Here is a 144,179-nt window from a genome sequence, read left to right as displayed (position 1 = left end):
GATTCTTGAAACTTCTGCTCTGATAAAAAAAAACTTGATTTTTTTCTTTTTACAGTGTTTTTTATTGGCTGCAAGAATTTCAAGATCGCTACCAGCAGGACCAGGTTGCTTTATGTTCAAGGACCTGACATTCACTAATCTCTAAATTTTTACTCTTGGCAGCTGGGATTTTGAATGAGGCCTTGAAACACCTTGTTACAAGTTTCCTTTAAATACCAGAGACAATCATTAAATTCAGGTAGACCTTTTAAAATTCTTGCTACAATAAACTTATGCAGACATTACTATCCTAAAGCAATGGAGTTACATCACACAATTCCAGATGTATGGAATAGAATCACCCTCACAAATAGGGTAATATATATGTATGTTTTAATACATGTGTCTATAACATTCCCAATATTTTAAATGATTCCTAGATGTCCTGGGATTTGGCCTGTTTTCCAGGAACCCTGCAGGAGTGCACGTCACAGTGACTTGCACTGTACCAATTCCTTCTACAGAAATAGGACAGTGAGATCTTCCTGCTGTACAGATGACATGAAAGACAGTCTCTGTCTTTATTTTCTCAAGTAGAACATGTTTCTACGGGAATTTATTCATGCAATTAGACTTTTTCATGTGAACATCCCTTTATAGTCCTCGGGGAGCAATGAACGTGTGAGTGAAGACAGGCAAGTCACAGGAAGGAGAACATTCAAACAGACCTGTCCACCACACAAAGTACATTTGAAGGAACACCTCATGCAGGCTTCAAATTTCTCTGGCACCCTGTTCCTTAAAAATGGAAGGCAAAAAGTGAGCAGCAGGGGCTGGTTTTATCGCTTTTCAGGTTAAATGGATAGGACACACCTACACGCCACTGAGAAGCCATATAAAATACAATTGAAAAATAGATACAACTGGGGGAAGAGAACAAACAGACCCAGGCAAGCCAGCCAGCACTCTCGCAGATAATTTGGATTTGCTTTTATTGCTCTCTTGAGGAAGGCAAGCTGCCTTCTCCTGGCACTGCCATATGGCCTGGGTTACCCTTTCCAGCTCGACTGCTATTCTTGGCTGAGATTGGGCACGTCATCCATGCCAGCAGGATTAAATGTCAAATCCTTCCTCCTTTTGTGGCACTGACAGGTCGCACTCCATCCTGTGGTCATAGGATCCATCCCCAGCCTGGCCAGCAGCCCTTGGAGAGGCCCTCTCCCAGCAGTGACAGCAGTCAGCTTTCATCAAGGTTTCCAAAGAGTTGCCTTTCTGTGCTAAGCTCAGGGTAGAGAACTATCATGTCTTGAAACCCTGCCTTACGGGACAGAAGGAACAAACAAACAAACAAACAAGCAAACAGAAAAACAAATGCAAAACCCCAAAGAGCAGCCTTCAGTCTGCTTTTAATTTGAGGAGATTTCTCTGAAGCAGAGAGGGTCTGTCAGGTACGATGCATCCTAGTGCAAGCGATGCTGCTGAGTTAGCAAACTGCCTCCTGGCCAGAAGGACAACCTGGCTGAGGAGTTTCTCATTACATGTGAGTGGGGTCACAACATGCTGGCGTGCTCCTCCTTTAGTGAGGTGTTTAGCATTGCCACAGCTGGTTCAGTATCACTGAGTGACAGTTCAGACACAGATGGGAAGAAACATTTTCCAATAGTTGTTCTTTTTTGTTTTCCATAGCTAACAGAGTCTCATGATGAAAGAGAAGGAAAAAAACATCTTTGAAAGCTGAAATGTCCCCACATGAATAAAAGACATAAGAATAACCAGTCGTCAAAAACTACAGCATTTTTAATTTCTTAGACCAAAAGGAACTCTAGTTCTTAACAGTTCTATTGTTAATATCTGATTAATTATTGGAGTTTTAGATTTCTTTTCCAGAGCATCAAATTTCCCTTCCCTTGAGCTGATGAAAATAGAGCAGACATCCTGTCAAAATATTCCACGGGGGAAATCCCTTCCTTCCCAACCAAAAGGCAAGCTAACCAAGTGCAAACACTGTGCACATCCACAAACAAGGACTGCTTCTGCTCTGCTTCCATTTTAATCAAATCCTTCTTGTGGATGAGCTGAACACATGGTCAGCATAAATAGAAAGTCAGCCATTTCGCAAACAAATAAATCACTTGGGAAGCCTGTATTTGTCCATAGAAAAGGAAGACTGAGCAGGGAGGGTCTCACCTGGGATGTTTGCAACTAGTGGTAGAAACACGGCCATTCTGAAGCCAATTTTCTCCTCCATCTTCCCCCAGCATAGACTTTAAATGAGAGTTCAATTAGCATGATCCCCACCAGGCTTGGGCCTGGGGGCAGAATAAAGGTCCCTGAGGTGCCGCAGAGCACAGAGACACAGTTGTGCTGTCATCCCAAATTCAGAGACACCTATTTCTAATCTCAGGGGAAGGAGACCTTAAAAAATTAGCAAGATGCCTCAGCAGCTCTGAAGATAATCACACTCTTGAAGAGGAAGATACCCAACAAATGAATCATACTGATTCCCCAAAGCAGGTTGTGCTGTTGGGAGCTCTTATGAATTTTCATTTTGGAGCGTCTCTGAAGGTTTCTCCCTCTGAAAAGTTGTCGGTAGTTTCACCCCAGTCAGTTCTTTTTCAACAGAGCTGAGCGACAGTAAACTCCCTTTTTTGCAGAGCTTTCCCAGCTGCAACGCTGGGACTTCTCTGAGGAAGTATTGTGTCTTTTCTTATAGTGCTGCTGCTGGTAGAGTGAGTCCATGAAGCACAGCTCATGTAAAAAGAGCATGAAACATCTTCCTTGGGCCCTAGGGACTGCTTTTCTAGCTAGTCCAGTCCTCATATATTTCTTGAGGAAGTTCTCATATGTCCCTCAGCTTCAGCTTTAGCTCAACAACCAGAATTTCCTAGGGCTCAGACAACTAGCCGAGTTCCTCCGGCTCAGCAAGCTTCCTTATGTCAGCTGAACTGCAGCAGCTGTTCCTGTCCAAACATGAAGACACCTGCAAGCACACCCTAAAATGTCTTAATTCAAACTTGAGAGAGCTTTAAGCTAATGTGGTTTGCTCTGTGTGAAGGTGCAAAATAAATCTCAGTTCTTCTTCCCTGCACCCTCCTTTCTGATGCTATTCCTTTAAGACCATGTAGGTGAACAGCAAATTGCTCCCCTTTTATATGCATTTGGGGCCAGAGACAGATGATTGCCTCTTTAGTACTGGCTTGACTCTAATTTTAGGTAGTTGCCCCCAGCAAAATCAATCCTGTGAATGGATTCCCCCCCACACACACCTCTCATATCTGATCAAACCTTTCCTGCATGGATATGAGAAGAGGAGTTAAACTGCAGCTTAGCTCATACTTGGAATGGGCTTGCCACCCCACAAATAATTTTTCAATTACTTTTCCCTTCATCTCTCCAAAGATCCTGCTCCTGTGGCCCTCATGCTGGAGGTGGGTCCCCTTGTAACACATTTCACCTGCAACAAGTTAGACTATGTTTATGATCAGATTTTTAATTACTCCAAAGAACATATGTTAATGCCCATTCATCTTCAGATCAAGGAGCATTGCAAAAGTCTAGAGCCATATGGCTCTCATCTACAGAGAAGGAAAAGGTATGTCAAATTCTTCAGTCCATTAGCTCCCAACAAGGTTAAATTTACACAGCAGGGCTGGGTACAGCTTTGGTGCCAGCAGGCTATGGGCTGGGAGGATGAGCCAGCACACCATGTGCGTCCCTTCGAACATGCAGCATTTTGCTGTGTGGGTCTCTGAGCACACTCATTCAAGCAGACTGGAGCCACAGGGGCCTTGCAAGCAGAGTCTGCAACCCTTCACGCTGCAAACGCAGCTGGGATCAAGGTGTGCCCGGAGAGCCCTCGGGGGAACTTCGGCTCAGGAGAAAAGGGAAGCCTGCAGAGACAGGGTTTATCCACATAGATAAGAAGGTGGAGGGCAAAGATATCACAGCCACGTAGTCTCCCACCAGCTGGCGAAGCATCCGTCTCCCATCTATCTCAGTGAGCAGGTATAGAGTCACGTAAGATCAGTGGCTGCTTGTAGAGGTACTCCAAAAGTGTAGGTCGCGGTATAAAAAAAGTTCCTGCAGCTCAGTTGTAGTTACCTCTGCTGAGCCAGACTCATTACACTTCTCCTGGGATGGGTTTATATACAGTGAGGTGTGCTATTCCTTTATTTAGAACCAGAAATCTTCTTTTTGTAAAGGACTCTTCACAGTATACAAAGTGCTCTTTCTTTGCAAACACATGTAAACCTTTGAGAGTTTACCATGGCTTCTGAGCTAGAAGAAAATCCTTGGGTTTAAAGCCACGGCTTTAAAAAACAGAGGCTCCGGACTCAGTTTTCTCTACTACCCCCACCTAAAAGTTACTTGTCAGAGAGAGTAACAGTAACATCAGACCTTGACATTTGTCCATCAGGTGCTTTCAAGTGCATGTCTTGTCCTTAAAAGGTAAAATCAGCATCCTCTCAACAGATTAATAAAAACTATATCGTGTAACATTAATGTAATACTACATGTAATCACAGTCCCATCCCTTCCCTTTTAAATGTAATTGTTTTGCTTTTATTTTTCTTTTGCTGTCCATGGAGACGCGATACAAAGAGAGCAATCTGGGTTCAATCCTTCCTGGGGCGCGCAGGACAGAGCTGGCGAGATTCCCGCGAAGGGCTGATGGCTTGCAGATGAAGTGGTTGTAGAGGTGTCACCGAGGGCACACTTTGATCCGCAGGCTTTTATTACTGGTGATGATATGTGAGAAGGGAAGGATGTTGTTCGCTTGCAGACCTGAGATTGAATTTCTAGTCCTGGCAGTTAGGGAGGAAAAAACCCCAACTTATCCCTGGAAACACAGCATCTCGTATGGCAACCAGTGGAACACAAAGGCATATTGCTATTTTTAAAGCTGTTGTTCTGAGCAGAACTGCAGTTTAAACTATATGTATAAATAGCGATCCCTAGAGCCTGCTAATGCCAGTCTCCACCCGACCCAGCAGCTTCCGAATAGTTTTGGTAGAAGGTGTCAGATTCCCTAATATCTCTCAAATTAGTGTAAATCCAGAGCCGCACACACACACCCCGATGTCAAGGCAGCTACTTGGGATTTACACTGCAGTCACCGAGAACAAGCTCTGACCCACAGTGCCCAAACGGCGAGGGAAATACACGTGGGTAAGACATATGGAAGTTTTATTGTCTCCTGACAAAGGCCCCGATCTCCTCGCCCCCGCGCAGAGGGGAGGCTGCCAAGCGCCGCTCGCGGACCTGGCTGTCACTCGTGCAGCAGACGCCAGCTCCCAGCGACATGCCTTGAGCTGCTGCAAACCTCCAGCGTTGTTTGAAACAGGAAAGGTCTCTGAGACTGGGGGGGCTTAAATACCTCCATCCCAGAGAATATTCAGTGGTGCTTCCCAACGAGGATTACGGAGAGTGTGCTTCGTTCTTTCTTTTCTCTCCAAGTGGAGGAGGGTGCTTTCTCTTCCAGGAGCTGCCATCTGTCCCCTTCTCCCCTGCACCAGAGGAGCACCTTTGAATTGAAGCGGCCTCAGGCTCTTGTTTTGCTAAAGTGACTCAGGCTTTAAGGTTATCAGTATCTTTGGAAAAGAAATCAAGAGAAGTAGCTGGTTGTAAATAAGTAGTTCCCCTAATGCACTGACAGACTCAGGCATTGCAAGGGAGGCGTTAGATGTCCAAACAGAGGTGGAATTATCCACTCTAAAGAACAGCCGGTGCTCAGTGCTGGAGCAATAATTAAGCAGGAAGGCATGGGATTCCTGAAAGCTGAGAGTATTGAGTGAGAAGCTGTCTAAATGAGTGAAACAGAAATGCCCTGGATTTGGGTGCTGTTGCGTTAATTGCTGACCACTGGGAGAAGAATTATCTGGGATGGTAAAAATCTCCTCTCACCCTGATCAGGATTGCACTTAATGGGTAGCGTAAGTGCTGTAGAGGCTGTTTTTACTGCTTTCCTTTCCTGTGTCAGACTGCAATCGTAACGCTTTGTTTGACTTTGCAACAGAAGTTATTAATAAAATGTGTTACCAGGGGTGCTGTTTTGCTGACGTGACTCAAGGTCTTCAGTTTAATGATAACTTCTCTACTGTGGAATCTAATTTGGAGCCCAAACCTTGTCAAATCCCCAGCGTGCTAAATTCCCAGAGACTGCTAAATGAATATAATTTATTTAAATGACAAATTAGACTTCAAGGTTTTATTTATTTAAGTAAAGCATGCCTCTTTTCTCTATTTCCATTTCTAAGTCATAATCCTGGAGATGTTTTAAAACAAATATACAGGCTATTCATCAGAGACCCTCACTGTTCACAAACATCCACCAAAAGCTTACGTTAGCCTCAGTTTTAGTCTTTCAGCAAACTCACAAATGACCCATTTCCAAAGAAAGGTGCTAGCTTTACTCAGCCTCAAATTCTGATTTGTTACATGATGTGCTTTTCCAAAAATTACTCTCTCCTGTAATCTTATAATTTTAATTTCCAGCTAATGAACATAGGTTAAATGATTTGCATACATTCATTATCTGCATCTTTTTGCCAGTGTATTTTTGTGAAGCTTGGGCAGCTTGTTCCTATAGAGGGGAATTCCTTCTTCTCTCCTAAGCGCATGCAGCAGAGGCAAGCCACAGCAGCGACAGCCAGGAAGCTCAGTAGAGCATCTCTTTCCTGAAAGCTTCATTGGCCATCAAGTCAACTCCACAACTGACTGATTTCCAACATCCCAGGTGCTGTCTCCTAAACCATTCTTTTCAGAGGTCACTTTTTCTCTTCCTTAGAGAGGAAGAAAGTTGAAGGAAGGCAAAAAAACAAATCCTTTTGTTTACAAATATATAAACTAAAAGGGCTCCCAGTGGCTCATGGCCAACTTGCAGGGATGTGCAGTAGATAATTTATCTTATAAAATCATAATGGCCACAGACAGAAATGTAAAAAAACTTGCTGCTCTTCTCTTTCTCTTAGCATCCTGCCTGACTGTGCTTCCCCCCCCCACCCCCAACAGTACATAACTGCACTTCACCCTCGCATATGGAACATTTAAAACAATGTCAGCAATGATTTCTGTTGGCTGGGCTTTAAGTTAGATAAGTCCTTTAATTTGCATAGTCAACTGCTTGTGAAAGAGATCACATTTGTCAGACCACTGTGATCTCTTCAATTAAAAATATCTCCCAATTGACACACCTAGTTCCTTTTTTTTGTTTCATATAAGGTAACACAAGTAGTTACAAGTGTAGATAAGGCCACTCATCTCTATGTCTCAGTCAGTTATTTATTTTCCATGCTGAAGAGTCCTAGTCTTTTTAATTGTTCTTCTATTGTCCATTTTTATATCTTCCTTGATCCATACAATACACAGCACAGATATAAAAAGCTTTCTCCTAACAAGTGTTCATGCAAAGTCAGACATCATCAAAAGCAGGTTTCCACCCCAGATTGCCCAGCAGTGTGGCAGTAAAAGCCCTCATCTGGGGAAGGAGAGGAAGAGAAAAGACATGAACAGGGGTTTTCATTTACAGAATCTCTCTTACCTTCCCCATTTTCAATGAAAACTTCAGAGACACTGGTTACACTCTGCTGCAGAAGAAACTTTTTGAATGAGAGCAAGTACCTTCTCCTAATCTGCTCTAATAGGCAGCTGTGAGGTAACTACCTTTTCTGGTGGGGTACTGACTTCTTAAGGTCTCGTCTTGTACTCTGGAAAAGCAGCAGTTTTGTTCTCATTGTTCCTGCAGTGGAGTTCATAAAAGAAATGCTCTGCGGGCTGCCTCTGGGCGAGTTTGATTTTGTACTTTTTATGGTATTGAGTGTCTTCATTTTAAATAAAAATCATTTTAGCTGAAAACATGTAACTGTTCTTTGTGTCTAGAAAACATAATGCTATAGTGCATTCTTTGGCTTTAAATGTGCACCTATAAATATCTTAACCAGGCACTCAACAACAAACTATTGTTCCTCACGCAGCAGCAGAAACTGCCTTGTTACTGTTTGAATTTGAACCCTGAAAGCAAAGGAAATGTGAAGTGGGTGCAGAAAGGGAATGTATTCCATTCCAGCTGACAATTCAAGGTTATTTTTGAAGTAAATAAAGTGTTGCTAAACAGATTTCTCTCTCTTTTTTGATAATAAAGTTGCTACATGCTGGATTTGACTGCTTTTCATTATATAAGAGCTGAATAGGTCAGACGGTGGGTGAGTTCAATTTGTTCTTTCAGTGTAAGAGTACCAAACAGCTTTCTGTTATGGTGAGGGAATTAAACTAACCTTCGATCTCCCTTAAGTGCAGACCACACTGGCAAGGTTTAATAGAAGGCAGGCAAATTCTCAAGGTTTCCCTTCCTGAAAAATGTCTCCGTATTTCCACAGATTTTAGAAGTTGGAGAAGGGAACGAACATCAAAATTTCAAGACATAAATGAGCCTTGGCATCTATAAAGGATGAAGAAAGGCATTCAGAGCCAAGGTCAGCTCTGCTACAGCAGGACAGCTTCAACAGACTGTTCAAGCGTAGCTGAGAGCAGCAGCAGACCCAAAGTCCTGTTGCGAGCAACTGGGCAGAATTTGACTGACTGACATGTGTCATTTATTGATGTTCTGATTTACAGACCAGTTTTTCTTCTTGTATCTTGTATTCTTGTATCTTATAGGCAATTTTTGTGAAAGAGATAGTATATAACCTTTCAGGCTGTGGGGCCATGACATCCTCTCCAGAGCAGAGCTTGCCAGGGAAGAACTAGAGGTGAATATTTATCTACCAGATTGTTCAATATCTGCGGAGAGTGGCAGAGAGCATTGCCTGTGCAGAAGAGCCTCCTGTGAAGGAGTTTGTGTTGCATCTGTGTACTGGTGGGAAATACATACAAGTAGCTTTCTCTGACATCCTTACATTAATTGGGTGTTACTTTCTGCCCTTTTCCTTCCTTTCCAGCAGAATTCATAACTAGTGATGAAAAAAAGAAATGAAAAATAGCCTGATAATTTGATTTTTTCCTGGGAAAAAGGCCTAGAGTTAATTCCTTGCTGCACCACAGACTTCAGCCTACAGCAAAGTCCCTTGGACTTAGAGACTCCAGGATATGCGTGTACTGAATTGCTCATTACTGCAACAGCTAACTGCTATGTGCCCTCCCTCCTTCTGGCACTCCCAGCCTCATGTGAAGTTTCCCTGTGCATGGATACTTAAATGACTGTTCAAAGGCACAGCTGAGCCAATACAATGTTTAAGAAGTGGTAATCCTGCTGATGGCTCACTATTGCTAAGCTGGTTTGGGAGAAGGGGATCAGAGAGCAGTGAAGCCCTGTGGCCACCGGGCTACAACCCCGCGGATGCCAAAGTCACCAAGACGGAGTCTGTCATCTGGGCTTCGCTCCCCAGCAACTCCCAGTCCTGAGCTCCAGCACTGGAGTGAGCTTAGGACTTTGTCATTAATGACAGATCAAACCAAATATGACTATTACGGTTATGGATAGCAGTGGAAGGGGGAAAGTAGGATTACTGGAGGTTAGAGATGTGGAATGAGCAATTCCTTATTGAGTTTTTTTAGTGCATTCCTAGGTTGTAATGAAAAACAATTAAGCGATGTACTTGTAGTATCTAATATTTTAAGTTGGCTTTAATAGTCCTTTATATCATTACAAACAGTGCTGTGAGTGCATAAATATCTCCATCTCTTCAACATTTTCTTCCTGACAGGTTAGTTTTCTACCCACAGAGATATTGATGAGACACTTTTGTGCTCCAGATATGTGCATTTTTCTGCATTTTCAAATAGGAACCACCATTATCTTTTTGCAAGCTGAATATTTTTTATACATCATTTACTAGTGACTAATGTGTGCTTCAGCCATGGGCTCCAAGGACCATCATTTATCTTCCATAATGACCACAAGTTCTTAAACAACCAGCAAAATACTGGCTGCAAAAGATGATCACAGAAGACTCTTAGTTACAGAGAACGGAAACAGAGCAAAATGCATATTGATATATTTCCCATTGGAAACAAAAAACCCTCCTTTCTCTTGTGTGAAATGCAATATAAAATAAAATAAGGTCTTAAATCATACAGAAATATACAGATTTATTTGTTTCTGAAGTCATTTCCTCATCTGGAGAAATCCAGTGTAGCTTCAGTGAAAATCAAAGAAAGTACAGCAATAAACTTGCCGGTACGTTGGCTGACTGTGATATCTTACCACCACTGATTACTTTATATATAAACATTTTATGCAACAATATTTGTAAATATATTTAGGACAATGTCACTGTGGCCATAGGATGCAAAAATTAATGCCAAGCCAATGCTTCTATATAAGAACAAATCAGATGCAGTTTGCCACAACAAAACAAGTATCATTTTAAGAAGTCAGATTAGCCATACAGCTTTTCTCTGTAGGTGTTGGATAGTGGAAACTGCCTACATTTGTGCCATGGTACACATCTACACCACAACAAGGAGGGGGCACCTATGACGGCATCAGTAATAGAGGCTTGAGTACCCACTGGATACCAGAGCATGTAGCCACATTTCCTGGATGAAACACAACAAAATCTCCCCTTGGGTTAAACATGAGCAAGCGCTATGACTCGCAGACAGAGGTCAGGCCACACAAGCTGAATTTTGGGAAAGCTGCCCAAGCTATGCCAGCTGCTGTGCTCAAGAAATACATTCTGAGCAGGCTGCTCTGCTCCTGTTCCCTTGGTGGTAGGAAGCTATCGGGTCCTCACAAATGCATTGTATTTGCCACCATTGTTCAAGTCCCTCCCAGTGAGAACTTCGACTCATGTTTTCAGGTGCTCTCAATGATTTCAAGTGCCCTATTTGACCTTGATTTTCATGTGAAGGAAGCTTAGTGCTTGTCTGGATGTGTTCTTATAAGTATTTCCTCTTCTGCAATTTTATTGGCAGCTCAGCAAACAGTTTCCCCAGTGCCAAATAAGTTCCAGCTATGCAACAATTTTTCCACATGCTTTCAGATGCTATAAAACAACTTTATCTCCATTCTGCATGTTGGGGTTGAGTTATTCTTTAGTATATTTCCTCCTGTTAATAAAGTGCAATGGAGTGATAAATGTGTATTTTGCACAATACTATACATCACTATATATGTATATCGTTGCTTCCAACAATGCAGCCACCTCCTGCTGTATATAGGTTGTATACAGCCTCTTCTAGTAAACAGGCAAACCTGCAGAAAGCATAAGCCCAGACAGACTTTCATCAGCACCATCAGCCAGGTGATGAGGCAGGCTGTCTGCAGAAACTGTGGAGGGTTAAGTACAAGTCTGAAGAGAATTCCCATTACCTTCTTTGAGACATTGCCATTCAATATTGTTCACAGAAGTGCAACCTGTATTTCTGTCAGGCATGCCTATAATCAATTGTATTATTAACAATATTGACATCAACTGATTACACTAATGATCAGACTTCACATATGTAACCTTGGCACTTGCATAAAATCTGGTTTCAAGAGCCTCACAGTTTGTTGTTTTATCAGTTTTTAGCTTATTTCTCATGTTCCTAAATTCTTGTCCTATCCACTCTTCCATACCTGTCTGCAAAAGTCTGTCCACAGTAGAGTAGGGTGCCTGATAAAGATTACTTATTTTCCTACCTACACAGACACCCTTCATCCTTTTTGAGTGCAGAATCCACACGAGTAGATTAAGACGAACATTTTCTATCCTGATTATCAATTTTGAATGCTTCTTTTTTGGGTTATATACCCACAAATATCTTTGGGAGATCAAAGAGATCTGATTTTCAGAGATTGAGTATTTGGAAACCCAAGACCATGGAAATTCAAAATCCCTAAGAGAAACATTTCCTACCTTTAAAAGTTACTAATTGAAAAAATATAATAGCAATAAGGAATGATTTCCTGTTACAGCTTGTGAATGTGTTTGCCCAGGTATACATCTTTTGCTCCTCCAAAATATAGTCATTGATAGAGATGGATGGCTTTTGACAAGGAACATCAGTCATTTTCAGAAATCAGATGAGGCAACTGCGCTTAGGCAGTTTTCCATGAGCCCAACAAATGCTGAGTTTGGAGAAGAATATCCTTGTCTGCATGTGTGTTTTGTAGCATCAGTAATGTGTACCTTGGGAGCATTCAATCTATAGTATCAACACTATTTATTGCGTCTGGAGTTTTACATGGCCAAAGTAATTACTGTGATAAATGCCAGCAATATTTTAAAATTAACATTGACGTTCACTTCGATTTAGAAGCAGAAGACACTTAATTGGCAAAGATGGGATTGTAGTAGATTTCTTTGCTACTTAGAGCCTGATCCTGCATAGGCAATGCACAGAGGGGTCTGTATTTTCATGTTGAAGTCAGTCAGCTTTCTTGACTTCTAGAGTGCTGGCGTGGCCTCCAAACCAGGTCTGATGACTCTTTTCCTTGTTCACCTCCTCAGTGGTCTCAGCTTCAGCCTATTCTGGTGTAGAATCAGCAAGTCTTCTGTGCCTGGGAACATAACCTACAGTTTAGCTGCCAGATGCGTAGGCAAGGCCAGCTCCATCTAGTCCTCCTTCACTGTGGTAATATCACACAACTAATATCAGCAGACAGACCCAAGAAGGTCCCCAGCTTCCTTCAAACCACTCCCAAAGCACCCGAGCACAAACATAACTCTCGTGAAAAAGGGTTCTCGCCATGTGGAGGTCACCAAAAGATCAGGACACTGACATAGAAGTCAGAGGCTTGCATCTAAGGAGGGTTGGAAACTGTCACCGCCAAAAAGGAAAAGGATAATTGAACTACTCTTTTCGAGAGGGGCAGGCTCGGCCTCTTCCGGAGAGTGCTCCAGTATTTCAACAGCTCCATTTGCAACCCAGGGGAGTTTCGCCTGAGAAGGGATTACAAAATCGCGGTATAATTTTTGTGTGGCATCTCAATAGATATAAACGCAATCAAAGATCATAACACTTTCCCTGCACCAGTGTATTTAATGGAGAATCCTGACTGTTGTGCTACCCACAAGTTACCTGAAAAGCAACACTTTTTCTGAGATGTTTGGATAACATAGCTGAGCCAGACTAATGGTCACCACCAATGAGAGATGGCAGTCCTTGTCCCTCCAGCCTCCCAGCCTCTTTTTCCCCTGCTCCCAGGTGAGTGCTTGTGCTTTTTTCTTTGTGACTCTGGTGGTTTCCCCAGCCTTTGCTGAACTGATTGAACTCACTAACCTGGCAGAAAACCTACCCAGCAAAAACGCTGGGTCAGCTCACCCAAGGGTCAGACTAGCAAGCCAGGGTTGCTGCCGGAGTGAGCGTGAGGAGAAAAGAAAGCTGGGGGAAAAGGGAGAGCTCTCTTTTTAGTGAAAATGAAACACTGGGTGAGCTTGATTGTGTTCTGCAATCTTGCTTTCCATTTCTGAAGGGAAATCTCTATGTTTCAGAGGATGATGAAGGAATGCAAGGTCTCCTCCACTTGCAATCTTTCAAATCTACTGCAAAGTCACAGCAGCTGAGAACAATTCCCAGGCAGTAAGATGATGCAAAATAAGTTGATCTGCTTAGTCATGATCTAGCTGGTCACTGTCTGACTGTAATAGTGGAGTCACAGCATAACGACTATTATTATTAATATTTGTGCCTGGACCAACACTACATTTTTAGCACTACTTTGTTTTAGTGGTTATCTCTGCAGAAGATACTGATATTCACACTGGAAAGGCAGAACAGGTAACTCTCAATCGCTTTTAGTTCATCTCTTTCCACAAACAGTGACGGTTGTTTAATCTCAGGAAAGAAAACGATGGTTTCCTTTTTTTGCTGGATACCTGATCTGACTTAAGGTAGTGCAGCCCTGCCCTGTCCCTATGGAGCACAGCCCATAAGCACCAGCTATTCCTTACGATCCAAGGAGTATTATTAACATGTAAACCACATTAAAAACTAAATACTAAATGATATACAGCGAGAATTTCCCCTTCCCCCTCTTTACTGTCAGTGAGTAAAAGGAGCCATCTTTCACAGGCATGTCAAAGAACTGTAGTTCATGTCTGTGAGAAAAATACAGGACAGTTTTTATAGAGATTCAGCCAACAGAAACCCACTATGTAAATAAAATACAGTGGGTTGATGCAAGACTTCATAATGCCCTTGCTCAGTATTTCATACTGAGGAGGGGCGGTGGGTGGCTCTGGGAGCCCCGGAGCTCCCAGAGAGCCAGGCTCTGCCCCTGAGACCAGGCTGCAGATCTCCTGCCTCCTGCAAAGCAGGTTTCTTCAACGTGTGGGAGAAGATGGGTGCAAACCACTGGAGATGGCACAGGTCGTTTGGCAGGTCTGTGATCTGTGTTCCTGGGCTGGTACAGAGAGGAGCCAGGGACACTGGGCAAGTATAACTCCATCAAGATTTTTAGGTTATGTATTGTTTAGGTTGCAGACCATGCTTTCTACTCAGTCTGTGCACTCTGTCTGCTGAATGCTGCTCACAGTCAGTCCCTGATATTGTTGATAAAGACTTGTCCATGTCATCTCACAATGGAAAAAAGTTCCAGGCATTGAGCAGGGCCAGCAAATAGCTGAATGTATGATTATATCAGACACAAGGTCTTCATTTAACCTGAACACAAACAGCAGGGCCTTTCCATTTTTTCCTGAGGAATTACTCCTGTTTTGCATTCCAGAACACTTGTCACCCTGGTGAATATTAATTAAAAGTTGTAATTAATTAAAATGTCAATTAATTCCTTTATTTTATTCTTCAGGGTAATCTTGTATTCCCTGCAAGAGAGGGCAGCAAGTGGAGCTAAATAGAATGAAATAAAACAAATCTCAGTGTAAATACTACATTGTAGACCCCGGAAGAAATGATTGCCTGCTCAGCATTTGGTAAAAGGAAGGCTAGGGCTAGGGAACATACCATGAAAGCAGATGGACAAGCACATTGCGACAGTTTGGGGACCACCTATGCACAATTTATGAATTCCAGCTGTGGTTTTATGAGCTCTCTGTGTGCTATGAGTTGTGACTGTCATTTGTTACGGTCTTCCAGCTTATGTTAAAGAGAGACAGGACTGCACTCCAGTGTCCATCTCTGAAACAGGAGGTTGTTCAGGACTATTAACAGCTGACCAGCCTCACATTAGCAAAACAACATCTGGTTATGACCTCAGCAAAACTGTTTTTCTAAGCCTAAATTCCACCAGGGTAGAAACCAAGCAGGAGGTCACCAGTCTGGTCCCAGAGGTCATGAGAAGAGATGGGGGCCTGGAGGCCAACCAGAAGAGCTATAGGTGGGTCCCAGATGGGTTCCAGTCCCAGGTGGGACTGGAAATGGTAAAAGGACTAGGATATGCCACTATGCATTAAAAGGGAAACTTGTGCCAGCAGAACGAAGCACAGGAGAGGAGACACGAATGCTGGATTGCTTGCCAGTCACGTCCTCACCCTCTGCCCATCAGCTGCTGCACTGGGGAGCACAGAGGTTGCAGAAAGACAGGAGCACCATGTCAGGACAGAGGCCAAGTGGCTGATGCTCACATACAGTGCCACGGTCTAGCCTGTCTGGTTTAAGGTCATACAGACTACTGAGAAACAAACTGTATCAAGAGCTACGTGAGCTGTTGAATGGTCCTGGGCATGAGCAGGGAGAGCTGGCAAGGTTACCCTATCTGCTACTGAATTACTGTAATTTACAGTGAGGTGTAGAGCAGATTATCACAGCAGCTTTTTCAATGCTCATGCACTCCCCACTGTCTCTGCAGAGTGGGTGAAACTCCAGCTGAGCCTGAACCATCACGATCTGCAGAGTCTGAGGGTCATAACAGACTGTCTGTCAAGAGCCACTCTCAAATGGATTGGCAAGTGCACACAGAATGGCTTCACTGACCACTGCTGGGCTTTCTTCTGGGCACCTTGGCTTCTGGGAAATGCACCAGGAACTGCAGGGTAGGTAGCTGGAGAGCAATGGAATTGAAAAGTTTTTGAATCGATGCAAATGTGAATGTGGAATAAAACTGCAGGAGTGGGCTAAACTACAGCAGTTGCCATGAACAGCTCATGCAAAAGTAGTTAATTTTGAGACAGCAACCACCTTGCTCTCTAGTATAGAATTATCCCAGCTGTTTCTGGAAAAAAAATATAGACATAGCAGTATATTTTCACATAGAAACCAGAAAGAAGGCAACTTTCTATCCAAAATGTCACTTCTTCTTGGGGGTCATTATTTTTTACATATATAATACAGAAATTCTTATCAATCCCTTCCACAGTTACTACAGCTAATCTCTAACTTATTTTAGAAGGAGAACACTAATTGCAGCATTAGGCCTGGGAGTTTAATAACGTAAGGATGAAAATTCCCGTACGTGTATGGTCAACATAATGGCATGTTGTTTACCTGGAACTGTTGATCTTCTGCTCTGTTATTGTTTCATTTCCATACAAAGTTCCTCAGAAACCACAGTTATTGTATCTTGCTTCCTCCTCTTCCTCTCCTGGGGCGGTTCTTTCCAGATCAAAACAAACAATGAGTTTCTACAGCATCCTCTCCAGACATTATGAAATATAACTTTGCCAAGACCTTTCCTGCCAGCTCACCCAGATGATTCCATTGAGAGACTTGGGATGCTTTTAAAAATGTGCATTTGCCTGTAGTAATAACTGAGTACAGAAGGCTGTGCAATATAAATATATTCTTTCCTTCTCTAATTCGTGTTCTCTGATATTTTTCTAAAACGATTACATCATCACCATAGGCAGGCTTTATTTGACCAAAAGAAGTCAGCAGTGTGACATCTACATCTGAGCAAGTCATGTTGACTACAAGCAAAGAGGCACTTCCAAGGCATCATTCGTCTCATTCTAAAATAGATTAGGTGAACCATGGCCTTAAATAGCTTTTCCTCTCTGTTCACTGTAGCAGTGGTCTTGCACAACCAGCTCAGATGTAGACCTAGGCATTACAAGCAGGTGAGATGCAGCCTTTTCTGCATGTCATTCTTGGACAGATAAAATCCAGGCAACTAGCTCAATTTTTGCTCATAATTTCATGTCTGTGATCTTTTTTGATGATTGAGCTTCCCATAATACAGGAACATTAATTTGGGTAAAAATACACAATATTTTTTCTTCTGCTAGTACTGGAATTTATTCAAAAATTGCAGAGATCAAAACTAATCCAAGGTTTCTGACCTATGGCATTCTGAAATTAAGATTGTGCAATGATGTGGTTACAGGGCAGTGCATGAAACAGTGCACAGAAGCATGCATTGGATTTGTCCTCATACAAATTCAGTCTAGAGTTACACTCGGTCACCAGAGAAACAAGGGGGCATCATGCCATATCCCCCAAAATCACCAGCAAGTAAATGTTGAAGGTGGAAGTTTCTCTTAGCAAGACTGACTCTGCATGTTTGCCCCTCAGCCACATCTGCTGCTGCAGTGGAGGAGATGGAGACCGTGCAGGAACAAACAGCCTCGAGCAGCTGGGACGGGAACCCCTAAAATCAGCACTGCTGCTGAGGAAGAGGCATGTGAATCTGCACTACATCAGATGTCTCTTCTAAGTTTTACTGACTGAGCCCCTTGTCTAGAAAATGCTGCCTCCAAGGCACCAGCTAGGACAGCAAAGAACAGCATGAGAATTTGGATTTCATTAGAGGCTAGGCCTGTGGATTGGCTGATGGATCCTGTCTTGTATATCCAAAGGTACACAATATACACATCACACACAGAAAAATTGTGTTTGCAAGGTATGCTGCAATTTACACCAATCTGCCTGCAAGCTGGATCACACCCTTTGTGTAGCTGGGAATTATCCTAATGCAGTTCAGGCAGGGTGTCACTCTTGCTCTCACCTCCAAACAATTACTGTCCCCCACAGGTTTCTTGCCTGCTCTTTTGAGACAATCCACCCTGACAACGTGTGCAGAGGAGGAGGAAAACTGAGTAAAAAATGATTGTCTTGACAGAACTCTTTAAATAAGGTCAATTGACTGGAAAAGTGAGCACCTGCCTAGGGCTCCTTAGTCTGGAAGGACTCAGACTACTTTGCTGCACATTCGTATAAGAATATTTGTCCAAGCTTCCTCTTGTGATAACACAAAATGACTGTCTAATTGGGGAGGGCAGAGCAGCAGATTACCACACAGAACACTGAATAACATCCCAACATCTGCTGTCACAGATTTGCTGACAGCTGTTTCTGCAGAGTAGCTGGAAAATCTGATAATCCCGAACATGAAATTTCTTGTTATCTGTGCAAAAGCAAGTTCCAGTCTCTAATATGACCTTAAAGGATGCTCTGCAGCTTTAAGCAAATGCTGCCAGCTGCACCTGGACATCTCCTTCAGTACCTTCTGCTTCGCTACCAGCTCAGCTGCACACAGCTGCACCAGTGCTGTCTCCCACAGGGTGACACATAGGGAGGCAGTTTTGGTCCCCAAGAGGTGTTTTCTGTGCTTCATGGTTGCATTCTACTTGCAGCTTCCGAGGGAGTCCAGGCTGAACTCCACTGCAGGAGTCAGCCCAGGAAGGATGTGCGACCAGTGTGTACCCCATAAGCACCAAAAGGCCCTAAAGACTGGTTGTTGAGTAAGTACAAATTTTCTTCCTTCACTGGGCAGTGACTATGAGCCACTGCACTCCACTGCTCTCTGCTTAACCGTCTGGTGTATAACCAGCCCATAAGGGATGGGAGTCTTTAGCACAACTGACACCACAGCTCATTGAAATGCAACATCCTAGATATGAGAGCTACTTGTTTTGCAATGAATATCCACTATTGCAGACCTCTGCAGAAAGCCAAGGCAGGTGCTCAGAAGGTGAACGTGAGCAGAGATGGAAACCAGGGACAGGACCACGCGAAGAAGTCTGAATTCTGCTGCTGCCAATCTAGGTTTAGCAGGGATAATCCGATGGAGCTTACCAGGGCTGTAGTGCTGTCAACCATTCACAAATCAGCCTCTTTTGGGGGCACAAGACTCCTTTTCTCTGCCTCATGCCACCCCTCTTCTACTGTGGAGGCTGTGACAGGGTTTCCTCTATGTGCCAATGATCCTTAGCTCCGGGGAGAGCCTGGCAGGACTGTGGTAGCAGCAAAGGCAGCTCAGAGCTTCTTAGCAGCGTAGAGAGAATTGGAGGATTGGGCCGGGACTCACTCTTGCCAAAGGAAGAAGGGAGAGAAGAGAGAAAGGAAGAAATGGGGTGGAGAGCAGAGTGTAGGACCCACCAGGAGACTCCTACTTGCAGCTCCAGCATCCACCGAGGGAATCAGAAAAGGTGACAGAGACAGTGCTTCCTTTCATGCTTGTGCAGTCATCACCTCTACCCAGGCCTTCCCTCAGCAGGAGTAACAGCCATCCTAGTTTTCCAGGGTTATGGTGTAGGAAACAAAGCAGCAGCCAACCTGCTACCCACTGCAGGCTGCGGTCCCAGGCAGACACCTGCTTTGACCATGCTCAACACAGCTTGACCATGCTCAACACAGCTCTGGCTACAGACACAGGCTACCCAAGAATGGAAAAGCCTCCTAGTCAGCCCTGGAGTCAGCCATGAACTCACCCCCCACACAGCATATGCAATCAGGATGATGTAGAAACACCCCTGAAACTCCCTTCCAAACACCTGTCTTCAGCCCCAGGCTGACGGCAGCTTGCCCACCTCACAGGCTACTTCATTGCATGTGTGAAAAATCAAATGAAAGATGGAGAAAATTTGCTGTCTGGAGATTTCCTGATGAGCACAGCCTTATGCTGAGACTAGGGTACAAAATTCAGCAGCAGCAATGTATTTTAATTTCAGTGTTTAAGAATGAAAGTAGACCAAAACTGAGCAACTGTTCCCTTAATTACATTTTAAAACCTGCTTTCACTGTAAATGGCACACAAACACTGATAATAGCAATAGTCAATCCTAATAACAATTGTGCATTTTTGCAAATCACAGAGTTATCTGCATGGCAGCCCACAATCAGTGGTAGTGCCAGAAATGTGTGAAATCCCAAGTACATGCATTACTTAATAGGCCCATTAAACACAATTCTCATTCCTGGTTTCACAGGTTAGTGAGTAGCTGCCATGCCTAAATGCTATTTCATGGCCAGGTAACACCGAGGGAGAAGCAGAAGTTCCTTTTGTGATGGGTGAACTGGGCCCTGTATGACAATAGGGAGCATATTTAACCCTTCAAGTCACAAAAAATGCTGCAGAAAAAAGATTTCAGGGCTGTGAAAAGCAGCATTAAAAATTACCAAGCACGACTGTAGTGAGTCTATCAGATCAATGGGCAACAGGAATATTTCTGCTCTCGGCGTTTTGCTGATCAAAGGCCCAGTTCTGTGGTGCTGCCTGTTCTCACACTGTTACATTTTAGCTTTGGAGATTACCACTGGTAAGTCATGGGGATGTGACTGTGAATGCAACTCTACCAAATATGTTGGTATTTCTATCAGTTCAATGTTTGCTTTAAAGACAGAGTTTGCACATTACAGATCCAGTTTATGCCTCTTCATGATGCACTTCTTGCATGGAGACTGCCAGTACCCACTGACTGGATTTTCTAAGATCCCTAATTTTTTCATATCTTGGACAATGAAAACTATTGTCCTCACAGCAGTACACATCAAATTGATGCCGAAGAGACATCAAACCTCACATTTGGCTGTTTCAATCAGAAAAAATAGGTGTTAATTTGAGAAGCCAAAATGTTGATTTGAGAAGACAAATGCATGTGTCTTACCTTTAAGCCTGCATTTCACACTCAAAAAGTGCCAGTGAATTAAAACTTTACCTGTTTCAGGTGGTTGAGTATCCATGTTATCACTCTGCATCCACAGGTGCATTCCTCACACCCTCTTTTTACCGGCTATCCGACATGATGGACAAAGCAATTCACATAAGAGGCCCCTTCAAAAAGCAGGGAACTAAAAATGGAAGGTAATTTCACTTCGGTATTTACACACAGAAATGATTGCTATGTCCAAACACACCTGAATATCTCCTGTTCCTGTTAGTATCGTAGCAGCAGGAGCACAGACCAACTTGCAAGCTGAGTGTGGATATTACAATAGAAGGCCCTTATTGCAAGGCGGTCGATACAGTCCTCTGCACAGACTTCCTCCTGTGGCCTTATGGTGACTGTGACAACTACAAGAGACTTGGGGAACCAGTTGCAGAGTGCCCTGTGGTGACCAGCACTGTAGAGTTCAGCTCCACAGATCTCATTGCACTGCTCATTTTGAGAAGATTGCAGAAGTGAATGAATCAGCCCCAAGAGTACTAGAGTGGTGATACCCATGAAACAACCGAGTTTGTATGTAATCTCTGCTCCGTCCCAGGTTCACTGTAAAGTGGGCATATATTCCAGCGTAGCATGGAACCCACAGCTATGGGTAACATGTCAGTTTTTCACAGTGACAAATAAATTTGTTTTAAGTGTTAGGCAAGCATAAGGACATACTCCACATAAAACTAAGATTTTATATTGGAAATAGAGTACTTCAAGAGAAGTCATCTTTACATTCACATATCTGTTCCTACACACAGGTTAATTTTTAGACCTTTCTTCCTAGATAGAGATTTTTTAATTTCAGCAACACATATTTTATTTCACTAGTTTATTATAGGAATTATTTCTGTTATTTCACATTTTTAGTGCCTTGTAATTAAGCCAGAAACTGTGACAGAGAGTGAGTTACAGTGCAGCGAGTCACGCCTTGTGTGTTGTTAAGCAGGAGGCTGAAGGCCGCGTGCCACTGAGTGCACTACATATGAATTTCCTAGGCCATAAATGATACCCTTGTGTGCCATGCTGGGAAGATAAACCATCTCACAAAGCAGAAAATTTCCAGACTGAGGGTCAAAGTCTGTGCAGATCCCCCAAACTGAATTCAGGATGTTCAAGGAAGAGCACCCTCTGAGTAGTACATAAAGAAAGTCAGAAAATATTAAAGGGTTGCTACTGCTCTCCCGCTACCCTAGAAACATTACTACAAACTCCTGTTTCCTCCTTAATTTCATATACGAGATACTCCATGGGAATAAAGGAATGAAGTTTCAAGACACCAGGTCTTATTTATTGAGCCCTATGGTGCTCCATCAGCAGAAACCAAGAGTGGTTCAGGGCCGTCCAGTTGGGAGGAATATGATGACTATCTTTCCAGCTGTGAAGTTAGCCTGATTTCCTAATCATGATCTCACAGACCTAAGAGAAGCCAAAGGAAATAAACTTCTGAGATTCATAGACAGTTTTAAGCATGAATAAGATAAAAGTGCCTAAACCTCACTGGCCTCCCTGACTTTCAGAGACAGTTCAGGTTCAAGATCCTGACAGAGTGTCCATCACTTAATGAGTCCCCATTTTATTTATAACTAGACATATGCTTTGCTATAATAATGGAAGGACTATTTTATCCCACTGATTTAGGAAGACAGACCCCAGTTTCAGACCCAAATTAGTGCCCAGTACTTTAGCTTAACAAATTTGCGTGGGTCGGGAAGCTGTGCTGTGCTCATGTGAAATTAAGTGAGACAGTTGATGCCTCTTTGGGAGATGCTTGTTAGTACATTTTGCTTTCCATTTGTCCCTAGTTAAGCACATGCACACACTTGGAGACGCCCTGGCCTCCCACAATGCAAGCAAACTCTTTACGCCAACAGCCCCTGAGTGTCCAAATCGCTGCTTGGAAAGGAGGCTTGCCCTCCTAGCTCAGCCAAGCAGTGAACCATTATGTTGTTCAAAATAAAAGAGAAATAACATCAGTATAGGTTTGGGGGATGGACATCTTTGGAGCTCTGGCCACCTGTGTCTGGCCACAAAGCCTAATTTCAGAGCTATGTAACACTCTGTTAATTATACCATAAAGCACAATGATAAAACAGCTCTTGTCGGCCTTTGTCCATTGGTCAGTGAGGCGGGGGGGGATTACCAGGATCTCACCCAGACAAATAATCATGCCCATTTGCAGAGCTCCACAGCTAGTCGGATCGTCTTCTCCATCTTTAGGTCTTTTTAGTCTTCATGCCTTGAAAAAGACAAGACAAAAACCCTGGAAAACCCAGTGTCTTGTCCTTTCACTGCGTCTCCGTAGGAGGCTGTCAACCCTGCTCTTTACCACAGAGCTGTCTTTGTGGCTCTGGGAAACAAACACGTCATTTATGTTCTTATGAAGTATTCCTATTTTATATATGATGCATTCAGACCAATCAATCTTCTATCTTGGTGGCTTGTTTAGAGACCGAGGGAGCTGGCACTGATTAAATGCCTATAATAGAGAGCATTAATTTACCCGTCAGTAGAAAAATCACCATTGTAAATTGTCTGAGTCAGTTTGTATATCACTGAATGATACGCTGCATGTTCTGGATGTATGTATTAAACTGCTCTCGTACATAAAGCACATTCAATTAGCAACACCAGCTTCACTTCATCTGGCAATAGGTAAGAGGTCTGGGTTTGATTCTGCTGCCCTCTTTAGGATTTGTGCCTTTCACTTCCTACAGTCTAATCAGAAATGAGGTACAAGATCACCCAAAATCTGAAGTCTCATAGGTAAGACACAGCAACTCATGGGGCTGGACATGAAAAAAATAAATAAATAAATTGGCATATTCCTTCCTTTTGCTGATCGTGCTGCAGTGTTTGTAACACAAATTTTTAAGTCTTCCCCTCTCCTCCCCATCCCACATCCCAGCTGCAGCAGCCTGTGGGACACAAAGGTGTTTTAATCTGTGACAAAACCCCAGTCTCTCAAAGGTTACCAGTGAACATCTAGCAAAAGAGAGGCCAAATGAGGTTTGCCTTTTTTTTTTTTTTTCTCCAGGCATCCCACAGAAGCGAAGGACCTTCTTCCTATGAGCGAAATGGGCTGGTTATGCCTCAGGTTTTCATTCACAAACACAGTGACTTCAGAGCCACCACAGTTTCTCTTCACAGCTTGACAGCACCACAAATTTGCTGGTTTAACTTCACGTCTGCTTTCCACCCTAGGGCACGCAGGAGTTAGAGACAAGCACTTGGGCTTGCTGGAGTAGAGTTGCCATGCAGACCATCCAAGGACTCCTTTATTCAGACCTCCTGGTGTGTAAGTCAAGATGTGATCTTTCTAACTGTCAACCCTGCAAAATTAATCAAAGAGATGAAAATCCCCTTTGCCATTCATCACCGCTGATAAAGGTCTTGCCATCAGAGCCGAACTCATGATTTTGCTGCTGATGCGTGAGGCGGGAGATGATCCCGTTCATTCTTCTTCTTGGCTTTATCTCACAGATGCCAGGAAAAACTTGGATGCATCAGAGAACTACATAGGCATGACTTCAAGTTACTTATGTCGCGTAATATTGCCCGAGTTATTCAGCAAGTACCATCCTTTCGAAGATTAAGGTCAATGTTTTGAAAAACAATTCATAATTTCAAGCACTCTTGTTTGTGGGTGACCTGTCTGAGCTATTTTTAAAGGCGAGTATTTTCACAAAGGACTAAAGGGTATTTGGTACCTTCCAGAAACCAGATCTTTTCACAACACAGTAAATCACCGGGTGCAAACACTACCAAGCTCTGCTGCGCTCTGAGCAGCAAGGCACAAGCCCAATTCAGGGTGGAAGTGACTGAGCATTGTTAGCTGCCTGGAGGCAAAGTGGAGGCAAAATAAATGGTTCAGGCATAGCCCAGCACAAGTCAGACTGGGCCTGGTTTGTCTCCCCAGCTCTGACTGCATCCAGAATTAACTCTCAGCTGCCTGGTCCTGGCTGGGGAGAAGCACCAGGAGGCACCTGAAGCTGAACATACAAAGGTCAAACATGCAGCACTGACAGTTAAATTTCTGAAAACTCAGCTCAGAATTTCAGCAGTCTAACATCGAGTGCCCAGCATCTGCTTTACACTAGCTGCAGTCCTTGCACAAAAAGTTAATTTTATTTGCAAACCTCCATTCTGTGCACAAGCAAATTCCAGTGCATTTTTACCAGAATGATTTATAAGCCAGATTTAGAAAAGCTGGTCTCAGAAGTCTGTTGTCAGAGTTAATGGAGCAGGAATATAAACTGCAGCATCTTAGGGTTACAGTCATCTCTTGATAACATCCTTCTGACAGCTTCAGATCCAGAATTCTGCTACACTTATGCAGGTTGCAGTCACACCTCCAGCTGCTGTGTGGAAATGCCTTTCCTGATAGCCTGCAGTGCCACAGTGGGAGAGAGATTTCTTCCTGAACTTCCCATGACAAGGCTGAATCGGTTGCAGCAACATGAGTCGTGCGTGAGTTTCCTCCTTTTGCATCATCCTGCAGAAATGGAGCAAACAGAACTCCTCGGTCTGGTGCACACTGCACATTGCTGCCCAAAATGAAGGAACAGAGCCAACAGACACAGAGAGGGGTGTTTTCATGGCCATGACTTCTTGAACCCATGATGGGCAGCATGAGAATTCTCAAGCCTCTCAAATAACGATGCCATGTACCAAGACCAAATGCTATGCCGCTAGATGAAGATATTCATGTTTTATCTGCATACTTGAGAGTGACTCAAATTGCTTTATAGAAACCCACTTAGAGAAGATTGTTTCATCATCTGAAAAATTCCCTGAGATACAAAAGGATCCTTTGCCTTGATAAAAGGTTCCTCAATAAAGAAAAAAGAAAAAGGAAAGAACTTCTCCCTATTGGAAGAAAAGACAGGGAAGAACTAAAAATATCTGTGTAATCCCCAAACTTTGCTCTCTAGCTCCAGGAAGTGCAGAGAAGATGTAAGCAGCAGAATAAAATGCAACGACAGCACCAAAAAAGTGTCTGAGTATCAAGATTGAAAAATATAAAAAAGTCAAATCCTGGCTAAAAATTAGGTTACTGATCTGTCATTTTCCGAATTATCTGGGAGCAAAAAGACTCAGAAACATACCGGCTTGCACAATGATCTGTGCCCAGAAGCAGGGGCAGGCTCTCCAACACCATACACTAGTATTTTCCCTTACATTTCAAGATCAAGAAGCTGACCGTGTCCTGGGCTTTAAAATCAATTCAACCCCCAGTCAAAAGCAGTAATAAAATGAGTACATAATGCCACCTTCTGGCTACAGTTGAGGACACAATAAAAATGTTGGCAGAAAGATAGTGTTCTGTCCCTCCTGCACTGGGGTGGATGATATATATCACTTGCTTGTGGAAGTCAAATTTCTTTTGCTGACTTAATCCCAGAGCCAAAATTAATCAGACATCCTAGCTAACAGGATCAGGAAATGCCATAAATTATGCTGCCTCCAACCTAACAACAGCATTAACAGCACGAAGAAGGTGGAGGTTTTTTTTGATTAATCACTGTTTAAGTTGCCTAAAGGACCTATGAAACCTCCTGCTGACTGACACAATGAACAACATTTTATATTAATCGATATAAGGAAATGTCTTTAAAAATGATGAATTATGCAGATGTGAGCTGGAGATTGTGTGATGTGGTTACCTAACATCCGCGAGCTGCATGACAGCCTCCACCACTGCTCCCATCCCAGAGCTCCCCTCCCAACACCTCCAACCTATCCAGGAGAGGACACTCCTCACCCTGGTATCTGACCACCCTCAAAAAAAATGCAGAGCATGGTGGGTTTTGTTGGATTGGCCCTGGGCTGAGCTAGAAAGTTTATGCAAACAAAATCACTCATCGCAGTGGCATGTTTTCTGTGTGCACAAACCAGTGAGCTCAGTGTCTAGGGGAAGGATAATGCATGGACATTTAATCTAGCAGGGTTTCTGCAGCACTCTGCAGAACAATGTCCCTATTTTTTGTGCACTGAGATGCTGAAAAGTCACCGCATCCTCCCTTAGCCCCGGTCAGGTACCTCTGTGCTGGCAGCACCTCCTGCACTGGGGCATCGAGTGGCCCGTCTGGACGGCGGGTCCTACAGATACATGAGTGTGGTCTAATGGAAGCTATAAATGCAACATCCTTCACCAAACCTGCTGTCTTCTCTGTTTTACAGGAGCATGGAAACAGAGCCACCTCAGCCCTGGTTTCTGCTGCAGCAGCTATGCTGAGGTTCCCATTTCCTTTGCTGGGGGCTTTCAAATCATTTAGCACCAACCTAGCTCCATTTCCATGGAAGTGAGCAGCCTCCCATCCATTTATGAAAGACCCCCTTATTTTCACTCTGCTCCACTGAAGAAATCCATTTTCTATGTGATGTGTTCACAGAGCATCCTCTGCTGTGCTGCCTTGCACACCATCAGCTTAAATCTATACAAAACGGGTGGCTAGCCCCTCTCAAGTGGGAAGGGCCACATTTTACACTCCTTTTGCCCTAGTCCCATCAAGTGCAACACATGCAAAGCAGATGAGAATAAAGCCCTACAGTCAAGACAGCCTGTTATTGTTGCCAAAAGCTCACTGTCAGATGTGATCAGGGCTGCAGAGCCCTATGGGATTTGCATAATATCAGGTGCACACTGATCAATCGAGCCAAGCAATTTTGTCATTCAGTTCACCGATGAGCATTTCTACACAGGCTGAAGATTTCCACGGCTGTATCGTTTGATGGTAATTTATCCAAAGTGGCAGAGAGACAGTTTCAGAATAGAAGTAAAAATCACTAAAAGACTTGAACTCTGTAAGATGGTTCAGAGAGACCTCTCCTAGTAAAATTTCATATCCTTTGATGTCCTGAGTAGCCTTGTCTCCTCCCTGATCTGGACTGTGCCCATCTGCTCATCCTCACTGGACACAAAGCACAACTAGAAGCTTGTTCTTGCTCACTGATTTAATAACCTACCTCCATGTAGTCAGCGGCTCTCTATCAGCTATTTCCCTGCTGGTCCCACCTCTCTAGCACAGTGTCCTGACCCTCATTCACATCTTCAGGTCAGGCTCCCCGCTAGCGCCTGCAGCTCTGTCAGTGTCAGACCTGCCTGACTGCCAGTTTCACACAACCTGTGCTTCCCTTGGGGCTCTTCCATCCACCCTAACTCCTGCGCCAGGTTCCTATTTGGCCTGCCATCGGGACTATCTCCAAACGTCTGTGCTGTTTTTTGCTTACCAGAGTGAGGAGGAAATGATTACCAGTCATTCCCTGGGTGCTCAGCGAATTTACAGGTTTCAACACCTCTGCAACAGCAAGCCAGACTCAAGTCCCTATCAGCCCTTCCTCCTGTGGCTTAAGGCTATGACTCCGGGAATGGCCAGAAGAATTGAGTCAAATCATCCACAGGAATGACTATGATCCTCCAAGGTAAATGAAGTGGCAAAAAACGAGGTCACTTGAAGCATGGCTAAAAACATCCCCACGGGCATTTAATGGGCCTAAAACAACGTGTACATGTTTTGAATCTGATCCATCTTCACTTTCCTGAGTGCAGACACACCTTGGAGGCGACATACTCCAAGGAGAAGCACCTGCTCTCCTTCAAGGCTTGGAAAGTCCCAAGCCCACTACAGAGGCAAAGTACACTAATCAGTGATGCAATAACTTTGCCTTGCACTAGCATTGCCAGGGAAAGGGAAATGCCATTTGCTTACAAGGATGACCTTTCCTTTCTGGAGCCTTGATTTCTAAAATATATATTCCACTCTGTGCATACTCACCAGCTTAAAATGAGACTTTCCCAACCTCATGGCCAAGGACTGCATGGAGTTCAGCTGTTCTCACCACAGAGAGTTGCTTTTAAGTGCAGTAACACATCGGTGTGAAGGCAGCAGGCTGTGTGGCAGCCACTATCTTGCAACTTTGGAGTCACTTGGACTTGCCTTGCCCCATGGGGAGGCCAAGGGTGCCTATGTCAGATGCCCTTTTCACTAACTGTGCCAATTAAACTAGACAGGCCAATGCTTTTTCTTTTACTAATTGATGCAGCGAGTACATAATTAAGCGACTCCCCATCGCTTTGCAATCGTATCTGGCTATTTGGCCAGGTGGAGCCTTATCATGTACCCTCCTCTCAGCCTGTTACCTGCTTTTGTATCTGCCAGTCTTCAGATGCCACCTTCCACCAGGATTCAGGATGATGAATGCTCTCCTGGCTGCTCTGCATATCAAAAAAATAGGAGGTCAGATACACCCTCCACTGCCTTCTCCTGGTTTGTCTGATCCAGCAGATGGATCTCTTGTTGTTTTTGTCTGCTCTGACCTACTTCTCCCTTTCATCATCTGTCGGCTGAATCTCTGGGGTATCTGACTCGCCACAGATGTGGAGATGCTGTTCCTGTCCACACGTACCTCCGCTCTCTGCTGGGGCTGAATTAACCCTTCATTTTAGAAAAGGGGGTGGCCTGCACTGCTTTCCTCAGCCAAGACATGATCTCCCAAGCAGGTTAAGGTCTTTCCTCCCAAAAACAACAAATACCCAAATCACCTGCCTTCAGACCACCCTAACCTTCCTTTGCGGTTTGGGAAGGACAGCAGCCTAGGTTGTGACAACCCTGTTCAGGTATTGCAAGTATCCTACACCTTTGCTCCACATAGGGTATTAGCTCCCCATCTGCAGACCAAGAGGCTCTGCAAACCCTGCTAGACTTGGGATGTGCCCAGCCTTTCTGGGTCCAGCAACACAGACCTGAGATCAGCAGGGTTTCTCTCAATCACTGTCACTGAGAGTCACCTTCAGAAAGCATTTCAGTTCAGGTAGAGCTGGATGACCCAGACCACTGACCACACAGGACAACCAGGCCCTGGTTGCCCACACCACTCCTGGAGAAGGGCAGGCACCCCTGCCTATGCCCTGTACCGCAATGGCCTAGTCTGAATTGCAGGCAGTTTGCGCCACTCGTCTTTCTCTTACACTTAGATGCTACAGAGGATACTGAATCCATCTACAGTACCATCATCGCAATGTGGACATCTGAACTGCCCTCAAGCCCCACCAGGCAGAAGGCAAAGTGTCTGGGGCCTGCACCCATCACATTGACACTCATTCAGTAAGGTTGAAGAGACATTAGACTTTGGCTCTCCAGCATGCCAGAAATGTCAGTCCCATCTTTCTCTGCAGGATGGGAGTGTCATGGCAAATAGGAACAGGCAAATAAGTTGTTGTCTGGAAACACCGCTCGTTGAGGAACCCCTGGGGTACTGACATGAACATCTAACCCACCCACTCCCCTGTTTGGCTGACAGGAGGTCAGAATTTAAATGGAGACACTTCTCATATTTTGTAGGACAGGCTGGTGTCCTGAAGGTCACAACCAGGTCCAGGGGACACTACGGAGGCAGCTACATCAGCAGCTGCAGACTGTCCCCAGTGCCTCTGGCCACAAGGACCTGAAACAGTGCAGAGCAGAGATTCACAGGCTGAGTCCAGGGCATTGTTGAGGGGGCAGAGCTGGGCTACCACAGCTGGAAGGCATCTGTACCCAAGCCTGTTCTGCCTGCAGCAAGCCACCAACCCTGGTGCATGAGTGTGAAAGAGTGAGTCAGACACGCAGCTGTGACATCTCTGAGGTCTGCCAGAAGGTTCATCTTTATTCGTCCTGCACAGGTCTGTCTTTACATCTGAAGAAATCCACTTATGCCTTCTCCTATAGTCAGCAGACAGAGACAGCAACATGCAACCTGTTGCTATCAACTTATTGTCACAGCTGTATCTTAACCGAGGATTAAGCATGCAAAGTACACACTGAACTCACTGGCTGCTTTTAAAATGCCGCTAGCTGGCTATAGGAAGTGCTGGAGGAAGGAAATAATTTTTCCTGCATTAAAGGCTGTCTTTGGTTCTTGCCACATAGTTATTTTAGGAACTATAAAACTAAAGATTTGTGTAAGTAACAGTTATTTTATCTCAGCTACCACAAATTCCTATACTCTGCCCTACACGTATGCATTCTGTCTAACATGGCTTTAGAGGAGACTATATTTTGTGGTCTTGGAGCTGTGTGTGTTGTAGGAAAGAGGATCCACGGAAATCCATTTCCCCTGCAGACTCCCCCATGCGGGGGCTATTCCCAGTAGTAGATTTCAGCCTGAATTCTCTGTGCAGAGATGTGAAAGTGGAGGGAGGGTGGGAGAAAAGCTATATTTCCTCAAGGCACTCATATTAAAAGAGTAGAGAGGGCTCTGAAATGCTGCATGATGAAATATCCTAGTGCAGAGAGTAATGCATAGAGAAGGTTTTACCAGGAGTCTCGGAGCCCTTGCACTGGCAACATTAAGGGATGGATGCCGACAGGTACATATTAGCCGCACTACAGGCACTGAGCCAAGTCTCCCTGAAGGATTCAGACCGAGTCTGAGCTTAATTTCTTCTTGCTTAGATGTGCTACGTTGAGTCTGAGCATAAATACATCTAGCAGGAGAGCAACCAGACACCCCAAGACTTAATGCAAGAATACATCGACAAGGAAAACAAGTGCTAAGAATTTTGATCAATTGCTATGTATTAATTTGTCACTGCAGCGGATGGAATATTTGCTTCAAGCTTTTCAGAAAGACAGCATGAAAATGTTTTACACAGCTGACTGGCTTCACAGGGAAGCCCATTTGCTGTTGGTTAACTCTCAGCCTAATGTTACTGAATGAGCAGGACAAGAAAAACATCTTTTTACTTCCTAAGGCAGCAAACCTCACTGATCTAGCATAAAAAGAAGTGAAGTATACCATTAGCTAGTTTAGATAAAATCGGAGAACATGCAATTCCCCTTTAAAAGCCTGGCTATTTCACAAATCCTCATTTCATGCTTTTTTGCAAGGAACATTCTCATGATTTACATCCAAACAACCTAACCGGAGATAGTGTCAGCTCTTGAGAAAGAGATGCAGGGCTGCAAAAACCTGAAGCTAAGCATGGACAGGTATTTTAAAGGCAAACACTTTCATCTTGTCAGGAGTGTTTTGTTTGCATCTTATCCAGAACTGCAAAGAACCATAACCACAAATACTTCACATGGTACTTTGAATTTAATAGCTCACATGGGCTACTGTCTGAATTACTGCCCTTTATTTTATGACTAAATTAATATTATATACACAAGAGCACATTTAAAATACCCAACAGGGTAAAAGAAATGATTGCTATGTTGAAAAATATAAATTTTTATGCACAGAAGTTATTAGTAAAGCCACATTCCCCAGTCCATTAATGTGCACACATTTAAATTTTCCCTTTTTTTTTCCTTTTGACCTTTATTTTCAGATACTACAGCATGTTCTCTTACAGCTTTAATAAAACAGTAATTCACTCATGCTTTTTATGGCCTACTAATTTGTCTGTGTTGCCATATATTGGGTCTCATAACTTTTATATGCAAATCAATAAAAACTCCTTTGATTTTTCATTTAAATCATTGAATAATTAACACATCCCAGCCCACAAGTCAGCTAAGCTGTAAAATGGAGAGCTAGCACTCACAAAACTTCAACTGAAAAGGGGAGCACAATCCATTTTAAAATAAAACTTAAGACTTGGAGAAATCTTTTAAAAAGGTAATTAGGAAATTTATGCTCATGACAAAGAAAAAAAAGACCTGGCAGTCACAATCTTGCTCACATAACCAAAGCCATGCGTGTCCCAAATGCCAAGACCGCAGTCTGTGCCCGCAGAAAACCAGATTGTCCCTGCAAGAGAGAGACTCTGGCTTAGGCATGGCTTCATGTTTGGGTCCTACCAGGTATCAAGCACATCAGCCTTGTATCAGCCTTATCAGTAATAACACAGACATCTCCTGGTTTCTAACATCTCTACTTCCACCGCTTATGCAGATAATCCCAGAAACATGAAGCCTGTGTGAGTGAGTCATGCCAGAGGTTGCAGATAGCCTGAAACCATAGCTTGGAACAACAGAAATAACTCATCTATCTCACTGGCTGTTGGTGAACCCCACTAAATAATTCTATTTTCAGATGTTTTGATTCTGATGAAATATATCCGTTTTAATGAAATTCCCAACTGAAAGATTTTTCAGCCCAGAACAAAACTCGTTTGAGTATCTGGAGCAAGTTTTGTGTGAAAGACAGGAGTCGAGATAACCAATACTTCAGTGGAGCTCGTGATTAGGAAATTCACCTTGAACAAAAAATCCACAATTTCATACCTCTATTAGAACCCATTAAGAATTTGAAACCCAGTTGCTGGGTTTTTTACTTCCCCAGTGTCCACAAAGTCTGCCTTTAGCTAGCCAGGGGTCTGCTTCACTCTTGTAATTGTACTGTTCCTTTGCTAATTTAATATTAGGCCAATGTCACACTTTGAAATCTTAGCATTCTTCACGGAGCAAAGGGTGTCTTCCAGCAAGGCTGAGCTCATCTTCCAATGGAAAGCTGCTGATGCCAATTTAAGTAGTACTTAGCTTCTTCACTTTTCAGCTTTCTTTTTCAAGCAATGGCATCCAACAAATATGGATCACTATTCATTTCAAAAGTCTTCTTTAGCCATGGACTTCAAAATAAGAAATAAGAAATCTGGAGACACAGTTTATTTATTCATTTTTATTTCATTAATTAAAGGCATTAATAAGGCTATCAGAACAGCTTACTGCTTTCATCAGAACTCATAGATTTATCCACTGGAAACAAGTTTTGACCACAAGTTACTCTAGTAAAGATCTATCAGTATCAAAAACTAGGAGAAAGGTTCCCATTTTATTTCTCACAGATTTTTTTCTGTAATAGTGGGCCCAGCTATAGTGACATTTTCTCATTACACACATTTTCAGATAAATCATGTCATTATCATGTCACAACTGTATAACAGTCACTGCTAGGTCCAGACACTGCAAGAAATAACAGAGTGGCAGACCTGTGTACCAGCAGCAAGCTTAAGGACGAAATCTTTTCTCATAGTCGGATCTGAAAACCTTTTCTTTTGCTTGAGGATATCCAGTGTAATACAAAGCTCCTATTATCATTACAGGTCCTGAAGTAGTATCACACCGCATTGCCACTGCTTCTTACATTCAGGGTTTTTCTTAAAGCCCCAAGTCTTGGAGTCCTGTGAAAAAGCAAGCCTGGAATTTCTTTTTTCATAGGTTTTTTTGTTTGTTTTTTTTCTTAGTGAGAGAAAAAAACAGAAAACAAAAAAGCTATTTCAGTCACTATGATTGAAAGACTTTCCCAAAGCACAAAAAAGAGCCAAGAGCTCTGTTGAATCAGGACTTCTCTGAGAAGTACCAACCCCATGAAGCAGCCTGCACACAGCTGAAGGGCACAAAGGAGCCCCAACCCAGCTCAACCGTGGCCTCTACACGAGAGTCTGCACAATGACCTTGGAAGTGGTTTGCCTGTCACCCATGCCAAGTTCTCTATTGAGGATCCTACCCATAGCCCTATGCCTAACCCCAGGCTAACCTCAACCTGAGCCCCCCAGCTCCTCCATGCCAAGTTCTCCATTGAGGAGCCTAACCCCAGGCTAACCCTAATCCTAATCCTAACCCTAACCCTAACCTCAGGCTACCCTCAACCTGAGGCCTCCAGCCACATTCCTGGCCTAACAGGAAAAGCTGTGCTGGGAGCAGGCTTGCACTATGTGCAATCAGGTTGGACGCCACCTCTTTGACCACCACCACTTCTGCCCTTCCTCGTGCCCAGAGGTCTTCCCCTGTTCTGCAGGTGGAAGGAGAAAGGCTCTGTCACTATCGAGTTTTGACATTGCTAGCACAACAGGGCTTGGCTCATTTCCAGAAAAGGTTAATGATGATTTTTAAATGCACAGTGTAAGAAAAACAAGGACAAAAATAAGCCCAAACTCAAGGAAAAGGTCTCATCTCCTCCTTCCTTGCCCTTGCTCGCTCCATCTCCTCGCTGTGGCAATGCCCAGGCACAGTGATCCTCACCGCCCGGGGCTCATTGGACCATTGTCCGTGCAAGTGCTAGGACATTATCCCACTCCTACCCGCCGCCGTGCTCTTTCAGAGCACAGCTGAGACACTGGGAAGGGGATCTGGGCAGCGCATGCTGCAATGATCCCCCAAATCAGTGAGGAGCTCTTTAGTACCATGCTTCCTCAAATGTTGTGCTGCTTCCACAGATACACAATGAAAAAAACAGCTCAGCCGTTATGGGATAGGATAGAGATGTATCTTTTCAGAAGCGAGAAATCTGATGGATGCTAAGCCATATTTCTCCCTCTGCCGGACACATGGGAATCTTCATCTAGATGAGGAACAAAGCCTCTTTTGCACTGATCAAAACACTCAAAAGTTGTTTTTGTCCTCTGCTCCAGCCAGAGTCAACTGCTCCTTGTTTACGCAGGAGAGGAGAGAGCACATGCTGGCAGTACAGTGGCTCAATTGCTTTGAGTTTTGTTGGGAGTCCTGGGATAAAGAGAGAGCCTTAACCTTACAGTCTGAAGGATGAAGGGCTTTGCTTCTGTAAACACTTCAGCTCATGGCTAGCTTTACACTGCCTACCCATCAACACAGGCATTTGCATTTCACTATATTAGAGTACATTCAGATTTTTGCATATTTAAAGGTCCTTTCTACTCAGTCTGGTGTCAGACTCGGTAAGTCCCTGCCTGTGTTATACAGCCTTGCAGTTCAAAAACTATCTGGAGAGTCTGAGAAAAAAGTCAAGATCACTGCACAGTCAGTAAAATGCAGAAATCTTTTAAGCTTTGTATACCAGTGTAGTCTCCTGTTTTACTGCCATAGATGCAGAGGGAAGAATTAAATGAAAAGAAATTAAAGAGCAACTTCAAATTTGTGTTTGTTTAAATAATGAGTGTTTGTTTAACTAAGATCCGTGACATCACATTAAAAGGACAGCACTGTATTGAAATAATGGTTTGGATCAATGAATGCTGAGTGACAATACTAGCGCGTTTTCTATTTGTTTATGCCAACCACTGACAGAGAAAGACATCCTCTAGAAGAGCAGTGGCTTACTCAAGGGATACTGATCTAATTCTCTGTCCTTCCAGAGTTTTCCCCACGATTTCAGAAGGAGCAGGGTTAGAACAAACCCATTTGGTGTTGGCCTGACATTTCATCACCTAATGGTGAGGCCATAGATAAGGAAAAAACTAATCAAAAGAGGGCTGGCCTGCACATTACCGAGTGCTTATACTACCTATAGAGAGCTGCAGCACAAAGTTAATTCTTAAGCAGACATATTCAAAGTTGAGGGTGCATTATAAAAGCTATCTGGTTTAACAGGGGCATTAGAAAAGTGCTTGGCCACTTTCGTTGTTGTCTTCAAATAATTTTATGTTAATTCTTTAAATGTCAATTATTCAGATGCTTCCATGATGCACTTCTAACGTCCAAGTTATTTCTTTTAAATTGTTGCATACGTCGTTTAACAGGGCTCTGTAGTAAAGGTTCCATTTCTTTTAATATTGATTTTCCTTTATATCTTTGCAGTACAGAATTAGCCAGAGCTCCTGCTTGGTGTCCTCACCCTGTTTTGTCTTTATTACTTCTGGTACATTTTCAATGTTTTACATTTAAATTTGTTCACTTGGTTTTATTGTGCTTGTAACCATCTTAATTTATTTTCTGTCTGTTTTTCTTCTTCTAGTTAAATAGGATACATTCAAAAGCCATCTGCTGTTCTTTTGCCAAAGAACAAGCATCATTCAGAGCAGTTCATAGGGGTGATATTTGGGGCTGTTGCATAGAAGTGCAGGTCATATACTTGTCTTTTCAGAATTTACAAATTACTAATCTCTGAATTTTGGGGAAGGCTTGGCTGATTTTGGTCAACTCATGTCTTTCTAAGCTCTATCAAACTCAAAATGGGTAAGAAAATTGCTTGTTGAAGTCTTAATCTGGTAGTGTCCCTTTAATTAAATGAAGCTTAAGATAAAAGAGGATATAGTACTACGATAAATGTTTTATCTGTTCCCCTTCTTATTAAAGCCCTAATCCTTCAAAAGCTTATGCATGTTCTTCCCCACGAGCCCTGTGACTCACCTCACTGACTCCCAGGACCGTAGCAGCAACAGCCCATGGGCTCAGAGGCATCACAGTGAGACCCTGACTCACCCCAAAGGTGAAATGGCTTGATCGGCTTTACTCAGTGTTATTCTCACTAACTTAATCCCATAATCACTGGCTTAGAAGAAGAAAGCTGCAAAGCAGAAATCCAGATCCAAACCACAGTGCAACAGGGACCTCACTACCTCCGCCGGGGCAGGGATGCACCATGCGCCGCACGGGCGATGCGTGGCGCGAGATTGCACAGAATACCAGAGCTGTCTTCTGGGCTTGAGTCCCTTTTTTTTTTTTTTTTGCAAACTCACAGATACCCATAAACAATGTTCTACCACAACGCAAAGGTGTGTCCAGTCCCTAGAGCCTCTTAGGTCCATTTTTCCCTCAGATCTGCCTTGCGTGACTTGGCAATTTCATCTCATAATTCATCACCACAGCTCAAAAGTGCTCCTGAAACCACAGCTCAGCAGAACTGTCCAACTGCTTCCTCTCTTCCCTATCCACCCCTGGGGTAACATCTTTCCTTCTGGCCACCTTTCTCCAAAAGGCATCACCCTCCACAAGACAAGGAAGAGCCCCGCAGTGGGGCCAAGGGGACGGAGCTGGTTCGTGCAGCCACAGTATGTTTGTGAGAGCAAAGGACACCAAGGGAAGGGGCAAAAGAGTGAAGAAAAGAGGGCTAAAAGCCACGGCAGGAGGCAGAAGGAAAGAGGCTGAGTGGACGAGGTAGAGCGCTGAGAGAGGGGCTGCTGTCCTCTAGGTCAACCACAGGTGAGGCTGCTTTCTTGGAGTTAGCTTCTCCCTGGCTGGGTGATCCAAGCCACAGCTCTTCCAGGACTCGCTGTCTGTGCACCCTCACTCACCATGTGGAGGAGGAAAATCCATTCCTGTAGACCTGCTTCCCAAGTGGGTTTAATAACATGCACCAAACAGCAATTCACAGGGACATTACGGACTTATGGACCCAAGCTACATTAATGTAAAATGACTCATGGTAGCCTGCAAAAATTGCAATTGCAGGTAAGCCCTTAGGCTGTCAAAAGACATATAAACACTAAACTATTGCTACAGGCCAGATAATCAGCTGATCTAAATGAGTAGAGCCACTGCAGGCAGCAGAGCTGTGCTAACTAGCTGAGAAGCCATCCTACTCCCTCTTTGTATTGGAAATCAGTCAAAAATGTAGCAGTGATGCACAACTGGGAGTACAGCAATGCCCTGGTTTTGCCCAGGGCTCTTTTTAAATTTGTTGTCATCTCCTCATGGGAGAAAAAGGAATGAATTCATCCTCTCTTTGAGCAATTGCAACCAAAGCAAAAAGCAAGATTAACCTGGGCTCTCTCCCACTCTAAGATTGTATTCTTGTCACTGCTTGACCAGAGTCCCAAGCAAACCCAATTCTCCAAACAAATAATGATAGCTTTAATATATACATTTAGAAAACACGAATAGTTTTGCTTTTCTATTAAAGTTTAATTAGTAATTAATATTTATGCAGCCATTGGCTGGAATTCTACAAGTTACATAAATAAATATTAACTTGGGGATGATTTAAAAAAAGAAAAACTTTTGCATCTGAAATTTATTTGTGTAACTCTCTATTACTTATTCATTAATTCATGTATAATTCCAATTCCTCTTCATTCCAGATGGAGCAGGAGGAAAGGGGGGGGGGACTCCCTTGGGACTGACGTGCCCAGCTTTAATTCTCATTTTAGTTTCCGTCACGACAAATTAAACATTTAAAAATTCTAAACACAGTGTTTAGCAATGCTGACATGTTGTTCAGGTCTGTCCGTCCACAAGAATCAGTGCTTCTTCAGATATATAACAGTACAAGTGGGAAAGCTGCTGTCCCCATCCCTCCACAGTGGCTAAGGGGGGCCACTGGCCTTCTGGGGATGTCCTGGCTCCACAGGGCCATTCCTGACCATGCCCCCAGCCCACCACAGCTCTGCTGCAGCGGGAGCAGTGCAGGGCCAGCACGGTGACGTGGCAGGGAAGGACCCTTCCCCACCTCCCTCTGAGCACCACACATACCCCTTCCCTCCTCTTTCCAGTGCTCCTGGGCCAGATGTGGCCCCATGGACCGGCTGCCCTTGGTGTGGGGGATCCCAGAGTGAAAGCAGGACTCCAGAGCCGCTGCGAGTGCATCCTTCATGGGCTGCAGCACAAAAAGGTAAGGCTGAAGCCAGTCATGCAAACGTCAGTGCCTGAGGGTCAACAGACCTGCCTCTAAGGGCTGGGAGCCTGGATCCTGGCAGGACGTGGCAGGGCCCAGGGAGCAGAGGTCAGAACAATTCATTGATATAAACAATATACTGGGTAAAGGAGAAACAGGGGCTGAGGCTGCAGCAAGCCTTGGCATTACAAGCAATGCGTATGCTGAAGAAGCACCTTTAAGGACATTATTTAGCTATTTATTTTTAGCATAAAAAATTTCCAGGGCTTCACATCCTGAAAAACCTGCCTGGGAGATTCAGGCTCATGAGAGCATCAGTTGCCTTGGCCTTGCACGTGGCCCTCTGATGTGCATCATCGTGAGTCTCACAAGGTTTGCAGCCCCAGCTGTGCCCACCGAAGCCAGTAAAGCATCACTGCTGAATTCAGGGCCTTGGAAAGCCCCTCGCCATCATCTTACAGTCCTTGGGTACACAGGTTTGGCCCAGCAACACTCGTGGTTTGCCTGGCCCTCCTTTTTGGCAAGCAGGATGCTGAGGGGAGGTGCGTGCAGAGCTTTCCACGAACACTGGTGAGACAGAGCCAAGTGCCAGTGGGAAACACTTGCAGAGCAGCTCCGGTCTCCCTGGCTCTGCGCTTATAACAGGACTAGGGTTGGTTTATTTCCCCACAGTACCCAGGGTCATTGCCAAATCTCAGGCTACCTGTACTTTTTCTCCTCCCTGGGGTCACCATAACACACTGCTGCATGACACCTCTCGCAAACCCCTGATTCCCATAGGGTAAACATCAGCTGAAAGAGAGTCACAAATGGTACACGGTTAATTACTGCAGGGACGAATTCAACAATTAGGGAACAGCCCTGGAGAGCAAACAGTGGTGCACAAGATGCGAAGGCGCCTTGGTGAGTCTGCTGGGCTCTTCTCGGTGCCAGGACCATGTCAGGAGAGGATGAACCACTCCACGGCATGCAGAGGACATCTGCTTCATGAGGAGTGATTAACTGCTATGCAGAATAAAAGACTAGGACAAGAGAGGGAGGAAGCAATAAATTGAACATGGTCGGTACACTGACCATGCCCTGTGCCTGATCACCACAGTCAGCCCCATCTTCTAATTAAGCTCTTTTCCCAATGTCTTTCCTGTGTGTGCTGGTATGATCTGCTAGCAGACTTCGAGCAAGTCTAGCTGGAAACTACTAGAAGAGCGGTCTGGCGGCTGCATGCTGGGGAGACCAGATCTGTCAGCAACCTTGGAGCTGATTAGCTGGCAAGCAAGGCCAGGATCAGGCTGTTTGCACTGGTCATATTTATGTGAGTGCTGTCTGTGTACCCAGGGTACCCATAAAGGCACTGTTCTCTGTACTACGCAGTTGGTGGACAGCCGTGTGTGTGTGTGTGTGTGTGTTAGGGGTACTTGCTCAGCTTCACTCTGAGTTGAATTTGGGGTCAGGGAACCACAGCAGCCTGGCTCTGTAGGGCTGGGATTTGAGGAAATCCTTGGCTCTGAGATCCAGCAAGTCAGCATCAGTGGGCTGGGAAGGAAAAACTCTGGATATTGCAAACCAGAATATTTGGCTTCCCCCTAACAAGGACATCTGGCTCTGAACCATGCCAGTTAAGGCAGCCGTTTGGAGCCAGAGAAGGGGAGTGAACACATCTCAACCCTTTTAAGATCATAGGAAGCAAAGAGGTCACATAAATTTTAAATTTCTCCTGCCATCCCACTCCAAGGACTGGCCCCTTTTAACATAGCTTTACTGTTCTTTCTTAGCTAAATGCAGAGACCTGCAGTCTCCTCCTGCTCTCTATAGAGTTACCTTATGAACACAGACATCTATGACCTTAAGACCCCAATAATTGAGGGCTATAAATTGTTAAGAAACAGAGATTCTTCCAGTTTAAATTACACTGTGCAGCCTGCCTAATAATCATAAAGCACCACAGGGTAGGACATTAGACAGGAGGGATGGGGGACATTAAGAGATGGTACTGGCAGGCTTTTAGGCTGGATTTTGCGCAACTTCCAAGGTGGATATTAAAACCCACAGTCAGTGATTCAGAAAGCTTGCAGAGATCGAAACCCCCAGCAGCTAAAGTGATGCCTCACCTAACGCCCCTGCTGCTAAGAGAATGTAAATAAACAGAGGTGCTGGCTTACACCCACAGAAATCCCCAAGGCATTGACAGCCCTCACTTCTTTCTTAACCCAAAAGGAGAAGTCCATAAAAATCCCAGCAAACTAACCACATTTCCTTGTGGTCACTTGCCTTTTGTCTCTGTATTTGAAGAGGATTGATGTCTCCGGGCTGGGAGAAACACCAGAATAGCACTAGCATTACAGCACATGAGAAGCACAGAGCTTATTTATTTTGATCACTAGGCTGCTGCCTGGCACAGCCGGCTCCTCTGCCTGTGCTGTCGTACTCAGTAGGTGCAAGGATCCAGACACATCTCTATTTTCTGATTTTCCATCCCATTTCACCAAGGCAGTGATGTCTGGAAACACTTGTTAGTAGCACAATTTCTGCCTCACACTACCTGAATTCTGCTGATAAGATTAAGCTATAGTCCAAGACCTTATTGCTTTATATTTCACAGCTACCAGGCATCTCCTGGAAAGCAGCATCGATGCTATATGGATTCCCTCTATTACAACTGGGTTGCCAATAAAAATGCAAAAGTACCTTAAAACAATGCAATTTGAGGAGATGTCAAAGAAATTCCATCTAGGTCTGTAAAAGAGTTTATATATTACAGAGGGGGAGATGGCAACACTGTAGTGTTATTGAGCCATTTAGAGTAATATACTCCATTACTGCAGAGAGCCCACATTCATCTGGGATTTCACGTGAGCTGACAACAGTTCTAGCTTCATTCCACCTCACACCAGCAGCATGCTCCAAAGACAAAGAATATTAATGCACCAACCTGCAGCCAGCACAGATGCACTGCTGGAGTTTTGGAGGAGCTGCAAAACTCTCTCTAAGGGACGGGTGAGTGCACAGAGAGCACGAAAGCACCTCTTTCCTGCTTTACTCCAAAGCCAGCCCTATGAGGCTATGCTCCCTCTCAGTTCTGCTACTACTCTTTTTTTTTTTTTTTTTTTTTTTTTTTTTTTTTTTTGGACAGGGGTGCTGGGGGAGGTCTGCCTCCTGGAAACAACAGGATGGAAATCTGTTCAGCCTCAGAATTTGGTTCCCACTGGGCTAAGAATTTCAATACCGTATGAAAAATTGTAAGTACTGTATTTCCCTATCTGATAAGATTTGCAGGCAGGTGATGCTTAGCACTAGAGACAACCTGAGTGCCTGAAAAATTAGGTGCTCCTTCATACACTTCCCAGACTGAACTAGCTGATGGTTCATGGATCAGATTTGATCCATCAGATAATTCTCCATCTCATCACCAGCACTTCATAGGAGACAGAAATTACTATTAGGGCAATATGTGCTATGCTAAAAAGTGAAAATTTCCTTTGACACCTGCATGTATGCCTGTGTCTAGAGCTGGGGACTGCCAGCACCTGGGTATGGCCAGAAGAGGTAGGAAAGTAAGTAGGTCTGCACTGTGCTTATGCAGAGCCAGCACCTAGAAGCCAGCTCATGCAATCTGCCAGGGAAGTCCCAAAACTGGGACCTGCTGCTGGGAGAAGTGGATTTCCTGGGAATGAGTGAAAACCACCATGGTATTTGAGTGGTGAAACCGCCAGGTTGACACCATGCTTGCCCTGCCCCATACTCTCCGACAATCCCAGCTGCCGCTCTGTGCCTCAGTTTCTCCAACGATGAATTTGGGACACCTACCTCTGCAGGCCTGGCATTACCAGACCCCAAATATTTCCCTGGGCCAGGGCTTGAGAGTTGAAAGGGAGCTGCTGAAAAGGTTACACAGGGCAGGAGTTAATTACCCTACGGGAGAAACATAACTCCCAAGCGTCTACAGAAGTGGGATGTATTTTAACTCCTAGATCACTTTTTATAAAGAGAACAGCTCTGGGGGCAGATGACGCGGACGGTTTGCAGCCGATAGTCCTCATGTTTCGTTTTAGGCTGATGACAGAGAAACACCCGCCCCGGCGGGGCAGCCTCCGGCCGGGCGCTCCGCACCGCCGCACTCCGCACCGCACCGCACCGCACCGCACCGCACCGCACCGCCGCACTCCGCACCGCACCGCACCGCCCCACACCGCACCGCACCGCACCGCACCGCCGCACTCCGCACCGCACCGCACCGCCGCACTCCGCACCGCACCGCACCGCACCGCCCCGCACCGCACCGCACCGCCGCACTCCGCACCGCCGCACTCCGCACCGCACCGCACCGCACCGCACCGCACCGCACCGCCGCACTCCGCACCGCCGCGCAGCCCGTTGCTGGGCCTCCGTCTCCCTCTGCTGTCACAAGCCGGCCACTGCCAGCCCCGCAGGAGAAGGCAGCTTTCGCCAGGGGAAAGGGAGCTTTCAGCAGCCTCGGGCACTAGAGGGGACGGGGGCAGTCACATCCCCTCCCAGGAAGATTTCCACACGCTCTCCCAGGGGCTGGAAATTGTGGTGTATAAAAGAAACCGACTATAAATTGTTTGACAGAAAGTACTTGCAGGGGTGAGGAGGAGAGAAGCAGGGGTCAGTGCCTGCTCTCGCATGCAGACTGGCAATGTCCCCCGTGCCATGGCTCTGTGGGGCGGCTGCTGGACCCCCGTCCCCACGTGCCAGCCTTACGGTAGCAGTGAGCAAGCAAGGCTTGGAGAGGACAAGAGTGGCCCATCTGGAAGGGCTGGCAGGCCACAAGCTACACCCCAGACAGCACCCTCAGGTCCTGATTGCCACCAAGGCTGAACCCCAGCATCCCGATGCAAGAGGACACTGGTTTGTACCATTTTCCCTCTCTGAGAAGCTCCCAGGAACTGCTCAGCAAGTGGAGTTTAACTCCCTTTAGGAAAGGACATCCTTGCCTGAAAAATATTAGAGACTAAAATCTGCTGCACACATACAACTTGCAGAGTTGTAGAGACTTTAGTTCAGAGAGGCAGCTCTGGGCAAGGTCACTTGGTGAAATGTGGATCAAACTCCCTCTGTCACTTAGAAAGCAGAGGGACGTCTCTGAAGAACTACTTCCTATAAAGCATTTCCCTGCAGGGTATGCAACATTTGTGCAATGACGTAGCAGCTGGTTGTGTGAAAAAGCCTGCAGAGCTGTATAGCTCCTCTACTGTAGTAATTACAAATAATTTGGAAATCAAAACAAATCTCCAAAATGATCTGTGTAAGATAATTTTTTGTTCCCCTTGAGGCTGAGAGCGTCCTGCTTTTATCATGTCCAGACTCTCAGCACTCCTGGAGGTGAAGGGAGTGCTGTTATCTCTGTAAGCACCATGGAGAACTGAGGGACAGAGGACAGCAGTATGGGCTTTTTTGGAAGTGACTGACAATTCTGAGTCTCATATTTGGGATACATTACCTGAGAGACTCCTACTTGCAGAGATGTGACAGGCAGCTTTGGCTTGAATCTGGTTTAGTTGCCCTGAACTAAACAATCAAAAACAAAGGTGCTTCAAAAAAAATCACCAGTCACTGCTGAAATGTTGGCCTAAATGATTTGCCCCAGGTCATGCAGGGAGATTGGATTGGGGCCAGGTAAACTGAACTGCTTCCTGAACTGCTGACTAGTGTTCAGCGAACCTGCATCCCAGTCCTTTGGGACACACAGTGCCCTCAAGGGACGTGGGTCTGCAGCAGCTGAAGCCCAGAGTTCAGCTCTCAGGCTTTGTTCAGCTTCTTAACAAAGCACTCCAGCGGGAGACGTTCTTGGGTTAGAGATCATCATTGGGGTGGCAGCAGGCAAAACTGACTATTAAAAACAGGGTTCCACCAAGAGCAGAGTGAGACACCATGAGCTTAAAGGGTTTTCTCCATTCCAGCACAAAGCTCCTAACTTCTTCCTTCTCTTTCTCTGTATTTCTTTAACAAGTGGTAGGGTCCAGGTTTCAGCAGCATGGTGTCTACCAGTGACTGATGCTTACCTGTTATTAAGGATATCTTTGCTCTGTCATCCAGAGTTGACCCGGGAAAAGAGATCTAATATATATTCATAACTACACTTAATTTCATCATTAGCTCCTTTGTACACCTAATTTATCATCATAGCTATATCAAAGTGGGAAGCCTGCAATTTCCGTGCTAATACGCTGTTGATGTAGTAATAAGGCATTAACTTCATGGTTACAAATATGTTATTCTAAATTCAAAGCTCCCAGTCTGAGGGGTAGCTGCAAAGGAGGCAGGTTTTGTTTCTTCTCAGTGCTCTGCCATACTGATCTGTTTAGGCAGCCATCACTCCACCAATTATTCTGTTTATTCCTTAAACACATTAATGAGGCTTGGGCTTGAAAAGGAACACTTAATAAAAGTATCTTTTATTAAAGAATTAGAAAGGTGTTGAGGGGGCACTAGTATCATAAATCACAGATTTGGACAAGATGCCATGTCAGCGAGGAACCGATGCGTAGCAACTTCTCTTGACTTCATGAGTGTTTGGATCAGTGCTTAGCCTAGGCTTAGCTGTGCTAAAGGAAATGTGCTGATAAAAGAACAAGGCTTACCACAAATCAATAATATTGCCGTCTAATGCACAGAGAAATTCTGGTCTGGAGAGGCAGAGTAACAAGACTAAGGGCACTTTGCAAGCCTCGGCAGAGCCAAGCCCAAGTCCCTTCATGCTGTGCTGTCCATGGAGCAGCACAGCCTCCACTTACGTCCAAGAGTGACTCTAGGCATTTGGGTCTAGCTGACACGTAGCCCTTATCGGTATATCTCCAGAGCACTGCAACCAACACCACGTTCACAGCCACTTCCCCACGCGCTGGGAAGCAGCACTGCAGCAGCCGGTCCAAACAACATCCCGGTGCTGGAAAGAGCTTCGTGCCCCTCTCAGGCCAGCCCCACTCTTTCTCCATTCATTTTTTATTCAAAATCACAGCTTGGAGATTGTCCTTGACAATCCCCAGACAACAGTGAGGTGTCAAGACAGTGTGTGCAAGTGCTCAGGGAAACTACATTTGCCTCTCAAGAGCTGGAGACGTGCACAGAAGTGGTTAACGAGAGCCACACACACACACACACACACACACACACACGCCAAAGGCAGCCTGGGTGAAGCAGACTCAGAGCTCGTTTGCTCAGCAGGCCTGGAACAGTCCAGAATTACATGGAAAAACAGCACCAGAAGCTATTTACAAGGAAATGCAGAGGAGGACAAAGGACAAGGCAGAGGAGGAAAATCTGCTGAAAAAAAATGCATTGTGAATGCTTTACTTATGAATGAGGAAAGGCAAGATATATCAGAAAATGCTACACAAGGTCATCAACAGTAATTACTGCAAGAGAAATCATTACAGCAAAGCTTCAGAAGAGGAAAGGAAAAAAGTACTGTATTGAGAATGTAAGTGCTGACTTGAAGGGTGAGAAACAGCAATCGATTACTTGTGAAGCTCAGACCAGCACCAAACACAGAGCAGTGATGTGCACATTAACAAGAAATCAGAAGGTAAATAGGCCAAGGGACCAATGACAAGCAGGTCAGGCTCCAGATATTCCTCAGCATCACGAAGATAAACCAAATCTGAAATTAAACAAAGCAAAATTGTACCCTAGCAGGATCCAAACACCCCTGAGGAGAATTTAAATTACACACAAGATGTTCAGACTCTGAAGTATCTTCTTCGGCAACACGTGAGACAACTGGATATGTCACTGTGGGTGAGAAGGCCATGGACAGGTGTCACGACATGCTCTATAGCTGCATGAGAGACAACTGTCAGCTAGCATGAAGTGGAAGCTGAAAGACTGAGTCTCAGGTTTGGGACCTGACCAGCCTCAGCAGGGAGGAAGAAGCAGTAAGGGTCCATTTATATTGGCTACAGCAGCTACAGTTTCAACAGAGATGTGTAATTTTTTAATCCAAGTGAGGCCAAACCTGGCATGAAATATTCATATGGTAAAAACATGAGCAGAATAAAAACCTGCGGCCAGAGCAGACAACATCCGCAAGTCTCCTTATATTGAAGCCACTCAAAGCCTCTGCTGAAAGACTCCAGTCTTCAAGCCTGTTATCAAACTAGCAGCTGCTTCACTGACTACAAGGCGCATTAAGAAAAAACACAATGAGAGCAATGCAGCCGATGGAAAAAGATGGCTCAGTACAGAGTCCATAGCCATGGTGTAGTTATCAGGGCAATAAACCAGCTGTGCCTTTCAACTGACCCAAGCAAGCTAAGCAGTGCACTAAATACAGCTCCATCCAAATGCCTACCACCACAGAAACGTTACCTGGCTTGGCTAAAGAAAAGAAGATATTCTCAATGTTTGATGCGAATAATGGAGATTGGCATGAGCCACTAGGCAAGAAAAGCAGCTACCTTGCCATGTTTTGAGCACCAGCATCAAAGTACAGATGGTTGAGAATGCCTTTTGGGATCAGAAGAAAAGATGCTGCCAGCAAGACACACTAACAAGACTCTCAGGGATCCGTGTCACGGCTGATGACATTTTGGGTTAGAGATGAGCAGACAGCTTGCTGGAAGCAATCACAGATCAGCCAAAAAAAGAAGGGGGGGTGGAGGAGGGCAGGTGGGGGAAGCAATTGGACCCATTCAATAAATCCAAGCTGAAACTGTAAGTTGCTGTGCTACACTCTTCCAAGGGCAGCCTAGGAAAAGTTCAACCCAGAGCAAACCACTCAAGGAGAAAGCAACTGCTGAAAAACATTGTTTCACTATTGCAGGATGCCCCAAAACATCTTCTTGCATTCAGCATGCTGCTGAATGGGGGCATATGTAACTGGTGGAGTCTTGTCCAGATCAGCCTTGCAAGCTATCCCTGCAGGACTCAAACTTGACTCACCTCAGAGCAAGTCAATGCCCCTTTGCCACATTCACCAGCTCACCGGGAATGGTGCATGAGACAGGTCTTTTGGGGGTACTCAGCCCCATCACCCTGTACTGGAGAGCTGGCAACCCCAGCAGATGCAGTGTGGCTCTGTCACTAGACTTTCTGAAGCTCACCCTTCGAAGATGGAGAACAAAGTCTTCCAAGGGACCTAGTTGGTCCTGTTTCCAGTCTCCTCCCAAAGTCCACTACCATTGTTTCCCAGGCTTATAGATGGAAAAATTTCAAGTGGAAGCAGCTTTAATTCATCACAGGTGACCCTGAGAAATGGAGAGGTACGCAGCCCAGCACAGAGGTGGAAGCAGGCCCTCTGCAAGGGCCGGGGCTGAGCCAAGGGGGGCTCTGCTCGAGCCCGCAGCCCACTGCTGCAGCCTGGCACCCCAGCAGCAAAACGTGGATCCTGCCACCAGAAACACATCCTCAGAGCAGCCCAGCCTGACCTCCTGCACTGCCGAAGGAGGAAAGGGAGAGCCCAAGGGGTGCAGGAGAGCCAGCGCCCCCCCACACACACACACCCAGCATCACAGCAGGGGACCAACCTCTTCATCCATCCCACTGGGGGCCCCTATGGCAGGTCCCCAGCTATTTCCCCATTCTCCCCACAGAGTGGAGCTGCGCTGCTGGTTTTTAGGCAAGCTCTCCGGCAGTGGCAAGGTTTGCATCCCTGGCTACAGCTCCCCAGGCAGCCCTGCTGGATCAGCGCACTCAGCAGTGCAAATTTGATCAGCATCAGGCAGAAGCATCTGAGCTCATCTCTGTGGCGCTAGCCAGAAAGCACAAATCAGTTTGGGCCGACTTTCTGCCGGCTGCAGGAAGGCAGGCGACAGCTGATTTGGCATAAAGCCCACCAGCGCAACGTTAGCCCAGCAGTGTTTTTAGGGCACATTTCAACCGGTGGAGGGAGTTCTTGCAACGTCAGCACTTCATGACATAGGATTATGGTATGTTAGGTCTAGTGCCGGGAACTCTAAAGCTGGATTTATTATATCATTAAACCACAGTGCATAAGTCGTCTGAAGAACTCAAAAGTCCGTACATCCCTGCCAGTCATGCTGGCAGATAGTCAACTCAAGGAATACCCTAAATATATGAACATAAATGTGCCTAAATATATGAAAAAATTCTAGCTGGACCCTTGATAAGGCAGAGGTGCTCTGGAGCTATATCGTCACTATAGAACAGATAGCAGGAAATTGTACCTTTGAAATGTTTTTCAATTAAAATTGTTTATTTGGATTGCTGATCTCATTATTCTAAAATAAATCTTGTTTTTGAAAAATCACTGAGGGCTGTTTAATGTCAAGGACCGGATTCTGATCCAAGCTGTGTGTGTATAATTGCAGCAGTCTCAGCTGCGCTGCTTCTCCTCTACACCCACATAACAGAGACAATATTCTGCCCCCCCACTGCAGCTACCATATGCACTCTGTGCTGGTGTTTTAATATAATTGGAAGCCCAGACAACTTTGCTTTCCTGGGATGCCACAGCTGAGCTGAAATCACAGGTGGCTACAGAGATACAAGCTCTGAAGTGACACTCTAATATTTTTAGCTCAACTGAGCACTCACAGAAGAGGCAGAAATGGCAGATCTGAAAGCTGAAATACTCTTCTTACAAAGCAGGTAAAGCAGAGCAGGGAAAATACTTCCTCACCTGGATCATCTCCCAGTGCCAGTACAGATGCCAGTCAGCACTTGCTGCAGTAGTTCCTGTTGGATCCGGCAATGAACAGTATAACACTCCAGTCACCACTGATCTGACCAGTGATAACAGACATACATATTGTAAGGGACAGGTGAGATGCAGCTATTGATCTGGCTGTCTTCATGTTCTAGAAAGCAACCTGAATACAGACATAATTTCTTTTTCTTCTGGAAGACTTCAGCTTTTGTAGAGGTAAAAAAAATTAAAAGCAATAGTGCAATAAAGCCCCTGGACATATTTCATCAACCAAAAATCAAAATTGAAATTTTGTGAAGAAATCAGGCATTCAAAAATACTCATTTTGAGGACAGTCCAGTTTGCCTTTGAAAAATTAAAAAGCTTTGCTGGAAGTTTTCAGGCAGCCCCAGCATCTTGCCTATGACAGCAGCAAGCATCAGACATACAGGAAATGCTTGCTGTATTTAAGCAATTCCATTTCTTTCCTCTTCCTTCTTTATTCTCCAGAGGAGGATATGCTTGTGATGGACTCCAAATACCCTAGCCATGCCCTATCTGCGGAAACGGAAATACCAGGCTTCCTGTCTGTTAGTCTTGTCTCTCTGCACTGTATGTTCTTCAAGACAATTAAAACCTCTACTGTGTGTAACAGTAACATCTTTGGATGTCATCCACAACAGGAATTAGGCTGACTTTGCTCTTACTAATACAGCCCAACATGGTTAATCAGGGGGAACTGACTGGACCACAGCTCCCTGATCCCCTCTTCCTGCAGGTCAGCATGACATTGGCCTCTTTCCAACCATCAGGAACCTCTCCTGATCACCACGACTTTTTGAAGATGACAAAGAGCGGCCTTGCAATGACATTGGCCAGCTCCCTCAAATGTGTCCCATCTGATCCCACAGACTCATATATGTCTCGTCTGTTTAAGTGACCCTTAACTTCATCTTTCACTTCAGTAGTCAGTGCTTCACTCCCACAGACCCCCTGTGTAAGGCTCAGGGACCTGGAAAGCTTGAGGCAAACATCAGTAAAGGCCACTGCAAAGAAGGCACTGAGTACTTCAGCTTTTTCCATGCCCTTGGTCACTAGATCCTCTGCCGGACTGAGCAGCAGGTCAACGTTTCCCTTAGTCTTCCTTTTAATGCCCCTGTACCTGCACAGAAGCCTTCTTGCTGCCCATCACTTCCTTCAGCAATCCTGCCCCTGCCCGCTCATGAAGGTCTCTATTTTCCACCCTTTACAGCCCACCTCAGCTTTGACCTTCAGTGTACTTCCCTTCTGTGTTGGTTAGCAGTCAGGAATGCCCCATTACTGGGTCATGGCATGCTCTCGTAATACGGAATGGACCATCTTGAATGTCACACTGAAGATAAACACAGGTAAATGGAATTTATGCACTTCTACTCTGGGCAATATCAAGTTTACCTAGTTGTTGTATATGCTGAGCAGGGGATTTTCTCTACTTTTTTATATATATCACAGCATCACTGAACTGGGGAGGCATAGAGGAGAAAAAGCAGAGGTGCAAATGAGCCAAATCTTTCTTTACACCCGCGCACCCTTCCCAGGCAGACCGACAGCTCACAGCAACAACAGACTCACTGAGCTCCAGGCAAACTGGAATATGGGGGCTGACAAAGGATAGCAACAGCTCCAACGTGCCTGGAACCACAAACAGAGTTTCAAATTGCCATTTTTCAGTCCCAGATATCAAGTTTGGGCAACAAGAAGGAGGGATCCTGCTGTCAATAACAGGGAAGCAGCAGGCTGTCCCAGTCCACAAATGTCCAAGAACCGACCATTCCTATACAGCTGTGAAGAACTACTGTAACCGAGCACAGGGCCCAGATCAGCTCCTCCCCATAAACACATGAGTTTGGGATGATTTCACTGTAACCAATGCATTTCCAGCTGGGGTGAATGTGAGGGTCAACTCAGGGCCTGCTATTCCAGCAGTAAATTCCTTTCTATCCTTCTCCCAAAAGTTATTGCTCTTATGTGATAACACTACCACAAAAATATATGTCCTTTCAGTAAGTGTGTATCAGCCCTTGGAAGGTAGACAGTCTGGGACACAGGACAGAGAAACCTTTTTTGATACCTTGGCTTCGACTAGGAGATATCAGCAGTAGCCCCAATGCTGTTGGTTTGGGCTGGAGAATCTCTGCTCAATTTTTCAGTGGAAAATTCCAACCTGACCCACAAACCAGAGGCGGGGAAAGGAAATCAGCAGAGTCTTGGTACAAAAACCAACCGCAGCAACAGCTACCACACAAAAGTATTACGGACCATCAAGCAGCAGGAGCTTTACAGCAGTTATCTTCTGTTCAGAGACAATCGTAATGCAGGGATCTGATATCACCCCAGTGTGTGGGACAGGACTCCACTAACGCCTGTAGCTCCCTCAATGTCATGTTGCATGCCATGTAGTCCTGTCACAAGACAGTTTCGAGTCATCTATCAGTATCCCGCGCTGCAGCTACCACTGCCCCTGGGCTTCCTCGGAGGCAGTGCAGCCCAGCCTGCCTGACATCCACCCCAGGACAGGGCTACACTTAGCAACAACAGCATCTGGTCCAGTCCATTTAGCTCATGGCACCAGACGAGGATGAACACTGGTTTGGGCACCCACTAACAGTCAGCATGAGCCCAGGTTGTCCTCTCTCTGCATCCTCAGGCTTGTTTTAAACCTTTATTTATCATACGGAAATGGCCAGTGTGTTTCGCTGGTGCTATGATAGCTCTGAACCCCCACAATTCAGTTATCCTAGGAGCAGTTAAAAATACTCTAGAAATCAGGTGCTACACTTCTGTCTTCACATATCTGCATTTACATGCCATCGGCCAGGTCTGCTGACAGCAAATGCTGTATCCCCCTAGACCCCATTGGTTACAATGGCTTGGCACTGCCCAGCATCATGCTCATTTGGCTTTTTGAATATTTTCTTCAGCTGAAAAAACCTTCTTTCCTGATCTCAAATACACACTGCGTGGCATTTGGAGTAAACACCTGCAGCTGCCTTCTCCCCCCACCCGCTGCTTCTTTTTCTGGTAACATTATGTTCTTCCAGGGAGGAAAAAACATTAGCTTGTTGCTTGAGATTATTCAATTACTCAGCAGTACGTCAAAGAGGAGTAAAAAAATAAAAAACAGAACAAAAAACCCCAACCATATTGGATGCTGCTTCTTGTATCCTCTAAACAAAAGCCTTGCCAGAGCACAGATGAACTGGAAATCCAAACGGTGTCTTACCTGGGACAAACCAGTAATCCTAAACTATCGAAGCAGTTTTCACCCAGCTACACCATTTGTTAAAGAAGGAGATTGATATAGAGCCTGTGGCTATACAGTCATCTTTTTTAAAGAACAGCTGGATTCATTAGTCTTAGTCTAACTACTTTTCCTTCTAGGTCCACCTACTTGGAAGGAAGTATGAAATTCAGCTAACATGTACAAATCCTGTGTTTCATAAATAACCATGTCTGGTTTTTGGAGAGTCCCATTCTCATGGTAGCTGTTTGGGTAAACTAGAGGAGACCACAGACATCTCCTGGAACACCTTTCCTACAGACGCTCACATGACCTTCTTCACAAGAATTCATTCAAAAGAAGACTGGCAGTATTTGCTACCTCAGCTTTACACTTTCATTGGATGTTGGCACACATGAAGCCCTGCAAATGCTGGTGGGAACTCGTATTTACAGAAACACTCATTCCAGAAGCATTTGTGCTGTCATCACATTATAGACTGGGGGAAGGAGGAGAGGGTTTCCAAGCAAAGATGAGAAACCATGCCCAAGCAATTAGTCAGATTAGATAAATAAGCGCTTCGATTAAGAAGATGGCAAATAGTGACAGGGAGCTGCACCATCACTGAGAATTGGGCATAGATGCAACAGAGGATTTAAACTAAATTACATGTGAAAGTCAAGGTAGAGCTCAAGAAAGTCCCTATTCAATTACTGTCTGAACACAGAAAGACCCAGACTATAACGTTGCCAGACTTTCTCCTTCAGCACTTCCAAGGCACTGCCACTCCATCTCAGTGCCCAGCTTGTCGGGGTTGAGCAGCCCAGTGTTTAACTCAGACCTTTGGAAAACCTGGCTTAGAGACGGAGCATTTTCTTGCATGCACCAACAGCAGCCAGACGGAAAGCCCATCACTCCAACCTGCAGGCATGGCTGCTTCATAGCAGCGGGGATGGAGGTTTTAGTGTTTAAAATCTAGCGATTGCAGCATGCAGCCAGAAGTGAAGTGAACCTCCCTCCGCACTGGCATGACCTAACTGTCATGCTGCAGATTATTCACAGCCACTGCCCCCATCCAGCCCAGCTGCCCCCCCAAATGCTTTCTGCTTTGCTGGTGAGGACAAGAAGTAGCTGGGCTCTGCAATACACCAGTGATGGTGCTAAGACATGAGAACAGGGCTCCTCTTCCAGCGAAACCTCTGCATTTTACATTAAATGGTCACTGACAGTACCCTCAGCCTCCCCACATGCTGTGCGGGGAGAGCCGGCACCTCACCCAGGCACCCCCTGCCACTTTCTCCTCCCAGCCGCCGTCTCCCTTATTGAACCAACTGGCTTTTGAGGAGGTGAAATGTCCCTCACCATGCTCTGGGAGTGTCCCACGCAGCCAGGCCTGGATCTCATCTAGGGCACCAGCAGGTGACAAGGCAGGACATGGTCACCAAGCAGCCTGTCTGCTGGAGTGTACCTGCAAAGCATACTTTGAGAATATCCAAAACAAAACCCTGCCTGCCCAAACTCAAGTTCCTTCAGAGAAGGGGACTTGATTATTCTTAGAAAACTTCTGGATTACTACAGATTACATAACATCCCTCCAAAATGTCCATCTCTGCTAGCTGAGCTGCAGCGGGTCTTCTCCAAAGCACTCCTCTCATGGTTTGGGGAACGCAAGTCATCGCTCCAAGAGAAGAGCTTGTCCTGTTCTGACAGTTCGGTAATCTTCCCCATTCCAGCGCTACTGCAAGGCAGGTTTCTGTGAGAGTTCTCTACTTGCTTTCTCTGTGTTTTTGAAAGTGCATAAATCAGCATGATTGTGTTTGCTTACTTCTAATGCAGAACCAGTAGCGCCATTCCTTAACTGACTTGCGTGTGTACTTTCAGGATATATCTCAGCTGAGATATCTGGGAACTCCCAGATCCCAGCCACTTCCCAGCATTATATCAGAGCTAGAGCCAGGCATGTGTCAGCCCTCTCCTCCTTTTACCAACACACCCTGGTTCCACCAAAACACGTTGGTGCACAGATCAGGATAAGCTGAAATAGGGGCCAAGTTTGGACAAGTGGCCCAAGCCACTGCAGCAATGAAACAGCCAGTGTAGATAGAGCTTTAGACACCTTTTAGAGGGTGGGACACAAAATACTGCCTGTGTGACAAACTGACTCTTGGACTATTTTACTTGATACTCTACAGAGGGCCTCAATCAAATCCTTCTCATGCCAACAGAAATCTTTACAGAGATTTCAGCAGGAACTGATTCAACTTTACAATCTGTAAGCACATTCACATTCATCACTGCATCAGCACACTGCAGTCAAACATCTTTCCCCTGCTTATCTTCCATTCCCTCACACAACTTTATTAAAATCTATCAACAATAGAGAATACACAGGTCAGAGAGACGGCATATTTTATGAAGAATCCAATTTCTGATGCAATAGCTTGAGCTTTTAAAAAAGAGGAAATGTTTTCTTTAAGGAGATACCCATCTTTTCAGGTTTCCTCTACTCAAGCATCACAATAGAGAAGTGATACTTATGTTTTAACTTAACAACTCTGATGGCTTATTTTCCTGCTGTCACCTCTTAAATCAAACCGGATAATAACACAGGGAAAGAAATTGCCAGAGAACTGAGATAAAACTCCTCCTCTCAAGATACCTGCTGTTTCAAAGTGTACTTTGCAGATAGAGACAATCTAATCACATGAATGATACTCATGTGTGAACACCACACAGAAGAGCATTGAGCAAACACTTTGCTGGGGACTGGAACAATTTGGTACAAGGGGTCTGAGGAAGGTTACTGTATGCTTACCTTGTTTCTGCCCCTTACAACTTTTCAGACTTCTACTGTTTGGGCTGGATTTTATCCACTGTGTATACATTTCAGGATGAACATCTGGGGAGTTGGTCTGGGTTTTAGAAGCACGTCAGAAAGGAATTTAGCTCTTTCCAAGAACAAGGCCCAGGTGGGGGAAATGTTGCTTATCCTGTGCAAAAGCAAAAATTTCCTTTCTCTTGTGTTTTATGGACAGGACTTGGAACTAGGCAGTAAAATAAGTTCTGGGACATGAGCATGTGTTTTCCCAGATCTATGAAAAATCTGTCTGGATTAGCTAGCTCATAGGTCACCTCCTGACCTCTCTGCTGAAGGCTTTATCACACAGGGGCAAGGGGACTGCAGGAAGGACATGTCCTCTTTAAGGCATTTGAATACTGCCCCAAGATCTAGATTTTCTCCCTGTCTCATCCATTCTAGGCCATTTAGGCAAGGCTTTTAATGAGCAGTCACTAATTGCACATTCCTTGTTTCTAGGTGTCTGCCTGGGGACCCTGGAGCCTGATAAGCAGAGGAGCCGAACACTCCCAGCTGGGCTCTGCAGCAGTGCCTGACACCCCAGATGACAACCAGGCAAGCTGTACTGGAGCACAGAAAGGGCTTTCTATAGCAGAGCCCTTGGAAACAGCTGGCTCTGAGCATCTTGTACTGAAAGCCCCAAAACAGGGCAAAGGCATTGGCTTTAGTCTCCGAGGCCCCTCAGCCTCACAGCCTTGCTTTGCTCATCATTGCAATCCTTCACACCAAACAGCTTGCTGCTCAGGGCAATTTTCAGCCTAAATCAAGCTCCCAAACTCATGAGCTGACCCGGGAGTGTTCTAGTTTGGAGAAAAATGGTGAGAAAAGGAGGACAAGGGGCAATGTAATATAGTGAAGTGAATGCCAGTGAAGTCTTGCCCTATCTCTCTTAAGATGGTTCTTGCTTCCCTGAGGACAGATACAAGACCAACACCACTCTTTCCTTATCATTAAAATTTCTAAATGTAACTGAAGCTTCAGAGACTGGTGGCAACAAAGGTCCAGAAGGGACAGGAGGTTCTGTGGACATCTGGAAGAAAGAAGGGAGATGAAAGACTAGCAGAGACTTCTGAAATGTCTTCCATTTTCATATGGATTTTTACACTTCTGCACTTCTGTTCAAAGAGGAGACAAGGCACAAAGCTGGGGAAATGTTATTACTGCAAACAAAATGGAGAATCTGAACAAACTACCCAAGCACTCGGGGTAAGTGGTCATCCCCACCCAAAGCAACTTCTGGGAGGCTTGGGATGCAAGAGAAGCAAAGAGACAGGACACTCTACAAAGTGGGAGCAATTGGCAAGAACAGAGCAAACTATCAGATTTCTCTGCAAAAGATCTAGCAATTGCTTTACCCAAGAAACCAGTAAAGACAACCGCGGTGACCTACAGTTATGCTTGAGGGCAGAAATAATCAGGTGTTTGACGCTCCCTGCTTTATCTTCCTTAGTGGCTTTTTTTCTTTTCTCTCTTCAGCAAAATTCAGTTCGTTTATCCAGCTAATCCACATTTCTGAGTAGGAAAGCTAGCTGCCTGAGCACCTGAAAGCTTAATTTTCCAAAGCCAGGCACTTGAGCCAATGTTTTATTAGGAATCTAAAAGCTGAGCTCATGCCTTTTGCTGCCAATCAAGTTCTGGTAGAAAAGACAGAAATGTAAAGAGATATACAAATGTAAAATACTTTAGTTGTATTAAGGATATTTGCATTTAAGAGAGAGCACTACCTTTCTCTGCCTGACTCACCATCAGTGTCTGTGGCAAACAGCATATACCAAGGTGACAGAAGTTCAAAGCATGCATGGTGTTAGTGTGGTCACAGTGTAGGGAGGATGGCTTGAGCCAGCCATCTGACCTAGGCTTAGTTCCTCTTTTTAAGCTCACAGCAGCACAGGGCACTTGCATCTGATTCGTAGCTGTTTCAAGTTACTGCCCATTGCCCTGAGCACTTTCTGCAACCAGGCCTGCCTGCATGAGAAGAGATTTCAGTCTGAAGGTTTCATTTCTCTAAAATCTATGCAAGAACACAGAACTAACTATGCAATACTCAAAAAACATGCAGAAACGTGGAATGAGATACATGCAACAAGAAGGTGGCATTGTCTCACCACCCTGACTCACAGAACAGGTTGGCCACTAGACTCGCCCATGCAGGGCCCAGAGCAAAGCCTGGCACAGATCTACAGTGTTATCTTTTACCCATGTCAAGGATATTTGCAGTGTTAATGCCCAAACACAGAAAAAGCTGAAGCTTGAGCAGCAATAAGCAAGGAACCTTTGGAAGGCCCTGGAAATACAGGAGACTATCAAATGCCTATTGTCATGTTCTAGAAGGGAAACCTGAACTTCAACAGGCCTAAGTGCACATTCGTTTATTATTCCTGCATAAACGGAAGATGACGAATGCAGTAATCACAGCTCCTGCTCTGGTCAACCACAAAAGGCACATCCCATGTACCTGATGGACAACTGCCTGTTCCTTCAACATCCCTTGAAGTTCCCTGAGTTCCTTGAAAAACTCTTATGAAGCATCTTCCATTGCTTACACTGGCAGAAGACCAAGTTTTCATTCTTCCGTGTTGTCTGATTTATGGCCCTTCAGAGTGTTTGGTATGTGAAACCTAGCAAGAAGATGAAGTGTAGAAAATGTAGGCACAGCCAGCAGTGGTTGGGTGAAGCAGGATAAAGGAGCACCGCTCCAGTCATTAAAAGGAGCTTGTGGTCTTACCATAATCACAGTGAATTCATTGGCATCCCAAAGCACCCTACGCAGCAGTTTGGTAGAATAAGGCCCATTTCATAGACATGACAACTGACTCAGAGAAACATGGTGGGATCTGTACTATGCAGGCAAGGAGCCAAGCGGGAAGAATCTGGATCTACTGATTTGGTGCCCAATCCATCAGGCCACGCTGCCTCCCTAGGAACAGCAGTTCTGCCTGAAAATCCTGCCTTTACAGACCCTTAGAGAACCAAGAGCTAGGTCAAGACCTGAAAAAAGGCAGGATAAGAGTTATAAGCTTTGCTGAAAAGATATTTCAATCTCAGAAGGGGATGTAGAGACTGAGCCTTGTGGACCACCTCAGGGAATGTGGCAGAGACAGGCAAACCTCACCTGCCACTAATAAATCAGCCTCTTCAACCTCTGCGAACACAGGATTAGAGCCATGTAGCTGCATCTCCTTGGGATCCAAAGGAAGTCACAAAGACTGCTCAGAGCATGAGGATACACTCATCTGCAGGGATGTTTCACAGGGTGATTGGGCACAGAGCTCTGCCTGTGTGGCTTCACTGCATCACTTTCATGTAAAGAGCAAAGAGCACGCAGCAGCTGGGAAACACATATCAATTATGAACCAGAAAATCAGTGCCAATGGTGCAGTCAGTGCCCTTCACTCCCAGTGCAGAATCCAAATGCAAAGGATACAGAAAGTAAGGAGCTATTAAACCTATCTTAGATTTTGAAACCTGCAAGTTAGGATTTAAGAAGAGAAGGAATCCTAGCACTGCCTACTTAATCCTACTTAACGCCTACCGAAGCCGATCGCACTGCAAAGTGCGACAGCGGGCTGGATTTTGCCTCTCTGCTGTCTGGGGCGGGTGGAGGAAGGCATTTGGCTCTTTTTTTCCTGAAGCAGTTTGAATCCTCAGCCAGCCTAATTGCGGGAGTTTTAGGATGCTACCACATACCAGGAACCAGGAGAGGACCTTGCCATCTAAAACCAGCACCTGTTGCCCCTTCTGAAGGCAGCCTGTGTAATTAGCCAGGCCTCCATTCACCGCCTTAATGGAGCTGAATTTAGTGGAATGGCACCAATTCTGAGGGACTCCACCCTTCTGCCGAGCAAATACACTGCAAGCAAAAACCTGAATGAGCGTCTATCTATTTGACAGATCAGGCACTTACTGTTAAATTATACAGATGAGTAACACCAATGAAAGGGTGCTTTTTCCTTGGAAGTTTGTTACAGGGGAATGAACATGAATTAGGCTGTAAAGCAAAACAACCCTGGTGTAAATAGTGTAATTGCTGTCTTCTCATCTGTGGCAATCAATGATCTGTAAGCCATTTTACATGCCTTCCCCAAGCCATTTCACCATCTTGCAGTCTAGGGACAATAAATAACTCCTGTGCAAAGGAAAGAGAGACGTACTGCTGTGTGGTACCCTGAGACAGAGCTGCGCTACATCAGTGCGGACACTTCCCAGCATTAGGAACCTAGCACCATTCTTTCTCAAGAAATGGAGAAAAATAGGGCTCTGGCTTGGTTTTGCTGTATCACTCAGGAGTGGCAGCACTGACTCGAGGCACAGAGCAGCACCAAGGGCCCAGACCCTCCTCTTACTGAGCTGCAAGTCGGAGTCTCTCCCTCTTTATACAGATTAATCACCCCACACAAACAGATGTAATTTTGACAAGAAAGCAAATATGCAGTTTTACCCAGGCTGAGAAGAAAGAGCTGTCACACTACCAGCATCCTCATCTGTCTGACTCCCGGCTACAAGACAAGAGCTTTCGCTCATTCCTGGCTGGCGGATGGACAAGCCATTCACCCAAGAGTGAGAGACAGGGGCTCAAATCTCTTCTCACCAAGAACATAAGCCGTGCCTCCCTCTGCAGCTCTGGATTAAGGTGCCCTTCCTAAATGACAGCTGGAGCTAGTCAGAGGAATGGCCATAGCCCCCAGCAAGGTCGTCTCTGCATGGAAAATCAAACCACAGTTAAAAGTATAGGAAGTAGAGAGAAAGAAATCACACAGTCTGTGGTTACTGCAGTGCACATGGATGTGAGAGGAGCGAATGTGAACCAGCACACCTCTGCCTGCAGGTCTCTGAGCAGGGACTCTGGTGCTGAACAAGGGCCCTGAGTGTGCGGGACAGCCTGCACACATGCAGCAGGGATCTTGCCTCCAGCTCAGGTAAGCACAGGAGCTGGCATATCTTGCATCCCCGTACACACTGGTAGGTCTGGCCTCAGGAAAAAGCACAGCCTCCAAAAAGTGAGCACCCGCAGATAGGCACAGTTTGGCATCATTCCCTCAGCTGTGATCCTTTGCAGAAGAGCACGCAAGCCCGAGCTTGAATCGTGTGCTTCAAAGGAAAGTGGCCCTGCCTGCACCATCACTAGGCCCACACACACCCAAAGTGCATGGGGCAGGGTGTTTCCTGTCTTCACCGAATGAGTCAATAGCCAAGCAGGTTGCTGACTGCCAGGCCTCTCCTTTACTCGCTTTGCTCTGGCACATAGCATCCCAGAGGCTTTGACTGTACCTGTTCCTCGCATAGCTGGACACACTGCCAGACCTCCCCACACCAGTGTCCATTTGCAGCATTACTGCCCCCGCACCTCGACCATGATGGTCCTGGCCGTGGCTGGGGAGTTCCTGGTGTCCAGCCTCCTGCAGACAAGAGGGTACCTGAGGATGCCAGGTTGACCTGGATGTTGGAAGTATGTTTCTATTCCACATGACTGCAAAAAAAACCTTGGGAATGAGTAGCAAACATGGCACATAACAAATCTGATCAGGGGAAGTCTTACTTTTTAAGAGGACATTATCTTAAAAATATCTGACCTTCTAGGCAGCAAGGAGGTCTGATTTAGGAATTCTGCATATTAGGGCATCAGGACAGTCTTTGATTCCTGTCATATGAAGCAGCAGAGACTTTCACTCACCCCATGCCCCTGACAGCTGGGGACACCAGCAGCAAAAATGATGTCAGTGAGCATTTGAGTTTTTTCCTAGAAAGACATATCTTGAGAAATCTCTCTGAGGCCTCTGTCTGAGTCAGATTTTAGCCAGGGAAATATAATCATGTAGAAGAGGCTCCAGGACACCTCCTTTTCCCAAAGAAATAGCTCTCATTTCCAAAGGCACTTACTACATGGTGTTGCAACCTGTTTTAACCAACAGCCAACCTAATTGCACATCCCCTGCCCCAGCCAGAGTGCTTGAAGGAAACTGGAGTAAGGAAGATAGCTTTGATTCTTCAGCCTGCACTTATACTTTTCACCTCCCAGACCTCTCTGAGGCATCTGAATAATTTTACTGACTTTCTTAATAAAAAGGGGGAGGGAGGGTGAACTGCAGTAAAGGGTTGTGTTGCAGATGTGAGGTGTTCAGGGCCTGAGCCCACCAAACTGCTGAGCACGAGATGAGCAGCTCCAGAGCAAGCAGTTAATCACCAGCACCAGTGAAACAGAAAGGCAGAGGACAGATCACCTGGCTTGCGGTGCGATGGCCTAACCACAAAACCCCTCCTTCCTGCCATCCTTCCTCTGTAACTATGGTTTCTGCTCTGAGGTGTGGGGCCACCAAGAGAGCAGGCTCTGAGGCCAGCACACCCAACCCTCTCCTCCATCTCCACACCTGTGAAGGCCCCACTGAAGCTGTGGAAATTGCTCCTGATTTGCACCCTAGCACACAGTTGTGCTGCAAAGTAGCAGGGAAACATCTGCCCATCTCGATTCCCATACAAGAGCAAAATCAGCTGACAGGACATGTTTTCATCCCGTTCATTGAGGACAGCTAGGAGAAGAGGAGGGTTTTTTTCCACTAAATCAGCATGAATTCAAGAAGGGAGTTCACATCCAGTTACAGCAGGAATAAACATCTGTGCTTGCGTCTTTGCTAGAAATGACAGCCCAGCTCTTTCCAAGCTCACTTTCCTTTCCGTCGCAGGAAATTCCTGCCTGGCCTGCAATTAACCCACGTGGCTAGAGTTACTGCTGCTTTCACATCAAGCCTCAGATGCCTCTACAGATTTCCTCTACAAGCCTTTACAGGTTTCACCAGCCATGTATCTGACCTGCATGGTGTGGAGGCTGAAGACATTGCTTAAGCTCTCCCATGGAATAATCCAAGCTAATATTTACTGGAAGTGAGCAAAAAAAATGAAGTGTGCAAGGATAATCCTCTCAAGCCTTCTCATATCACAGCTCAGAGCTGTTTATTTGGCAAATGCCAGCAACCCTTATTATATCTTCCCAGAAATAACAGTCAGCCATCTGTGCACACAAAGTGCATCTCCCTGCGTGATCTTTACATCGATGTCTGGTGCCCAGTTTCGCAGTGATGAACAAACACACCCAGGTCCAGCAATGAGCTAAACGGGGTGATCACATACTCTGTGAAGAAGTCCCTTTTGCCTTTCACGTCCCACAGATAAGTTGACAGAGATCATAAGCAAGAGTTAACAACACAGTATATCTCAAAGCACTTAACACAGGCAACTACAGTGTCTCTGTTTAATGGAAAGGACAAAGACACAGATCTTCAAAGGCATCCACACACCTGGTGGACTCTGAACCCAGAATCACACCCCCATCCAGGTGCAGAAGTGTGGCCAGATGTTGGGTCTCCTGGTGGAGTGACCCATCCCAAGTGACCACATCACACCGATACCTTCTGCTGGAGGGAGCGTGATGGCACTTCCTCACTGTGAGGTGAAAACACAGGAGCTTAGACTTCTCTGCTTTTGATCACTACATTATGCCCAGCATCTTGCTGCATCCTCTCAGAGAGCACCACAGGTTGCCGGTAATGCTCTGATTTCAGCAGCATCCCGTCATGTCAGTATTTCAGTCACCAGTGCAGTGAGTAGCAAGTACTTTGCATGACTCCCTGTTCCCAGAGGTTATAGGATTCTCTGTTTTTAATCAGGGCCTGAATCCCACCACCACTACCTGATTTGTAATTCTGAAAGTAGCCAAGAATCACAGCTTCCTCTTTGACTTTTGGGGGATGTAATATCATCTACAGCAGTGAAATCTAATAAACCTCTTTAACTTCAGTGCAATGACACTGCCAGATGTACTCAGATGTAACTCCAAACAGCATCTAGTCATTCATTTCATACCATGTTTCAGACACTTCAGCAATCACACATCTCAGCTTCTGCTTCCCTTTTTTTCACTTGACACAAATTAATCTCTTTTCTATGTCCTATTCATACTAAAATGTGAGTTTCAGCATAAAATTAAAAGCAAACTTTTTCCCTATTAGATGTTCTTGCTGCCTGTTCATTTGAGTGGGATATGTTTTTCTCAGGATTAGCTTGAAGAAGGCAAAAAGGGCAGAAGTTCACAATCCCATCCCCAAGCCAAAACTTGGAGACCTCCATGTCTCCCCCGCACCTGTAGTGACACAGAAACCTCCCACATGGGATCCTGCGCCATCCCCACTGCCTTTAGCTGCCTCCTCCCCCTCCAAGTGCCTGACTCTTCTGGCATTTCGTCCCCCCTCCCACAGTACAGGCGACCCAGATCTTTCTGCACTGTCCTGATCTGCTCCCAGGAGAAAGGCAAGGCACTACTTTCCCCTTCAGAAAACACAGCCTCTGATCTGGGTGCTGAGGCTTTGCAAGGAGCGCAGACATGGAGCTCCGGGGCACATGTAACACCACCCAGCTGAACGCCCATGGTCCCAGGGCTGGCTCCTTGGACCAGCCAAAGAACATGAACAGCACTGATGAGCTCCCCTGGTTGGAAAGTGTTTGCCTGATCTCCCCTCTGTCTCCTCCAACTGTCAGAAACCCCCCAAAATAGGGTACCGATTTGCAGAAATGCCTTGTAAAATGGAGGTGAGACTGCACCAGCTTGAATCCAGCCATCTGAGGAAGCAGCTTTCCCACAGCCAAACCACCAGATCGCACACTGCACCAGGCTTGTGCTCTGTGGCTGGGGCCCAGCCACATCTTCACAGCTTCCTTTGCCACTGCTAGCCTGATAAAAGCTACCCTGTGCAACGAGCACCTCTTCCCCTTGCTTCACAGGCATACGGTAGCTCTCCATGGGTCCAGCACACGCCCAGCACCGTGGGGAGACCGTAGCCTCCTTGCACATGCCAGGACCCAGGGTGCCATGCCACCACCGAGCCACAAACCGACCGGCTGCACGGCAGCATGGGTCTTCCCCGCACTCATCACACAGCGGGGTGGGCACAGGGCACCTTCCTGAAGTTCAGGACAGCAGCCACCACCTTGCTCACAAGCTTCGCTTGGACATCTCCAGCGGCAGCTAGCTTCCCGCCAGCTTCCAGCCAGAGGGCTGATGGTGGCTATTACTGTCTTGTCTGTCATCAAGCTTCTTCTGGGCTAAGGCACTTGAGTATTTACAGGCTTCTAATGGTTTTAATTTTGATTAGGCAAAAGAAAACTGATCTCTTTCCTCTTTCAGGCCCACTGGAAGCTGAGCTGAGTGCAGGAGCAATTTTTGTTTCATTACTTATGAGTAATGCAAGTTTGGACTCAGTTCTCAAAATATGTGTCTCAACTGTGCAGAGCTGCCTGACTCTAGTTATTCTTAGCCCCCGAGTCATTGTGATGAGAAATGAAATTGAAATGATTTCATACAGGAAACTGTATTGAAATGCCTGCATTTATCATACTGCTTCTTGAAATGAGAAAAGGCTCCTTGTTTTCAGGACAAATAATATGCTGTTTCTATAAGAAACTACTTCAAGGCTGATTCTTTATAGGCCTGGAGAGTCTGGAGTCGAAGTGAGTGCAAGGTGTTTGTGAGGGACCCTGCCTCCCTCCTCCCATCCCGGGATCTCCTCCGCATGTTTGATGGGGAAGTCACAGACCGAGCGGAGCAGCTGCAGCAGACACATGGGATCCCCGCTGCAGGGGCGGGCAGGGAATGGAAAGAAGTCAGATGAGTGAATCTCGTGCCTGGTGTGGGAGATGTCAGCAGGTCTGCTGCTCTGACTTGGTTAGAACATAAATATCCATATTAGGGTGAGCTCAGTGGAGAAACGAGCCCTTTTGTGTCAGAGCTATTCACTCCAGTTAGAAATACAAGCTAGCTCTGTTCCCCATTCATTTTCACGTTCATCCATGGGGTTGGAAAATATAGCTCAGGGCCTACACATCTCCCTGGCTTTTGTCTTCCAAATTTCTCAAATAATGTCACAGTGAAGCTTTTGGGCTCATCTTTTTAAAACCTGCTGAAAGACTTAGAGACCAGTTTTGCTAAGCCCTGCCTAAATTTCTTCATTAAGGAACAAAAATCAAAGTTAGCATAACAGAAGCCCTCTCTCCCTGCATATTCTCCTCTGCTTACATCCTTAGTGCATCACAGCTACAACACTTTTGCTACATGAATATTCAGGGAGTCCACAGCAGCTCCAGCAGCATCAGCAGGATCTGGCCTGATTTCCTATGGGCAACACTTAAAATTTTACCAAGCAGTAAGACCAGGCCAGACCTGCAGTACTTCATTATGTCTCTGCTGAGTTCGTTTGGACACACAAGCACCAGCCTTGCTTTGGTTTTGCAGCTGTGAATAAAAGCCTGCTCTAATGATCCATCTTTCGTTTCAAGCCTGGCCTTGTGCAGAGATGACTGACTCTTCCAGCCCCAATGAACATTGCTGCACAAAGCCAAGACCACAAATAATGTTTTCCACTGTGCATCAGAACAGGCAGGTGAGGGGCAAGGTGATATGGTAAGAAATAAACAAGAACAAGGCTGCACAGCCTGCTAATTGCAGAGAAGTGAGAGCTAGACAGTGGCTTGAAGGCCTCTCATCAAGCAAGGGGTAGTGTGCATCCTGCCCTACCCTAAAATAACCCTTGCAGAGCTTATGACTCAGAGGTTCACCATGAATCACAACTCTCCTGATTTCCTCCCGCAACCAACTGAAGAGTTTACTGCTGGCCCATGGCAACGTTAACCCACAGCCTTCTTCACATGGGCTCGGCTGCCTGGGCCAATTGTGGGATGAGTGGCTGCAAACACTGGGTAGAAACACGGCCTCTTCTCCGTGCTCATTCCCACCTACTTGCAGGAAGGGTCACATAACTCCATATGCTGCCAAGAACCCAGACCCTGGCCTCCCTTTAGCCAGGATTCAAGACTAAATATACTGCTTTCTGAGTTTAATGAAAACTCCCTGGGGCTAAGTGCAGCCGTTATGTGGCTGGAAGGAGGGAAGGGTTTATTATGAGAGTGGAAGTATCCACTGCATTAACTAGTGCGATCTGGGAGAATGTTGGTCCTCCTTACCCCACACTACCAGTACCCATTTCTGAGCCTCTGCCATAGATCTATGCTAAGAACTTAAAGAAATTCAGTTAAAAATTAGTCTTTTCTTCTAGTACTCTTCTGATGAATAACCACGTTTTATCAAGGGCTGAGTCATAAGTAGCAAACCTTTGTGTGGAGAGAGCAGCTATGGAAACTCCCTGTCACGTCAGCTTTGTGACTGCAGTGTTCAGATGTTTCAGAAAAAGCAGCTTCTCTATACCACAATTAGTTCAAAACCTGTCAGTGTCAGGGAATAAATGTTTTGAAAATGCTAGCAAGTGATTAAATGGTACCATAATTGCAAAGAACAGGAGCAGAAATGTGCATAGTAAGGCGGACTGGTTTGCTTAGTCTCATGCGACGTCATCCCATGGGGATGTAGAAGATCTAAGCACGCTTGCAGACTCTGTTGCTATCTTCCTCTGTAACCTTGGAAAAGTCAGACTTTCAAGCCCTAGCACCAGTCTGGAGCTCAATTTTTGAAAGAAGTTTGGTCCCAATTTACTGAACACTTGTATAAGACAACACACTGTGCAGATTGGGGTTCAGATGGGAAGAGATATCTACTGGGAAGACAGCCTCTGCTGCAGGGAAGACAACAACAGTTACTGTGGGTCCATGTATGGACCATATATGCTATGGGACCATATCCTATTTTTGACAGCAGTGAACCCTTAGGAAATGAGGACATGGCATGCTAATCCCAGTACTTTTCCAATTTGCAGTTTATGGACTTTCTGAGTCAGAGCTTGTACTGCATCTTTGTGTTTAATAGTCCCAGTGGACTTTTCTTCCTTGACTTTCTCTAATCACTTTCTGAAGCCTTTGAAAAATCTTTAGTATCTACACCAGAGCAGTAAACTCTGCAGTTTAATGCCACGCCACAGAAAGTACTTCTTTTTGTTTATTTAAATACTGGGTAGTTCAAAAAATGGGTTCATTTTGTGACCCCAGGTTCTCATTTGGGGAAAAAACTGTGGATGATTTTATTCTCTACTCAACTTCTCCATTTCACTCATGACACTACTGCTGCTATCACAGATTCTTTCAGTCATCCCTTTACCAAATCAGTATAAACTCTTCTGATGTAGAAGCTGTCCTACTCCTCTTACCCTTCTTGTTGCCCTTCTCCATGTCCATCTACTTCAGCTTCATTTTTGAGCCGGGCAGTTAAGAAGTGTATGCACTGTTCCAGGTGTGTGCTGTCCCACATGTGAGCGCAAAACATTTCTAGAGTGACTTGTTTTCTCTTTTGTTGTCTCTTTCTGTTTTAACAATATCTAATATTTGATTTGCCATTTTCTCTCTGTTGAGCACTGAGCCGACATTTTCATAGGATTATATGCGATGAGCCTAAGCCCTTCTTTCTGAATGGCAGTACCAAATTTTAGACTTCACCACTGGGCATGGTAAGGATTGTTTCGTTTTCCTTAGGTACGTGAATTGCACCTGCTATTTTACTATTCAGCCAATAAGCATTCTGAGACCCTTCTGTTATTCTCTGCTGTCAGTTTTAATTTTTATTATTCTCAGTAAACTCTGTATCAAGAAATGCTGTCACTCCCATACTCACTCCTCTTCCAGATCATTCATGGGTATACTGAAAATGGATGCACCATATACCATTATGGCAGTTCATTAGTCCACTCCCTCAGAGCTGTGAAAACTGATGAAGTATTCCTACTTTTTGCTTCCTATGTTTTAACCAGTCATTGATCCATGGAGCTGGCTTCCTTTAGATTGATTGACTGATTGTTTGATTGTTCCTTTTATATTTATCCATGTGACCACTAATTTAATCATCTCTTACTCTTTCCTACCAGTTTTCCCAGAGCATACTGAAGTTTCCTAGTTTCCTAGATCCCCATCCTGAGGGACCTAGCTGTTGAGTTCTTCTGAAAATCTGGCCCTTCTCTACCATGTGTCCTCATGACATTTGAGGAAATATTCTCCTACTCATTCTGGGTTTGTTTGTAAGTTGTTTTTCCTTACACCTTTTGAAGGCAGAAACTGCCCCTCCAGAGCATTGACACAATAACTAGCAAACCTGCATTGTGCAAAAGTAATACAAATAGTAAATGTTAAAATAACAGTTAATCATAAAGGTCAGGTTATGGGAATGCCACAAAGCCTCAGCATAAATGCTGATGGCAGTCAAGTGTTTACACATTCAGAAGTGGATGCCACGTACTGAGTTACACATGTCATCAGCTCTCCTGCTGGAACAGATCTATCTCTGTGTTCTTGGCCCAAACATTGAAACATACACAATAATTGTGAAGTAATTAAAAAATTTTTATGCGTTGTTATGCCATGTGACATGCATAAGAGACAAATCGTTCACGACAAGCTCTGATAACTACCATTGCAAAAACTCTTGCCTAACATCAATCAACATTGATTGTGATCAAAATATTCAAGTAAAAATTGTTTCACCTGGTAAAACAGCTAACGATTTTGAAAAAGCCTCACTCCAGTTGTTTTGTTCTCTCAGTTACAGCCGTTTTGAACAAAACTCCATTACAGCCATTTGGACAAAGGCTGAAATGACGATATTGCAAATGTGCTGTATCTTAAGCCAGTGATTCTCTACATCTGCAGAATAGAGACCCAAATTTTGCTTGCATTATGAGCATAACCACATAATGAACTGAGCAAGTGTATGTTGTGGCCCCACAGAACTTTGCAGACAGGTTATCAAGGACTATCACCAACTTGCAGACTACCGTTGCTTTATGTGCTTAAGCAGATGCCACTACTATACTGTCGGAGCTCCTTGGGCATCTAAAGATGGGCTATGCAAGTCAAACCATCCCTCATTTACAGCACGGGCACAAAAGCAATGACCACATCTATACACTTGTCTTAGCATGGGGCTCAAATTACCTGCACAGTCCAAACTCTCCAAGCATCCATGCTACTTGCTTGTTGACCATAGGCAGCCCACAGCACAAGAATTCAGCCAAGAAGTTCTTTGGAGAAACAAAGAAGAGTTACAGGGGTAGGAGAGAAGAGTGACAAACCAGTTTAGTATCATTAGAGAATTTTCCTCTAAAATGGTGGGGAAATATTTTGCTTCTTTGTTACTGGGCTTGGAATTGAGAGCTTTTTGCTTCAGTGGTGAGATGGACACTAGCTTGGCCAGGAGATGGCAAAGGCACAAAATGACCATTCCCTTGCAGCCAGTGTGTTAATGGGAAACAGACTGACTACAGCCTCACACTGGACCCAACTGTAGCCCTGTGTGTTTACAATCAAGCATGACGTATGCATGTACAATAGCCAAATTAACAAATATTCCAAGCTATTGTTGAGTACAGATTATGGGGTCAGCCTTTGTTCTGCTGAGCGTACCAGCTTTGAAAGAGAGCCTTTGTAAATGAAAATGGCCTGATGTTTGTATCAGTTTCCCTCCCAAAAATGAAGATATTTTTTCCTGCATTTCTCCCAAAAGCATACACTAGGCCTAAGTCTTGCTCTCACAAAGGGGCTCTGTTTGGGTGCTTTCAGTTAGAACACTGATTTTATTTATCAAAACTGAGCATGAAATTTGGTGCCATGTCGGTATTTAACATGCAGAACATGTTGCTCTTCAGCAAGCTAGGATGGTGGGACCATAAAGGAGAAAGAACCACTCCTTCCTCTGCAGGGATACTTGCATCCTTCCATCACTTCAGGCAATCTCGCTAAGTCAGTGGTAGCTTAGCACAGAACTGCCTCTGAAAATAATAAATTCAATGACTTACTCAAAACCAGAACAAAGACTTTCTGGGGAAACAGTGAGTCAGCCTTCTAAAGACATCATGTCAAAGGATGGATACTGAAATGGCTCTGCAGATGGTGGAGGGCTTCAGCTGCATGTGAGAAGCAGGCTGGAAGAAAGCCCAGGAACACAAGAACAGCTATACTTGGCCACACCAAAGTCTACATCCAACTTGCCCCACATTTAGTCCCCAGGAGTGACCAAACAAGATGCCTTGCAGTTGCTAGCCCTCTCTAAGTACAGGGCATGCATATAATACCTCCCCAGAATACTTCCCCAGCCTCCAGCATTTTGTGACTTAGGGACCACCTGAGCCAGAGCGTCATATCTTAATAGATCTCAGTCCATTTTTGTTCCATGAATTTTAGCAACCACAACATCCTGCAGCAACGAGTTCCACAACTTAATTCCATGTTGTGTGAGGAATCACCTCTTATTGCTGATCTTGAACCTGTCCCCTAGTTTCCTCTGAGGCCCTCTAATTCTTTTGCTGGTATAAAATTATAACTAAATAACTGTCCTGAATTTGCTGGATCCAGCTACTGTGCCAAACAACTCGCAGGGTCCAAGCCTTTGCAAAAATGCTTTTCCAGAATTGTAACACTATTTAATTCTGCCATATCTGCACCTCCAGTATGGTAGGGAGGGAAAAAAGGTAGGAGCTGTGTCATGAATGTGGTAATTTGGCCATACGTGGTCTCTGTAACACACAGGCATTGGGTTGGATGTTCTTTCTTCCCGTGGCTCAGGATCCAAAGGCTGGAGGAAGGAGTCTGCATTACAAGATGCAATCAAACCTACATAGCCTATCAAATAGCCTATCTTCTCTCTCAAAATATATGAAATACACTATAAATACAGGATGCAATGGGAGAAATGAAGCCACCAGTGAGCCACTATAAAGAAATGAGATGTAGGCTAAGCCTGACAGGTAAGTAACTGATATGGGAGAACAAGGAGGGAAGCACAGGAGGGGTGACGTATCCAAAATCATACCCTACCCCATACTGTGCAGCAGCTGTCCTTGACCAGTCCCCAAAATGGGAGAAGAAGAACATGTATCACAGCCTTTCTTCAAACCTTCAGGCTATAGAGAAATCTTTAAATAAAAGTAAAGGAGAATTTAGGACCAGACCTTTTCCTGTTCACTGAGCCCAGCTTCTGCTATTGCAGGCAAACCGCTCATCGATCGCTTTCCATAAAGCAGTGAAGCTCCCTTTTAACTTAGGCCTGGATTTTTTACCTTTTATCTCTTGTCTGATATATCATTTTTCTGACTGTTAGAGAACCTCTTCCCACCTCCAGTGTAAATGTGTTCATTCCTCATTTATCCTCATTTGTTCTTGTGCCAGTATAATTCACAAGCTTGAATAGCTGGTGGGATTTGTTCCTGCATGGCACTCGCACCTTTCCTGAAATACTTAGACATGATCATATCCCCTCTCAACCCCTGTTTTGCTATGCTATATCAGCCAAAGTCTTTTAATCTCATGTGGTAAAACAGCACTATCATTCCCCTTCCCAGCATCTGTTCCACTTAAAATTCGTCATTCTGGGAATTATCATGAATTACACACAGGGTTTCAAAGGATGCTCCCAGCTGAGTTATTAGCAGTGGGGACCTGAACTCTAGCGAGCTGGACATAAAAGCAGAAGGCTTCCCTGCTGGAGCTAGAAACATTTCCAGGCTCCAGCGTACTCATAAATCTTGATGCAGTCAGCTATGAGGCAAGGACAGGGAGCCGCGTGTGACCTACACATGCAGTTTGGCTGCCAAGGCAGGGGTCCCATCAGCGAACGGGATATGTAAAAACTGTCTGTGAATATTCACTCCTGAGTTTTTAACCAGTTCCCCTACCAGCAGCAAGCGAAAGAAAGAGCGGTTCTGCTGTGTACCTGGAAGAGTCCCAGGCACACCGAGGAGTAAGACAGATTTATAGAAAGGCCAGAGCACTGAATCAGTACAAAATTATCTTCTGCTAGACCACATTTTGAGTAAATCAGTGTGCCTGAATACATCACAGCCCAGAACTGTAGTACTTAAAAAATCCATTATAGAGGAAGTATATTCATTAACCCTATACAATCCACTGAGTTGCAGTAATGTAAATTACATAGAAATCTGGGGGGAGGAGAGTGGGGGAGAGGAGTGGAGACATTGACTTTAATCTGTTCTTTAACTGTAGCGGACTTTTGTTCTGGAAGCTTTTAGCCTCTTTAAATTCATGTTTGAGATGCAATCACTGTTGCTGTGGAAATAAACATGATGGCACATAAAGAAAAAAATGCTATCAAGTGGGGACTAAGCAAAAGGAGCAGATGAGCTTACAAAACAAAGGGCTCTCTCATTCTCCAAGTGTTGTGTCTAACAAAATAAAATATGAGGCAGAGTGACTGAAAACATCTTAGAAAAATTGACTGTGCTTAGCTACATTATATAATAGGACATCAGTGAGTCTTTATCTAAATTACACATTCTGAGGCATTTCACCCATTCTGTGTCTCTAGGCTTCAAAAATGTTTTTTTTTTCTTTTTTTAAAAATCTTCCTCCCATTATGAAATCTGAAAATGCGTGCCTCAAATCCTTGGGTATGTATGTACCATTACTGACGTGCGAATACTAGATTGCTTCCCAGCGTTCTTGCTTAAGCTCCTGTGGCTCAGGGAACACTGAAAAACAAAGATTATTGTGTGCTTGATATTACAGATAATATCCTCATCTTTGAGGCTCTTTTCTCTCCCGTGGCCCCCCCTCCAGCAAAAATCAGCTGCTGCCACAGCTTAGCAACTCCAGATCCGGAAGGACTTCTGCCCTGTGTTTGTCCTCCCCTGTAACTGCCGCAAAGGGCTGAAGCGAGGAAAGGAGAGATCAGAAATGCCCCTGCGCAGTACTTGCTCTTCACCTAAACCATTGCTGGAAATGAGTTCTGCTTGAATCCAGACAGGGACAAACACAAAAGCAGCTCTCGCCATGAGACCTTGGGACTACAATTCCTACACCTGTGTTGCAACGACATTCTTGGCATGGCAGATCTCTATCTAAAACCAAGCTGATTGTTGGGAAGAGGAATGTTTGCACAAACACTGATGGCTCACAGACATTCCTGAGCTCTTCTTCAACCCGCCTTCATGTCGAAAGGCCAAAATGTTTCAGTACGTCTGAGGCGCAGGGCACAATCATAAGTAAAACATGGAGCCTGACATGGATCCCAGAACAGCCGGGAGAAACTAGCTCAGAGGGAAAAAGCTCTGATACAAATATTAGTCCATGTAGTGAGAACTAAGAGCAATACTGGCTGAGCTAGTAGTAGTTAGTTCCACTGAAAAAGTTACTTTTTAAGAATTCAGTCCAGCCAGGGCCACCATTCCCCAGAGCTTCAGAGCAACACCTTCCACATCAGGTGGTGTTTCTTTCAATCCCTTTTGCTGTGGGACTGAGCAACCAAGAGCCAGCATGCATCCCTCCACTGCCTGATGAGAGAGGCACCAGTGGGGTTACCGGTCCTGGACTGGCGCTTGGGGCACAGCTTCTGCTCCCAGCTCCACTCCCAGCTTTGCTGGGTGAACCTAGGCACAGGGACTGCTGGTGAAGGCTCCCAGCTGGCCTCCTTCCTACCAGCAATGGGTACTGCCATCAGCTTTTTTTGCCTGAACCAAAGGAAAAAATATCCAGCTGCAGATTAGGAGAACATTGCTCACTGTCATGGAGCAGCTGGATGTAAGCAAGGAGAAGGTGGTCCATGCAGTGCACTCCTATTTGCACGTTTAGGATGTAGCCGGCAGTGGTATGACCACGCAAGCAATGAGGCACAGCAGCTAGTTGTGCAGCTCTTCCAACGTTATCGATGCCCAGGAAGGGTCCACAAGGGAAACTGCACTGGCAATGAGCAGGGGCAAAATGAATGTCATTTTTCTCATGGAAACGGCACTGCAGATAGACATTCAACAGCGCATTTGGCGATCACACCCTCTCCAGGGCAGGCACATGAAGAGCCCAGGGAGAGTTCAGCCGGCTTTTCGAAGACGTGAGGTTTCCAAGTGCAAAGCACTCACTGCAGATGCAGGGCTGGGAAAGCGACTCAGCTCCTACATGCCCTCAGCCCATCACGTGTGCAACCGGCCCTGGACACACATGCACAATGTGGCTTTAGCCAAACAAAAGAGCACTTGTGTGCTCACTGTTCGCCCCCATGCTCATGTCTGCTTCTGTCAGAAAGGATTTTGGTGAAAAAGAAGGCATTTCCATAGCATTTCATTTTCTCCCATTGCCCTCCTTTTCTGAGCTTTGCTCTTCACTCCTGAATGACTGAGACCCTTCACAGCCAGAGGTTGTTAAGTGGTCTTTCATGAGCAATTTTTAGGGTCATGTGCACTTGTTTCCCTCATGCCCAGATCAGGAAGCACGACTGACAATTATTTTGTGGTAGGGTAGGGAAGGGTGAAGCAATGACGTGTGGAGGAAGGGGAACCAGCTCCCTTGCCCTCTTTCACCTGCCCTGAGCACAAGCCATGGTGGGCAGCAGGTCTTCTGGGTGTAACACAGCCCCACAGCCCCTCTGCTGCTCCAGGGCCCTATGGACACAGCTGGTAAGTAGATTACAAGATTTACTGGCCCATGCTGCAGCACATGGAGTCACCGAGTGGGAGAGAGGCCACAAGCCTGACACTGAAAATGCCTGAAATGGGCTTAGGCATGAGGCAGTGTGTGCGAGGGGGCAGCCAAGAGCATGCCCGCCACGGCAGGGAGCAAGGCGTCCTGCCTGCTTTTCACGTGGCCAGCCCCATCCGGGTCGTAGGACAACCCCAGAAAAATAAGGGAAGAGACAAAAAAGAGAAGAAAAATGGACTTGAAAATGAAAGATTTGCCCTTTCTGTTCCCCTTCACACAATGAAGTAGCAAAAATGCACAGAGAAGGGAAAAAGCCAAAATCAAAAACAGCAGCAGCAGCAAAAGAGAAAATTTCTTAAGTAACAAATATCTGTTTCAAAATCAAGTTGAAATCCTCAGAGGAAGATTCCAGGGGACACAATCATTTTTTTCTTCTGCTGTATAGATCTCTATAACAAACTGGATACCCACTTGGGTGTTGCATAAGATATCAATTTAGGAACATTTATTTTGAATAGAAGAATAGCAAAAGAGCTATGCTGGCTAACTGCAGCCCCTGAGAGATGCAGTCTCCCCTTTCCCTCTTCTCCCACTAGAAACAAATGAGCATTTTAGGAGAAAACAGTAAAATTTCAACTCTCATTTTCCTATTTGAGATCTCCAAGATGCTCAGCACTGTGTTCTTACCCTGCAACTATCTTCTAGTCTCAGGTGATCTAACTGGAAAGTCTAGCACCTGGCTCTCATCAGCCTGCAGCAGCCCCTTGCGAAACACTTAATCATCACTTTCACTTCAGCTGCCCCCCTCTCCCCAGCCCTGATTTCTCCTGCCAGCTTTTCACTCCAGGCCACAGAGCCCAGCGCTGCTTACTGGCTCTTGGCCTGAACTCAGAAGCGAGTCAGCTTCCCTAGCGCCTGCAGGAGACACCGCTCCCAACCCACAGGGGGAAACAAACTTTTCCACCAAACTCTCCCATCTGATTGGTAACGCATAGGCTTAATTCCACCATTTCACTGTTTATCTGTAGATCTGGAGCATTTTGCAGAAGGTAAAGACATCCCTCTCCCCTTTTTGCAGATGTGGAAGCTGAAGCACGTAAGTTGCTGGAGCAGCCCAGAGTGTCGGGTCCCCAGACTAGGGTCCGGGCACGTTGGCTCTCTGACCCCCGCGGTAGTCTGTTCATAGGTTTCATGATTTCTCCGTGTACCACCTGGCCCCAGGAGGTGGGTTTTGGGGTTCAAGCTCTGTTGCCTGGACCGCAGCGTGAGACAGCTGGTGCGCACGCCCCGGGGCTCAGGCCGAGGATGCTCACGCAGCCAGCGGCCGTGCGGCTGCCCCGCGCCAGCCGAGCAGCAGCCACGAAACGCCTTTGCCTTGGGTAGCAGGGGAGAACGTCGGACTGCGGGATGCCCACGGGAGACGGGGGAAGCCGCGCGGACCGCGTCAGTGGAGGGGGCGGCCGGGGGCCCCGAGGTCCCTCCGCGGGCGGTGGGGCGCGGTGGGGCGCGCAGGGACGCGGCATCGGCGGCGCCGCCGCGGGGGCTGCGCCGGGGGCGCGGAGCGGGGCCAAACTTCAGCGGCGGGGCGAGGCGAGGCGAGGCGAGGCAGGGCAGCGATCCGAGCCGCTCCGCCCCGGAACCGGGCGGCTCCGGCGGGCGGGCAGACAGACAGAGCCCGGCGAGCTCGGCGGCTCCGGCGGCGCAGGGTGCCCGCTGCCCCCGCAGGCAGGCAGCCGCGGTAAGGCCGCGCCGCGCCGCGGAGGGGGCGGCCGGGGGTCGGGGGGCCGCGCCTGGCCGGAGCCCCCGCGCCGAGCGGCGCTGCGACGGGGGGCAGCCCGCGGGGGCGGCCCCGGCGCCACCCTGCCGGGACCGGCCGGAGGAGCCGCGGATGGAGCCGCCGCGGGAAATGCCGCCGCGGGGAGCGGCGCCCGGCTGAGCGGGTTTCCCCGAGATGCTGCCCGGGCGGTGCTGCGAGGAGCCGCTGCCTGAGCGGCTGGGTCGCAGGTGCGGCGATACTGTGTAGCGGCGGGTGCGGCCCGGCTTGCAGGAGTGACAGTACGCTGTATAGGTGGGACGTGGTCCGGCTTGCAGGTGTGACAATACGCTGTATAGGTGCAACATGGTCCGACTTGCAGGTGTGACAATATGCTGTACGGGTGGGATGTGGTCTGGATTGCAGGAGTGACAATATGCTGTACAGGTGGCATGTGGTCCGGCTTGCAGGTGTGACAATATGCTGTACGGGTGGGATGTGGTCTGGATTGCAGGAGTGACAATATGCTGTACAGGTGGCATGTGGTCCGGCTTGCAGGTGTGACAATATGCTGTACGGGTGGGATGTGGTCTGGATTGCAGGAGTGACAATATGCTGTACAGGTGGCATGTGGTCCGGCTTGCAGGTGTGACAATATGCTGTATAGGTGCAACATGGTCCGACTTGCAGGAGTGACAATATGCTGTACAGGTGGGATGTGGTCTGGATTGCAGGAGTGACAATACGCTGTACAGGTGGGACATGATTCAGACAATATGCTCTATAGGTGGGACATGGTCTGGACTGCAGGTGTGATGATAGGATGTATAGGTGGGATGTGGTGTATAAAGGTGATGATCTGATGTGTAGGTGGGATATGGTCCTTTCGTGAGTGGGTGTGACAGCGTGGCATGTAGCCTACAGCAGCTGTGTCTGGTCCTGGGGCTGGACCAATTTTAGACTTCTGTTTTGAAAGATTGTCTTGTCCAGTGGCTTTCAGTTAAGGTCTGCAAAATCCTGCCCAGGTTTTCTGGCATACTTCTGTGACTCCTCATCTCCCTTTTACCCAATAGCTCTGCAATGCTGAAGTGGCATCTTGCAACACCGGCAACATGAGCCGAGTTCCAAAGCTTGGGGGAGATGGAGGAGTGCTCGGATACACTGATCTTGGTAGAAACACCCCAAAATGGTGTTCATAGTCCTCCTTCCCAGTACCAGATCAGCACTGTGAACTGTATCTGCCTTTCCTCAGATTCCTCAGGCTGAGGAACTTCTCCAAATAAATGCATTACTGGCTGTGAAACACATCGGACTCCCCGGTACTCCTCACAGAAACTTCTGGCCTAAGTTGGTTAAAAAGAAAAGTTGGAGTCAGCAGAGTTACAGTCTAGCTGAAATTAGTCTACTGAACTTGCTCACGGTTTCGGCTGTCTGGCCAGTAATCTCATTTCTCTTCGATCTGCTTAAGCTTGTTTTTCCCCTACATAAAGGAAAGGCAGCTGCCGAAACTTGAGGGAGGAGGAGAGCAAGAAGGGGTGTAGGAAGCTCTGATCGTATGCGATTTTTTTCCTTTTGGTCTTGTTGTAAGTTAATAATGCCATTCTAGGCTGTCCAAGAATTTTGCTTCAAAAATGCAAGCAGCGCACAAAATCGCGTTGTAAAAGCTCATATGAATGTGGGACAGGAAGGGACGTCGCAGGCCAGCGAATCCAGGCACTGTATGATATTATGCCTCATTGCACACCATTGTAACTCGCTTGCTCCCAGTCTCCTGCGAAGGGGAAGTTTTACAGCCTCACTGAACTGATAATTATAAAACTTGTACCAATATACAGCTTTCTCTCACTTTATACTTACAGAATGACTGTTTAGTTCTCCCAGTCTGGTGTTTTTGCTCTTATCTGCATAGAAATAGTAGTTATGTTCTCTTCACTGCGCAATGCGAAGCAAGCTAAAACTTGCAGCCTGCTTTTGCAAGTAGGCGCCGGCTCCGGCTCCAGCCGCTGCGCTGGCAGCGCTGCTCTGCGCTTGCTGCGCTCCACGTTCCTCGTGGCCGAGCAGAGCTGCAAGCGTTGGAGGCCGGCCCGGTGCCTTGGACAGAGACACTCATGCTCTGACACCTCACCTAGACATAAATGCCTTGCCTGGTCAGTGTGGCAGTTCACCTCCCTCGCAGCCTCCTGGCATCAGTGTAGGTAACCGGGCTTTTCCTCTTCTCCGCGAAGCTCGGTGCCCCCAGAGCTCGGGCTGTTCACCTCCGAGTGTCGGAGGTTCGTTTTCTGCTGTCACATCTGATCTTACTCCACCCCTCATACTAATCCTATTTTTATAGCATATCCCCCTGCTCTGTGCTGATGAGATCTTCTCCCAGCTCGCTGTTACTAGCACACTTCTTCCTGTGAAAGTGTCAGATAGACAGAGGTTAAGTAGGATGGGGTCTCACTGACTTTCAGCAGTGGCCAAACTCAGACTTACCCCTTCCATGGGGCCTTTTAGACTAGTATCCAATTCATTATAAATTTTCATCTTCTGTAGCCTAACTCCCCATTTCATTGTGAGTTGTGTATCAGGTAGCTTCATTTCTAATGCTTTAGTCAAACCCCTAAAGCTGAGCTCTCCCCCCTTTCTCGCGTGCCAGACGTGCCTGCTCAGTTTCCCAGAGTGACAGGGTAGAAAATTGTTCTTATCAAAGCAAACTATGTTGCGTTTTGTCCCTCTTTCCCCCACATTTGCTTCCATTTCTTCAATTATTTTTTTCTGCAATGATTATTCTATTGATGAGGGATTTTTTTAATCTCAGCATTGTACCGTAACCAGCCATGAGTAGATGGTAGTAATTCGGCAGTAGAGAGCAACACAATGGAATAGATTAGGCAGTGAACAGTGTTTATAGACCTTAAACATTCAGGGGAACTTCAGACAAATTCAATGCTAATTTCTGCTCTCAGACTTAACTCCCAGTTTAATATCCTTGCTCTTAATACTTGCAACAAGGTCTATCAATAATGACTCAGAGGAATTACTACCCACTGAATCAACAGAGTCAATTCATAGGATCGCACAGTGGCACTAAACAAATCCACCTCTGCCTGGTACAAAATACTGCAGTTGGTACATGCAAACAAACCATCACAAGCAGTTATCCCCTGATCCGTTTATTAAACATGTACATTGGTTTTTATCTGACAAGGTGAAAATAAGCTAAATATTTTGCACAAACTAGCTCTAGCTTTGCAGTCTGATATATCCCTCATGCTCGGTGCAGGAGGGAGGCCCTCCTGATAACGCTCGGAGCAACGGAGCTGGAATGACTAGGCAGTTCTGACCGAGAATATTATCTTTTTGGTATTATCCACCAAACTCAGGATTATTTCAGTGTTTCTCAGCGTTGCATGTGTAACAGTTTATCATATGGATGCTCGTTAAGTGTTGTGCTGCTGAGGCTGCCTTCACCTCCAAGTCCCTAGAAAAAGTATTGAAAGAGCAAAGTACTGCAACAGAACAGGAAAACAATTCTGTATTTAATTATACAGAAAGCTCTCGGGTTCCATGCTGTGATGAAGATCCATCCAAGATGCTAAGATCAAATGAAGAAAAGTAAAAAAGTTACGTCAATTCTTGAACCTTGGCTTTGCCCTCTTAATAGATGGCGGCATCTTGCTAGTGGTTCTGGTATGAGTTTAGGCGTGGGGTTTATCACGGCGTTCCAGTTCCTCCAGATTTGGAGGTGCGCTGTAGGAATATAAATGAAGAACAACACAGGAATATTTCAAAAAAAAAAAAAAAAAAAGAAAAAGAAAGAAAGGGGGTGGGGGTTGCTACATTTGTGTGGCTTCTCAATGCAGCTAAGGATTCTGGTCAAAGCCATGTGCCGCCTGGTTCTTTTTTCCTAGGGAAAAATAACTAGTGAGCAGCAGACAAGCCTTATAATTGCTACCAGATGTTGTCAGTGGTAGACAAGGAGCCAATTTTATGGGATTGAATGTAGATACAAATAGGAAGAGGGTGTGTGGAATTTATGAGCCACTGAGTCATAGCACATGATGTACAGGAGTTGCTGCAGTTAAAAGTAATTGCTTGTCTAACCTGGCAGGTGAACATTTGTTGCAATTTCGTCAACACAGCCTTTCACATCTGCAGAAAGCTCAGAGAAAGGCCTGTGTTTAGCAGGACACAGATTTTTCTATTTGATGTAACTAATCGGTTTTGTGCACAGATTCAGCTGTTTCTAGCGGTTTGATACCTGAGTTGACATTTTAAAGTGTGGAAGAGGCTGAAGCCACAGGTCAGTGGAAATCTTAAGCAAGGAACAGTGTTTGCAAAAGCTGCTGTAACATTTCATGGTATACTTCAAGGCACTCTGGGAAACCTGCTGATTTGACAAAGGAGACCTGGCAAAGCCAAAAGGAGAACCAGTGGATGAAACCCTGTCCCAGGATTGGAGTCATTCAGTCCATTGCAAAATGTTTTCATTGCCCTAAACATAACAGCTTCCTCTGGAAAGAACATTATCCCAGTACTGTCCATTTTTAAAAAAAGGCAAATGAAGAACTGCCAAATTTTGGAACTGGTAGGGCCTGTGCAATATTCAGCTTGGTATGGTTATAGAAGATGTCACCAAGAGGTGCTATGTTGCATTGACTTCCCGTTTGTTTTTCTTTTGGCATGACCATTATTTTGCTTTGGCTAAAGCGTATATGGTATTAATCTGGAGGAGAGCTTAAGGGCAGAAAAAGCATTTGCTCTTTGCTGTGCAGCTCCATTAGAGTATTTTGTTCAAGCGTCCTTGGCCAGCTCTTTGTGCTGGCAGGACAGTCCTAAAAGGGATGTACGGGAAATGCCAGTCAATAGGTTGAGTAGCTGCTTACAGGATACCTGCAGGTTCAGTGGCACCAACTTCTCCAAAAAGCCTGCTGTTGCTCTGCCGTTCCTGAGCCAATGCCTAACGCTGAAGTCGGGGCAGGACACTGCTGATGCAGCAGGCACAGCAGGCCGGAGGTTTGGTGCCTCCAGCCACCTCGGGACTTCATCTGTCTCCGTGTTTCAAGCTGGGAGAGCTGAGGCGTGTTTTAACAAGCAAGGACAGCAGAGCAATCTGGAGTGAAGTGAGATCACTCCAGGAAAGTGTGGGAAAGGAGGCACCCTGCAACCATAAAAAGCTCTGAACTTATTTCTAATTTAAAATGGAAAATATTTACGATTCTGCCCTTGCGTAGGTCAGACGAAGTGGGGGGAGAAGAGCCTCTCCTCCGGCCTCATGCAGCCAGCGTTAGGACCGAGGATGTTACGGTCCCGGGGTTCGGAGAGCAGCAGGGTCTGCCCTGTTCCCGGCCCCTCGCAAGGTGCCTCTTCCCACGGAGCAGCGAGGAGGCAGGGCAGCACCCTCGCTGCTGTCCAGCGCAATGAATGAAGGGGGTTTTTCTAGCTTCAAAGAGCAGATCTGTTTGTCTTGATGGAACTGGGGAGTAACTTTGTTACACTCCCCTGTCTGTCAGTTAAATTGCATTATTTTTAATAAGGCATCTATCTCTGTGCTGCTTATGTTGTGCTGGTTTCCCATATCTGGGAACTGGCTACTGCTCATCCATCCTGCCTGGCGTGCTTTTCTGTTGAGTCATTGCATAGCCTTCCCCCCAAAAGTGAGCTAAATATTAGTGTTATTTTGTGGCAGACCCCTCCCAGGTGGAAATATGAACTTCTATAGTATAAGGTAGCCATTTTTTGTGAATAGTGTTGGGTGGTTCCCCCCAGCCCATAGCCCAACAGGAAACCAAGCTGTGGCAGATCAGGCCTCTTTCCACCAAGAGGTTTCCAGCAAGATATTTCTCATGAGATCACGACACGTCCAAATCCAGGCTCAACTTCTTATACTTTGTCCCAGATCATGTCTTTACTGATATGAACTCTCCCTTCCTCACTTTTCGGTGCTTCCCTGCGAGGTGGCCTGCCCGTTGCGGCCGCCTTTCAGCGTTGCTGCCCAGCGTGGAGCTCACCCCTGCCTTGGGGTGCATCGGATGTCCCCATCCCCGTTGCTGGGTCCGGCGCTGAGGTTTTGCCCCCTTTGCCGAGCACAGCTGCGAACCCTGGGCCGCTGCCTCCCGGCGGGTTGTTGGCATGAGTAATCCCCCCTCCCGTCCCGGGGAACTTCCACAATCTCCTCCTTTGTGCATTTCTAGCTCAGAAACGGCTGATTCATTCCCTGAAGCAGATTAATTACTTCTGCTATTTACAAAAAAAAGAAGTCCTTTAGAGTTGGTCGGCTTAACTTTCAGCTGCATGTGCAATGTCGTAAAATAAATGTGCTTCTGGCTGGAGCAAAAAAGTTTGCAGGGAGGAAAAAAATATGGGCTGCAGTCTTTACCCAGCGCTTCAGCAGTGGGCTCTACAGTTCATGAAGCGTTCCTTACCTCGTCGTGACTTACATGACGAAGGTTGCGGACTTGAACTTTCCATGAAGGCGAACTGGGAGACAAATGCTTTTGTTCCCTGATATTTGTTGTAACTCTCTTCCTTTTGCTTTACATCATGACGATGCAGCGCTCAGTAGCTTGCACATGAAACCTGGCTGAATTGCTCCATTTCTTCTTCTGAAGGCTGTTTTCCAGCCTGCTTGGCTCCGTTCATTTGTTTGTGCACAAATGGACTGTGGTTCCAAATTTCAGAACAAGCTGTCCAATATTCATGAGTTATTTTGTATTTATCCAGTCCTGAGGCTTCTTTTCTAAGCCTAGGGATAAATTCTGGTTTCTGTTATTTCCATTACTGGAGCTGCATTGAATATACAACTGTAACCAAGCCCTAAATGTGGCCTCTGCTTAGCTATAAGAAAGCCAGAGGGGAAGGACTATCACAAAGGTAAATTGTTTTACAAGCTGGCAATTCCCAAACCACTGTTCTGATAGTTCCCGCAAGCTAGTGTTGGAGCAAGCCGTAAGTGTAGACAGGAGTCACTTATAAAATGTTACCCTAATGTTAGTTGTGTTTTTATGTTGGGTGAGCTCAGTGATCTTTCTGTTGAAGATGGGTGAGAGTTACGTGCTCAGCTGATGTAAAGCAGAGCAGCTCTCTGGGCTTCACCGGAGCTATGCAAATTCATTGCAGCTTAGGATATGACTGAACAACCAATTTCTTTGCAAAGAAAAAAAAAATAGTGTCAACTACTTGTTGATTTAAATTATTGCATAGGAAGTACTAGGGGAGCTCGAAGAGTTTTAATTTACATACAGGGTATCTTATTAATAACGATCTTTAGCAAGTCCATTTTCCCTCCAACATGAGAATCTCATCATAAACCCTCAGATGGTTGGACCATTTTAAAACCCCATCACACTGGTTACAAGACTGTAGGTTAAAACTGCAAAGAAAATTTCCAGGAGTGACAGTCTTGTGTCCTCTCAAAACAACTGCTACGAGTATTGTAGCAAAGTGAAGGGTTAAGCTAGTCAGTATGCTAGAATTACTGCATTTTAAACTAAAGTGTCTTCAAACCTTTTCACACAGCAATAGAGAAAATAATCTGAAAGGAATTTTGGAGCGGATTAGTTTTGCAGTAACACTAAGCCAGGCACCTACTCTGTACAAGAATTTAGTTTAAACAGCTCAAATGCATAACTTTTGAATTAGCAACTGAGCATGTCCTCTGGTCCCTCTTAGTAATGTCCATGTACAAACAAGCTCCCAGTAAAGCATGTGGCAGAGAGAAAGGTCTGATCTCCCTAGTGTGTGCGTAGCCCAGCATCGCCTTTGCCTGTGTCGTTAGGAATTGTGGCTACGATCAACCTTATCTGAGCAGAGCCGCTCAGCATGTTTGCTGTGGGCCATTCGCTAGGTAAAATACTGGCCACGGTGACTCATCAGCTGCTGAAATGGAAAAGCAAATCTCGTAGGAGGGAGTCGCGTCTGCAGCCCACTTGATCCTGGAAAAAATGCTGCTGCCATGAGCACCAGTTGGGTACTCTGGTGTCTCCGTAGCCGTCTTCAGTGGAGGTGTCCTCAACTGCTGATGTGAATCTGAGTAGTTCTTTGGCTTAGCAGCGTGTGCAGCCCCTTCCTCTGCAGAGCTCTTGCTTTACAGTGGTTTTTGGGGAGGAGCAGTTGCCTGCTGAAGGCGCACATCCCTGCGCGAGCATGGAGTGCCTGCGTGTGCAGGAGGAACAGGGCTAAAGCCTTTGCATGACCTGTCTGCGTATTTCCCCGCAGGGCAGGGCTCGAAAGGTCTGTGCTCCTGCCAACTATTCCCCAAAATGGGAACCCCCAGAGGGGGAACAGGGACGGGCCGTGGTGAGGGGAGTAAGAGACTGAAGCTGTGAGGAACCAACGTGTGTGTCTACTGGGCTGCCGCAAATGCCAGTTCGGCATGTTTTCCCCAAGCCGGAGAAAGACCACCTAAAGCCCTTTGAGCAAAGAGCACTGCAAGCGTGAAGTGAAACCCCAGCACTGGGGAAATGTGTCCGCAATGCGGAGTCGCTCTTTATACTTATGATTACACAGCTGCGTTGTCTTTCGCCTGCTGCAGAAATGCAGCTGTGTGCGGGGAGGGAGCAAACAGCCTGCAGGGAGAAAACACGCAGTCTTCCACCTCGGGCAACTGAGCCTGGCCCTGGATCGGTCCATCATGGCCTCGGCCGCCGCCTCTGTGCAATGCCGGGCTGCTCGCTGGAGCCGGGGACGCTGCTGCAGCGCGTGGGCACTACGACCCGTGTCTGAGCACAATGCGTGCTGGGGGAAATGAAGCCCCGCGAAAAATCAGATCTGAAGCACCCCAATTGGAGGCCACTTTTTTTCTTCTCTCAGCTTCACTTTTGCAACTGTTAAACAGGCATAACATCACCATCTCAGTTGTGGAAGGTGTCGTGAAAGCTGGTTAATTCATCTGTAAGTCAGTGGAGAAGAGCACCTGGAAAACCTTGCGAGCAAATAATCTTGTCTTCCAGGCAGTCCATAAGGGCCATGAAAGGGGTGGGAACCCAGGCATGGAGCTGTGCAAATACAGGAATATTCCTGCCACCTGTGCACTGAATGCAACAGGGTTACTGTGGAAAACTGTGCTGGGCGAAGTGGAGGCCGTATCACCGTGCATACGGGCACAGGACTAGCATTCAAGCTGTCCAGGCAGCCTTAATCTCAGCACTTCCTAAGTGGTTCCCCTGCAACCTTAACATGGGTGTGTTATATGTGTATGCAGAATAAATAAACTGAATAAATGTCAGCCTCTTTATTAGCCTCTGATAGCCAGTGTGAGCACTCATGTGTTTTAGAAACTGAGGAATGGGTCTGTACCCTTTGCTCCAGGTAGAACTGCTGATGCAATTTGGATGTTCTGCAGAATATGTTTTGATCTTGTGTGCAAACAAAGCAGTTTCCCCACTGCTAATGGAGCATTCTCCCTGGCTGGAAGCACCTTCCCCAAAACAGGATGTTTTTTGTTGCAGCAGTTTCCCAACAGAAGAGCTGTAGAGCAGGTGTGCTAGATGTGTAATGCAGATCTATCCGATTAAATACGAAACAGGTCCAGGAAGTATGCATGTGCGGTACTAGCACAGTCCTTTGTTTTCTCTATCTATCTGTAGTATCCATCAGATAAAGACTACTTCAGTGGGTTTTGGGTTTGGGGTTTTGTTTTTTTTTTTTCCTTATAGCATCCTCTAAAGTGAATGTACTTAGCACAAAAGCAGCCAGAGAGCTGGTTTGTGAAAAGTGGGCTGGAGGATTGTCCAAAACATACATAGATAAAATCTCTAGCTCCAAGGAGAGTAGAGAAATTTAGGAAGTGAATAGCCAGCTTTGCAGCTCCCTGTTTTGCTCCTGTGTCTTCCTGAGGGTGCTCAAATGTCACCACTTGCACAGGAAGGAGCAAACCAGCCGATTTCACTTTGTCCTTCGGCCCTATCATGCCTGGGAAGAGTCATTACTGTCAAACCCCATCTGCTTCCCTGGCAGCTATTCGGGAGTTTCCTGCCTTCCCTGCAGGACAGCATAACGCTGCAAAGGACAAAGCCCTTCCCTTCCTCGTGGGCAGCGGGGAGGTTGGGCTCTCTCCCTACGTCTTGTATCTCTTCACGCCGCTGAATGTGCTTTGCAATACTTGAACACTGGCTGTGCCTATGTGTAACAGTGGATGAGAAGCTCCAGCCAGGATCACCTATGGAGAGCACTGCCATCGCAGCAGACTCTGGCTGGCTTCTCTCTCTGCCAGCCAGAAATGAGCCGGGCATCTGCTTTCTAGAATCCTTGAGACTTGACTTACAAGAAAAACCATGGGCACAGGAGCTGATTTGTCTTGTAAACACAGAGCAGCAAGAGGGTACTGATTGCTATAATTAAGAATAATCTAATTCTTAAAGGCAAATCAGGCGTATTTATTTCTATTTAATTGGATTCCTGCATTTCATGGACCCATTGTGTACCCAGACAAGCTACTGCAGAGATGGCAGAGTGATGCTGGATCTTGAGATTCTTGGGATTTCTTGTTTTTTTAAAGTAGGATTAAACTCTCAGTTCTTGATTTAATCCATCCAATTTTAATGTAGTTACTGTTCAGAGGGTCACAGAATCATCTGCTAGAAAATTGGGGTAACCCGGATGCTAATTTGCTGGGGGAAAACCATTCGCCCTCTCTGTGCAGCTCAAAAGCAATGTCTCTGGTGACCCTCACTGGTGGAGAGATGGATCCATGAAAGGATCCTCATTGTGATTTGAGGTGTTTCAGTGCAAATCTTTGCTCTCCAGGACAGCACTCAGCTCTTACCTGGACAAGTCTCCAGACTGCCACACCACAGTCCAGTCTATCTCCATTGGGCTGCGATCCTTCCAGGCATGTGCTCACGGAGAGGAAACACAGGCTCCCCTCAGTTCCTAGGCTGTGCCCCAAGCAGTCAGAGACACGTCCATAGTCTTGTGCTCTTTCTGGTCACGCCACGCAAAGCGAACACCTTTGGTAGGAGGAAAGTCCAGCTGTGTTTCCACCCCGGTGCTGAGGGCAGCCAGAAGGGATGTGGTTCAGATCCTCAGGTATGTGAATGGTCTCTCCTCACCGTGGTTAGAGAGAGTCGCGTCTCCCGAACGTGGCCAGGGGCAGAGGTCTGCAGGGAGGAGCAGGATGCTCTAGCACAGCTGGACGCAGCAGCGTCACTCGGTCCCCACGCTGAGCCCGCCCCGAGAGCAGCGTTTGCTCGCAGGGGCACAGCCTGGCATCCCACCGCGCTTGGTGACGTGACGCCGAGCACTGCTTGCCAGGACGCCCAGCTGCACTGGCGGGGCTGGAAACACCTGGAAGCAGCACAGCTGATCCATGAGCTGCAAGTGGGAAGCAGGCTCCAAGCCCAGCTGCTGCCCGTTGCCACTTCTGTTCATGTGCTTGGGGGCCTGCGAGGGGAAGCTGCAGCCCTGGAGCTGTATTTCAGCTTTTTAGCATATTTTTTCTGTTTCTGGTTATTTTTTTATGTGGCAGCAGAGGCAGCCTTTGTATGAACACCAACGTTTCTGGCATCTCTCACAGATTCAGGGTTCAAATGAGATGTGATGGGAGCTGATAGCCCTTTAAATCTCCCTCTGTGATTGAGAGGACTGGAATTTGCAGCATCAACAATCCTTTCTTTGCAGGAATTCTTTTACTTCACTTTTTTTTTTCCTCCCAAACCTACTGTGAGCCTCGTTCTGCTTCCCAGAATATTAGTCGCTAATCTGATTCTTGGGACCTGTGGATTACGCTTCATGAGTGCACGTAACAGAGTGAAATTCATTTGCTGGTGTAAAATCCATCATGAATTAAGGTTTATCTTGGATCGTATGAGCAGACACTCAGGCGGCTTCCGAGGACAGGATGGAGAACGGCGCAGAGTCATTTCCTCGAGCTCCGCGTTGCTAATGTAAAGCTTGGTATAAAAGTGCACGGGCAAATCCTTCTCGTAAATGCTGGCTGATTCAGACTGAAGGGCAAACCGGTGAATGTGTTTGTAACACGGCCGGCATCGGGGAGCTGTGCTCACATGCACGAGTGGCGAGTTTCCCCGCTAAGGCAGATGAGTTGTTACTGAGGGCTCCAACTTTTGGTCAGTGCAGCTCAATTCAGATCAGTTCAGAGGCCTCATGGGGTAAGAAGAAAGGTTGAAGTCCAGCCACTGTCACGAGCCGGGTAGGAGGCCTCTGCTAAAATGGGTGGCGTTGAAAGAAATAGTCCCCATTTAATAATAACTGGCTTTCGGTCAACACCTCCCAAGAGGACGGCTGGCTGCGCTCTCCAGCTGTGGTCCACGCACTTGTTTACGGGTGGAAACCTCCAGACAGGCACAGAGACGGTTTGTGTTAAGAGCTTCTGAGCTCTTCAGCACCTGCTTGCGGCGCCGCTGGGGAGGGGGATGCCCGGCCACGGGGCCCTGGCCTGCGCCCCCGGGCTTGTCCTGCCCCTCCGCTCCGGGCTGCCACGGCCGGGGGAGGCTTTCCCCACCATCTGCGGCGATCCTGGTCCTTTGGGCATCCGAAACGCCTCTCGGTCGAAAGCCGCGGTGCGGTCACATGCAGACGCGGCGCGGGAGCCTGCAGCCTTCCCCATCCCCAGTGGCCACCGCGCGGGCGGCCGGCCTCGGGGCCCGAGGGGTGGCGAAGGACACGCGGTGCCTTCCCTGGGGGCAACGGGAAAGGTGCTTGCGGGCACCTCTTGGAAGACCGTTGCTCACTGTTGCTACTGATGCTCCTATAGCATTAAACGCCGGCACTGTTGAGCCGTCTTGCACTGTGCAAACTGCACACGTGCGTTCGGGGGCTTGGACCGGGGGGAGGAAACGAGCCGGGCTGGGAAGTGGAAGCTTGCACTGCTCTCTGAAAGGGTTCCTCCTGCGCCGGCGGGGCGAGGGTAATTTGGCTTCAGCTCTGAGGTAGGAGTGCTTCCCTCTGCCTGTTTTCTCTGTCCTCTTGGCAGCACTGGTGTGGAAGTGTCTTTTTGTTTTGTTTTGGCTTTTTTCTTTTTTCTTTTTTTTTAAGGCAATAAAAGCAGCTTTTTGGCTTTTGCAGTATCTGTTTGCGTGACAGTTTCCCACTGAGGAGGAACTGTGGATCTTAGAAAGTTACTACAGCGCTTCCCATGTTGCTGGGTGACGGACAATTTCTGCTCTTCCCGTGACCGCCAAGTCATCCTTAAAAAAGTTGCACCCTGAAATGCCGAACGGCATAAAGCTGTTACCGGCGGGTGACCGGAGGTGCCACCTCCGTGGGCGCTGCAGGGCAGAGTGGCAGGTTGCTCCAGACCCGTGTTGCACCCTGAGGATTGGGTGGGGGGGATGTCTGGGCAGTTTGGCTGACTGGACTGAGACGGAGAAAGAAGATTCACACATTCCTTCCTGCCGTTTTTCCTGGGGCAGCGATCACCATTTCCAATGGTCTGACTGCAGCATCGATTTGATTTAAACCTAGCTTACTGGCTTAAAGTAAATTGGTTATTGACTGTCCTCAGACAGTGTTACTGTTGTAGCTAAGTGTGTTTCTCAAATCCATTTAAAGTTAAGCTCGTGCAACCTTTAAATATAAATGAGGGCTTTACATGTTACTGAAGATCCTGACATGAGCATCCTTTAGTGTCTCCCTTTAGCTTGATCTGTGTATAGCTCCCATAGCAGCCCAATTTATTTACTAGTGTAAATAACAACATGTCCCTCTTCCTTTCTTTTTACAAGAATAAGCTATACTGCTATAATGCATATACATTTATACCCATATGGCCATGCTCCTAATTTTATTCCATTTTATTTTTAATGAACTGAGGTCCTTTTCCAGAAGTTTGCCAGCAGAGGAAGCTGTTACCAGGGGTTAGAGTGCTGGGCCGGGGTCTCGGCTGGCTCGGCTGCTGTCTCTTGGGCAAACGATGCTTTTGCCTGCGCGTCTCAATTCTGCCAGCACCCGTGGTCCCGCACCAAGGGGTCGGATTGGTTTCTAAAATCCTCTCCCTTCTCTCAGTGCGTGGGAGGATGATTTCGTTAATCTGTATGTATGCACGCTGTTCAGATGCTGTGCTGGAAAACACAATAGTACGAATGAAAGCAAGAGGAGAGGAAGAACAAACCCATCAGCCTTCTTGAAGTGTTTTTGGACAGCACAAAGCCAGGATGTTGTTCCTTTTTAGTGACTGAGTAGTCTGACATGTTGCAAAATACAAAGGCTCTGCGTATTCCCTGTGGCAGAGCGAAAACTGGAGCTATCCAGAAGCAAAACCTATCATTAGCACTCATCCAAGCAGAACAGCCTCCCGAATGCCATAAACAGGCACAGAAGGGAGGGAGGGACTGAGCAGCTAAAAAAGAGCTTTTCTTTGGGGCCGGCAGCCTGCAGTGACAGCCTTGTCGGGGGAAGCGGAGGGCCGCACAGCTAGGAAGGCAGCGCGCGGGCTCAGGGTCCACGCAGCTCGTCAGACCTCTCAAAGGGCTGTAGGGAGCTGCGGTCCCCCAGTGTCCCCAATCCTGCAGCACAGACACGGGGGACTATGGTCCCTCAAGATTCAGGGCCTGTCCCCACAAATCGAAACGGCTGTGCCCTGTAACTTATCTCCATTTTCCCTATACCCAATTATACTTAGCTGGTAAGAGATGCCCTTTCACATGTCTTCCCAGGTCCTTGCTGTGACCCATGCCATCCTAGAGGCATGCAATAATTTAGACTGAATGCTGTGCTGTACAGCACTGGTCTGCACAACTTCACAGGCTGGAGGAAGTAATGACATGCCCTGATTTGTCTCCCATGGATGTCATCTCTGTAGGAGCTGGCTTTTACTTGGAGGACAGTGAGGCACAGAAAACGGCAGGGAAGCACCTTGTGTTTGGAGAGAAAGGAAAAGGAAGGCTTGAAGAACTGGCTTGGATGGATGCAAGGAGCATCACAGCTTTGCAGGCCAAATGCTCCAGAAAGTTGGCAGCATGAACCACAATATTGCATGGGTGCAAGAGGACAAGCTTTTTTGATGACCTTATGTTTCCCAAGGAAACCTCTTTAAATTGGGCTGCTCCGCAGTATTTTTATGTTGATACTTCTTTAGGTCCAGCCTCCATCAGGCTTAGCCAACCTTGGGGGACAATAAGCAAGATCAGGAGAGGGTTGCATTCATCGCAGTGGATGTTGTGACCTAAGAGTGTCCCCACTGCAGGCCGTATGGATGCACCACCAGAATGTGTCCTGGAGCCCTAGATAACAGCAGTAGCATATACCCTGAAGCCCTGCAGCTTCGTCAGGGGGCAGGCCATGGGTGCTGCAAGCCTGGCTGGATGTAAAGCAAGATGTATGCGGCCTTTTAAGTCTAGTGCCAAGTCTTTTTTGTCAGGGTACTTCCCTTTTCTCAGCCAGCATAGTGCTAAATTGCCTCTCTGAGATAGCAAAATAATTGCATGCCATTTTAATCTCTGATATGTCTCACTCCGGTTAGACCATTTACCTGTTAATAAGCCGTTGTAGTCAGAGATAAAACAGAAAATTACTGGCCCTTTAAGGATGTGTCTGAGTGGATTTGCCGTACTGTGCTTCATGGATAATATGGGAAGATGCTGCATTCATAATATATCACTCATATCTGTGTTTGTAAACAGATTTATCACACCATCTGCAGAATTGTACCATGCTCTCCTCCATATTTATTTCCTTTTCATTTTTATAGTACTGCTCCCATTTATTTTATTCCCTTTTTACGATCAGATACATTAGCAATCTTTTTTCTTCCCCACAGAAAGAGTACACATCCCGTGGGAGAGAATATTTAATCAATCAAATTTGTTCAGCTTGGTGTGTAACCACAAGCCATCACTGTTTCGAGATGTACCTGTCTGGGTTTGTTTCCCTTTTCTTCACATCTGCACAGAGCAGGTGGGGAGGAAGGGATAATTTAGAAAAAATATGCTGGTAAACAGGATGCTGTATCATTATTTCCTGTCTCCTGCTGCACCGGTTTAGCTTAATTTTTAGAAATTGGCTGAACTTAAGAGCAATAATGCTATTGCAATCTCTATGACTTTCTGTAACTGATACAGTATACAACAGGGTATTTGCATAACTGAGGGAAAAAAGCCAAGCCACTATGTTATCAAGTTTGATAAGGAAGGTTTGGTCATATGCAAATAATCGTGATTTACTGGGTGTGAAAATAAGTTAGATTGAAAGAGAGCTTGCAGAGAGCAGCTCCTTGTGCAGCCCCTCTGCTGGGTGGCCCAAACCTTGGGCACGGCCACTCGTGTGCCGCCTGCGCCTTCCCCTGCCCGGGGCCATCTGTGCAGCCCTTCTCCTGGGGCTGGATCAGGAGGCTACAGCAGGGTTAAAACTGGCAGCCCAGGCTTGTTCAAAACCGGATTCTTGGCTTGGTGCACACTTTCACTTTGGGGAGAGCAAAGAGGCTCACTTAGGCCGGAGCAGAGAGGAGGGACAAGTCCTACCCTGTGAGTCAGGGCTGGGACGGGGCCAAGTGCCGGGGCTCGGCAAGCTGTGCACGTGCGTGGCTCCGTGCCCGTTCCCTGCCCAGGAGTACGAAACCCAGGACAGTCAATTCTCCATTATCACCACTAGCAGGAGGCCGAGAGGTCCGGGGTCTTTGGAGAAGGCAGGATGCTAAAGGGACATCCCCAAGCCTCTGCTGGCACCGGGTTGGCTCCGGACTATTTACCAGGCCTGGCTCAGCCTGATGGTCCCAGACTCGGGGACCGCTGTGCTGAGCCGCGCGGGGTCTGCTCCACGCCACCCGTGGGCGCTGGCTCCCATGCTGTCCCCCACAGCCCTGAGCTGGTCCTTGGGGCCCTGCCGCAGCCTCCGCGCTGTGCTGATGCCCCATCGCAGCCTCCATGGAGACCCAGCTCATCTGTAAGGGAGGAAGAAGACTCGTTTTTCTCCTTTCACACAAATGCCATGGGATAGGTAACAGACACGTTCCCTTCTGCTTCTCCCTCCTCGGGAGAGCTTCACCATGTCTCCCCGTGAAGCCCGTGCTGCCGTTCATGCCTCGAACCCGCAACACTAAACCCCGTTGCTGGGCTTGGCGCACCGTACGGGTCAGGATTTGACCGCAGCTTTTTCGGAGTGCCTGTCCAGCTCTCTGACTATAAATTTGCTAAGGCAAGAGTGGTGGGACGCTGCCACGACCCCAGGGCTGTGACTGTGGGGGCAGCACCCCTCACTGTACTGGGGAGGGAGGATTTCTTTTCTCCTTTGCTTCATGCCAAACCCAAATTCTTGGGCTTGAGTACAGAGGAGTGACTGAGGGAGTGACCAACTCCAACAAAACTTTTGCCAAGGGTGAGTAAGGGCTCTGGGTTTTCGACAGTTGTGACAAATCTTAGAAACTTTGGCCAGTACTTTGGTAGGATTTTTTTTTTCCCTATGGTCCTTTTCTTATTTTTAAGCTGTACAGTATGTCCTCAAATGCTATTTTCGCAACTTCACGTTTTTCCCATCTTGACCATCTATCTTTTTTTCAGTTAACAAAACAGTGCACAACTGGGCTCTTGGCCAAGAATTTCTTTCCTCTTTGAAGCAAAGGGAAATGCTGCAAAAGGTTTTCTCTACAGCTCTCTAAGAGTGTATGAGGATTTTCTGTGCTACATCCCTCTAACTTCACTACCTCTCTGACCCTTACTCAACACAGCCTTTAATGCCCTGAGTTGTGGCTTGAGTGCCCTTGGCAGAAAGTTTCACCCATCACCGTCCCCCAGGAATTATTCTAGCTGTTCAGAGCAGCCCATTCCCTGTCCTTTGCATCCTTCCAAGAGACATGTTTAGACCCATAATATCATGCTCTAAGTGTCTACTGCGAATTATGTGGAGATTGCCAGAGGAGTGACTACGGAGAGCGGACCATCTGGTAAACCAGAAAACCTCAGCCAGTACGTGGGGCATGCAGCTCTGTTGCAGAAAAGCAGTCAGTACCTCTTTGATCCTCACACTTTGATCCTCAGTAGACATCACAAGGCAGGCTTTAGAGTAAGCAGTTTATTTTGAATAGTTGTCACTGGTCCTTTTTCTTGGCCTTCTGGCAAATAAAACCTTTCAGAGACTTTCAGTCTGGATTTTCAAGCCTTTTCCTATGCTCTGCAGGGCTAGAAACACTAGTGCTGGAGTTTATAAGGAAAAGGAAGATTCTCCTATAATTCCTTGAGCCTACAGCTGGCATTGTGAGGGAAACCCTCGACTAGTGTGCGGTGTAATAAAGTCACAGGAGGTGGAGATTTGTTATGGCTCTGCCACCACTTGGCCAGACCTGTCTGCCTCTAGCTGCCTTGGGGCTTACCTATAGCAGAGGCAGGCGAGCCATAGGACAGGGAATACCAGCACCTCATTGCTGTCCTTACCATGACTGGTTTGTTCAGTGCAAAAGGGGCGGCAAAAAGAGGAGAGATGTGTGATGTCTGTGGGGAAGCCTTGGAGTGACTGAGCCCAGTCCTGTGACCGACAGATGGCCACCAGGAGACGAGGCGGGAGAGGAGTCTTCCCGTGTTAGCCTGTTTTGGAGGCCAGCTGGCCCCTGCGTTCTCCTGGCCTCCGTGGGGGCTCCTCAGCCCTGCGTATGGGAGGGTTGCAGCGGTGCGGCTGGGAGGGGAGGTGACGTTAGTGCCTGGCTGGGGACGCACGAGCCAGCTCAGGGTTGCTCTGCTGTCTGGCGTGTGGCTTGGGGACCAGGGAGGCAGGTGCTGGAGTTATCCTGCTTGTGTAGGACAGCAGAGCACCTGGGATTTGAAATGGTTGCTTAAAATATGTGAAAAGCTCTTACATTCTGTATCTTAATCACTGCAGGTCTAAAAATAAAGAACCTGCCTCAGACATAAAGATTGTCACCCCGGGTTAATTTAACTTGGTTTTGATATTTCTCCATGGGGCATCAGCCCCTCGCACTCATTGCTGCGAACAGAATGGCTGAGGCGGACCATGTCCACCAGGGAGATGAGACTTGAAAAAGCTGTTCCCTGTCTTTGACCAGATGCACTGCTGTTTTAATAACTTCCCGCTGCAGTTCCTCCACTTACAACCTGTTGGGCTCTCACATTATCGCCCACAAGCACCACATTTTGTAAACATATTTGCTGTTAGAGCAGACAGGAAGAGATAAAGTGAGTGCCATAAAAATAACCTCCACGTCAGATGCTCTTATGAGCAGGATACGCTCAAATTGACTTCATCCCACTACAAACACTTAGAAACTGCACAATCTCACCAGTGTAGTGAGTTTTTAAAGAGGTTAAATGGGCATAAGGAGTTCAGAGCTGATAATGCCGCTTCCAACCTTGTCCTTTCACTGCATGAAAATAGGCAGTGGCTATTGACTGGTGTAATTTGGCTACTTTTAAAGCTGTGTTTGCTGGCTTAGGTGTGCTAAGTGTCTGTCTACAGAGTTTTCAGGGCCTGAACGTAATGTGCATGGTTAAGTGGGGAATATATTTAGTTTCTCAACAGACTGGTTCCAGTGTGTGCGCCCCGCATGCGTGAGAGCTGGCCTAAGAAGAGGCCTGCTGCGGCTGTGGTTTAAGTCCCGATCATTGGGAGAAAAACCACTACTGCCAAGGGCTGGTGTTCAGTCCAAAAAAAATTCTCACTTTATCTTTTCTTATCCTTCCAGGATAAATTGTTCACAATGTCCATCAAAAAAGAAGGTGCCCACAAAAAATGGGCTGCCCTGAAGGAGAAACTCGGGCCCCAGGAGACAGACCAGTCAGAGGCGAACCTGGAAAATGCAGAGCCAGAGCTGTGCATCCGCCTCCTGCAAATGCCTTCTGTGGTGAACTACTCTGGGCTGAAGAAGCGGCTGGAGAACAGCGATGACACCTGGATGGTCCAGTTCCTGGAGCTCTGTGGGCTCGACCTCCTCTTGGAGGCCCTGGACAGGCTGTCTGGGCGAGGGGTGGCCAGGATTTCTGACGCCTTGCTGCAGCTCACCTGCATTAATTGTGTGCGAGCGGTGATGAACTCCCACAAAGGGATCGAATACATTGTCAGCAATGAGGGCTATGTCAGAAAACTCTTCCAAGGTAAGAAGACATCTTCTTATTTCACCCACTACACAAGGCAGGGGGAGACTTTGCAGGAAAAGTTTCTGCTGCTTATCCTCCCGCCCTGCACTGGACGTATTTCACAGATGTATCTTTCAGTTATCCCACTATTCTGTCACTTTTTATATATCCAAAGGTGTTAACTGGTGTTAGCAGGCTTCTTGCAAGTTTTTGATTGCAACTGATTAATAACACGGATTGTTTTCCTCTTTAAAATAATACTGCTTTGACATGACATTGCCTTTGCCGCTCTCTGCTATATAGGTGGGCTCACTTCCACACAAACGTCTTCTTAGCTCCCTGAGGAGTCGGGTAAACCCTGCCTGAGCGTTGGGCAGGCATGAGAAGTCCATGACCTCTCAGCTTTTGGCTTTTCAGCAGACATTTGCCGTTTAGTTTTTGTCAGGCCCAAGGGCAGAGAGAGAGAAATTCAGAGGGCCTGGAGACTTGCAGCTCATAAAGAGGAAAGAGTCTGGCATGGTTTAGACTCAAGAGAGCCCATTCTCTCTGCTGCTCAGTCTGTTCACATCTATAAAATTACAGATGATGCCACTTGCCTTCTCCTGCCATTCACTTGGCTCCTCATTAGGTAGCAAACTCGTCAGGGCAGCTCCTAGGACTTACTTGCACAGCACTTAACTACGGTGAGGCCGGGAGGAAAACTTCCGTGCTACTTTGCAGAGCTGAGTTCACAGCTGTGCTTAGAAACCCTTTTTAATATCTCTTTAAAATGCATTTAGGCTGAAAGCTGGCTTGTTCCCCTCTTCAGTTGTAAAGTCCTCTTCCTTTCTCTCCACTCTGTATTTTCTTAGCCAGTGTAAAATATAAAACTGGCATTTTTGTACTGTGAAAAATAAGAGGACACTCCGGGTTTTTGAGTAGTCTGGGTTCTTTGTACGATAATAAAAGGAAAGTGAGACAGTCTAATGCACTCCCCCACAGCTCCCAGGGCTCACAGAGAAACCATAGTGAAAGAAAAGGAAATACGTGAGGCCTGATTAGAACAACTGGTCTATTTGATGTGCATATTAGTACTTCTGCGCTAAAAATAAGACTCATTAATTGGGAAAATGGCAGTGGTTCATCTGCCGTTCTAGAAAATACCCATCTTTGAAAACTGGAAATAAAATGTGTGACAGCAATTGCTGAGAGCTTGTTTGCTATTGGCAGCACTTCCACTAGTACTTGGAGCAGGTGAACAGCTACAAGCAGCAGTCAAAATGCCTGTAGGGTAAGTGAACTAGCATTTGCTATTCCCACTAGAAGTTACTACCATATTGTAGTTTGTGATTGGGATTGTGATATGGATTGTGATTGGGGTGAGGCAGCTGTAAAATGGGATATTTTTTCCCCATCTTTCATGTACTGTGGCACTACTTCTTAAATCTTTTTTCTACCACTTGTCATAAGCCAGTACCAGAAGGCACTGAGATTTGGAACATTAATCTGCCATTATAAATTGTTTTTTTCTTTTGTTTTTTTTTCCCCCAGCGCTTGACACAACTAACGTCATGGTCAAAAAGCAAGTATTTGAGCTGCTGGCTGCACTGTGCATTTATTCATCGGATGGCCACGCTTTGGCTTTGGATGCCCTGGACCATTACAAGGCAAGTGTTGGACTGCAGCAGGAGGTGCTGCTGCCTCACAGTATGTGCAAACACTCATTTGGGGTATGATTCATGCAGGTAGGTCCATGTACCACAGAAAAGGAAGAGAAATTAGGCTCATTTTGCATCATTTTGGTAAGAGAGGCAGGGATTTATATGATGAAATTTGTAGGAATTTTGGCCTGGCCAGTTCTGTGTCAGCAGAAGTCCAAGGTGCTGCCCTGTGAGTTGTCTACAGGCAGCTCCCTGCCAACCACAAGGTCCTTTCTGGCAGGAAAAGTGCCACCAGATTAACCAAATAGAAGGTGCCACATCCATGGGTTTCACTGGACCAAAATCCAGGTGGTTCACCTGTTGTCAGAAAGCATAAAGGGATCTGAGAGGAGTTTCACTGACTTTCTCTGCTGCCTAGACACCACTCTGTGGCTGGGAAATGTGGCTTTTAGCCATATCTTCCTGTTTTGTGCTCAGCAGGATAAACAGACAGATGTTTTAAGATGCTAATTCTATTTGAGAGCCTTCATTTAGAGGAAGAAGTTTCTGAACTGTCTGAACAGAAATGTCACTTGTGTTATTAACAGAATGTGAAGAACCAGCAGTATCGATTCAGTGTCATAATGAATGAGCTCTCAAATACAGATAACGTACCATACATGGTGACACTGCTGAGTGCTATCAATGCCATAATATTGGGGAAAGAAGAGCTAAGAACAAGAACACAAATCAGAAACGAGTTCATAGGTAAGCATATTTGTTGCACCTAACTTTCTTCAGAGAAAATTGGTTCCAGAAACAGGGTGGTTTTATGGCTTTATTCTTTAATGTATTGATAAGATGATTAAAGAGGGATGGGGAGCAAAACTGTGCAATTGTTAAAGCCATACGCATTGGCTTTTGACCCTTTTCTTCTCTTAAACAACCTTTTTTAACCAGATCTATTTAACCTTTCTTTGCTGCTTTCCCATAGCTTTGATCTCTTCTGGCATTCCAACAGAACTCTATTCTTTGAACGTCTTCAATATGTTTCTATAGCCAACCATCTTATGGGGCCACATTTCCATACATTGCAACTCCTCCTAATAGTATCTGAGGTTTCTTCACCCTGCAGCCACTCAGTTTTGCCACAGAAGTTTACCTGTGATTCAGGATCACTTCCAACTACTTGAATATTGGAATCCTAAGCCCCATAATTAGGATTCTTCTCACATAATGTGCTTATCTGAGCTGATGAGCCTATGCTCCATTTCTTTCTGTGGGAGAAAGGGGCATGTGGCTGCACAATTCGTTTGACTTATTTTAGACATCTAATTCAGAATGAGGTGAGTCATGCCCCCAGAAGTGCTTGTGTCCCTCAGTAATTCTAAGGGGATGCTCCACATCTCACTCAGCTGAAGATGTGTCTTCTATAGGTCTCCTCATTTTATCAATGAACCTATCCATTTTGACAGATCCATATGAAGATATTTTCACTTTTTATTTCTGCAAAATGTATTTAGAGAATACCATTATATGATGATCATAATACCTCAGTGCCAAATAGGCCTAAATGCCAATATATATATATATTTTTTTGTTCTCAGGGCTTCAGTTGTTGGATATTTTAGACAAGCTAAGGTAAGGATCACCATTTAAATTTTCTTTTATAAATGAGATTCATAGTAATATAGCTATGGAAACGTAACACTAGCCTTCAGTGGTGTACAGTGAAAGGTACCTGGGTGGAGCGGATCATGGTAGCGTGCACACTTTACGTGGGAACCAGAGGCTTTCGGCCAACATTAAGACATTCTCACCAGCCACGGTATTCCTGGAGCAGCTGTTGTCGCAGCTGGCATTGGCAGAGGTTCTGGGCACAGGCAGAACAAAGCACAACAATGTCCTTGTTGAGGCAGCATTTCAGATTGAACCTGAACTGATGCTCTAGGCTCACTGAACAGCTTGGTGTATTCAAAACTGCTTCAAGGCTGATCTTTGTCCTGGAAGGATGCAGCTAAGACATTTTGCTAAAGCCTATCTAGACGTATCTATCTTCACAGTTTCTTAATTTAAAAAGGATGTTCTGTCAGAAGCACCCATGGTAAGTTCTAGAGTGCGTTATATGGTAGTTGTAGTTACCCGTGTAGCTTGAATTTCTCCATTCAACCCTTTAAAAATTAGGGGAGAAATGACTACCAGCTAGCAAGGGTAGAGTTCCTGCCTTGAAAATACTCAAGAGAAGTGAAAAACTTGGCTTTAGGGATTTTTTTAATCTAATATTGAATAACAGAGAGGAAAGTTTCTTCAAACAGGAACAGCACTTGCATATTCTTTTTTTGTCTTGACAAAAAAAAAAAAAAAAAAAACTAGGCCAAATTTCAAAAGAGTGCAAATGCCACTCTGTTGCTATAGCTTCAAGGAGATGTCCATACAAAGCATACACTGAGCTAGATTATGCCATGAAAAGTCACGTTCATTTCCATGTGTTGGCTGTAGATAGAGGTATATTCTGTTCAAGAAAGGAAGTGCTGTTGGGTTTTAATCCTTTACGAATAAGCTAGAGTTGGGTACTTTCAACGCTGACTGGCTGAGTCCAAGAGGCAAAGAGATGAACACAATTTAAACAAAATCAATCATCTGAATCATCAGTGAAGGACTCTCCAATGAAAATGAATGCTCTATGATTGCAGAGACATAGAGGAGGAGGATCTGCTTATCCAGTGTGACACATTTGAGGAGTTCAAGATAGAAGATGATGAGGAATTGTTAAAGATATGTGATGGGATAAATATGAACGATCATCATGAGGTTTTTTCATCTCTCTTCAATAAGGTAAGTAGGCCCTCCTGTGGGGAGCAAGGTCATGCAATGGCAAAGCTGACACACTTTGCTTGGAACCAGTCTGGTGCATAGCCTTACCCTTAATGGAAAGTGCCTTGTCTTCCAGGTGAGCCGCTCTCCAGTCTCCATCCAGCTGTTGTCCATCCTCCAGAGCCTTCTACACCTGGAACCATCTCACCACTCCAGCCTCTTGCTGTGGGAGTCCCTGGATGCTGTAGTGAACAGAGCCATTTTGCTCGCAAATGACAGTAAGACTGACATAAGAGTGGCACATACTTCCAGCCTCGCACTAATCTCTTTTTTTCCCCTCCCCCTGTCCAATACCTGCAAAACTCCTTCCCAAATGCACAGCAAAAAGCTATGGGGCATCCTAAGAACTGAACAGAAGCAGAGACAAAACTCATATATGACATGGGGTCAAGTCTTTGTGTAAAAGCCCTGGACCTGTAGATGCCAGTGAGAGCTGGCCATATTTAGTGGTCGGCTTAGGATTCACTGCCTCGCTTTGATGGTTAAACCCTGACATTGCAGTGGGCTTTGGGTGGTAGGAGTCAGTGGGACTGTCTGTCTTTGTTGACATCGTGCCGCTGGTGCTGGCTAGCCTTGCTGGCAGTCATGCTCAAAGAAGTGTTTATGGGCTTTGAGCTGGGCCAGGACCCTGGGAAGGAAATTGCACAGAAGGAAAAAGTACAGTTTTGTAAAGTGACTCCAGGGAGTAGTTTCTGTGGATCCAGATTCGGCACTTGTTGGGGGTTGAATAGCATGTACCAGCCTTTGAGCCCCATCTCTTCCACTGACCCTCACCTGTTTTTTTAGTCCAGGAGAACACAGTTGAAGAAGTCATTGAGAGGTTGCTATCTATCAAGAAACATCCAAACAAGCAAAAGCGAACTGAAAACCGGCTGTCCTGGAATACAAATGAAGGTGTTCAGACTGAACTGGAAGTGTGTGCAAGTGCAGTTCAGAGCCCTGTGAGATCAACTAACCCCTCCAAGGCACCAGCACCTCCATCAGAGCCACCCGCTGCAGAAGAGAAGATTTCATCCTCCCAGCTGTCAGCCTGCTCGGCTTTGCCAGAGACATTTACCCCTGCCCCCATCACTGCCCCTGCCCCGGCACCTCCCCCGCCACCACCCCCTCCACCGCTCCCGGGCATGGCAGCCATGCCCCCCTCATGCCCCATGGTGGATGTGCCTCCAGCCCCTCCGCTCCCAGGCATGCCTCCACCCTCTGCACCCTCCCTTCTTGATGTGGCAGCCATCCCACCCCCTCCACCACTGCCCAGCATGGGGGGCATCCCACCCCCTCCACCACTGCCTGGCATGGGGGGAATCCCACCCCCTCCACCGCTGCCCAGCATGGGGGACATTCCACTTCCTCCACCACTGCCTGGCATGGGGGGCATCCCACCCCCTCCACCACTGCCTGGCATGGGGGGAATCCCACCTCCTCCACCGCTGCCTGGCATGGGGGGCGTCCCACCCCCTCCGCCACTGCCTGGCGTGGGAGGCATCCCACCACCTCCGCCCCCCCTTCCCAGCATGGCACCTATCCCAGGAGATGATACAGAAGTCATTGCCACCCAGTTCATCAGCCCAATCGGCTCCAGCAGGCCCATCCACAAGACGGTGAAAACACCAACGTTGAGAATGAAGAAGCTGAACTGGCAGAAGCTGCCCTCCAACGTGGTGAGAGGTGGGTGCCCTTGGCATGAAGTTGCTGCTGCTTTCTGGGTGACCCAAGCAGTTCCCCACTTTCTCTGACTGTGTCAAATCTGGTTGACTCCATTTAGATACAGAACTTCTGTGATTTCCAGTACATCTGACCTGCAAAGCTTAACAAAAAAAAAGTAGCGTTAACCTAGTAATATTTAATGACCATTCCAGCTAGATCAGTAGTTTGGAATGGCTTGTTTAGAACTAAAATCCTTTGAAACTGAAAGCAGGGGGGCGGATCAGAAGATTCCCCTAATCCATCATGACATACCCTAGGCTTGGGTTTTCAGCAGGCTCTGATCTGGGTTCAAGACTGTCTGTTCCCCAGTTCGTATATATTTGCTATATATTTGTATATGAAAGTTGTGACTAAGAGTGCGTGTCAGAGTCAGGTACTCTGGAAAGCTGCTGTGGTGAGAAAGATGGCATAGGTCATGGAGAGGGGACATCAGCCACAACTCAAGAGGGACACTGAAAGAGTTGAAGAGCCATGAGAAATATTGACTTGTTTCTCGATCTGTGGGTCACATTTCCCTCTCCTAATGGATCCAAAAAGGAGCCTGAAATGTAAGAAAAAGCAAGGGTAGGCAAGGTCAGCCTTGACCTAGACAACCAACCATCCACTGTATGGAAGGTGGCATAGGTAAGGTCTAAATACTGCAGATTTTTAACCACAAGGGAAGTTCATTGTTTGGATTATTTCAGGAGAGATTTCTACAGCCAAGCTTAGGTGACGTTCAAAGAAAAGATATTTTAAAAAGTGCAGGGGGGGATAAATTAATTCATTAATTCAAGTAGTCCTATATCTGCCATTCCATAAGGAGGATAGATTACAAAATGAAAAATTTAAGAAGGTCAGAGTTAGAAAATGGCCAGGTTGTGCCTGATCCCTCTGCTGGCATCAAGGAACAAAAATAGTATGCATCGGACCAGGAAAGAAATGGCTGAGGCCCTTCTCATGCTAACCCAATTTGCTAACCCAGTCACGGAGAAGCATGCAGTTTTAGGGAGGGGATGGTGGCTGTATGACCGCTGTTTGCCTCATGCTTCATTTTCTCATCAGCACATTTTGGCCCGAAGTACCAAACCATACAAGTACATGCCAAAGTACCACCAGGATAGGTGCCTTATTCCTGCCTGGCACATAGTAGTGTCCTCTAGCTGGTTAAGCAGTGAATGTGAATATCTTCACATTCTGAAGGGCCCAGTACGTTGTCTAGATTGTTCCTAATGATTCTGGTGCTATTACTGAGTTTGAGGGTCCTTAACTATTTCATTCATTTTCTGAGGAGTTTCCCTTCTAGCAACTCATGTTGCCCCAAAAGCCAGGAGCTTTTGACTGCCCTTGTAAATTCTCTGAATACCTTGTCTTTTTTCAGAAAGTCACTCGATGTGGGCTTCAGTGGGTAGCAGCAGTGAGGAAACCATAGAGCCCAATTACACAAGCATAGAGCAACTGTTTTGCTTTCCACAACCAACCCCCAAGGAGAAAACGGCTGCACCAGTGAAGGCAGAACCGAAGGAGGTGAGGGGGTCGTTCTCATTCTTTAGAATAAAGATCACCGCAGACAGCTCATCTAATATCAAATATCTTCTTTTTCTTTAATGAAGATCACATTTTTGGACTCCAAGAAAAGTCTCAATTTGAACATATTTTTGAAGCAATTTAAATGGTAAGATATGGCCAGTTTTCATGATAGTTGCCAAAACTTTGAGCAGCTTTTGCCTAGTGTCTGTAAGGTGCTCAAAAAATCTATTCCAGCCATTGTGCTTTTGTGATCTGTGTTACTGAAACATCTGAACCTTTCCTGACTTATAATATACTGTCTTTAAAACACTGGGTCTGGGGGTATATTTGTGTTTTTACATACAACATTCCTGTAAACTGAAAAAGGCTTTACATCTCGTTTTACAGAGGAGATGTGGCACAGAATCATAGGGTGATTTAGGTTGTAAAAGACCTCTGTGGAGCAAACCCCTACTGAAAGCAGAGCCAACAGAGAACGTAAGAATCAGATTCTTTTTTTAAAGACAATCAAGTACGTAGGGACAGGCATCTAAATTGCAGAATTATCTCTGGTCCTGAGTCATTTGGCCAGGGCCGGAAACAAAACTTTGGGCAGAGCAGGGATTTGAGTATGGATCTTCCAAGTTCACAGTTAATCGCTGTGACAGGCTTCCTCTTGGATTACTGTGGCCCTCATTAGGCAAAGCATGGAGCATTTGCATGGATATCTATCTCAGTACTGCTGATTCTGCTCCTCCTCCCTGCAGCTCCAACGAAGAGGTTGCTGCCATGGTCCAGAACGGGGACAGGACCAAGTTTGATGTCGAGGTGCTGAAGCAGTTGCTCAAGCTGCTCCCTGAAAAGCATGAGGTCAGGAGAGAAATGTGGTTTGCTTAATTCACTGAGCTGTAAATGCAGTGCAGTCCTGCAGTCTTGATTCTTTATTTCTCATTAGATAGAAAATCTGAAGGCCTTCAAAGAAGAGAAATCAAAGCTAGCAAATGCGGATCAATTTTATCTCCTTCTCCTTCAGATTCCCAGGTAAGGGAGTTAATTACAAACTTCAGCCCAATCTTTTTCTGTATTTGCCTCTAGCAGTTTTAAGTTTCTTCATAGGAATCTCATAGACAGGAAGTGATTGATACATCTAGTGGATTCCCCCTTCCACCTTAGGGTCATCCCTTCCCCATCACCCTTGGATGAAAGGCTATTGCTGCTCCAGCACCTTCTCTCCTTCTGAAATAGCAGAAGCTGGCCCACACCTAGGGCCAGATCTCCCATGTAACTTAATGAAAGTCATGGGGGAGTCGAAGGCAATGCCAAGGAGGGAAAACCCAGATCTCATGCGGGTCAGTCCTCTCCCTGCTGATCTTAGTGCTTCAACAGAAACTACATCCCAGTGACTGGTTCCCATGGAAAACAGTGTCTCCCTCCACAAGCCACAGGGCAGAGGTTTGACGGGGACATGGCTGATAGCAATGTTGTAGAGTTGCCACACTTCCAGGAGATGTAGGAAGAAGGCCAGCATGCTGGCCAAGTTCACAATATATTGAAATGTTTAATCAATCTCCTTCCTTAGCTACCAGCTGCGGATTGAATGTATGCTGATCTGTGAAGAGACCACCGTTGTGCTGGACATGATTCAGCCAAAAGCTGGAGTCATCCGGAGAGCCTGTGAAGGTAAATGAGCTGACCGTATTTCTTTATCTTATTTACAACAGTCAACTGCAATGTGCCAGAAAACCTCTCCTACATACAGAGCTTTGCAATGAGGCTACCCATCACCACAGCTCCCCTCCTGCTGCAGCCTGGTCACTGGTTCACTACAGAATATGGGATGCAGCTCTAGGTATCCCTACTGATGGTCAAAGCCCTTTGTAGGACTGGAGATCACTTTCCCTCACCCTCAGTCCTGTTTTTCTGCAGCAGCTGTATTCCTCTGAAACACTTTCAACAGTGAAGCGTGGGAAGCTCATCAGCCCTTTCAGAGGAACTGAATTTAGACAGCAGAACTGGCCCTGTTACAGATTGTTCATCCAGTGTTATTTGCCACATGAAGATCTTCATGCAGCGATTTCCTCTGCTGCCACAAAAGCATACCCCTAACCTCCCCCAGAAAGCAGTGACACTTTAGTTTTCCCTGACTACAAATGGAACCAGAAGAGAAAAAGTTTATTATTTTGGGCCATAAATGGCTGATGCTCAAATTTTGTAGTGGTGCAAGCATCTGAGTATGTGGTTACACTCAGCAGAGTCGGTTCGAGCTGGGCAGATATGAAAGAGCAGAATGGAAAATTCAGCTGGCAGGGGGAAAAGAGGTATAAAATCCTTTCAAACGGTTCATCCTCAAGATCATTCACCTAGTGGAAGTGAACGTCACAGTGATTTCTAGATTTCAGATCTGTGCGTCTAGAAGTCACCTTTGGCTTTGCCTGAGGGAAGCATTCACAGAGATGCCTGCCTGGGGACTGGTTCCAGCCCTCCGACAAGAGCAGAGGGACCTCCCTACCCCCTTCTCAGCAGTGTCAAGGGCCACCTGTCCTGAAAAGCCAGTCCCACCAAGCCCTATGATGGGTTTCTCCAGCTGGAGTTTCAACTGCCTGCTGGGATTAATTGAAACTTCCCCCAAAAGTTTCTTCCAAGCAGTCCATTTGTCCTCTTGGAGCTGTTCCTGCCTCAAAACTAAAAGTGTCAGAAACCGTGCCACTGCAGCACCCTGTCCTAAAAGCAAGGACAGGGGTGGTATCCTTCATGCACTGATAAACACCTCAGCCATGCAAGAAGAGGAACAGCGCGAGCATGTCTGGTTTTATCAGCTGGCAGGTATTCACAGAGCTGTCAGATCTGGCTTCACTACTCTCAGTCTTCTTGGATTAAAATTTTAGTTCAGTTATCCTCACCCATACCAGTATAAATCTGGGATACTTCCACAGAAGGCAGCAAGTTAGTAAGAAGAGTCCAACTCCAGATTATTTTCCATTAGGAATGAGAGACCAAATGTAAAGAAAGAGAGAAACAAAGGTCATCAAAACTTTTATGAAGCCCAGTTAGTTAAATTGAGTTTATTTAGAGTCAGTTTCTCTTCCGGCTGGGATGTTGGGCTGCAAACCTGAAAAATCCAGATTTGGTTTGGTGGAATTCAGAATTCCAATTTTAATCCAGTTTAGGAAATATTCTGGTTTGACAGAGGCTTTTAGTTCAAGGTCCTTTTTGTTTTTCAGATCTTCTGAACAGTCATCGTCTGCCTCTCTTTTGTCAACTGATTCTCAAAGTTGGAAACTTTCTGAACTATGTAAGGATTTCTTTTGTCTTGTCCTCCCCCCAGTCATTATGATATGTGGAAGATTCTTCTCCTTTAGGGTTGTAATTCGGATGGACACAGGAGTTATGTTTGCTTTCTTTCTGTCTTGTAGGGAAGTCACACGGGCGATGCTGATGGGTTCAAAATCAGTACTTTACTCAAACTAACAGAAACCAAAGCAAACCAAACCCGCATTACACTGCTCCATCATATTCTGGAGGTACCACTACGAAGTCCTGGGCAATAGGGGAGGGGGAGGATTTTATCACAGATGAACCATTTCTCCTACTCTACTTTCGGTTGATGTAACATACTCATATTCATATCCTCCCTGGCAAGCTACAGTGTTGCAAGTTGAGAGCACTCAATTCACTTAGGCTATCAGTGGCTACCTGTAGGCACTATTTAGCTTAAAGGGAACTCCTTGTGTAAACACTTTTGTCCTGCTTCCCTCTGGCATCTTTCACCACAATTGCTAGAACTTCCTCTTTTTGCTTTTCTGCAATCTGTGCACATCACCATCTCCAAGCCAAAGAACATGTGGCTACCAAAACCATCTTGGCTGATCTGTGCCACCTCAGGCCCTCTGCCTTTTCACTGCCTCTGCTTTCTCCACCAGACTATACTCAACCTTTTCATGATCCCCACCAAGCCCCCATGGCTTTCTTACTTTCTGTATTGCTGGGTTTCTTTTACATTTTCTCCTTGTTCTGCTCTGCTAACCTCATTCATCAAGGTCTCTCAATTCCAGTTATGCATGGTCAAGCCCCTTTTTAGCTCACAGTGGCTTCAGCAAGCATAGCCATGGAAGTAAAGTAGGCAAATAAGAATCGAGCCCTTTTAATGCCTTGCTGGGACCACAGGAGCTGTCAGACTGCATCAAACCAGAGTCCTGCCTCCTGCCATGGCCAACAGTAAGCTAACAGAAGAAAGTAAAAAAAATCCCCAGTAAGATAAGAACAGAGCACAGTAGCAGGTCAGCTTTGCTTTGAACAATGAGTATTTCTAATCTTTCTGCACTTGTGTGTGTGTTTTTATAGTCTGGGATCAATGCCTTACCTCTCTGAACGTGCAGTCCTGTTTTGCTCTGCGAGGCAAAGCAGACTACAGAGAGGGGAGCAGTAGCAGGATGTAGGCCAGGCATCCTTCCTCAGCACTGCTGCCCATTTCTCTTCCCACCTGGCTTCCTCTCTCAGCTCATGGCATACAGTAAACAACATTTCTTTCTCCTGCTTCAGGAAGTAGAAAACAGCCACACGGACCTACTGGAACTGCCAAAGGACCTTGAATATGTTTCAAAAGCAGCAGGGTAACACAGTCTCCTTTCCTTCAAATTAAAAAGTAATAACAAAAAAATCCCGTGCACATCAATAATGTAACAGAAATCAGGACATACACAGCTGTCATAGCACATTAATGAGATAGCATCTTATTTCGTTTTAACCAATTGATTGATGAATGCTGAAACCACTATAATATACGATAGTTCTACAACAGCTGGCAACACTTAGGGGTGAAATTCACAGTTAATACTGCCTCACAGGCCTTTCCCAAAACTGCACTGCTTTTGCATTAGCAGGATCTTCTTAAGTCCAGCTACCCAGGAGCATTTCTGAAGTGTCTTTAACCAGCATGTTCTGAGAACCTAAGCTAATGCCAAGCACTGAGGGGAGCATGGAGGTAGAGAATAACCCTTTGAATGGATGGACTTTTTTTGGCATCCATCTAGTCAATACATGAAATTGTAGGTAGATCTCTCCCCCTTTTTGTAAGTACCATGGAGGAAGTATCATTTTCATGAGCGCGGGCTGCATAAAGAGTTCAGAGCTCAAGATTCAGACAGCTCTACAGTTAGTCAGTGAAGTGGTGGGAAAGAAAGGGACAACCAAGCCACCAGCTCAGACAAGTTCTCTCTTTAGCTGAGGCTATTATGAAGTGAACTAATGGGAGAGTACTATGTTTTTTCAGAATTAACCTTGATATTATACGCTCGGAGTCCAGTGCCAATTTAAAGAAGCTGCTGGAGCTTCAGCGAAAGATCTCATCATCAAATGATGACGTGAAACAACAGTATGAGAAACCTATCCAGGTCAGTGAATGGAGTTCCCTTATATCTTCCACCTTAAACACACACACACATGCACACGCGTGCACAGACACACACACACACACACACACACACACACACACACACACACACACACACATACACACATGCAGCCAGTGCTTTGAACATATGTAGTTGAGGAGATTATATGAGAGGCTGAAAAATTTTGCCGCCAGCTATGCTCTCAGATTTGGAAGTAGTCTGTGATGCACACAACCCATTTGTGTTAATCTGCCACCTCCCACCAGGCCCCAAATATCTTTTGGTAAGGCCATTTCTTAAGGACCCTGCTTGGGCTGCTCTCTGTGCTCTGTTGTGCAACTCCTCACTCCATCTGAGCCAACATGTTTACCCTCAGTGTGAATCACCAGAAGAAATCCCTTCTCTTGGGATTAAGCTTTGTATTAAGCTTTCCATTCCCTCCTAGTGCCACCCCTGTAAACTGGCACAACTCAGTCACCAGCCGCAAAGGCCATCTCAGTTCCTTTGCGCTGCGTAAGATCTGCTACAGTTAAAAAGCAGGGCCCTAGAGCCCTGCTCCAAGTTCTTACATTATCATCCTTTTTTATTTAATTACTCTTCACTCATTATCCTCTGGATGGCATTTTAGTGTGTATACTAAATGCATTTCAGGATAGCATTGATGCCGCCAGAAAGCTGGAAGAGGAATTCGAAACCATTGAAAGGAAGAGAGAAGAACTTGCAAATTATCTCTGTGAAGACCCAAGCAAGTTGTCCTTAGAGGATATATTTAGCACCATGAAGACCTTCAGAGATCTTTTTATCCGAGCCCTGAAGGTTGGCATTTGCGCACACAATGCTGAGCAACCCCAGGACTGGTTCCTGCCTCTGCTCAGATAGATGGGGGTGGGATGTGCACCTGGGCCCTGCAGGGGAAGGGTGCTGGTTACAGCCCCCTCCTTTCAATAGGTGGCATTAGGTCACCCAGTGAATAGGTGTCTGAGCCTCATGGCATCTGCATAGCATTGGTCTGGGTGTAGACAGCAAGACCCCAGCAGAGTATTCCCCATTGACTCCTTCCTGCTAGAGCCTCTCTCTGCCTTGTGTTAACCCCGTGACAGGAGAGGCCCGTGGTTATGTTCTCAAGGTGGTGCCCAGAGCCTGAATGGCAGAGCCAGAACCAGCTCTATTGCCTTTGCCCCGGAAAGTCCAGATTCACAAGAGCATATCAGAGCCAGACTCTGGAGTTTTATGATTTTTCATGCTACTTTGGCTCCAGATTCACAAAGCTGTTCTGGAGTCAAGTGCATGGGTTTTAGAGTATTAGGATTATAAAACTTAATGCTTTCTTCCAACCTGAGCAAATAGGCTTAGAAAGGGGATGTAAAAAGAGCATGTGGTAAAAAGGCCACAAGTGTGGAGCATGTCATGGCTTCAGTAGCTTCCACATTTGTCTCAGCTATTCAGATGATTTGCACTTTGGTAGCTGCATTAGGCAGATCACTGCTGCCACTTGCTAATAGGAATGGGCAGAGTCCTGGGCAAGCCAGTAGTCTCCCTCTCAACCTCTTGGAAAGACAGCACATAATCTTAGGACCTGTTTTTATTTACTGAGATCACTTTGTCTTCATTGGCTTTTCTACCAGATAATTAGCCAACCTTCTCATGCCCCCTGTTACCTAACTGCAGGAAAACAAGGACAGAAAGGAGCAAGCTGCAAAAGCAGAAAAGAGGAAGAAACAACTGGAAGAAGAAGAATCTAAGAGACAGAAGGGAGAAAATGGAAAAGTCAGTAAGTATCTGAAAGGGTTTCATTAAAGAGAGATGGACATGTCATCCCAAACTGGTTGGGAGAGCTGATAGGAGCTTTTTTCTGTTCTTGCTTTAATGGACCAAAAATGGTAGTTTATTTTGTGGGTTTCCAGGTGCTGGCTCACTGAAGGCTTTTAGGTGTCTTACAACCATAGCTAAGAGTTGCCTTTCCAGTTACAGCTGGGCCAAGAACTTAACTTTTATTTTTCTGACTGAACGGGGGAGGAAAAATCTCAGATTGAAACATTTCAGTTATTTGAACTTTTTTGGTTTCAAACAAAGCTTTTGAATCCCAAATCTAGCCAGATACACTTGACTTTTTCCTCCCAAATCCCCAGAGCACTTAAGTAGTCTCACCCCAGTTTACCAGAGATTACAGAAGTTCCAAAAATATTGCAGATAACTTAAATCTGCCTTTTTGTGGCTGGAAATTAAAGGCACATCTGAAAAGTAAAACTGGAAGAAGCTAAGAGGAAAGAAAGATCAAGATCATTTTGTTCCCATTAAAAAAAACAAAAAGAAAAACAGCCCCACCAACATGGATAGCAAATAGGATGTGTTTCAAGGTCTTGGCACAGCAGACATCACTAGGCACAGGTCAGGGAAGAGTATGCACCAGTCTGCAGTGGCTGGGGCTTTGGGCTTGGCCCTCTGACTTCAGCTCGGACAAGCTGCAGTGGCAGTGTGGAATGCCCTGAGTGACAGCCCAAGGCACTCAGGTAAGGGACAAAGCCAAAGTGCACCTTAGGTCTGCTGAACCCTGGAGCTTGGTTGTGGTTTCTTCCTGCAGGACCTATGGCCCTGTCCCAGGGGCTGGTCCACAGCCAGGTTTCACCTCAGCGCTTTTGTCCCTCTGTCATTCACACCAGGCAGCAGGCAGGAGCGGCAGGATAGCACTGATGCACCTGCCCATGGGCAGGGCAGAGTCGGAGGCCTTCTGCCCTGGTTCGTGGGGCACGTGTTAACACTCATCTCTCTATCGTAGTTAAGAAGGGAGTGGTGAAGCAGGAGGACGTGTGCATCATCGATGCACTGCTGGCCGACATAAGGAAAGGGTTCACGCTGAGGAAGACAAAGAACAGAAGCGAGGCGGATGCACTTTCTAAAACCTTGCCAGCGGAGAGCCCAGAGGAAAACCAGCCTGGTAAGGACACGGACCTGACTTTACCTGCAGCTATTCATTCCCATCTGCCTCTGGGCCTGAGCCAAACACATGCAAGAAGTTTCCAGCATTTGCATTTGGGGCATTTTATTTAAGAAGGCTCTACAGCCGGAGCAATAGAGAAGCAGAGCAGAGAGCCCTGCGCTGCTGTCAGCCACGCCTGCCCCTGAATTAGCATTCATCATAGCATGGCCTTGTGCCCACACTGACGAACCCTCTGAGAGGCATGGCCCATGGCTCAGCCACCATACCATGCTGACGGGGCTCTGATGCTTCTAGACCCACACTGGTGTCATCCTCACACTGGTGTGATACCCACATGAGGTCCCCCGTGCCATTGAGTCTCATTAACACAGCTTGTCACTTGTCTGGAAATCACTGCACCATGCCACAAGTCCACATTTGGGTGTCTAAAGCAGCCCTTAAAAAGGGGGCTATAAAAACCCTTTGCAAAAGGATCCAAATCCCAAGACTTTTAGGTACTTGTTAGGAGACAGCCCAAGAAGGCTTCAGTTCTTTTTTTTTTGCTCATGAGCTCAGCGCCAACACTTAGTGCACATTAGATGAGGACAGGGGCCTTGGAGTCCAACCGAGGTGACCACAAAGGGTGTAATAGGGCATGTCACTGTGCTAAGGAAGCAGTTCATCTTTGGCTGTATGATAAAATGGTCCTGCCTATGCATAGCTGCTTTAGGTTCAACATGCCCTGTGCAGGCAGCTGCAAGCTTGTATCCCAGTGACAGAAACACCTTGGTTGATTTCAAGTGTAATTCTGTAGCTGTGCCTGATCATGTGTTTTTTGTTTAAAGGAAAGAGCATTAAAGATCCACAAGCAGCAGGAAAACAAATCAATGATAAGAAAAAGCAAACCAGCAATGATCATCCCTCAGAAAGCACCCCTGCCTCAGCCACTGCCCTAACAGAGACAGGTAAAGATGTTACAAATGTCTCTTCTTCAAATCAGGCGTTGTCTAAAGAAAATGCTGAAGGAAATTTGCCACCAGAGTGCCGAACTGAAGGCCCATCTGTAAGCTCGACAGAAGTTGATGGGGCTGGTCAGCCCAAGCAGGGAGCAGGCATGCAGCAGGCAGATGGCTTGGCAAGCCTCCAGGAGAGCACAAAGAGTGGCACCATCACCTTCTCTGCCACCAGTATAGGCACTGGAATAAAGTTTGTGAGCAGCAGTGTGAGCACTGTTTTGAGAGACCAGCTCAATGAGTCCATCTCAGAAGACCAGGACAACGAATCCCATCCTGATGGCTCAGAGAACATCAGGCCAGCTAACAAGCAGATAATCCAGCCAAGCAATTCCCGGCTAAGCGAGAATGGAGTAGATCCTGGCAGTGCTCAGTCCACTCCCTTTGATGAGGCTCATCAGGCAGAGTCAAAAGAGATGGCGAAGGAAAATGAAGACCCTGGTACAGACTCACTTTTGGACACCTCTCAAGAGAAGTCCTTCTCGGAGGAGCCAGCCACCGATTCTTCCTGTTCAGCAACGCTTCCCCCTGGACAAACTTACAGTGACAGGGAAAAGCAAAGAACGTCTGGGAAACGGAAAAAGAAGAAGAGGCACAGCAAAAGCTACACAGGTAGCCTATTTTATATATCGTGTTCTGGGACTGAGTTAAATCAGGGAGACTTCCTAGTATCTTTGCATATATCTGTTCCTCCCCACTTAGAGGTCCAGTGCTGTCCATAGGAGGCCCCCTGCCCCTAGAGCAACTCTGTTTAGTGGAGTCATTATTTTATCTGAAAAAGGTTTAAAAAGAAAACACAAGCATTGTTCATTCTCTTGACATTTATAAGTTGTTTATAAAAGAGTAATGATGAATCAATAATTAAAAAGCCCATTACGCATATGCAGTAAAGATAGCAATAAGCACATCTGTCAAACATGCTGAAGACAGCTACAAGCCATGGTTATGTGCAAACAAGAGCTCCATTAGACTCCAGAGCAGTGATTAAGAGCAGTTAATACTGGGTACTTAATCAGCGATCACCCCCTCTCTACTATTTATAAACGCATAAAGCCAGCAACATCAGCACTGCTGTGATTTTTTTCCCCTCATAAGCCTTGTTGCAAGAGCTTTTTGCCTGCAGTAACTGGAAAACATGCCCCAAGTGTACTTCAGGGAGCTCCTTCTTAACATCGGGCCTTTGAGCTGCAGGACAGGGGTACAAAGCCAACAAGTAAAAATAGTTCCTGATGCTTGTGCAAAGGATTGTATTCAGCAGGCTGAATCGATCCCTTGTCCTGGGCGGCTCACTCATTCAGGAGAGAGCAGGTCGCCCCTTGCCTGTTCTCCTTGCTCCCTTCCAGCAGGAACCACGGCCCATCGGAAAGATGGAGCCCACCCATGTCTCAGCCTGATGGCAAGCATGCACAGTCTGTCCCAAATCCTGGGAAGTATTTCCAAGTCCCTCAGATTCAACAGAGCTGGAGCCACCCTTGGGTGGATATTTTATCCCAAAATAGAGGGTTTAACTCATAAGGGAGACACTAGGGTCTGTCAGCCTTTTGATAGATACAATATACTGTCCAAAGCCTGTTTTCTGCAAGATCCTGGGATCAAGCAAATGGGCAGGCAAGTGGTGGAAAAAGGAATTTTTCCTTCCAAAGAAGGTGGAGGAGAAAGGAAAAGAGAGTTCAAATACCAACTGCTGAGGAAGACAACATGATCCGAGCATCTACCACAAAGGGGCTTACGCCTATGTTGCTGGCATGCCTCAGGGCCATAATCATTTCTGTTTCTAAACAGGGCAGTTTCCCCTACTTAAAAACATGCCACAAAACAGAAGTGGTTTCCCAGAGCAGTGGTTCCCAAACTTTCGTTCTCCTGAGGCTTTTCTGGAATGGGAATAAATTTCTACTAGATCTCTTATTTTCCACCTGACCCCGATTTCCCCTTCCCTGACAGCTGCAGGTGCCCTCCCTGCCCCATAGCTTCTCTGTTCCTAAAACCGGCAGAAGTGGAGAGGCTGAGGATGGAGGGAATTCCTCAGCCTGCCCTTCCCAGGAGGTAATAGAAGAAGCTGCAGCAAAGGGAACACCCCACACTCCCAGGTCTCACAATGCTTTCCTGACATCTGTAATGAATATTTCTGGCTGGAGGAACAGACACCCCACAAAAGTCTTGGGGGTCCCTAGGCACCCTGGGATTGCATTTTAAGAACCTCTGTGCTACTAGGTAATGGGTTTATCCTAAGAAGTTTCCTGTTACATTTGCCTTGCATGATCACATATATTTAGTGTGTCTCTTTCATTTAAAAGCAGAGGTTGACACTGATACTGGAGATAAAACAAAAAAAGGTTGTGTGGTACACTGAGGTATGTAAACTTGCAAAGGCATTTTTTTGTGAACTAACCATAGCATTGGGACTTTACAAACTTAATCAGTACTTGGCATATCAGTTAAGCTTTTTGTCTTTGTGTCTAATCACAAATACGTTTAAAACAAATTTGTTACTGATTCTTACTCTCCGGGGGTTGATCTTGCGTTGAGTGGAGTCAGTGCTGCTCTCCCCACCACACAGGGTCACTCCCACGTGTCTGTCTTCTGCGTCAGCAGCAGCCAACCTGCCTTTCCCTACGGATAATCAAAAGTTGTTATTCTAACCAAGTGAATCCAGCTTCATGTGATAAACAACGTCTTTGCTTCGATCCAGTTATTTTCTCAAAAACTGTAAAAATGCAATTTCAGTACACACTTCTTGCAAAAAACGTTTGGTTTGCCTTCAGGGTAGCCCCTGTTTAAGTATGGGTATTTGGTATATAGAATAAAATGGTGGATCTGCAGAGAAATACTGTTTGGGGCAAGATACCAGCTCCAGCTCAACGCCAAATTCAATTTCAGAATCCTGATTTGGCACACAAATAGTTGGAGCAAATAGACCATGTGCATTCATACAGCTTTCAGGGATGGAGAGGGGAGATTATTTTGTTTCAACAACAAAAAAGAAAAAAGAAAGAAAACACATGTAAACTCAGTTTCAAACAAGAACATGTGTATCATATCCCCTGCATCCTTCACTGATGTTGGGAACATACAGTTGCTCATCACAAGACAACTTTGCGAGTCTCGCCCATAAGACTTTTATGAAAGTTTGCCTGTATTTATAGCAAGTGGAAAGAAAAGCAAGAAGCAGAAACAAAACATCCACTGTACTGAAATTGCATAGTTACTTGTTGTCCTTTCCACTCCATCTCTTATGAAATGAATCAATAATGCCAAATCTCTCTCAGTCTCATTTCATGAAAGGAACGTGTTTGCTTCTCAGCATCCCCCGAGTCTGGGTACGTGAGCCAAGCGGGGCTGTGCTGCTCCCCTGCAGCCTGGGGCCCACCGCCTCCGTCCCCTCTCTTGGGAGGCTGGAACGGATGAGGCTCGGCAGGATTTCCACGTAGGATTAATTTTGCCCTGCACTTGCAGCCTGATCTGTGGCAACAGAAAATGAGCTCTCTTGTGGGTAGTTGCACTCCAGGCTACTCCTGGCCTCCTCTTGGCCCCTTTTGTGCCACACCACAGATTTACATCAAGAGGGAGAGGAAAGTTGTTTTATTTAAGAATCCTAATGAAGATTTACAGCAAGAGCAGAAAATAGTAGCCATGAGGCAGAGGTAAGAAGCAGGCCAGGACCAGTGATCGTACTAGACAGAGAGGGAAGCTGAAACTGTGAGTTAGGTATAACACTGAATATGTATGTTTTATGCAGAGAGATTCCATGCAGGCTTGAAAAGGAATCGTATTTGAAAAAAAAAAAAAAAAAAGTCACTAGTTGCTTTGAATTCTCCTTTGGAGACATAGGAAAGCAGCAGAGAGGGATGCATTGAAAAGTAGTACCTTTATGAAGTGGCTGAGTAACTTCAGGCAGGAAGGCAGGAGTTTAAGCACACCCTTGAAACACAACGCCCAGCTGCGGCCGTATCCCGCCGGCAGTGCCCTCGAGTGCTCCAGCACTGGGAGGACAGGGACGAGCAGCCCCTTCAAATCTGCAATTCCCTTTTTTCCTCTCCTCCCACCTTTATGCCATTTGCGCATATATATTAAAAAAGCAAAGGGATCAGTATCCGCCTGCAAAGAGACGACAGGGTTTGAGAATCAATGTTTTTGTTTTGTTTTAATTTAATTCTAGAGAACCAGATGTTTCACCTCCCCTCCTGCAGGCTCAGCGTTGCTGGCGGGCTGTGTACTAATGGACCACAGGAATGTAATCAGGCTAATGTTTGTCTTCCTGTATGGCCTTTGCCTTCATGTCTGTCCTTAGAAATGGCATTTCCTTCAGTTATTATGTGGGACAGGACCTTAAAAATGACAGTATACAGTCCTGTCTTCTGGCAGTCCCAGCTCCCTCAAGAAACACCTCTGGGCAGCTGGGGGACGACACACGGGCACAGGAGCAGGACTGGACTCAGCACTGCAATTTTTCTACATTTGGCTCAGCAGGAGCAGGACTGGACTCAGCACTGCAATTTTTCTACATTTGGCTCAGCAGGAAATTTCGTTTGTGCCCTGTGAATCTCTCTTCCCTCCAGCCAGGACCCAGCTGTGCTTGCCCTTATAACATGCAAGCTGGGCAGATGCCCCACATCCGTATGAAATGCCAAATAAAGATTTCATTTCACAACGGTTTACAATGACACCCCTGCCTAAACCACCAGCAAAAAAAAAAACAGCTCCCCGTTCAGAGGCAACAGAGTCAGCCTTTAAATTTAGTAAGTTTAGTAATTTAAAATGTAGAAGCATATTGCAACGTTCTTCTTGGAAAACACAAGATTCATGTTACTGGATTGAACTGGTGCCTAGCTGCAAAGCAAAGTTGGCTAAACTCTTGAACACTAGAATTAGTTCTGTAAATGTACATGAGGGTTTTATTAAGCAAATAAAAATTTAGATTACCAATTTTTAGCTTATCTGCTGGTTTCTCTAGTAGCACCCTGACCGTTAGGTACCCACACATGCAAAACCGCACAGCTTAATTTTTATAGTTGTGAATACTTTGTGTTTGCTTCTCCTCCTGCAGGTGTCACAGCAAGGCAGAAGAAATAACCGAAACCCGGTGAAAGGCTAACAACCCCCCCAGTGCTGCCAGTCTCGCGGAAGCGAAGTTCTGCCATACCCACACTCCACTCGCGGTCACCTTCGCTGTAACTGGATGCAAAGCTTCTCCTCACGCAGGCTTTTACTCCCTGCCTGAAGGCCCAAAGCACCTCCCTGGAGACTTGAGCACCTTCAGCCCGTGCCTTACGTGTCCTCCGCCGAGGCCTGGTGCTGCGAGCGCTCCGCGCCCAGACACCTGTCGAGACGCGGGGACTCTGTGCGCGGAGGGTTGACAGGGCCAGACCTCGAACAAACTCTTCTTCAAGCCAAATCTTTCAGCTTGTTCTTAGGGCAAGCTCCTCTTGAAACGATAGTTGAGCGTGGCCCAACAAAGCCCTGCAGCATTTAGCCCTCTGAGGAATTTTAAAAACAGCAGTGCCTCGACTAAATTAAGGATATGAATTAAGCACTTGTTGCACTGTCCCAGGTGGAAGTTGCTCCTTCATTGCCCACTGACAATTTATATCGGAGCAGGTCCAAGACACAGTTCAGACAAATGTATTTTCCCACTCATTTAAAGCAAGGGAGATCAGTCATAGAAATAAAGTGTATGTATTTTATTAAACACATGACCATATAAAAAGTGTCTGGTTCCCACCTATGCTTATGTGCCATGAAGTGTAAGCACATCAGTAGTCTTGCAGTAGTCTCACGTACAGCTACATGCATAAGCCTTTGGAGAACCAGGGCCCAAATTCCTGTTATTAAAGCAGCAGAAAGAGGTTTTCCAGGTCGCTCTATTAGCTACATTTTCAGTTTGTCCTTTAGTAAATCTCTGGGTTTGAATATCATGCTCAGCTGCTTGCACTCAAAAGTAGTCTTTGTGTTCAAGCTGCAGAACGGGTAGTTTCATGTTATCTTGCTTTAAAACTGGGAATGTGCAGTATTGTGTTTTAAAAATGCAGAGCTTTGTTTCTCAATTAAGTTTTGTAATAACTTTGTATCATAGTTTTGTACATAGTTGTCAATTTAAAATTCCGTATGTTAAGCATATGGTGTGATACTGTGCTGAAACATGAATCAAGTGGAAGAGATTGTTACATTTAAGAACTATGCCTTTATATGATAACTCACTGTGTGTAGACTAATGTTCAGGCTAAAGCTTATTTTGCTTTGCTTTATAGGACTCGTAATCCATTTACTGAGAACTTTGCTGGACTAAGTTAGGAGTTGAACCAAGAATTACGTCACTGATAACTTTTAACAGCATTGTTACGAACATTTTGAGAATTGGTTAGCAAAAGCAAGGATCAGTTTAGAGTAGACACGTTGCAGGTTCAGTTCCCAAGATCCTGGGGGGCAGCACAGCCCCACTGCAGCTGAAATCAGATGCCCCGCTAGCGGAGGGAGGCAGAGCTCCACCATTTCTGGCAGAACTGCATAACCCACCCAGGTTTGACTTGCAGTACGAACACTATCACATTTACAGGTCTACCCTTTTCTCTTTTTTCCAGTCTCAGAACACATCACCCAAGTATCAGTCCTTTTGCTCTCATTACTCCATTTTTCATGCTCTCTGATTAGAGCCCAGGCTACAAAAATCTGACTATCAAACATGTTTACCCAGCAGCTTTACAACCTCCACGTTTCCATCAGGAGCCTGCAGCCCAGGCTAGCAGCGAGCAGCCAGTCTCCTCCAGCCCACACTGCTGTTTTACCAAAGGAACAGAATCATTTTGAGATTTAGGACTAGGGAACAAAGAAGCTACCCTGGTGTTACATAGGAAGCCTTACCTGCTGATGCCCCAGGCAGGCTGGTTTCTTCAGATGCTGCAGCAAGTGTCCACATCTCACTCTGGTCTTTCAGCTACTGCCATTTGCATCTGAAGAGAAAAACCCTTTTCACAGGGCCAGGGATTTTATTTCTCTGCATTCCTAGCTTGGCCTTCAAGGAAACAGCATTTGGCATTGTCCTTCCACCTCCATCAAGAGTTTGCTGAGAACTGGGTTATTCTGAGCCACTGCTGGTTCTTTGTTCTGCAGTCATCTGTGAAAGCTATATTAAATTATCTGTACAATGACATCCCAATTAGCAGGTCAAAGTACAGCACTTACTTAGAATTATTACTTAAAAGCAGCTCTGCTTCCCTTACAGAGATTTTTTAACAAGAACAAGAGGGCAGAATCCGAGCAGGTCAAAAGAAGATGTCCAACCAGGATTTGCTCCACTTGTAACGTTTAAGTAAAGCTCATGATCCTAAAGATTTTTCAGTGATAGTTGTAAGCTCAAACTAATTGCTGGAAAAACAATGGCACTTGCAGCTCCTTCAACAGGTCTGTGCTCATTTAAGCCAACAGTGAGTTTGGACCTCAAAAAAAATTATTGTAGTATATTACAGCAAAGGCACATGGAGTCCATTATATAAAACAGCCTGTGAATACCACAAGTCTCTAGCTGTCAAATAACTGCGTATTCCTAATTAAACATCAGCTATATGATAAAACCAAGCTATGGAAGAAATGAGCAGAAGTCTTTTCCAAACACTTCACCAGAATTTGGGTATGTTTAAGGGGATGGATTTTCAGGTTTTGGTTTCGCTTTGTTTTTTTTTAATTTCAATAATGAAAATATTTCAAAATTTAGAATAAAAGAAGTCAAAGTAATTGACACCTTTCCTTTCTTTTGTGGGGATGGTGAGGGCCCAAATCGTTTTTATGGTTTCTCTTAATAGAATAATACTTCACAATTAAGCTATGTTCTAGTTCTGGATTCCAACCAGAATTGCTTATTAACACCATTTTACTGCACAGTTAAAAATCTTTTTCCTTAAGTGAAAAGAAAGACAAACCAAAAAAGACCTCCACCCTATTCGAAAAAGCTATTGCTGTAATCTTCACTCACACTGTGTCAGTGGTGGAGGTGCTTCCTCCTCCTGTTGTGCCCTGGCTCTTGTTGAAGGCCCTGATCATGCAGAGACTTGGCTACAGTACTCCAGATCACAGTAAAGTCAGTGTAACCTCCAGTGTACGTAAAGTCAAGCCACTGTAGGTCTTTGCAGGATAAGGCCCTTAAAATAGAAATATCCTTGGAGCAGGGACTTCGTCAGACAACCTGGTGAATCTTACTTGACCCATTACCGCCCAAAGTTGCCAGCGTTGCCCTCTGCCAGAGATTACTGGCCTGCGGTGGGATCTGCAGGAACATTAGCTCACGTCTGCTGCTCAGTGCTGCAATGCTGGATCCCAGCCTCCAGCCCTGGTGCAGGTACCAGTGCGCCGTGCTTGGAACATATCTGGACTTTCTGCACCTCCAAAACTGCGCCAATGCCATTCAGCTAGAGTGTACCACTTGGTCCCCATTTACATTCGGTATAGCTGCAGGGGCTGGGAGATACCTCTGTTCTGTTTGGGAAGGGACAGGATAAAATTCAAATTAAAGGAAAAATATTAGGAGTGCCTTTCAGGAAAATTAACCAATTTTCATCTGTCTAAACATAAAGCCTAGATCTACATATTTCTGGCTTTCTGTACACAGTGCAGGCTTTGAGTGCAACATATAAGCTTACCAGTAATAAAATTAGTACCATGCCAATCCTATCTCTATAAATATATATGTTAACAACCACAGCAATGAAATACAGGTGAACATGTTAGTCATGGGGATTATGTTCACTCGCTGCATCTGAGAGCAAATTCATCCATGAACTACCCAAAGACAAACTCTATCACAACCCATGTTTTGTTCAGTCACATCACACTCAAGATGTAGGCATCCTATGAAAAACAGTTTTCCATATCTAGAACCTTGACTACAGAGGGAAAAAGGAGGCCGTAATAGTGAACAGGGCTGCTCAGGTATTTGTAATTGCTATGTAGTGACAATCTCCCAGAATAACTACTGTTTGCAAGATTGGCAGTGGCAACGTAGCTCTGTGGTTAAAAAAGGAAAACAGCTGTGAAGTTTTGTGACACCTACAGCTGCCTGCAGAGGTCTAGGTGCAGACCACAGCTTAACTACATGTAGACAAATGACAACCAGCACATGGTAAACTCTTCCAAACCATGACCTGTCTCAAACCTAGCAAACATCCGAAGATAAAAGCTATTATATCCTGTCACTAATCCCTTCAGACATACAAACCTCAATTAAAACAATTGCAGAAATTCCTCTCCATTTTGAAGAGCATGGGTGAAATACAGCGACATATTTTATGAACATGCACAGTGCCATGTGTCCTGTGTAGTCAGCCTCCCAGTCTGCTAGGTATCTGCTCATTATCATTCACACTTTCATGCCCAATAGCTCCATGATGGTTGTGCAGTTCCAACTGAATCACATGCACTTCCTAAGGCAGGTTTCCCACAGAAGGGGAACATTCATAGTCCACCAGGAGGAAAAAATTGTACCATATTGATGTCAGATTAAGGGACAATCTCTCAAATCTCAGGCAGCAGCTTGCAAAGGACAGACACAAAAAACCCACCAAGTTTCCTCAACATAGTCTTATGCTATATTCCAGCTCTGTAGCTCATCTCTATCCTCTATATAGCCCTCTGTTAGTCCTAAAACCTGTCTTCTCCAAGACTCCTACCCCACACACCCCCTCCCATTTCTACATACACCATCATGTGGCTTCTTAAAGCTGAACTGCCTCACTGCTCTGTTGCAGGCACACAAAAAACAGCTAAGACCACTATTACCAGCTAGTAGTAGTCTTAATAGCAGTCTCCCCTCCACGTTAGCCCCCCAGAGTTTCTGCTGGCTCAGGCTCCACCTGCAGCAGGTTCCCAAGGCTCCTGCATTATCTCCAGCTGCTGTAAAGTGCAGATAGTTCTCTCAAAAGGCTTTTTCTGTAACACCATCCCCAGGGTCTAGCTCACATTAAACACACAGACTTCACATCCATGCTCCAGACAGCACCAGAACAGAAAGCTAGCCCTTCTGCCTTGTTTCCATCTGCTTTCAGTAATTTGGCATGAGAGAATCAATGAATAGCAGTAGCTGAACCTCAGTAAGGAAGAGATGGGTAACTTGCTGGATTGCAAACATTAAATAGCTTTTTGATAGCCAGAGCACTAAACTGGAACAGAGGAGACTTGGGTTACTGGAGTTACCCCGTTTTTGCCACTGACTTCCTGAATGGCCTTGGGTATGTTATTTCTCTGTGCCTCAGCTTCCCTATCTGTAAAATGGGAGCAATCATATCCAAATAAAACACTTGGACAACTGTTGATGAGAAACATCACAAAAGAAATGCTGTTAACAGGAAGCACAGATCGCTTTTTTTTCTCTCTTCTGTGACTTTGTAAGACATGGTTGCTACTGTGAACGGAGGAGTGTGACTTTCAAAGGACTGTAATTCCCCTAATAGCCCCTGAAACCCGTATGAATGTATCTGAAGGAAGGAGGGTAACCCTTATAGCAAAAAGGAGTTAAATAAAAATTGCTTTTTCAAGGAAGGATTGAGAATTTTGGTTTCTTCAAGTTATTTTTATCTTTGGAACAATCATAAATAACAAAAAGAAAGCGGCACCTGTTGAAAAGTCAACAAAAAACTCATAATGCTAGCAGAAGCCTGACTCCAGACAGCAGCAAGTGCAGCCTTTTGGGGGTAACACATGATCACTCTCTGCTGGTTAGAAATCATTCATTTACAGGACTGAGTGACTAACTCTCCCCCCAACTGATTTATGCACCTTCTGGTTAGCTTCTAGCCATTTAACAAACAGCCCATCTTATTACTCTGTATTATACATCTTGCATTATAAAAATTGACTTTTCTGCTTACATTTTTGATGGTTACCTTGAAACTTTCTAGAGGTATAATTTGTAATCCAGTTTTTTTAAAAAAGCTTTGGAAATAGCACACAAAGGGAAGCACCAGGTTTTCTGAAGTGTTTCCTGAAACCTGTTTCCAGTACAAGAATGACTAATAAATGAGCTTCCAGCTACAAAGAAAATGAAGCCTTACACAATAACATAGGCCCACATCAGCCCACCAGCAACACTAGAAACAAAATAATGGTAGTGCTCACATAGTCTTTTATGTATATGTATGTGTGTGTATACATATATATATATATATAAATCCTACATAATCAAAATATGGCACATGTTTCTAGGCTAACGAGAAGCAGGTCTATTTTCAGGGAATCAATAAGTATAGAATGAAAGTCTGTATTGTGGCAGTCCTGGAATATTAGTAGCTTTTCTAGTAAAACAAAAGGCAGAATAGCAGAATACTGGAAACAACTTCACAGTTAATTGCAGGTTCATTGATTTCCAACTGGATCATCAGAGCTGGGCTAGCCCATAGAGTCAGCCGCTCTTCCCTGCCCTGCCTGCATGGCGCAAGCCTGTTTTCTTGCTTTCATACCTCTCAGTAGCAAGCCAGTCCCTATTTGGTTGCATTAAGGCATAATTTTCTTGCTAGAGATAGATTTTTGCATATTCTAGGAAGAAGTTTCATGCAGAGATTTTTTCTTTAATATACCCACAAGCTCATTTGAACACTGTCAGCAAAGTAAGTTAAAGCTGCTTTGGAGTTATACCACAGTCTTAATCTTCTTAACAGCAGGATTTCACTGCATAGTCTCAAAAGTAAAATCTTTGAAGGTACATAATTATAAACCTATTTATCATTCAAAGCATATTAGCTATGTTTCTTGTGAAGTATTCTTATTTCATTAGAATTTAAGAACAAGACTTTCCCTCTGTACAAACCCTGTAGCAATTTAGAAGAACTCTCTGATAAAAAAAAGCTTCCTAATTAATAGTCTTTTACTGATTCCTCCAACAGCTTAATTAACTCACATAAGCAGCAGAAATTTCAGATGATTATTTCTAATAAGAATTTTTTATCAGCTCATTTTACTCCTAATATTTCTAGCAGAAAGTGGATTACTCCTCATTAGGCTCTTTCACAGTGCTGAATCCCTCACTTGTCCTGCTAGGGTAATTACAAACATCTGTACAAGTTTAGCACAGAGATTGTGGAGTCCTAAAGGGGATACATTAAGTTGTTTACATAAATTAAATGTAAGCCTGCTTTACCTTTGGGAAAATGTTAGTGCTTATTTGTGTGAAAAAATATTTATGGAAAGCGACAACAAATTAATTCAAGTAAACAGCAAATACAGTTAATACTCATTTCCTATTATAGGTCTTTGGTTTAGCTGCTTTAAGCAGAGATTTTAACTGGTTCCATTTTGTATGTAAATCAAGTGTTATTTTCTACTTGATTTAATATTTAATGTTTTTAATGTAAGACATTTTTTACTAAATTAAGATTAAAAACACTAACCAAATTTGTATGGCTTTCTTTTGCTTTGAAGCTATTGGCTCACAGTTTAACTGAGGCTGTCTTAAGAACTGGACACTACCATCAGAACGAACTGCTTGGTTTTAAGGACAAATAGTTTCAAATTGTGGGAGATGTTTTAAAGGAGTACTATGGAACAGAGATGCATCAATTGTAGGTTTTACTGCAGCTCCCTTAACGACTTAAGCAGATAAAACTCTACCTAAACTGCTGTGTCAGGAGAATAACGGCCATTTGTAAGTATTAATTTAGTCCTTTGGGAACATAAAAATGGTATATACCTAATAAGTCTCTGGATCTCCACTCAACACTTTTGCAAGAAGCTCTAAGGGAAACTGTACAGTTTCAACACACGAGTAAGGCTCTATCCTGTATTAAAATCTGATTGAAAGGCAAAGTAAGACCATCTTAGTTATTTCTAAGCTTACCTGTCCTTTCCCTGTGGGTCATAAGCTCCTAAGTATCCCAGCCTGAGTTCTCCTCAGCTGTAGCTTGTTTAATTTATTAGGTCAAAGTTTCTCTCAAAATCCCACCCTTCCACAGTCAAAGTAAGTTGTGGTAATGAGGTTTTTCAGGGCTCAGGGATGAGTGACCATGTCCCTGCTGTCTGAGAAGTTGCCTTCATGCAGCTATGACTGTAGCTACTTCCACAGCAGGAATTCACTTATTCCTTTAAAAGAAACATCCTGCTGAATGGCTGAGTAACAGTGGAGGGAAAAGCAATCAGAAGGCAGGTAGAGGTTTACAGTGCTGACAGCACTTGTTTTTCCTTTCTTTATATGTCGCAACAAAAAGGTAGAAAGAGCAAGAGGGAATCAAAAAGGAGGCTTATGGTGAGGCCTTTGCTCCTGACATATCCAGCCCAGACCACTGTGCAATGTCACTTGTATTCCATGTAAAGCAGATATAAATGTTTCTCCTATTCGCCCTAAATGGAAGATTGCTGTTACTTTTGTATTTCTTTGTGGGAGCTAGCAGGAGCTGGCAGCTGGGGGGTGAGCTCACTAATCCATGCACCTCACTGTTGTCTTGTAGAGCAGGAAAACAGCACCAGGGAAGCTATGGAGAACCCACTACCAAGCAAGAAGTGTCCCACTGTCCCTAATTCAGCGCCCAGGAGAGCTGTTCAAAAAGTGAACAAATGCATTCAAGTTGACATGGACTTGGAAGAGGAGAACCCCAGGGTGGATCTGAGCCTTTCTCCAACAACCTGCCTCTCTGAGAAGCCACAGCAGTCTCCAGGGAACACGTTACCTCCCCAGCAAGGTGTTTTCCCATCCTCCCCAAAAGAGTCAGCCGTGCTGGCTCTGCAGCCGTTGCTGCCAGCCCCTCCACCCCTACCCCCTGGATCCAAGATGCTCCCACCACCCCTTCCCATGCCTGGCAAAAACGCCCTGCTGCTCCCACCACCTCCTCTGTGCAGTACTCCTGACTGCAACCATCTTGCCTGTGGATGCGCCGGGCAGCCCTACCCTAAGAAGGCAAAGACACCAACACTGAAGATGAAGGTGTTTCACTGGCAGAAGCTCCCCTCTGATGTGGTGAGACGTACGTGCTTGTAATACTGGGGTGGCTGGTTCATTCACTTCACATCTAAACAAAAACAGTAATGTTGGGGGTTAGACCTTAAGTGGGTAAGTCAGGCTGCACAGATGGTCCTGTTGTTCTCTCTCAGTCCTACAAAAAAATTAGTCACCTCTAATAAATTTGAAAAGTCTTGTCATTGGCTAAGTGGAGGAAATAATAGTTTCGAAAAAGCTAAGGGTCCATATTTGTCTGTTGCTGCCAGAAGTGACCTTTATTTAACCACTCCGCCTCTCTCTCTGATTTGTTAAAATGTTGTGAGTCTGCACTAATTCAGGTTTACAAAACACTCTGAAGTCCATTGAGTGGAAAGACCTGCTGAACAGTAATGCTCTGCAGCTCCTCCTAAATGAACTCACAGTTCATCATCAGTGATTTTAACACTGCTGCAAAATAACACTAAGCTCTGTGGTTAACATGTGGTCTGCCAAAGGGGTTTGCAAGGCCTATTCAGCTTTCGCCAAGGCATAGGTCCCTCACGTAAAACTGTGAACTTACTTTCCATTTTTGCTGCTGTTTTTAAAACTCAGTTCACACACCAGATATCTTGTAGGAGTTCTCTGTTGTGCTCATCACCAAGAAAATGGCAGAGCAGGACATTGGAGGGGTTCTTTAAAAAAAAACTGAAGTGAGCATTGTAAGAACTTGTTGGTCCGATAAAATACACAAACAAGTGTGCAAAACACAGTGTGAGCCACTGTCTGCTTTCTTATGCTGAGATACAAATTCAGATTCACTCCCAGTGTCTTCAGTGACAGTATTGCAGTCTCTCCTGAAGGAAGAGGAGGTGAGATGCTTTGTTAAAAATTCTAGTGCTGTAGATAACTTCATGTTTTGAAGTGCCATGTGTTATTTAGATGATTCCTAATGACTGTGGCAATGCTGCTGGGCTTGGGAGTCCTTATCTCTTGTAGGGAGAGATGTTTACCTAATCGGATGCAACATCCCCTGTGTGGGTACCACAATTGTGCAATATGTAGACCATCAGCAACAGCAAAAAGAAGTTGGAGCAGCCCATTAAGTTCATCTGCTGCCTTCAGCTCCATGAACCACATGTGGTGGTAGTTTTCCAGGTTTAATTAGCTTTCAACCCTTTGGGATGCTGTCTGTGGGAGCTGCCACTCTTAAATGATTAACATTCGTCAAGGACTAATGAGCCTCGTATTTCACTCATCCTCTAAAGTGTTTTCTTTTCTACCAGCTGCACTGCTTGAAAGTGTTCCTCTATCTATGCGGTCCATCTTGAAGCATCGTTCTCTTCCAGAAAGCCGCTCCATGTGGGCTGCGGTGGCGGGTGGCAGCGAGGAGCTTGTAGAGCCTGACTACGCCAGCTTGGAGATACTTTTCTGTGTTCCATCAGCTGCACCTCAGGAGAAAACTGGGCCAAAACCAAAGAAACCGAAAGAGGTACCTGGATTTCTCACTTTCTGTAGAGCGTGTCAAAGTTCTTGAGGAAAAAAAAAAAATCTTATTCACTCTTTATTGTTGTCCATCTTTTATAATAAAGTAGAAAGTTTGGGATGTTTTGCTACCTAGTGCCTAAAACTTCCACAAAAAAGCACAGAATAGGTAGGTTAAGCATGTTAAATTGCCTCTGCTGAGGGACAGATCTTAAACTTACAAAGGGAGGATGTGGGAATTTCAATGCTAATTCTTATAAATTGGAATATTCTAGACAAATCAATTCCCTTTTCTGGGCCTTTGTCTCTCTCTCTCTCTCTTCCTAAAATAGATCAAATGACATATACTTTTGTAAACTGCTCCAAGCTTGAGCTGTGAATAGTGTTGATAATGTTATTACTGACGAAGTATTAATCTGGCCAACAAATGCACAAAAGCTCTCAAGTTTTTGTTAAAATCAAGGCAGATGTACTTCTAGCTGACTGCTTTCTTTTCTTATTTTTTTTCTTTTGACAGATCACATTCATAGGCCTAAAGAAAAGTCTTCTTCTGAATATATTTCTGAAGCAATTTAAGTGGTAAGTTTTGGAGAGTAGCCTCTGATTCAGCATATCATCTGAATAAACACAAACCCATCAAATAAATACACGAAATAATTTTAGCAGAGATTATACAGCTGCTATCTATCTTTAGCAGGAAGTCAACTTTTTTTAACTACTAAGATGCGGCAGCGTCAGGCTCTTCCCAGGCAATTAATACCATGTTGGAAACAGTTACTAAACTAAAATGGAACAACACTAATTCCTAAAGAGGCAGTATTTATAAATAACAACAAAATCACATAGAAAGTATTTCTCTTCAGTATTATTGACATAAATATCAATTGCATGCAGGAAGCATTACTTGGAAAATCCAAGTTACTTTTGTAATTAGTTAATTTTAAAGAGACATCTCCAGGAGTTCAGAGCCAAAATTGTATATAGTTTTTACTCACAAATTGAGAGGGATTGAAATAAAGAGGGAATAGTTTGTGTAATTAAACAAAGGGAAATCCACCAATTCACAATTCCCACAGGAAAAAAAGCAGAAGAAGGGAATCTATAGTACTTCTTGGCAAAATATCTTCACTGACATTCCCTGAAATGACTGCTCTCTCCCTGCCCTCTGCAATGTCCCATGTTATAAGGGCTTCAGAAAGAAAACAACCTAGAGACACTTTTGTGTTAAGAATAAATCAGAATCAGTCTGAAGGTTTTTTCTTTTCACCCTCTTTTTCCATTGCAAACTCTGCTTTATGGTGTGGAATAGCTCTGTGCAGCCTAGCTGCTATTTTTTCCTCTCTGCGTGATTCCTTGGGCAGCAGTTAAGCCCTCCTGAGAGCAGCTAGAGACTGCGGGATCAAGCTGTTGAGCCTCACTTCCCCTTTTGCATGATGAGATTGCTCTGTACCAAGCTGCCTCCTCTATTAGCACTGGTAGCTGCAGGGATCTGATGTTTCCAGAGCCCAAACCAGAGCAGTCTGGATTCCTTTCCAACACATGTTGTCTGCCAGAGTTTTAGGCGAGGATTTTGGGTAAAATTTTCTGGGATTTTTCTAAGTGTCTCTCAGCAGGAGGAAAGCCATCAGTTTTAGCCTTGGCTTTGCTGAAAGCAGTGTAGAAATTCAGGAGTAAATCTCTCCTCAGTGCCACTGGATGCCCATACTAAAAGGGGAGGCCTCTGGGTTTGTTGTATAATGATGAATAAAACTCAGAAAGCCTATCTAAATTATTATAAAAGTTGCTTTAGACTTCCAAAAAACCCTCTGCTTTTTCATTCCACCGTGCTTCTGAGGAGTGAGATCCTAAAAGCAATGGGAGGCAAGTGTAGCGTGGATAATGTCCTTTATTCCTACGGTGTTAGCTTTAGAACTGTGCTCTCCTGTGTTTGTCATGTTACCTCTCCTGACGCTGCTGCTCCTTGGCATCTCTCTCTTTCCTACAGCTCCAATGAAGAGATTGCTGACATGATTCAGAAAGGGGATGGCTCCAAGTTTGATGCTGAGATACTAAAACAGCTACTTAAACTGCTGCCCGAAGACCATGAGGTATCTATTATGCATGTTGATTCTGCTGGACCTAGAGTGTGCCTGTTGCTCAGCTTCAAATACTTGCACTCATAGGGCAAAGTACTGTGACCGGATCCCACACGCCCGTGCACCATCTTTGTCAATGGCCTCCTAGGACAGAGTGGTGGGAAGTCTTCTGCAGCAAAAATCTGGCCTCACGACACAAGGATTAGGCAACAGCACACTGTGAGATTCACCAAGGGGCTGAGCCTTGCTTTTCATTCCTGTTATTTTAATTAAATGGATGCAGCATGTTAGCATTTGTGAACCTGGGTGAATAAACAGCCTTTCAGCACAGGCTTCAGTTAGAGGTGTTTGGACACATCTTTCTTAAGGGGTCGCCTGACTTGGATGCACCATAGCATGTTGAAGTCCTGCCTATAGATCAGGGATTTATCACGCAAGAGGCTGCACAAATGTATATGACCTTCCAGTTGAAGCAAAACTGCCCTTGCAAACCAGTTCATTTGGGCAATTTATGGCTCATCTGCCTCAATCCCATTGCCTGTGCACACAGCAAGTTCAGAAAAGCTGGTTTCATCTCTGTGAGAAGCAACAAGGGCACCAGAAATATTTGTGCAGGGATTTTACTGTTTTATTCCTTTTTAGATAAATAGCCTGAAATCTTGCAGAGAGGAAAAATCAGAACTAGCAAATACAGATCAATTTTATCTCCATCTCCTGGAAGTTCCTAGGTAAGTGAAATTTTCTTCAACTTCTACCTGCGAGTGTGTGTTTCTCACAGGAGTTATCCATAAGAAGCAAGTCTTCTGTTTCCTGTGCTAGAAAGATGTCCCTAGCATTCAGTCCTCAGGATAAGTCATGTGATTGCTACTTGTAGAGCTCTCAACCCTCTACTGATGGTTGAGAAACCTTTACTTTCCAAAGGCCAGACAGGCTTTCAGATACCTTCGGCAAGCTGTTGTTAAATTCACCTAGGTGTTAGTAAGTTGTAGTGAGAAAACTGTTGACTGTTGTGCAGTCATTATCTATATGGCATGAAGCTGCAGACTGAATCCTGCCTCCAGGCTGCTGATTCTCTCTATCCCTGTTTTAGAGATTTCAGTCTGCAAAAGAGAGCCCACAAACCCATGAGCGAATTACATCAGTGCCTGTGCTTTGGGCACCTCCCAAATTTTTACCAAGCCAGATGAGGCACGCCGAAAGAAATCTTTGTGTTCTTCAAAAGTACACGGTGATATGTTGTAAATCATAGGAATAGTCCCCAAGAAATCTGATCATTTGCCTATCCTGCAGCCAGCGACACTTTTTTGTGGTAAAATGTGGCGGAGAAAATGTGGCTTTTAATTTTCTCAAAGTTATAACTAGCTTTAAAAACACTTTATAAAATGTTTTCCTGGCTCCTCCACAACATTGATCCATGATGAGGAGCCATAATGATACTATTAAAAGACATCACTGCAAAATAGTCAGAATTTCTGTCTTGGAAGTTAAGAGGAAGAACAAAAACCCCGCTTTGTGTTGCCCAGGAATTGTCAAAAATTATTGCCTCGTTATGCAAGGAAGGCACTGCCGGGTTTGATTGCAACATTGCTTCCTGAAAGAGGAGACTATAATTGTTTCTAGGACATCTTTGGAAATGTCTATGGACTTGATTTATTTATAATCCAGTTCAGTGAGAACTCTCTCATGTCAGAGCATTAAAAAGAGCATAACAATGGTGGTGCTGCTCTTTGCCTAAAATGGGTAATTCTCTTGTTAGACATGAGTCAATTAATCAGGCTTGTGTTTATTTTTTTCTTACTGACTTCTTTTAGCTACCAGTTGCGGATTGAATGTATGCTGATTTGTGAGGAAACAAAAATTCTGCTGGATTGTCTGTGGCCAAAAGCACAAGCAATCAGGAGAGCCTGTGAAAGTAAGTACATCAGTGATGTGTCTCTGCCCAGTGCTCAGTCACAGGAAACTTCTATTTAAATAGAATCAGTCACAGCATATTCTTTAATCTAATCAAAATTAACCTTTTAATTGCTGAATATAGTGAACATCAAAATCCTGGCTACAGATTCTGTTTCTGGAGTTCATTCTGCAGAGCTGCAATTTGTGCTATTCTGCTCTGAAGTAGAGCTTTTATCAAGCTAAATAAAACAGACATGTTGGCTCACTCCTCCCAGCAGTCCCCCATACAGAAGAGGGAAAACTTCTATACGCCAGTCACAGATTTTGTTTGAATATAAGGTGAATTCTTGTGCCCAGCAGAGACTTTTGTCCATAACAATGAATCTGTTCCAGTTTTTCCTCCAGTCCATGTTGGTCATAGCGCAGGCTAGCTCTGTGATGGAGCCAGCCAGAGTGACATAACAGAATCGGTTTTGCCTTACAAAACAGACAATCCCTGATAACATGCATCAGTTTCATAAACTCCATCCACACAAAATTAGCTACAGTTTTAGTTTTAACTCAATTCTTTTGTAAACGAGCTCTTGAGTTATAGCTTCCAATCAATAATTTTAAGCAGTCATTGACCTCCTATTGATCAGTTCAACTGCAACACTTTTGTGTATGTTTGTATATAAAATCTGGCTATACCTGGTTATTTGATGTCAATGCTATAGTTAGTCTTGGCTCTGTGTCCCAACCAACAGCTTTCTGCAGACTCATTCGGCCCTCAGTAGCGTGGGCCAGCATGTTGGTGCGAATTCTATTCTAGCTCTGCAAAAGCCTTCTCAAGACCTTCTCAAGTTTAAATACTTTCTCATGTGCAGTTCTCCCTCACGAGTGGTTGCAGTGATGGCGTGTATACTCTAAACTTCATAGGAAAACTAGTCTTCTGTATAGCTTGTGGAAGGAGACCCCAAAAGAAACTTATTCATTGCACTTTCATTCATCTGACTTATTCCTGTTCATGCTCTGCATGAACCATTTTTGTGCTGGTATATTTCCAACTTCATAGTAATACTGGCTTTACATAATCTTGGATGAGAATTGTTTTAACACTGCTCTCAGACCCAGGGAACATCCTATTTCAGAAGACTTAATTTAATTTATTGAAAATGTCCCTTTTTATTCTTCAGCCCTTCTTACTAGTCACCGGCTGCCAATTTTCTGTCAGTTGATTCTTAAAGTTGGAAACTTTCTGAACTATGTAAGTAAGGGTTTTTTTTTAATTGGTATATTTCTGAAGATAGCAGAAAATACAAATGCAGGACTTGGAACCTGAAGCAAAGAACTTTTTTCTGTATCTTCCAGGGGCATCACACTGGAGATGCTGGAGGTTTTAAAATTAGTGCCTTGCTCAGACTAACAGAGACAAAGGCAAACCAAAGCCATGTTACTCTGCTTCACCATATTTTGGAGGTATGGCACAGCTGTTAAGTTAGTCTTGTGTGCATTGGTCTCATACATACGTTCACCTGAAACGAAGCTCCTTTAACTCCAGTAGCATGCCACCATAGATCTCTGGAGAGTGAGCCTCCATGCCTACAAATACAGTAAGGACTTTGCCACTGTTGCCTGGGCAGAAAGGATCAAACGCATATGAAGTAAAATGTTTAAATAGTTAATACTAGGTTTCCTTTCTCAGGTTTGCTTAACATGTTTGCTCCCTGCTAAAGGCTAAACTTACCCCAGTGTTTATAAGAAGCAAAACTGAAGTGTTAATATCTCCGTCCTGATATTGTTCTGAGAAACTTCCATACTTTTTCCACTGATTGCACAAAGTAACTGCTTTTTCACTTCAATTTTAGGAGGTTGAAAGAAACCACACAGATTTGCTGCAGCTTCCTGGTGATCTTGACTTTGTTTCCAAGGCAGCAGGGTAGGACATTATTGTTTGTTTTTGTCATGTATCAATTGCCAATCTCCTTAGAACCAAGCAGGAGCTGAGTCATTTTATGGTGGCATAATAAGGTCACAGGACTTCTCTGCTGTGTGGGAGAGGTTCCCGTCCCACGCGGTTCTGAGATTTACAAAGCAATTTGGTTAAAGCCTCTCATATGTAGCTCAGTGGGATTTTCTCCTCTTTACAAGGAGTTAACTCCTTCATTTTCAAAGACCAGATTCTTCTCCCACAGGTTGCAATAGAAACAGTATCTTCCCTTAAATTTCTCAGTCATATCTGGGAGCAAGCCCATCAGGAGGTCCATGTGCAGAGCTGTTTGAGGAGGGAACAACTGGGACAGTTTACTAGCAATCAAGGGACCTCACGAGGCCCTGAGTCAAGTGTCAGTACAGTATATACATGGGTGGAAAGAAAAAGTCTGTTCCTGCAGACTTCCTTCCACGTGCCTGAAAGCCTCATGAATGTAACACCAACTCATCCTAGTTGGCTCAGAAAAATTACATGAGGATATGCTAAATTACACTAATCCGGAACCCAAACTTACAGCTCAGGATTAGCATTTTTTAATCTTTTATGAATTCTTTGGAATGTCACAATGTTTTAATTTTCCTTGTAAATAGAAGCTGGGTAAACTGCAAATCTAGAGATGTACTGATATTTTTAAACAGCTGCTTAAAATTAATTAAATGCAAAAAGTATGCTGATTCAGTAACGGAACAGAAAGCATTACGGCTTTCACGAGTTATCTGTGCAGAATTTAAGATCGATGGTGTGTTGAAATCTGTATTTCTCCCTGGGTTTCTGTAATAATAGAAATACTTTTGTCTGAATCTAAATCTTCCTGGTTGTTAACACAAATGTGCTCTTTTTTATAAAGTAATTGCCCTCTAGTTTAGTCAAACCGTCAAACTTACAAAATTGTTTTGCTAATCAGCCTTGGGAGAGCTGTTTACAATGCAAAGCCTGCAAGGGACCCTTTTAATGCTGCTCACATCTGGATGCACCATAAAACACCAAGTCATGTATTGCTGATCCAGTGCTTTTTGTCTGGATTCGTGTCTCTGCAAAGAGGTTGTCAGAACAGTAAAATGTGTTGGTTATGCAGCATACATGTTTGGGCCTCCATGTCCATCTCGGACTAAATGAAGTCCGAGAAGAGATACAATTTCTGACTATAAATAGATCAAGGAGAAAAGCAGCAAGGAAGGAAAAGAACTATTAAAGTAAATGCAGTTTTGGCACAAGAGAGATGAGTGTTAATTGCCTATGAATAACAATATACTGGAAATCTTGGAGAAGGTTTATAAAAACTAAAAAAGTGAGATTCTTTCACAGTCTACCCATGGAGGTAGTGGGGGCTTGGTGCGCAAAAAAAAAAAAAAAAAGCAAAGCAATGGGGGTATCCTCCTCAGAAGGAGTTTGAGCAGCTTAAAAAAGGGTTAATGTGGAGGAGAATTACTTGCAAAGGCAATGTCTGAATTGGACAACTAGTCCTATATTCATTTGCAGAGATAATATTGTTTATAATCAATTAACTTAAAGAAAACAAAAGACTTGCTGCTTTAATTTACTTTCCCTTTTGTGGACCTTTCAGAATCCACTTTGAAGTTATGCAGGCTGAAGCAGGTGCCAATGTGAAGAAACTGTTGGAAATAGAGAAGCGTTTACTCTTGTCAACAGATGATTTAAAAATGCAGCATGGAAAATCTGTTCAAGTAGGTAAAGTGGGTGTAACACAATTCCCATTCTTTTTCTCAGCCACTTTAAATCTCTTCTCCTCAAAGGCTCTGAGATTGCAGGTTGCAAATGAAAACAGAGCTCTGGAGGAAGCGGGTCATAACCACGCTCCCTCCACACCTCTGCAGAAGAAGTGTCCCAGTTTTTTTTCCACTCCTGTAATGTGGTATTGTGAAAAGGAAACCGATGAGAATCAGTCAGCTCTCTGTGTGGGCAAAAGAAAGGAAGACCTTAAAAAGGAAATGTAGGATGCAACTATAAATGGGTATAGTGCAGTACAGTAACATGTTTTGACTAGCTGTTCTTTGGAGAGAAAAAAAAAAGGCAACAGAATTACAGTCTGATTTTTCTGCATATATTTCCAAATACCCTTTAGAGTCTAGCTTTCTGTGTTCTCAAAACAGGGTCATATAACTAAAGATAAACAGAGCTAATCCTAGTGCCATGAATCTCTTGATCAGTCATCCCAGGCTGAGCAAAATTTTCACATGGATGTATGGTGAAAGTGGCAAAATAAAATGTGTTGCTTTGGGGACAAATGAAAGGGGTGGGAAATGCAAACAGTTCAGTTAGGAAGAAAGTATTGCACATCTTGAACCAATTTTAACTGTCATTTTTTTAAAAAAGGATTGCTCTGCATTAACTAGCTTGAGTCTTCTGGGCAGCTCAGAATATGTTACTACTAAATGTGCATAAATTGTGTTGTAAACTGTGTCTCAGGGCAGTATTAGCGCTTCAAAGGACCTGCAGAAGGAGTTTGCCAACATCGAAAAGAAGAAAGAACAACTTGCTGATTATCTGTGTGAAGACCGAAAAAAACTATCCTTGGAAGATCTATTTATCACAATGAAAACCTTCAGGGAGCTCTTCCTCAAGGCCTTACAGGTGGTTTGCATTTGTGACTTTTTAGAAAGACAATGATATTGCCTTTTTCTTAACAAGCAAGAATGTCTTTTTTTTTCTTTCATTTCAAGCTGGGCTACCTAAAACCTGGTTCCAAGAGTATATGGAAGTAGTTGCTTATTTGCTTGCAGTCAACAGCAAGAAATGAGCGTGTGGGTAAATTCAAAATGTACTTTTTTTTTTTTTTTTTTTTTTGCTACAGAGAATTAAGAATTTTCCAAGATGTTGGTCCACTGTAAAATTACTAATCAAGCCTCAATAGAATAGAAGCTAGTGGTGTGTGAAAGAATGAGCAACCTAACAGGCTTTACAGAGGGAGTGAAGGGCTTGCAATAGGCAAAGCCCGATCTGAAGATATGTTTACATGTGGGTATTTCATTGCACTAGGTAGTTCAAATCAGGGTGTTTTGTGTCCCCCACAAAACTGCTTCCCAAGAGATGATATTTGTCCCTTTAAGGTCTTATGAGGTAACACTGCTTTCAATAAGGATGAAGAAAAGAGCAACTTGCTCATGTAGGTTGTGTAGACTAGCTCCTCCTAATTACTAAACCTCCAGTAATCCTCCAGTTAATATCCCCTACTGCATACTTCATGCCTGAAGTAATGTACTTTTCAGATGCTTCCACAGAAGCTAGAGAGACAAAAGATGAATAAGATATTCAGTAATATTCCCACTACCTGGTCCTCCTATGAGATATGTGGGTTACAATTTTGCGAGCAATATGGATACTCAAGCACAGGAATGACGGGATAGTGCCCCAGTTGAGAAAAAAAGAAAATCTGACAAACCACAGAACCTTTGGCAATACACTTGAACCTTAAAGTTCCTCAAAACCCAGGCAGGAAGTGAAGGATTGAGAGGGTCAGGAACATTAATGCCCAACATCTGTGCAGACCCACACTAGATAATTGATGTGAAGAGTAACTCTAGCAACCAAAGTTCATTGAAAGAAGAAGTCCCAATAAGGGCTATGCAGTGTGTCCCAATACAGCTGCAGAAGGAGATCTGAACTACTTTTTCGGATGCTGCTTGTTCACAGCCAAGTTGGAACAACCAGAAAGAAACTGCTTTTCCTCTACCCAACACGTAAACTCCTTTTCATCCTATTTTTGGTTCAATTTCTCATCAGTACCTCACCTCAAAAATACCACAGCTGTTAACCACTTTGTCTGCATATCTGTTAACTCCATTACAGGCCTTTATATTCCTTTCCCATCTTTCTCTACTTTCTCTCTCTCACTGTAGTAAAGATACTGTATGTGCTCAAAACAGCAACATGCCAAAAACTTTAAGCTTTCCATTTCTAAAACATTTTTATTACTCTGTTGTTTAGATTTTATGCTAGAATCAGACATTTGCATCATCTCTTCCTAGTGTCATTTGGCTTTTGAGGCTATGTCATTTGGCTAAGATGCTGCTTTTATTTTAAGATGAGTGTTCTGTGTGAAGCAGGTCTGTTGGCACTACCAAAATAGTTATTGTTGGCTTTCCACTCTCACATCAAGTAAGCAAGGAAATTATTTTGATAAATTGTGGTGCTTCATGTTTCCAGGTTTATCCAAAGAAATTTTAATTTCCTTTTTTAACTCCATTCCCTGAGGATTCTTTCTGGTTTCTCATCCTTCAGGTAATGAAGACTGACCTACACAAATGAAACTGCTAATATACACCTTGAGAAAAAATGTCCTTCAGACACCCAAGTGACCCCCACAACTGACAGTGAAAAGGAGCTGGTCTTTACCCAGGGCTGTATGCTTTTCCACTTATCAAAAGAATTGAAGGAGCAGATGGCAGGAGGAAGGAGGTGGGGAGAAAATAGCTTCCCAGCTCAAAGACACAGTACAGGAGATGCACTGAGTTCTAAAATCGTGTGGAAAAGAAACACTGTGTAATTATAGAGCATGAGGGGAACATTTGATTTTCCCTTAGCAGTTGCAGCTATTCAAAGAGGGGAGCTCCCTACAAAGAGGCAGTCTGATCTCAGAAAAAAGAGAGAAAAAAATGCTAAACAAAATCTGCTCTAGGAAGTACTCAGTTCTTCACAAAGGTCATAGAGCCAGCTCTGTGAAGGGGTACATGCTTGGCGTGCTCCCTTGGATAACTGAGCTGGAACCTCAGCTCCTCAGTAGGAACGGGGCATTCTTTAGATAGTGTGGGGGTTACAAAGTTGTCACAGAACATCTTTTAATTCAAAGACCAAGCAAGTATCTAATGTCCCACAGAATGCAAAGCGCAACTCCAAAGTGACACCCCTATTTCACTTAGTCTAATTCTTACAGCTACCTTTAGTAACCCTAGAGATGGAGAAGGGATTGTGGACATTCATTCCCCTGCCTTGCTACCACTCTGCCTTAGTGGACTTTCTTGTGTTGAAGAAACTCTGTTAGCCTTGTGCTTATGTCAAATCACTATTCTCCCTCTCCCTCTCCCTCTCCCTCTCCCTCTCCCTCTCCCTCTCCCTCTCCCTCTCCCTCTCCCTCTCCCTCTCCCTCTCCCTCTCCCTCTCCCTCTCCCTCTCCCTCTCCCTCTCCCTCTCCCTCTCCCTCTCCCTGAACAATTCAATTTAAGCTTGCTCAGTCCATAGATTTACTCCTAATGGGGTTTGGTTTGTTTTCATTACAGAGCGTTCTGCTCAAGTAGCAGAACAATGTATCCCTGAATTCATCTCCTTTATACACACATAGAGACGTTCTCCCAGGACCTGCAGTTTTGAAAGTCTCTCAACATCCATAATATCTCAAAGATATTATGCTAAAACACAGCAGGCATTTATCAGGCAAGCACATAGGAGACATACAATGATGAAAGGCTTTTAGCCTCTTCATAAGACTTCACCACCTGTATCTCATCCTTTCAGAAGCACTCTTTGTTCAGGGCAGATGAATCCTTTTCTTTCTTTGTCAGGGATAATGCTCCACTTTCTCTCCTTCTCCAGGCATCCAGTGAAGTCCCACAACCTGAAGCTCATAATACTCCTATAATTCTGAGAGACTAACTCTATTATTGTTCACAAGTTTGCTTTATTTGTCTGGAAGTGTTTCTGAGGACCAAAAGGCTTTTACATTCTGTAAAAGCTCTAAGAAATTCATGCATGTTTCCTGGGATGTCATCAGCCCATCTTGTGGAAACAGTGGGAGATGATCCAAATCTATTAGTATTTTGCTGCTGCTAAAATCTGCAAAGGAGACCAGACACGTCTCATGAAGAAACCTCTCTTTTCCAAATCATCAACATCCTTCTGGATATTATTAAATTTTATATGACACAGCAGCACCCTCCTCACAACATCACAAAACTCTATGGCAAGAGGCCCAATAACTGATTTTTCTACAACCCACAGTTCAATGGCTGACCGGTTGCAGTCGAAAGCAGATGGACTTCCAGGTGGCGATGGCAATGTTCTGTGGACGATTGCAGCTCTGATATAAGGACTGCATAAGCTTTCAAGAAAATGTTAGCCTAGTCATTCAGAATTACCCCTTCATACAACTGCGCTACTTGTCTAAATCCAGAAATGCTCCTCTGTTGAGTACAGGTCTTCCCTCACTGAGAGTAATCATTCAATTTCTTTCTCTTCCTCCATTAATCACAGCATCCCAATATCAGCAGGTCTAAAGAAACTGGAGTCCTATCTGACTGCATAAGTCCCAATAGGACTTATGCCATCCTGATAGCTGTATGATTGGCACCAACAGACACGCAGCTTGGACCCTGCTGCTGAACACCAGCGCAGAAATACAGCTGGCAAATTTAATGGGTGCCTGAATAAGAACTGTGGATTTTTGTTCAACACGGTAATGAATTCCTGAAGTTTCTGGTAGAAATCCCTGAATACAAATCATATAAAATCAAAGTTGCTATGGAATAAATATCTAGAATGCTAATTAAGTTGAACTAATGCTGTGTTTTGTGGTCACAGGGATTAATTAAGAATGCATTTCAGTTCATAGTTGAATCCTTACAGGTAAAGCTAATGAACTAATTTGCTGGTAACATCATCACATGGAGAAGGCCAAAGGAATTGATGAGGAAGCTCTGTATTGGCTTTTGCCCTCTAACCCCTGCAGCTGAAAAATGTCATTGCAAGGGTGTATAAGACACATTTAGAATAGTTACTCATTGCAAATTGAGAGTGCCTTAACCAGCTTTTTCTCCAGTAACAGTTTTTATTTAACTTTCCATTTGTCATTCTGTCTGAATGCAGGAAAATCAAGAAAGAAAAGAGCAAGCTGCAAAGTCTGAGAAAAGGAAGAAACAACTTAAAGGTGAAGAAGCAAAGAGACCAAAGGGAGAGTATGGAAATATCAGTACATCTAACAAAAACTAATCCTGGATTTATTGACCTGTCTTTTGCTAATCAGGAGGAATTTATCTGTTTAGCTATGGATGATGTAACACAATGACAGTGATTTAGCAATGGTTGGCGTAGCTGTCAAGCTGACAGTGAAAAATACTGTAAGATAGGATAGTAGGTCATCAATTTTCAAGTTCATGTGAATGTTCAGAAGAGATCATGATAGAGATGTTAGAAAAAATATCACTTCCAAAGAGCAAGTTACTAGCATTTTGCTAAGAGGTGGATTGCTCCGAATAGTTGTTTGCAGGCTTCTAGGTACGTAGAAAGGTTCCATGGTTCTGAACTTTAAGCTGCCTTGTGGCACTGTGGGAGGCAAGTTGAGTCACGTGTTACTGTTACCACAGTTTTTTGCTCTTCTCTGATTAGAGTTCTGATTCCTTAAAGCGGTTTTGTGTGTGCTTAACTGAGAGTCTGCGCTTTGCTGAAGAATGGCAGACTGACATAAAAGTTTTTACCATGCAGGGCCTCGCTGGGTGTGAAGCACTTCTGGTGTTAACATTTGCGTGCGTACATTTTAGAGTTCCACTTTGGCAAATACCTGACACTCGCTTTTCATGAAGATTTGTGTCGAAAACATTTAGTTACGATTCTTGATCCTTCAGAGAACAATTGCCGGAAAGGCATTAACTGTGAGTGGAGTTTATGCAAATATTGCATTGGTTGCTCACCCCTTGGAAGGCTTGTGCTTGTTTCTCATTGTCACTGTTGTCTAAATAAATGGTCTTCTTTTAGCCTCTGTTTCACAGTTACTGGTCTTTAGAAGTGTGTTTTTAAATATATATAAATATATTGAAAACTGACCAAAACAAAGTTTTCAATACTGCTGAACAACCTGTACTGTGAATATTTTACTTATTTTGCAATTATAATATTCTCAATGTAAAGCTGAAAATTAAAACAATAAACCTTTTTGTTGTAAATACAGACAAGTAACTTAGTGTATGGTAAAATAAAATTATTAAGCAACATTCAGCAGATATAAGGATTAAAGGTGTTTCAACCTTGTAAAAAGAAAGCATCAGACTATAATAACCTTCTGTATTACCAACACCCAGTTTAGAAGAGACTATAGTATTTTTTTCTGTTTTCTGAGGAAGTAGACTTAATTCTTAGAATATAAACTTAAACATGAGAGAGAGAATTTAGACTTGGGTTTATTTTGCAATACTTATTTTAGAAACTGTGCCTAATTATTGCACCAGTGACATGAAAATCAGGCATTTAATCTGTTTTTATCTGCATCAGGATATGGTGACATAGGCTATAGAGGAAATCGGGTCTGACCTAGCACAAGGTTGGAACTCATCATTTTTAACATTTTCAGTCTACGTGTAAACCAGAGATATTTTGGGGGGATCATATATTTAGCAAATTAAGTAGCTTCCTATTTATCTCCTGAAGGAGGTAAGGAAAAGAGTAAATTGGGTGGAACCCTATTAGCACGTGCTAACAGGATTATTGCAGCCTGGTCCCACAAAGAACTGCATACGTGTTGAACTTTTTAGGTATCTCCCTTCAAGTCAGTAATATATAGTGCACAGAGGTAATCTTGTGCATAAATCTTTAAGGCCTCAATCCTGCAGTCTTTGAATCTCTGACCTTAACTCCAGTCACATGCTCTCTTAGTGTCAATGTCTGTTTTTTCCAGTTGCCTGAGGATCATTTCTCTGCAGTTGACAGATATGCCACAGATAGCACACAGCAGCAAAGTCTCTTAGTACAGGCAATGATCTCACTGTCCCTAGCGAAAAGAAGATGTGAAAGCAGAAATACACATCATTATTAACTGTTTACAAGGAAAAGCTTGTAGCTACTGAAAACTACTAAGAACCAGGCATGGTCCGAAACTGTCACCAAAACTTAAATGTCCAGATTAAGAGGACAGATCGATATACTACTTGACTGCACATATTAAAAACAGCTTTCCTGTGAATGAAGTTTAAATCAAGGCAGGATTTCCAAAAAGAAAGTGTGGTGTCAGGCTCTTGTTGATCACAGGGGCTCAGATATCTAGCTATTCCTGAACTCCTTTGAATATAAATGGTTACGTGTATGTTTACATTAAGATTTTTCTCATGCTTTGTAGTGAATTAAACAACTATCT

At 45.1% G+C, this 144,179-nt stretch overlaps 2 protein-coding genes across 9 annotated transcripts; both read left to right on the top strand.

Annotated features, from left to right (window-relative positions):
• The first annotated feature begins 75,927 nt into the window (after positions 1-75,927).
• Positions 75,928-121,524, top strand: LOC112990649 (inverted formin 2). 8 transcript variants are annotated; one of them, XM_064512015.1, is made up of 23 exons: positions 75,928-76,132; positions 96,404-96,812; positions 98,325-98,440; positions 99,022-99,181; positions 100,021-100,054; positions 101,107-101,248; positions 101,364-101,505; positions 102,074-102,952; positions 104,352-104,497; positions 104,584-104,645; positions 105,247-105,349; positions 105,435-105,520; positions 106,059-106,159; positions 107,701-107,771; positions 107,893-108,000; positions 109,019-109,089; positions 109,749-109,869; positions 110,521-110,685; positions 111,538-111,640; positions 112,646-112,804; positions 113,632-114,411; positions 116,094-116,150; positions 118,844-121,524. In XM_064512015.1, the coding sequence occupies exons 2-22, from the start codon at positions 96,419-96,421 to the stop codon at positions 116,147-116,149; spliced, it is 3,999 nt and encodes a 1,332-aa protein (XP_064368085.1). In that variant the 5' UTR covers positions 75,928-76,132; positions 96,404-96,418; the 3' UTR covers position 116,150; positions 118,844-121,524. The 8 variants fall into 8 exon arrangements, with proteins under 8 accessions (XP_064368085.1, XP_025968308.2, XP_064368082.1 ...); XM_064512012.1 differs by having other exon boundaries at positions 76,078-76,179; positions 116,097-116,150; XM_064512011.1 differs by having other exon boundaries at positions 76,078-76,179.
• A 5,815-nt stretch (positions 121,525-127,339) lies between these two features.
• Positions 127,340-142,992, top strand: LOC135328418 (inverted formin-2-like). Its single transcript, XM_064511782.1, has 12 exons — positions 127,340-127,730; positions 129,031-129,173; positions 129,684-129,745; positions 131,151-131,253; positions 131,884-131,969; positions 133,053-133,153; positions 134,310-134,380; positions 134,485-134,592; positions 134,982-135,052; positions 136,671-136,791; positions 137,534-137,698; positions 141,923-142,992. Exons 1-12 carry the CDS (start codon positions 127,340-127,342, stop codon positions 142,043-142,045), a joined length of 1,545 nt encoding a protein of 514 aa, XP_064367852.1. The 3' UTR covers positions 142,046-142,992.
• Positions 142,993-144,179: the final 1,187 nt, after the last annotated feature.

This window comes from Dromaius novaehollandiae, chromosome 5, assembly GCF_036370855.1.
Source record: "Dromaius novaehollandiae isolate bDroNov1 chromosome 5, bDroNov1.hap1, whole genome shotgun sequence".
In the NCBI taxonomy this organism is placed as follows: domain Eukaryota; kingdom Metazoa; phylum Chordata; class Aves; order Casuariiformes; family Dromaiidae; genus Dromaius; species Dromaius novaehollandiae.
The sequence above is the reverse complement of the archived record's forward strand: the minus strand, read 5'-3'. Positions and strand labels throughout refer to the sequence as shown.

What these genes read in the sequence shown, in the direction of transcription:
- LOC112990649 (XM_064512011.1), top strand. An exon ending in GATATTTTAGACAAGCTAAG is followed by an intron (nt 100,055 to 101,106) that starts GTAAGGATCACC and finishes CTATGATTGCAG; the next exon opens with AGACATAGAGGAGGAGGATC. An exon ending in CATCCGGAGAGCCTGTGAAG is followed by an intron (nt 106,160 to 107,700) that starts GTAAATGAGCTG and finishes TTTGTTTTTCAG; the next exon opens with ATCTTCTGAACAGTCATCGT.
- LOC135328418 (XM_064511782.1), top strand. Translation starts at nt 127,340, where the DNA reads ATGGACTTGGAAGAGGAGAACCCCAGGGTGGATCTGAGCCTTTCTCCA. An exon ending in CATCTCCTGGAAGTTCCTAG is followed by an intron (nt 131,970 to 133,052) that starts GTAAGTGAAATT and finishes GACTTCTTTTAG; the next exon opens with CTACCAGTTGCGGATTGAAT. An exon ending in TTGGAAACTTTCTGAACTAT is followed by an intron (nt 134,381 to 134,484) that starts GTAAGTAAGGGT and finishes TGTATCTTCCAG; the next exon opens with GGGCATCACACTGGAGATGC.